The sequence below is a fragment of the Hippocampus bargibanti genome, linkage group LG08 (assembly GCF_051943395.1).
Source record: "Hippocampus bargibanti isolate YZ-2025 linkage group LG08, ASM5194339v1, whole genome shotgun sequence".
Lineage (NCBI taxonomy): Eukaryota > Metazoa > Chordata > Actinopteri > Syngnathiformes > Syngnathidae > Hippocampus > Hippocampus bargibanti.
The window spans coordinates 15,177,518-15,311,912 of NC_142741.1; the positions used below are offsets into that span (position 1 = coordinate 15,177,518).

The 134,395-nt window shown below is 43.2% G+C and overlaps 5 protein-coding genes and 1 pseudogene across 10 annotated transcripts in view; 4 read left to right on the forward strand and 2 right to left on the reverse strand.

The window, feature by feature from the left end:
* Nucleotides 1-24,156: 24,156 nt before the first annotated feature.
* Nucleotides 24,157-42,505, forward strand: ccdc80 (coiled-coil domain containing 80). Of its 2 annotated transcripts, XM_089002267.1 has the most exons (10): nt 24,157-25,347; nt 26,653-26,857; nt 26,942-27,377; nt 28,234-28,566; nt 29,751-29,907; nt 33,128-33,264; nt 36,606-36,757; nt 37,149-37,252; nt 39,785-39,868; nt 41,721-42,505. In XM_089002267.1, exons 1-10 carry the CDS (start codon nt 24,696-24,698, stop codon nt 42,041-42,043), a joined length of 2,583 nt encoding a protein of 860 aa, XP_088858393.1. In that variant the 5' UTR covers nt 24,157-24,695; the 3' UTR covers nt 42,044-42,505. The 2 variants fall into 2 exon arrangements, with proteins under 2 accessions (XP_088858393.1, XP_088858392.1); XM_089002266.1 differs by lacking the exons at nt 24,157-25,347; nt 26,653-26,857 and having other exon boundaries at nt 27,150-27,284.
* Nucleotides 42,506-43,392: 887 nt separating this feature from the next.
* Nucleotides 43,393-58,035, reverse strand: slc35a5 (solute carrier family 35 member A5). Of its 3 annotated transcripts, none has more exons than XM_089002263.1 (10): nt 57,482-58,035; nt 54,261-54,390; nt 54,081-54,179; nt 53,796-53,926; nt 52,714-52,781; nt 52,207-52,398; nt 50,977-51,177; nt 50,778-50,899; nt 47,337-47,605; nt 43,393-43,948 (listed from the first exon to the last, which is right to left on the reverse strand). In XM_089002263.1, the coding sequence occupies exons 1-10, from the start codon at nt 57,722-57,724 to the stop codon at nt 43,880-43,882; spliced, it is 1,524 nt and encodes a 507-aa protein (XP_088858389.1). In that variant the 5' UTR covers nt 57,725-58,035; the 3' UTR covers nt 43,393-43,879. The 3 variants fall into 3 exon arrangements, with proteins under 3 accessions (XP_088858389.1, XP_088858388.1, XP_088858390.1); XM_089002262.1 differs by having other exon boundaries at nt 53,796-53,929; XM_089002264.1 differs by lacking the exon at nt 57,482-58,035 and adding an exon at nt 56,306-56,583 and having other exon boundaries at nt 53,796-53,929.
* A 4,191-nt stretch (nt 58,036-62,226) lies between these two features.
* Nucleotides 62,227-83,012, forward strand: f5 (coagulation factor V). Of its 2 annotated transcripts, none has more exons than XM_089002201.1 (25): nt 62,227-62,468; nt 63,603-63,685; nt 64,006-64,128; nt 68,093-68,305; nt 68,369-68,527; nt 68,972-69,193; nt 69,260-69,425; nt 69,595-69,772; nt 69,835-69,931; nt 70,010-70,215; nt 74,456-74,603; nt 74,670-74,882; nt 74,957-76,472; nt 76,536-76,701; nt 76,790-77,026; nt 77,363-77,576; nt 77,682-77,861; nt 77,926-78,042; nt 78,131-78,202; nt 78,282-78,367; nt 78,436-78,591; nt 81,673-81,817; nt 81,903-82,054; nt 82,129-82,311; nt 82,398-83,012. In XM_089002201.1, the coding sequence occupies exons 1-25, from the start codon at nt 62,293-62,295 to the stop codon at nt 82,542-82,544; spliced, it is 5,355 nt and encodes a 1,784-aa protein (XP_088858327.1). In that variant the 5' UTR covers nt 62,227-62,292; the 3' UTR covers nt 82,545-83,012. The 2 variants fall into 2 exon arrangements, with proteins under 2 accessions (XP_088858327.1, XP_088858326.1); XM_089002200.1 differs by having other exon boundaries at nt 62,228-62,468; nt 76,533-76,701.
* Nucleotides 83,013-92,871: 9,859 nt separating this feature from the next.
* Nucleotides 92,872-98,792, forward strand: rgcc (regulator of cell cycle). The gene is made up of 5 exons (XM_089003198.1): nt 92,872-93,029; nt 93,107-93,283; nt 96,001-96,117; nt 96,929-96,991; nt 98,129-98,792. The coding sequence occupies exons 1-5, from the start codon at nt 93,002-93,004 to the stop codon at nt 98,134-98,136; spliced, it is 393 nt and encodes a 130-aa protein (XP_088859324.1). The 5' UTR covers nt 92,872-93,001; the 3' UTR covers nt 98,137-98,792.
* Nucleotides 98,793-119,262: 20,470 nt separating this feature from the next.
* On the forward strand, nt 119,263-120,054 carry LOC148894637 (uncharacterized; annotated as a pseudogene).
* Nucleotides 120,055-127,997: 7,943 nt separating this feature from the next.
* The window catches only part of vwa8 (von Willebrand factor A domain containing 8), a 54,198-nt gene continuing 47,800 nt past the window's right edge, over nt 127,998-134,395 (reverse strand). For both annotated transcript variants that reach the window (XM_089002363.1, XM_089002364.1), the window contains exons 43-45: nt 133,574-133,672; nt 132,387-132,625; nt 127,998-130,054 (exon numbers count right to left, since the gene is read on the reverse strand). In XM_089002363.1, the coding sequence (XP_088858489.1) occupies nt 129,946-130,054; nt 132,387-132,625; nt 133,574-133,672 (447 nt within the window). In that variant the 3' untranslated portion in view covers nt 127,998-129,945. The remainder of the gene's footprint in view (nt 130,055-132,386; nt 132,626-133,573; nt 133,673-134,395) is intronic.

Genomic DNA, 134,395 nt, shown 5'->3' on the forward strand with positions numbered 1-134,395 from the left:
CTCATTTGGGGACAATGAGGTTAAAATCTTAGCTAAAGAAAATAGATGGTTTGAAAGAGGAGTAAAAGAAGCAATTTTAGTAAAACAGCAAAATCCTTGACTAAAGTGTAATTTAGACCGTGCTTACAACAGACTTCTTAGGCCGATACCATGTCGGCTTAGTCATGCTAATGAGGTAAACCAGAACCAGGGATAGACAATAGAGGTATCGAGGAAAAGGTTTCTTCAGTCATCATCTGTACTTCTTTGAAGGTGTCGGACGTTTCACTTCTCATCCAAAGAACTTCCTCAGCGAAATAAAGTTGCGCTGGTAACCTTGGCCCTATATCCCTAATGGACAGAGGTGACCGTGCTAGACTTCTGCTCTGATAGTTCCCTGTGCCGGAACCCTACCATTGAGGATATAGAGCAGGGGTTACCAGAACAACTTTAGTTCGCTCTTTGGATGAGGAGCGAAACATCCAACACCCTCAAAGAAGTACAGATAATGGTTGAAGAAGCCTTTTTCTCGATACGGTTCATAGAATCGTCCTGTTTTGTTGATGAACTACAGTTAAAATAAAGTTCTCCCCATACTGGCTAATCACACTCACGTCAGCTCCCATGAATGTATTATTTTGCACCATCCCAATCCTGTGATTAAAAGTAAAGTTGACCCCCATCCCATGGGGATTCCCGTGACCCACGGAATTCCTGCTAAAACATCCCCTTCTAATCCAGACCAGGTGTTGGGATCTCGTCACATATGTCTCGTGTTGCCACTACTACTTGAGTGAAACACTGAGGAACCGAATGCCAAAACGGAAGGTTTGTACAAGCCGATACTGTAAATGAATTACGTACTTTCAGGAAAATTAAAATCTTGATGACATTGCCACGTGATGCTAAGGCATTTCACCAAATGCCTCGATAATAAAACCAAAGAGCAGGTCACTGGACCAATCAACAATGCAGTGCTATGACTGACTGGCGACTCGGGATTCTTCAATTATATAATTATCTGGAGATTGACGACCAAAAGCACTCAAACCGAGTCTTAATGAGTTACAGTCAGCAACAGATGTGTCATGCAGATATGTGTGCACCTTTGAAAAATATTTTAGTGATTTAGGCCTTGTTTTCTCTCAGCATATGTGGGGAGCATAGTGAAGTGTGTGTAAAATAACATTGGTGCTATTTGTCTGACTATGAACCTGGGAGGGGCAGTATGCTTAAAATAGTTGTGTGTATTACGCAAAAGATGCTTGGCCAAGTTTACTTGACCTTTAATAGTATGCATATGTACTGATAAATCTATCATTCTGTTTCAAATGATACTTTGTCTAACAAGTTCAATTGAGATTTGCTGAAAACCTCAGAAATTCCATTTCTATCCAGCTTTTCATGACAAAATAACACAAGAGAAATGCTCTCTTAAAAGTACACAAAAACATGTGGGAAGAGTCAGTGAAAGTTGGCTTTTTTCAGCTTTGGTAGAAATTTGAGATTTTGCAGATGTTTGTAGGAGTCTGTCTTTTTCCCCGCCTTGTCTTAAAAAATGACTCTCCTATGCAATAAAAGAGACTTCTCTGCATGGAGCATGAACTTTTCCAGAACATAAGCAATAGAACCTCTTATGCAATTTAACCCGACCCAAGACTTGACATTAGTGCTGTCCATTTTTTATTTGATTAGGACTTTTTTTTTGCATTTTCATTCACAATGTTAAAAAGGTATCCATTGAAAATTATTACATTTATTATGATGGTTTGCGTCTAGTGCCACCTTTGTTGCAACAGTTGATGGTGTAAATGTCATTTGAAATTAATCTGTTCTTTGTCAGTGTATTGGATATATTTTTCAAAGGTGCACACATATCTGCATGACACATCTGTTGCTGACTGTAACTCATTAAGACTCGGTTTGAGTAGACCCAGCAAAGTAATAAAGCAAGTATTCCATGTGTGTGCGCCAGATGCAAGACACACACACACACAAAAAAAACATCAATGTGAGTTTTTATTGTGTCCCAGCTGAGCGTTTGTCAATGTTTTTATGGTGGCAAACTAGCCACAACCAGACTTATAAATTGACATTTAAAAGTTAACAGTGATTGATTCAGTTAGAACATTGTCAAAGGGGAAAAGCTTGAAAAGCATTAAATACGTTATGAAAAAGATGCATCAGAAAAATTAGATTGTGTTACATTTTACTGTATATTCTAACAATTTATTTTGGGGAAGTCCCACAAGGAATAGACGAACCATGGCTGGTTTATAAGAAAATGAGTAAATGAGCATCTCACATTTTTGACTCTCATGGTGGCTATGTTTGGGGTGGAATCTGGATGTCCCAGAGAAAACCAACGCAAGCATGAGGAGAACATGCAAATTCCACACTGGCGTCCGTGTGACAGGTTGTAAATTATCGTATTTCCTATTTTGGTTACATTCGCGTAGTTCTCTTGGTTTACAAATGATATATATCGAAAATGTTTATTTAAACATGGAACGCCTGCTTCGGTTCATGTTTCGTGTCGGACCGATTTAGATCGTTGGACCGGAAATTGTTGTGCGCGTACGTTTGCATTAGATCGGGGCATTCGAAGTAAACCACTGTTGAGTCAAGACGTATCACATTGCTTGTCTTGTGGTTTTTTTCTGGATCCCACAACACCGTATCTCCCTTACTATAGTGGAGAGCGCAACATTTTGGAGGCACCGCTGGGATATTTGCGTTCGAGTGTTGTCTACTCGCCGTGGGTAGAAGCTCGCGCCGAATATCCCCAATCAACCCAGTCGGAGTGGCGTCGCCGTTTACTGGTTTGTTTCTACATGTGCTCTAGTTGCATCTCTGTGCGTACAGCCACCACTAGAGGGCACTGGAAGACTTTGAAGTGAATCCGGCCAGCTGAACTGCGTCTACCCTCTCGAAAATGGCGTTAGAGGAATTACAGTTGGACATCAAAGGCAAGTTATTTGGACTGAATTTTCAACAGTTGTCAGAGTTATGTGCTGAAATCCAAATATCTGGACTGGAAAGAGAGCAACTTACAGGAAAGACTCGAGGCCAACTAATTAATATTGTGTCAACCTACATTGAAAGAGCTGAATTAGAGCTAGAAGATGGAGGAATGTCAGATTTGCTACGTATAAAGGACTTGATTGAAAGTATAAAAGATTTTGAACCAGGAATAGCCAAACCAAGTGAAAAAGGTCGGGATGCAGTGCGAAAGAGAAGCATAGTGCCCCCAGACACTGCCCCCTGGCGCAAAGATTTCAAAATATCTGGACAAATAGGTGAACTCGGACAAAAAGATAAACTCACATTTCCTAATTTGGTCAGACAGATAGAAAGTGGGCTCAGTAAAGGCTACCAGGGGGATGAGATCATCGATGCAGTGGTTTGTGCCATAACACCAGGTCTGCAGTTGAGAAGCTACCTCGAAGGGAAAGAAAATCTTACCCTAACTTCTTTACGAAGGATTCTCCGATCTCACTATCAAGAGAGAGGAGCCACTGAGTTGTACAAGCAGCTCTCATCGGAAGTGCAGACTAATAAAGAGTCCCCACAGAAATTTCTACTGCGTGCAATGGATCTTCGTCAAAGGATTCTTTTTGCATCTCAAGAAGCTGAATCAGGGGTGAAGTATGATCCCACGTTGGTCCAGAGTTTATTCCTGCACACAGTTCTGACGGGGTTACAGAGTGACAATGTAAAGAGTGACATGCAACCTTTCCTCCTGCTAACCACCACATCAGATGAAGTACTGTTAGAAAAATTAAACATGGCATGTGCAAATGAAAAAGAGCGACAGGAAAAAAAGAAAAATGCTGCTGCACGGGTGACAACGCTGAACACTGTCCAGGTAGATGACACACCAGTCCCGATTGGGAAGAAGACAGTCTTAAAGCAGAATACTGTTACTGTGCCGAATGAACTCCTTTCAGAGATCAAAGAGATGAGGTCAGAGATGATGCTGTTAAAAGAGCTGCGTGCAGAAGTGTCCCAGATCAAAGAGACTATTCAGAAACCAACAGCCACTTCTCAGCCCACCAGCGGAGGACCTGAACGCCTGCCTGACCACTACCCTGAACAGGTCGCCTTCACTCCACCTTCACAATATCAGGTAGATCCACCAGCCAGGCACTACTACACCCAGCACTCCCCATCAGCTCTTCAGCAGTACCACCCAGCACCAGGGCCCAGGCCGATGAGGGGGGCAGCACAGTTCCAGCAGCGGTTCGCCCCTCCGCAGTACTACATGCCCCGTCGCCCTCAGCCCAGGTGTTATTCTTGTATTCAGACAGGTGAAGAATATTGTCAGCACTGTTTTAAATGTGGAAGTAGTGAACATTTCAGAGCAGGCTGCAAAGCACAGAACTCAGCTAGGAACCATGCTTTAAACTAGAAAGGGTTACTCCAGTGGGACATGGTGTGACCACAGAGACAGATAGGTCCCAGTGTTACAGTGGTGCTATGAAAATGGAATGTAAGCCCCACACACGTGGCCCCGTTCAGAAGAGACATAAGCAGTCATTTGTCGAGCGTACAGATAAGAACCAGTGTGGCAAATTACCTTCGGTCAGGGAGTTAGTGGGAAAGAAATGTCTTATTCGGTGCTTTTTGGGTAACAAAAGGGTTGAAGCACTCTGGGACTCGGGGTCCCAGGTGTGTGCTGTAGATGAGTTATGGAAACAAACAAACTTACCTGACGTGTCATTGAAAAATGTGAATGAACTTATTGACCCTGATAACACTCTCAATATTGTGGCAGCTAATGGAACGGATATGCCTTATGTAGGATGGCTTGAGATATCATTTAAACTTGGTGCTAATGATCCAGGGCTACTTGTACCAGTATTAGTACTAAAAGGTGACCAGCAACAGTGTCCTATCATAGGGTTTAATGTCATTGAGCGTCTTGTGTTAGATAGCCTCTCTAATGAGTCACAAACAGGGGATACAGAAAAGCTCTTGAAATCAGTTAGACTAGCTTTTCCCCACCTTAAGCGCAATAAAGCTGCCACTTTCATAAAAGCAGTTAGTCTGGGACAAGCACATGAGTACCGTGTAAAAACAACAAATGAGAGATTCACTATAGCCAGGCATAGCTCACTTATTATTCCATGCAAAGTACAGGCTAAGCCCTTTAAGGAAGATGTTACATTGGTTTTTGAGCCAAGTGAAAACCCACAGTGGCCAGATGGCCTCGAGCTTTGTGACTCGTTGGTCTCAGTTAAGGCAGGTTCCATCCCTAGGATAGTTGTTAGTGTCCAGAACCCTACTAATCATGATATTAGGTTTCCAGTAAAGGCTATTATTGGTACAGTGCAGTCGGTAGGGTCTGTCTACCCAGCTAACATATTTAAAAGGGACCTTCCTTCAGTGGTTGTCAATGAGGTCCATGTCCAGAATACCACCATCGCTCTCAGTGAGCAGTGGGACCCCCCAATAGATCTTTCTCATTTGGACGAAGATAAAAGAAAGACCGTTCAGCAGATGTTGAGAGAGGAATCGGCATCATTTTCAAAATCGGACGACGACATAGGGTGTGTGGAAAACCTACAAATGGACATTTTGTTGAAAGACACTGAGCCTGTTTCAAAGACATATATGTCTGTCCCAAAGCCAATGTACAGAGAGGTGAAAGACTATTTACAGGACTTGATAGCGCAGGGGTGGGTGGAAAAGTCCACTTCCTCCTACTCATCCCCTGTCGTCTGTGTCAGGAAAAAAGATGGTACACTGCGCTTATGTATTGATTACAGAGAGCTGAACCGGAAAACACACCCTGACCGGCACCCCATCCCACGGGTACAGGACGTGGTGGATAGCCTTGGGGGTAACACCATCTTCTCGCTGCTGGACCAAGGCAAAGCATACCACCAGGGGTTCATGTCCAAAGGGAGCCGACACCTGACTGCCTTCGTGACCCCTTGGGGCCTTTATGAATGGATTCGAATTCCGTTTGGACTCATGAATGCACCAGCAGCGTTCCAGCGGTGTATGGAACAATGTCTGGAGGGGTTACGGGACGAAATATGTGTCCCCTATCTTGATGACATTCTTGTTTTCAGCGGGACATTTGACAACCACGTTGAGGACGTCAGACGAGTGTTGCGACGTCTCAGGGAAAATGGAATAAAACTCAAAGCCCGAAAGTGTGACCTCTTTAAGCCGGAAGTGAGGTACCTCGGCAGGATTGTCTCTGCTGAGGGGAGCAGAATGGACCCGGCAGATACAGCAGCAGTGCGTGCCCTGAAAAACAAGCAGCCAGGCACTGTCGGTGAGCTTCGAGCCATTTTGGGACTATTAAGCTATTATAGGCAATACATCAAAGATTTCTCTTGTATCGCTAGTCCCTTGTATGCTTTGCTTAAAGCCCCTCTGAATGTTGAGACTCAGCAGCATCAAAGACAAAAATGGAAAGTGAGACATAACAGTGTGTCTTCCAACACACGTGTTGAGTGGAGTGATGAGCATCAGTCAGTGTTAGAGCAGCTAATAGACTGTTTAGTTCAACCACCAGTTTTAGGTTTTCCTGACTTCGCGCATCCTTTCATTTTGCATACAGATGCCTCTAACCGGGGTTTAGGTGCTGTGTTGTACCAAAGACAAAATGGCAAACTTCGCGTGATAGCCTATGGCTCTCGGACATTAACTGCAGCTGAGAAGAATTATAATTTACACTCGGGCAAGTTGGAATTTTTGGCGCTTAAGTGGGCGATCACAGACAAGTTTCGTGATTATTTGTACTATGCACCATTCTTCACTGTGTATAGTGACAATAATCCACTCACGTATGTACTGTCGACTGCTAAGTTAAATGCAACTGGGTGCAGGTGGGTCGCAGAACTTTCTGATTTTAATTTTACTGTTAAATATCGTCCCGGTAAGGAAAATGTTGATGCAGACAGTTTATCTAGGATGCCCCTTGATATGGTAACATATATGGACGGATGTACAAAAGAAATGTCATATGATGCTGTGAGTGCTGCCGTACAAGCGGTTGACCAACAGAACGAGTCTAGTGCAGCTTGGTCTATGGGAATCTCAGCTATGTGTGCCGAGGTGTCACTAAACACACCGATAGCCCCATTGACTGTTGGACAGATCAAGCTAGATCAAGAGACTGACCCCATTATAGGACATATTATTAGATACAAACTGGCGGAGACGAAACCGCTAGGTACTGAACTAAGAAAGCATTGTCCTCAAGTTGTTTGTCTTGTGAGGGAATGGGACAAGCTACACTTTAATGACAGAGGTGTTTTGTACAGAAAAACGGCAAACAGAACCCAACTACTGCTTCCTGAAAAACACAAGGTGACAGTGTTAAAAGAGCTGCATGATGAAATGGGCCACCATGGTGTAGAAAGGACTCTTTCCCTTGTAAGGGATCGTTTTTACTGGCCCTTTATGCAAAAAGAAATAGAGGACTATGTACTGAGAGAGTGTGTGTGCCTAAAACACAAAAAGCCCAACCGTGAGACCAGAGCCCCTCTTACTAATATTGTGACTACTCAGCCTTTTGAACTTGTCTCCGTTGACTTTTTGCATCTTGACAAATGTAAGGGTGGTTATGAATACGTGCTTGTGCTAGTAGACCATTTTACACGTTTCGCTCAAGTTTATGCTACAACGTCCAAAGCTGGCAAAACAGCGGCAGACAAAATCTTTAATGACTATGCTTTAAAGTTTGGGTTCCCCCTTCGAATTCACCATGATCAGGGTGGTGAATTTGAAAATCAACTTTTTGCTCAACTGAAGGAATATTGTGGGGTTGCGGGTTCAAGGACAACCCCCTACCATCCACAGGGAAATGGACAAGTTGAACGATTTAATCGAACACTGATCCAGATGTTAAAGACACTGACAGAGAAACAAAAGAGTAACTGGAAAGACTCACTAAACAAACTCGTTTATGCTTACAACTGTACCAAAAGTGAGGTGACAGGGTTCTCACCTTTTTACTTACTTTATGGACGTTCACCACGTTTGCCAGTTGATATGTTGTTTAGTTTGAATCCAGACTCGAACCAGGGTGAAACCAACCAGAAGGACTATGTGAAGAAGTGGAAACAGGGCATGGAGGAAGCGTATGCGATCACGCAAGAAAATAACAACAAAGCTGCTGCCAGGAGTAAGAGACTATATGACAGTAAACTAAAGTATTCTACCCTGTTGCCCGGTGATCGTGTTCTGGTTCGAAACTTAACCCCACGTGGAGGTTCAGGCAAACTGAGAAACCACTGGGAGGATGTTGTTCATACAGTGGTTCGTCAAGTCAGCCAAGACATTCCAGTTTATGAGCTGAAACCTGAGAGGGGGAAGGGCAGATCTAGGATACTCCACCGCAATCTCTTGCTGCCATGTGATCATTTGCCATTAGAGACTTCACTACAGTCCCAGTCCAAGGAAAAGTCCACTCGGCAACGACCGAACAAGATGCCGGAAATGGATCCGGAAGAGGATGATGAGGAGGATGAGTATTATCCAGTGTTGCATCGCCAGAGCACCCGACCAGACTCACCAGAACCGCGGGACGTGAGCTTTGTGGAGACAACCCACCATGATGACAATCAACTGGGGAATGAACTGCCGGGGACGGAGCCGGGAGCTGCGGAAGTTGACCAATCTCAGGAGGGCAACATTGGTCCGGAAAATGATCCACCTGTGACAGTGTGTCCCCCTTTTCCCCAGCCACCCCCCAGTAATCCTGATATTGGGGGAAATCAACGGCCACGACGAGAACACAGGAGACCCAAGGTATTCACGTATGATCGCCTTGGTTCGCCATCTTGCTACAATGTAGGGACAGTACCATATCATGGTGAACAGACAATGCCTTGGATGTATGGCGCACACCCCTATTATGCCACGAAATACTACAGAAATGGTTAATCGACACTTCGGTTTAATAGAACAGTGAGATGGAAACAAGAAGACCCCGATGAGCCCTGTATAAGTAAAACGGAATGTATGAAAAGAGTTCCAGTCTGTGAATTGTTGATTGTTATAATGTAAACAGAATGTATGAAAAGAGTTCCAGTCTGTAAACTGTTCATTATTATAGTTCATATTTGGATGCAGTTCATAATACCGTGCGTCATTGTTTTGGGCACGTCGTCCAGCGTATTTATGTATTTACTAGTACATATGTTGGGGACAACATCTATTTTGAGGGGGAGTATGTGACAGGTTGTAAATTATCGTATTTCCTATTTTGGTTACATTCGCGTAGTTCTCTTGGTTTACAAATGATATATATCGAAAATGTTTATTTAAACATGGAACGCCTGCTTCGGTTCATGTTTCGTGTCGGACCGATTTAGATCGTTGGACCGGAAATTGTTGTGCGCGTACGTTTGCATTAGATCGGGGCATTCGAAGTAAACCACTGTTGAGTCAAGACGTATCACATTGCTTGTCTTGTGGTTTTTTTCTGGATCCCACAACACCGTATCTCCCTTACTATAGTGGAGAGCGCAACATCCGTCTTGCACTTTCTATCTCTGCCAATGCTCGGCCTGCTTGGGTTTAATTAAAGAGAATGTAAATTGAATTTTATTTTTCATCCATTTAAAAATGTATGGAAGAGTACCATCATGCCTATAGCGTTATGGTAGCCCTGACCCCATGCCTATAAAGTCGTAATACAGTGACTGACCTGATGAGCGCTTTGTCCTTAGTAGATCTTAATTTTGTGATGTTGCCCATTATCATTAATCAACTACTAGGAAATATAGTGGAACTATATACAACATTAAGTCATAATATGATAGTAAAGGCACATATAGTAGTTTTGAATCCTCTGAACTGCAAATGCGTTCCTTGCAACATTTGCAGTTGCACATACACGTTTGCATCGTGCGTCAGCGGCTGAGGTCACTTGGCACTTTTTGTGCCAAGAGGTTCATGAAAGGAATGTTGTTCTAAAGGCCTACTGTGGAATGTACGAGTCAAATACTACATAAACACACACTTCACTATGCTCCCCACATATGCTGAGAGAAAACAAGGCCTAAATCGCTAAAATTAAAAACACACTTAAAGGAAAACCGACGTCTCCGGACAAGTTGTGTCCATAATTTGTAAAATCGCTTCAAATGACTTCTACTGAGCGTATTTTACAAAGTTTCCACCGCATATAGCTATATTTTACGTTTTAAGACTCGCGCTGAATATTCCGGAAGTCTTGTTTTTAAGTAGGTGACGAGACCTCACCCTATGTCACTGAAGGAACGTCCCTCACCGAGAAAGGACATACCTTGCATCACCTCAATGCATTTTGCGATACTTTGTTTGGTCTGGAAACTTCGTGTTGATCCGTGTTGATGGCGAAATTAGGAGGAAAACATAAATACCGCAATGGTGAATCGTTGTGTGTTGCGGCAAGACTTCTACAGTGTATTTGATGTTCGCTTACAAAACGTCCCAGGAGAAAATTTCCACTGAGCTTCGTCGCCCTCTTCTGCCTTTTTTTTACTGTGAGACAGGTTTTTTACTGTGAGTACTAAAGAGTTTGTCACTACATTTCTCTCCAGATGCATCAAAATGACCAGAATAAATTCTTTAATCGATTGCAAACATGTCTGCTTTCCTCTTCGGAACTATTGGAATCATATTCATAACTGGGTGAGTAACAAGAAAGCATCTTTTCCGAATCTGAAGCCATTGTTTTGATTCTCGAGCAAGGCAAGACGTCTTGGCGTTACACCAGGAACAAGGGGACGGGACCTTCTGAAACTGGCCACTTCCGGGTTCAATTTGAAGTAGTTTTTGGACACTTTAAGTCATTTTTATTGGTGTTTTGCATTTGACTAAAAATATCATACTGTGTGTTTTGGGTATTCTAGATACTATAAAACATTTTTGTGATGTTAGTTAGGAAACAAAAAAGTGATGTCGGTTGTCCTTTAAAGACAGTATTTCCCATTTTTAAATGTAGTACTTCCACATGGATCCCAAAAGCCTGGAAACATTCATGCGATTCATGCACATGCTACACTTGCGTGAATTATTTTGATGAGTTATTCTGTAGAAGAGTTCAAATATGGCTGGCCTAATACAGTGATACCTCAGGTTAAAAACTTAATTGGTTCACGGAAAGTGTGTGTAAGGCGAAAGGTTCGTCTCCCAAACGTTTATTTCCCATAAGAAACCATTACAAATGAGAATAATCCGTTCCCAGGTCCCCATAAAACAGAATTTTCTACTAAATAAGCCTTAAACCTAGACAAAATATACCTTATTTTATGTATAATAAATGTGCTATTGTATTGTAATTAAAGAAATAACTATACTGTATAATAAAGTCATTTTATTTACCATTGCGATCGTCGTAGATGTAGTTGCCTCTTGATGATATCCGAGTGAAGTTGCTGTGCTTTCTCTGCAATAATATCCTCACTCACAGTCCCATGTTAGCTGATTTTCGTTAATCCAAATCAACAGAAGTTTTTCAACATATTCTATTGCCTCACACCATTGCTAAGACAACACAGAAACACCTTTCGCCACACATAGCAATGGTCGACTTAGTATACTGGTACTGTGACGCTAAGTCAAACAAACGCACACCTCGTTTGTGATTTTCGATTATCTCCTTCTTCTGCTCGACCGTAATTTTCTTTCATGTCTTCTTCGGCTTAACACGAGCCTATAGTGGGGTCTTTTTCGGTCCTATAATAGCAAAAGTATTCCACTCAATAGCAAACCACGTCCACATGCAAAGGGGTTGTGGAAAACTGGTCCGCCAGCCACCGCGGCGCTGTGTTGTTTGGTTCGTCCGCCGAAAACGAAAATATAGTCTTGGCATACGAAAGTTTGTATGCCAAGACTAAGGAATTCTAAGGAATTTAATGTTCGTAAAGCGAAAAGCTCGTGAGCTAAAGCAGTCGAAAGCCGAGGTATCACTGTATTTCCGACAGTTTTGTCTGCATAAAAGCAGCCATGGGCACATTTCATGGTAAAATATTCACATCACTTATATACAGAGCAACAGCTTGTAAACTGATTATGTTTGTGTACAACTTTTGAGGCTTCATTCCGCCAGGAAAGTAGTGACTTGTGGCAAGGAAAAAACATATCTATTTTCTCAAGAATATCCTTAGTTAACAAGGATTTCATTCGGAATTGTTCAATAAAAAAAGTCATCATGCCAACAGCCTGGCTGAAGGATGCTGCATTCACAATTGTTGGGAGCGTGTAGGGTAAGGGGATAATGTGGGTTAGTTGTGTCGCATCTCAGCAGTTACATTTCAAACAGCTTTTGAGTGCATTGAATTCAGATATGAAGTCCAACACGTGTTAGTAAAAGTGAGGCCTTTACTAACACACAAAGCTTCATTTAAAAAACAGCAGTTCGTTTTCACATTTGTCAGTGAACAAACAATAGCATCTGTGAAGTTGATTTATTTATTTCACACACTTTTCTCTCCTGATGAAAACAAGGAAGCGTTTATTTCAGTGATATTTATTTTTCTCCGGCAGATGACACAACCCAGAAAATCATTAGAGAAATATTAAAACATCAAAATGACATTTCACATTACTTTTACCACAAATGTGCCATGCACGGGTTGGACATTTCATTTATTTCATTTCCAAGTGTAAAAACCAGTTCAGCACTGTCGATGAGAAGGTTTCTTCAGCCGTCATCTGTACAAATTTGAAGGTTTCGGACGTTCCGCCTCCTATTCAAGAGGCTTCGTCAGCGAACTATAGTCTGACTGGTCGTATCGGCCCTATTTATATATCCCTAATGTCCAGCCATGGCTATGATAGGTCCCTACTCTCAGGTTGGGGGGAGCAGAGGACCACTCCCTGTGGCCCCACTGATCGTTCCTACATTCCCGACTAACGACTGGCCCATTTCCCCCATTCCCACCGGTATCACCTCATCAGCATTACGAATGTTGCCTAACCTGTTTTGCCTAAGCAGGCTATTGTATGAACGATCCAAATTGAACCTCACCCCACCAGACCGGTTTAATGAAGGATTTTGTTGTTTTATAAGAATCGCTTCTTTTACCCCCCTTTCAAACCATCTATGTTCTTTCGCTAAGATTTTAACCTCATTGTTGTCAAATGAGTGGTTGCTAGCTTTTAGGTGCAAATGTACTGCCGATTGAGGCCCACTTGTATTATCCCTGCAATGTTGATAAAGTATTTTTTGAGAATTTGTTGAGTCTCCCCAATGTACTGCTCTTTACAATTTTCATTCTTACAATGTAAGGAATAAACTACATTACTTTGTTTTTCATTTGGTAGCCTATCTTTTGGATGCACTAATTTTTGCCTTAACATGTTTATCGGTTTGAAATAAGTAGGAATTTTGTGTTGCCAAAGGACTCTTCGTAATTTTTCAGAAACTCCTGCAATGTAAGGTACTGCTACTCCTCTCCTTTTTGTATCTTGAGAATTATTGGTTTCATTCCCTCTTCTTTCTTTCTGACATTTGTTGAATGACCACTGAGGGTACCCACAGTTAGTGAGTGCTCTCTTGATATGTTTTGACTCCTTTTCTCTCCCTTCAATGCCAGTTGGTATTAGTTTAGCCCTATGCTGGATGGTTCTGATAACTCCTAATTTGTGTTGTAAAGGGTGGTTAGAGTCAAAAAGTAAGAATCGGTCAGTGTGCGTAGCCTTCCTAAAGACTTCTGTTTTTAGCGCTCTGTCCTCTTTTATAATTACTTTACAATCCAAGAAGGCTAGTTGGTTCTCTTTAATGTCCTCACGAGTAAATTTAATGTTGATGTCTACAGAGTTGAGGTGATCTGTGAAGGATTGAATTTCTTGTTTTTTAATTATGACAAAAGTATCGTCCACATATCTAAACCAGTGTCTAGGTTTTGTCCGCGGGAAGGATGTGAGGGCCTGTTTCTCCATCTCTTCCATGTACAGATTAGCCACTATGGGTGAAACTGGTGAGCCCATAGCACAACCATGAATTTGTTTATAAAATTTCTCCCGAAATTGAAAATACGTAGTATTAAGGCAGATTTCCAATAATTTGCAGATGTGATCCGCTTTAAGTTTGGTTCTTTCATGCAGAGAAACGGCCGCCAGCAGTCTCGTCCTCACCACTGAGACTGCTGCTGGGGTTGTGACAGATGTAAAGAGAGAAGTCACATCGTATGATGCCAAAGTTTCCTCAGGTTCCAATATGAGGTCTTTGATCCTCTCTACAAACCCTGTGGTGTTCTCTATACGTGATATTCTGTGTTACCAACCAACGGAGCTAAGATAGTTTTTAAATATTTGGCTACATTGTATGTAGAGGAGTCAATGCTACAAACAATGGGTCTGAGGGGGAACCCTTCTTTATGTATTTTTGGCAGGCCATAGATACATGGCGTGGCCTCTCCCGGGTATAATCTAAAATACATCTGTTTGTCTATATGTTTTCCTTTCTCTAACTTTTGGAGACAGTCTATCATTTCTTTCTTGTATCTACTGGAAGGGTCCCTCTTTAGTTGCTCATAAGTGTTAGAATCACTGATTAACCTATTTATTTTGTCTTCATAATCCAATGTGTTGAGAAGCACTGTGCATCTGCCCTTGTCTGATGGCAAAATAGTAATATTTTTGTCTTTTTGTAGAGTAGTTAACGCCTTTCTCTCTTCTAATGTTATGTTGGACGGAGGTAGTTTGGCACTACTGAGAAGGGATGATATTTTAATGCGTAGATCATCTGCCTCTGCATACGAAAGTTTGTTATTTTTAATAGCCGATTCAGTAGCTGTGATGTAATCTATTGTTGGTATTGTTTTAGGAGTCACTGAGAAATTTAAACCTTTGGTTAGTACCGCCTTTTCTGTCTCTGAGAGATCTCTGTCTGACAAATTTTTGATCCAATTCTCCCTTGAAATCTGCTCATTCCTAATTTTTTGCGTGTTTACCAGTAGCTGGGATTGTTTCAGTAAAAGTAATTTAAAAGTAATAGTAAAAGTAAAAAAATAAAATACAGTAAAGTCTCGTTATATCGATATTCAAGGGAGTCCGAAAAAATATCGATATAACCGGGATTATCGATATATCCGACCCTGTTTGCATGTAATTTTCTCCGTGCGTGCATAGAAATAGTATCGATATAACCGGGACTATCGATATATCCGATATCGATATAACGAGACTTTACTGTAAAAGTAATAAATAGGGCCGATACGACCAGTCAGACTTTAGTTCGCTGACGAAGCCTCTTGGATAGGAGGCGAAACGTCCGAAACCTTCAAATTTGTACAGATGACGGCTGAAGAAACCTTCTCATCGATGGACCACTCCTGTACGACTGAGAGCTTACACAGACAGTTCAGCACTGTTAAAGTGATAAAAAATTGTATTTTAACAAGTAACTTATAAAAGATTTTGAAAGCATATCAGTTATTTGACTTAGGGTTTACACTCTTTCTGGAAAAGTAAATGAAACTCACAATGGAGACTCGCAAAGGAAACATCAACACAAGATGCATTTCAAACATTCATTGAAAAAAAAAGATTATTTCCAAGATGACATTAGCATTTTCATCTGTCCTCTATTGCACTATGCTGTACAACTGCCATTATCCTTGTTGAGGCCTTTTAGGTGTTGTTTTTATCATGTGTTGATCATGTTTTTTCAATGTTAACAGTACCACCATGTGCACATTTCTCAAAATGGATGTCTGCACATTATTATCCAATCTTCCTCACAACAGGTGGGCCCACCGTACAATGATTGATTTGTGTCTCCAGGCAGTATTTTGTAACTGGCATTGTGAGAAATATTAGCCTGTGAATGCTGATCATACCCAATCCTTTCGTCTTTTCTTCAGCCACGCCGCTGGCAACATATTGTGGGTTTCTGTCCAAAAGGAGTACGATCGTCATTCGCATTAATGTGTTTACAGAATATAGTTCAATCCATCATCCAATATCCGATACACTTATCCTCACCGGAGTGCTGGGCCTCTCCCAGCTGTGCATGCATGCACGCGCACACATGGGCAACATACATAACGAACTGACTTTCCTTTGAGTGCAGCCCGGGAAAATATAGTAAAGTGGCCATCTCAGTAGGTTATTGAGAGAAATCATAGATTTGAAGGGCATTTTCACATTTATGAACCCCCTTAATTAATATTAGATTAGATTAGATTAGATTAGATTAGATTAGATTAGATTAGATTAGATTAGATTAGATTAGATTCACCTTTATTCCTTTCACAATGGAGACATTTACATTTGACAGCAGCAAAAACAGAATACAGGGGCTGCTGTAAAGACAGTCACTCACGTGGTGCCATCTTGAAGTCAAAAACAAAACAAAAAAAGCAAATAATGTGACACAACACAAAGTACTAAAACAGTCATTCAATCTTAAAATACTTTCTGCACCTTCTTTGTTGTATGAAGCAGGTCTAGATTAAAGAAGAGTGGATCAAAGTGTCCTTTTCACCAGTGGATCAGAGATGTCATGGTGGAATGTACACGTCTGTTACAAGTTGAAAGCAAACACGAAGCTGTAGCATCCATTGATGAAAAGAGATTTTTTGACATTTCCTGTCTCACACAAATCCGCTTCAATTCCAAGCCGCGGCAGTTTCACATACGCATTGGCGCTCTGCACTGACACTCCTTTCATTTCATCGCGGGCTCCTCAAGCCATGCATCCATCCAGCCGCAGACTGTCCAACAGCACCTTTCTGCTGATCTTTCTGCTGAACACAGCGGGACTGTGAAAATGCTGCCCATTACAGGCATAAAAAGAGCTGTCCAGCGATGATAGTAAAATGACACTGATATTCCTCTCAAATCATGGTCAGAAATATTGAAAGAACGGAAAAAAAAATGGTCAGGCTTTCACTCGTAGCTTCACCCCAAGCCTTCTGTGATATTCAAAAACTCACACGGGCAAGGGGAGAACATGCAAACTCCACACAGGGAGGCCGGAGCGGGGATTAAACACACGACCTCTACACTTTGAGGTTGGCTAACCATTGGTCCACCGGGCCGGGCCGCCTTTATTCTGAATGCTTGTAATTTGTGCATAATTCATGGCTATATAGCGAGCGACAATATTCAAAGGATGAGAATGCCAGCATCACAGTGTAGAGGTGCAGGCCTAGATTCTGGTACTGGCCTTTCTTTGTGGAATTTGTATGCTCTCCCTGACCCTGCGTGGGTTTTCTCTGGTGTTTTTCCGGTTTCATTCCACATTGCAAGAACATGCATGGCAAGTTGATGAAGCACCCTTAATTGTCTCAACATACACATGCGAGCGCTTGGAGTTGTTTCCTGCCTGCTGCCCAAAGACAGCTGGGTGAGGCTCCAGCATGGCCGCGACCCATGTGAGGATATACAGGTTTTGAAAATGGAAGAAAATGACAATACACCTGAATTGAATTATCAATTTGCATATTAAATGCCCCCCACCACCCCCACACATATTCTCCCTCATTTAGTCCCTAACTCCAATAATATTTTCAACACACCTTTATATTTAACAGCGGGCACACATGCTCCACACATGTTTTTTTTTGGCTCTGCAGACTTGCAAAGTCAACGCATAATCTCAATGGTGTGAAGGTGAGAAAGTAAATGGATTTGAAGACTTGTTATTGTGCACCATTGCTCACCTCCATGGAATGACGAGGTGATAGGGCGTGGAAAGTGAAAGCAAGCAACTCCAATACGGTTCACATACTGAGCAAAATAGTACAATTAAATAGCCGTGACGGAAGCCTATTCCCGCTCACAGGCAAGAGGAGAGGAGTCCACCTTCAACTGTTGGTGGAAAAAAAAAGATTGGTTTAGGACAAGGTAGAATGTTCACCTAAAACGTATGTTTTTGGAATGTCGAAGGAAGATGGAACATCATGCGAAAAAGTACATGCAACATGGTTTTTGGTTTCCCAGCAGCAGAAATTGTTGGCATGCGTTCCAGTTTATTCCTACTCACCTCGCACATGGTTGTTGACACCTGACACTTTCAGGAAAAAAACAAATCTCCTGGATGCCTAAACTCTGTGTGACTGCTCACCACCTGAGGGCCTTGACTTGGGTTTTCAGGGAGTCGGGCTATTTGCGGTCCCATCGAGAATGGTTCTCAGCAGTGCAGCTGCTATTTACCAGGATCAGCAAGACCCACACAGGAAGCTCCAGGCTCATTGGCGGCTTCCTGTCATCCCAAAGGTGTCAGCTGATTGTTGTTTTTTTTTTTACTGTTGAGGAAGTAGAGGAATGCTACATATAATGATCATTCAGTGCTTAGTATGACGAGCTGTGTTCTTCGCTCAACCCAGCATGTTTGTTGTGCAAATACACCCCTTTTACAAATATATTAATGTAAGAGAAATGGATTTGGTTTTCCCTTGCCCGGACGCGGGTCACCGGGGCCTATTTCTGGAGCCAGGCCTGGAGATGGGGCTCGTTGGCGAGCGCCTGGTGGCCGGGCCTACACCCATGGGGCCCGGTCGGGCTCAGCCCGAAGAGGAAACGTGGGTGCCCCTTCTCAAGGGCTCACCACCCATGGGAGGGGCCAGAGGGGTCGGGTGCAATGTGAGCTGGGCAGCAGCCAAACGCAGGGACCCTGGCGGTCCGACCCTCGACTGCAGAAGCTAGCTCTGGGGACGTGGAATGTCACCTCTCTTACAGGGAAGGAGCCTGAGCTGGTGCACGAGGTTGAAAAGTTCAGACTAGACATAGTTGGGCTTGCCTCCACACACAGCCTGGGTTCCGGTACCAGCCCTCTCGAGAGGGGTTGGACTCTCTTCCACTCTGGAGTTGCCCACGGTGAGAGGCGTAGAGCAGGTGTCGGCATACTTATTGCCCCCCGACTCGCCGCCTGTACATTGGGATTCACCCCAGTAGACGAAAGGGTTGCTTCCCTCCGCCTTCAGGTGGGGGGACGGGTTCTGACTGTTGTCTGTGCATATGCACCGAACAGCAGTTCAGTGTACCCATCCTTTTTGGAGACCTTAGGGGGTGTGCTGGAGAGCGCTCCCCCTGGGGACTCCCTTGTTCTGCTGGGTGATTTCAATGCTCATGTGGGCAATGACAGTGGGACCTGGAAGGGCGTGATTGGGAGGAATGCCCCCCCCCCCCCCGATCAGAACAGGAGTGGTGTCTTGTTATTAGACTTCTGTGCTCAACACGGATTGTCTATAACAAACACTTTATTCAAACATAAGGGTATCCATATGTGCACGTGGCACCAGGACACCCTTGGTCGCAGTTCGATGATTGACTTTATAGTTGTATAATCGGATTTGCGGCCTCATGTTTTGGACACTCGAGTGAAGAGAGGGGCGGAGCTATCAACTGATCACCACCTGGTGGTGAGTAGGCTCCGTCGTTGGTGGGGGAAGATGCCAGTCCGACCTGGAAGACCCAAACGTGTTGTGAGGGTTTGTTGGGAACGTCTGGCAGAATCCCCTGTCAGAAGGAGTTTCAACTCCCACCTCCGGCAGAACTATACACATGTCCCGGGGGAGGTGGGGGACATTGAGTCCGAATGGACCATGTTCCGTACCTCCCTTGCTGAGACGGCAAATCAGAGTTGCGGCCGTAAGGTGGTTGGTGCCTGTCGTGGCGGAAATCCCCGTACTCGCTGGTGGACACCAGTAGTAAGGGATGCCGTAAAGCTGAAGAAGGAGTCCTACCGGGCTTATATAGCCTGTGGGACTCCTGAGACAGCTGGCACGTATCGACTAGCCAAGCGGAATGCAGCCTCTGTGGTCGCCGAGGCAAAAACACGGGCATGGGAAGAGTTCGGTGAGGCCATGGAAGCTGACTTCCGGACCGCTTCGAGGAAATTCTGGTCCACCATCCGGCGTCTCGGGAGGGGAAAGCAGTGCACCACTAACACTGTGTACAGTGAGAGTGGGGCGCTGCTGACTTCGACTCGAGACGTCGTGAACCGGTGGGCAGAGTACTTCGAAGACCTCCTCAACTCCACCAACACGCCTTCCTTGGAGGAAGCAGTGTCTGGGGACTCCGAGGTGGGCCCTCCGATCCTTGTGACTGAAGTCACTGAGGTGGTTAAAAAGCTCCTCGGTGGCAAGGCCCCAGGGGTGGATGAGATCCGACCGGAGTTCCTAAAGGCTCTGGATGTTGTGGGGCTGTCCTGGCTGACACGCCTCTGCAACATTGCGTGGTCATCGGGGAGAGTGCCTCTGGATTGGCAGACCGGGGTGGTGGTCCCCCTTTTTAAAAAGGGGGACCGGAGGGTGTGTTCCAACTACAGTGGGATCACACTCCTCAGCCTCCCTGGAAGGGACCCAGCCCGCCTATTAAGGCGGGCTGGGTCAGCACAAGATACAATACATATTTAAAAATGCCTATGTTTTTCAGTCCATATAAAACATCATCAGAAAAAAAACATTCAGGTATTATCATAATTTTATTAATGAGAACAGTGAAACAACAACGGTACAGTATATGTCCGGTATGAACGTTCAAGTATATTCATGACACACAAGCAAAAGTGTTATATTGCCCAAAAATTGCAGCGTACAGTACACGTTTTTAAAAACCGATACAAAATATTTATACAGAATATAACATCATTCGGACTATTTGCGACAAAACGAGATGAGTAAGAGATCTGGTGGTTTTCTTTCCTTGACCAACTATAGATCCCTGCAATCACCACGCATGACAGCATTGCTCAGCTAATGTCATGCACAAACATTTGAAGCCAGCCACGGAATGCTTCAGTTTTCAATTGTTTTTAACATGATCACAGTCAAACCATTCTCATCCTTGTTTTTTAAAGTCTCGTAAATTTGAGATGATCCGACTTGAAGTCTCTCCAGAATGTTTCTTACTTTGTAAACAGCTTTGAATAATCTGATACATCTCACTTCCTATTCCGCGAAATTACTGTTCTTCGTTTGAATACCATGATTTACATGATGTAAATGTAAATTAACGCAATTAAAAACCTCGGCAATTCCAGTAAAACTCACTGCAATTGAGAGTTTACTTGCATGTCACCGTTTTAATGCATATGTATTTTTTAAACCTAGTTTGGAAATTCCTGTTTGTCGGAGGTCCACGTGGTCAATAGGTTTTCTTCCTCAATCTCTCTCTCTCTCTCTCCCCATCCCTCCCTGTCTTCTGCTAGTTGAAGTAACACCTGACATTTAAATGTGTCATTACAAGTCCAAATGAAATGAATGTAGTCAATCAAATCAAACCTCAGTTGTGTACCAACCTTTGGCGGGCCGGATTTAAAAGACCAACGTGCTGGATCTGGCCCGTGGGCCGTAGTTTGCCCGCCTGTGCCTTAGGGGCTCCATATTATTGACATAATGGGATTTGGTAGTCTGTCAAAAGTAGAAAAAAAGTCTATGACTATTTTATTTTGGTTCCTGGTTGTAATGTTTGAGAAGACCCCATTGCATTCCTCAAATTAAAAGTGTGAATGTATTTTTTGTAATAAATGTCAGAATGAATCTCAAGAGTTTGTTTTCGGTACAGCTTTGCGACTCCCTCTATTTTATTCTTTCACCACTCCAATATTTCTCTAGGGATATCTTTGTTTTCTAAAAATAACCTCTGACTTCATGGGAACAATGGTGTTTATTTTAAAAGTAAAGTTGTAGCCCAACTTGCTGACTAAACCACAGCGCACGGTGGCGGTTGAGGAAAAGAAGTCATGAAATTGTTCACCGGTGTTTTCTGAAATGTTCTTTTTCAGAGTTTCTCTTTAATAAATATTGTACACATAGATAAAGCTCTCAAAGAAGCACAGCAGTGATCAGATTGGGTCTTCAGAACAACCTCCTTTATGTTCGTACATTTTAAGATGATGAGGTCCAGAGGTGCATCGAATTTCCCCATTGTTGTTGTTGGTGGTGGCTGTTGTTGTTTTTGGTGGTGGTGGAGGTTGTTGTTGGTGGTGGTTGTTGTTGTTGGTGGTGGTGGTTATTGTTTGTTGTTGTTGGTGGTGGAGGTGGTTGTTGTTTGTTGTCATTGGTGTTTGTTGTTGTTGGTGGTTTTAGTTGTTTTTGGTGGTTGTTGGTTGTTGTTGTTGTTCTTGTTGGTGGTGATTGTGGTGGTGGTGGTTGTTGTTGGCTATTGTTGTTGCTGCTCCTGTTGCTGTTGTTGTTGCTGTTGTTGTCGGTGTAGTAGTTGTTGTTGTTGTTGGATTAGGGTGGCCCGGTAGTCAAATGATTAGCATGTCAACCTCACAGTGGCTTCAATCCTGGTTCCAGCCTCCCTGTGTGGAGTTTGCATATTCTGCCGGTGCCCGTGTGTATTTTCTCCGGATGCTTTGATTTCCTTCCACATTCCAAAAACATGCATGTCAATGTTGAATGAACACTCCAAATTGACTCTACATGTGAGTGCGTGTGCAGATGTTTTTTTCTGTGTGCCCTGTAATTGGCTGACAACCGGTTCAGGTCCTACTGCCCGAAGACTGCTGCACCCCCGTGACCCTAATGAGGATAAAACGGTCTGGAAAATGGATGGAGGGATGGATTGATGGAAATTCATCAGAATGGAAAACTATTTTTTTTTGATAAGATGAAATACGTGGGGATAGCACAGAAAGAACAAATAAAGGACATAATTTGTTTTCTCCCAAAAATAAAATGGTGTTTTTAGGTCAAATGTGGTGAAGGAAATCATTTTAAAACTAATTTTTAGAATTATATAAAATAGTTTGTTACTTTGTTCCTGTTTACAACAAAAGAAAAACATATCCACATTGAGAGGTAGAAAGGTGTAGGGGTGATTTTAGGGGTGTTTGCCTAAAAAGGAGGAACTAAATGATCTACTGTGGTTATTGTACGCAGCAGAAGGGAAATATACAGTAAAGTCTCGTTATATCGATATTCAAGGGAGTCCGAAAAAATATCGATATAACCGGGACTATCGATATATCCGACCCTGTTTGCATGTAATTTTCTCCGTGCGTGCATAGAAATAGTATCGATATAACCGGGACTATCGATATATCCGATATCGATATAACGAGACTTTACTGTAGTATGTGTTTACTTTTATTTTAATAATAATGAAAATTATTATTATGATTATTATAATCATTATAAGGCAGACCGGTAGTCGTGTGGTTAGCATGCCGGCTTCACAGTGCAGAGGACGCCGGTTCGCGTCCCGGCCCGGCCTCCCTGTGTGGACTTTGCATGTTCTCCCCGGGCCCGTGCGGGTTTTCTCCAGATCCTCCGGTTTCCTCCCACATTCCAAAAACATGCATGGCAGGCAGATTGAACACTCCAAATTGTCCCTAAGTGTGAGTGTGAGTGTGACTGTCATACGTATTTGTGTGCCCTGAGATTGGCTGGCAACCAATTCAGGGTGTCCCCTGCCTTATGCCCAAATACATCTGGGATAGGCTACAACACCCCCTGCGACCCTGATGAGGAATAAGTGATACGGAAAATAGATGGATTTATCCAATCCAATAATTATTATCCAATTATTATAATTATTATAATTATAATTAGTATAATAATAATTATTATTTTATAATAATTATGATTATTGATTCGCTGTGGTGACCTCTTGAAGGGAAAAGCCAAAAGGAAAATATTATTATTATTATTATTATTATTATTATTATTATTATTATTATTATTATTATTATTATTATCAAAGTTAAAGTCAGCTTTATGTGCCTGACATACAGCCAGATGAAATTACTGTCCTCTAGGACCCAGCATGTAAGGCACTTATAATGACTTAACAAACATAATAAACACAAAAACGCCATAATTATCTATCCATCTGTTTTCCGTACCGCTTATTCCTCATTGGGGTCGGGGGTCTTCGGGCACGAGGCACAGGACAACCTGAATTGGTTGCCTGCCATGCATGTTTTTGGACTGTGGGAGGAAACCGGAGGACCCAGAGAAAACCCACACGGGCCCAAGAAGAACATGCAAACTCCACACAGAGAGGCCGGACCGGGACGGAACTGGCGACCTCTGCACTGTGAAGCAAGCGAGCTAACCACTCGACTACCGGGCCATTATTATTATTATTATTATTATTATTATTATTATTATTATTATTATTATTATTATTATTATTATTATTATTATTATTATTATTATTATTTGTACTTGTACTTGTACTTAAGAATTGGGGGACAGGGTTGATGCTGAGTTCATAGGCGGCGGGAAAGGGGAGTATCACACCAACTTGGCAGAGAAGTGCGCATACTGAGGAGGTTTCATGTGGACATTTCTTGGAGGCTCTGGAACGAAACTCAACGAGTCCCTGAATTTCTTCCACTTCAGCTGTCCACCTTGAGGATATATGGGGAATTAAATAGTCCATCCGAGTTATAATTTATAGCTTTCTTTAAACCAGGCGCGTCTTGCGAATCGTGGGGATGTGACGTAACCACGAATTTCATTCTTTCGTTCTTTCTCTCTGGGTAAAGCATCAACTTCATTAATCTGCTGTATGGATCTCCAACAGGTTTGATTTTTTTTTTCTTTCCTGTCAAAAATTATGAATAGACCAACATATCCGGGACTTTGTTTTTTGTGGTGAATATTTGGGTGTAGTCGCCCCTTTACGCACGAAACATTCTTCCAGTTCCCTGGAAGTCCATTTCGGCATGCTGTGTGACGTTGATTTTCAGATGCTCACCTTCATCTGGAATAAATCAATTCTTTTTCAAATGCTCTAAAAAAGCATGCTGAGACTGTGACCTCCGCCGGGAGAGTGTTTAGCGACATCTCGTCATAATGTGGCGGCTTTTAACTCTCAGTGTGGCACTATTGTGTCTACTGACATGGGCAGACGAAGTCGACAGTTTCAGCCGTCGCACTCGAGCGCATTTGCGTCAGCGAGCCAGGCTGGATCGACCACAGGTGGGCAGGGGGCGCCAATTTAGGCGTGTGCGCCCTGGATTCGGTTCAGCCATATCCGTTCATGGTTACAAGAATGGCGAAGGCATACCAGCAGATGAGGGCACACCAACAACTCGGGGTGTGCATGACAGAAGAGTGCCGGGGACAAGAAGAAGGGTCGGGGGGCACCCCCAGTCGCGGATGCTGCAAGATGAGGGCGCCCCCAGACCGAGGGCCAGGGTGTCGCGGATGCCCAGCAGTGCCGGTTCGCCCAACCTGTTGGCCAGTTTTGCGGGGAAAAACCGAGTTCTGGTGATCTCAGCGCCTCACGATTCTGACGGATATTACCGACTGATGATGTCCTTGCTGAAATCGGATGTATACTGCGAGCTGGCAGAGAGGCATGTCCAACAGATTGTCATGTTCCACCAAGAAGGTGAGATGGGTGGCAAGGTGCGGCGGATCACCAATGAGGGCAAAGTGATGGAAGAGCCACTGGACACCACCCTTATCCCAAGACTCATGAGCTTTCTCAAACTAGAGAAAGGTACACTTTGGATTTGGTTATTGTTTTTACACTGTTTTGTTCGTCTCATTTGTTAAAAAAAACTATATATATTAACTGTTTTTGTGCTCAGGCCAAAGATTTGCTCAAAAGCTATACTTATAGAGCACTTTAAAACAACTGCAGTTGTCAATAAAGTGTTGTACAACGGGGAAAAATAATTCATACAACAATAACAATAACACAAAAATCATAGCAAAGACAGTAGAAAAAAACTGTAAAACTAAAAATAAAGTTTATGCTGAGTGAAAAGCCAAATTATTAAAAAAAGACAGGTCTTAAAGATGGACAGTGGGTGGACTTTCCTAACATTCAGCGGGAGGTCATTCCAAATAGGCACCAGCAATAGAAAAGACGAGATCCTCTCTGCGCCTCCAAGTTCTCTGTACCTCAAAAAGTGTCTGGTCCATAGACCTCAGGCAGGTGGGTTGGGGCGAAGTTCAGAGAGTTAAGGTAGGGCAAGGCCATTTTAAATATTTCAAAAGAAATAATAGAATCTTTAAAAAAAATCTAAAATTGTATAAGGAGCAAATGAATGTTTGCCAAAGCAGCATTTTTAATGAACTGAAAACGCGTAATGCTACTCTAAGCAATAAAAGCATTCATTTGGCACCACCTTGGTGAATGTTAGTGCTTAGGAACTGCGTCAAAGTGAGTTGAAGAGTTTTATTTTTGCCAACATAGAATTTTACTGCCATCATGTTGAATCTATAGGCAATTCTAAACCTGGTGGTGGTGTGGAGCATCAATTACAGGGGGATTTTATAATTTGTCACAGGGCTCTCTTCCCTGTCCCCTGAGAATAGTGTGGGTTCACCCTGTCCTTATTTCCAAATATTTCTTATCTGGTTCACTTTTGACTTTTATCCCCTACATTTGAAAACATCTCGTATATCTGTCTTTTCTACCGGGTTCTTTGCCAATAGAGGGTTGCTAGATTTGAATTGTAATGAATTATATGGATTTTGTTCTTTAAAAAACAATTTCATTGGATTCATTGAAGGTAAAATTATCTAAGTGTTACAAAATGCCTCCACGCACAAGGTTGATTGAAAACCAAACTGTTTTTGATGTTCAGGAAACATCACATTGTCTTTGTTTTTCATTACTGCCTTCAGTGGTCACATAAGGTTCATCCAAGTATCAAAATAACAAAAACGGTACACCAGGTTAAATTGTCTTCAGTGTTTCTAAAATTATGCATCCCATAAATGTATCTATCTTTCAGTCTCATCGCAAACTTAATCTGAGTTTCACTATCATGTTGTACTCTGTTGTAATCTGTAGGTAAATTTGGAATGGTGCTGCTGAAAAAAACCCTGCAGGTTGAGGAGAGATACCCATACCCTGTGAGGCTGGAGGCCATGTATGAAGTCATCGACCAGTCACCCATGAGGAAGCTGGAGAAAATTCGCCAAAAAGGCTTTGTCCAGAAGTGTAAAGGAGCTGGCGTTGAGGGTCAAGTGGAGGAGGGCACACTTACCGGTGAGAAGCATCAAACCCAAAGTGAAAGTCTTTAATTGAAACCATATATTTAGGCAACATGACTTACCGGATGTCATGTGTGCATGGACAGTGATCACACCTGTCGGAGGAAAACCAGGAAAGAAATCCTGAGAAAGCCCACAACAACAACATCAACAACAACAACGACCACTGCTCGACCAACAACAACCCGGCCACCAACTACTACCACGACAACCAAAGCAACAACCACCACAACAACAAAAGCCACAACCACCACACGAAGAACCACCACCAAAAGAACCACCACCACCCTGACACCAATAAAAGTGCAGACCCAAACCGTGCTGCTCTCTGCCCCCAGAACCACAGAGGACCCATATTACTACAACCAAAGGGAGCGGGAGATTACCCCAGGCAAAACCACTCCGTCTGGAGAAAACAACACAGACAAGGTTAGCAAAGATCCCCGCAACCACAAGCTGGTACCCGCCACAAGGAAACCATCCAAGATCAAACCCACCAAGAAAAAGAACGAGGGGAAGAAAGTGAGTTGTTGAATGTATAATGTTCAAGCAGTGATTTCCAAGGGGTGAGGACGGTACAGAGAGTCATTTCAGTTCAGTTCTGTTGAACTTCAGTCTAATATACAGTATCTGTATTTATTTCAGAATCTGAATCATCGTTATTGGCCAAATATGTCGAACACACAAGGAATTTGTCTCGGGTTGTACAGGCTATACTCATATTATCATAAACAACGACAACCGAGGTCAAGTTGTATAGGTTCCAAAATGCCTCATCACCTTTGTGAGAATAAAGTGAATCAGAAAAGGGATGGATTTATGGATTGGATTGGATGTACCTTTATTTGTCTCCCAGTGGAGAAATTTACATTTCACAGCAGCAAAGTTATGAAAGCAAGAGGAAAGGAAAGAAAGAAGTAGAAAAACAAAATACAGGAGCTGCTGGAAAGGCAGCCACTCTCACGGCGAAAAAACGAGAGAAAACAACAAAAATGAGAAAAAACAAGGTCCACACTGGATGGTCTGCTTTGAACTCAGAATATCAGAACTTTGAGGGCGATGCCTATTGGTTTCTATATGCAACAATTTTTATATTGCTGAGGAAACTACCAATACGTACATTCAGGACTCATGCATTTCTTTAGTGCAGTAAGTAGATCCCAAAATTGCCAAAAACCCCTTCAAGATCTTAACAGACTTGTCTCGCCCATGAATCACGCAGACAAAATCGAAACAAATGACATAATAACATCCAAGGGTTGCACACATCACAATTTGGGAATGCCATATGCATAGACCTGGACTAAATCATAAGAGGCCGACTACCATGAAGAAAACGTTCATTATGGCTGTAAACTAACAGACTATATCCATGCAGATGCTGACAAATGAGTATGCGCAGAAGTACAACACCGGTAAGCCCACTGTCACATATCCCGAGGAGGTTGACAGCATCACCAATGTCAGTCCCACCAGGAAGGGGAAGGCCAAGCACGACAAAAAGAAGAAGGAAAAGGCAAGCAGGAAGGCAGAGCGAAGGGCCGGAAAGGCCGGCAAAGAAGGAAAGAGCGGAGGGAAGAAGAACGGAAAAAAACTGTCAAAGTACCCGGAAAAGGAGGACTTCCCGAAACCCACCAAAAAGCCCAACCCGCCTCCGAAGGGGTCGCTGGACTCTTTTTTGGGCTACTTTGAGAACCGAAGGCGACTTCTGGTAAAGAAAACCTTTAAACCTTGTTAACCTTCCTATTTCCGGTGTCCGTATCCTTCACACATGCCTGAGTAGTGGTACACAACTGTTAGCATTTGCTTTATAACCCGACATTGCCAACATGTGGATCCAAGTAACCTAATCCGCTCCATGTTCTCAGTAGCATCAGGGCGGATTGCACATCAGCCATGACACATCGCAATATCTGGGTAACTGAAGACAGAACAGAGCAAGCAAGATTTATAGTTTGTGACGACTGCAGCAAAATCAACTCCCTTTTTTAGAATCTGGCCTCCACACAGTACAATACATCTCATATCCTTCAAGATAACAGCCACCACTCATGTGTTTTTTACTTCTATGGCTAATTCTCTACAGTCTATAGCAGTGGTTCTTAACCTGGGTCCGCTCGAACCCCAGGGGTTCGGTCAGTCGGTCTCAGGGGTTCGGTGGATCCTCCGTCACAGAGGTCCACCCCTCAGTCTAGACTGCAGTTAGTAGGCACAGTCATTGGAAGAAGGGTTTGGTGAAGGAGCATATGAAACTGGTGGGGTTCGGTGCCTCCAACAAGATTAAGAACCACGGGTCTGCAGTATATCCCATGAGTTTATGTACTACAGTTCATTATCGCTAATGTTACCTTTCCAACCAGTGCGCTGCCACAACCAATTAGCATGTCGTGAGGGATCAATAAGTGATACTAATGCAGATAATGTGAAGGTTTGTATAGATGTAGCTCAACTTCCCATCATTGACTTCACATTTGTTCGTGTTCAGACAGCAAACCTGAGCATGAACCACCAAACAGCACCTCTGCCGGTACACTACACTAGACATCAATAGCTTCAAAGTGTCGTTCCTGAACTCATGTACATAATAATCAAAGAACATTCATTTCTTTGAAAACTTGAGTCATTAACATTCAACAAGCAAAAACAATGTTTATCCTTAATGTAGCAGATTTAGTTGTCCGTGCTTGATTTTTAAGGTGCAAGTGTATCTCTCGGCTCTGCAGCTGTGTGCGAAGAGACTGTGCGTCTGTTTTGCAGCCGGCATAGATTGTTATCACACAGACAGGCTGGGAAAATATAGCCCATCCTCCACTTGCAGGTTAATGTAAATACCAACTCTGCAGAGTGTGACCTCTACATATGAACCCAAACTTACCCCTCCCCTTCTTTCCACAGCTGGTGACATCACCCAGCGAGGAGAACAAGATGTATGCCCAGCAAAGGGATGAGTACTTGGAGTCTGTGTGCGAGATGGCAATAAGAAAAGTTTCCATTATCGCGATCTTTGGCTCACTCATCAACTCCACCATGAAAATTGACCACTACCAGTTGGGTAAGGAGCGCACACATGCGTGAACATCCGAACAAACTATACACAAGTCTTCACTTGTTTTGGGGCTTGGGGGGCAGCGTTGTACAGCCAGCAGTGCTTGCTGTTGCTGAGTCATACGCCCACTCAGCGAATGTTTTCCAGACTTTACTCAACGTGTGGGTTGGGATTGTAACTACGTACTTTGCTAACACTCCACCACATCGCACTTCAGCCTGCACTCATAGAGGCTTTAAAGGACTTTATTCAAACATCTGACAAACCATTGCTGTCCAACAAAAGGCATTTAGTGAGGAGCACCCTGCTTTTGTATCCAAAACATGGCAAAATGGAATAGATACTCAAACATGAGAACATTTGGAGATAGCAATGCCCTGGTTATTTGCAACAAAGTCAACTTATTTGGGTGGGAGCTGTAACCTTGTTTTGATCCAGTAACAAACCAATTGAAAAATTGATCATCATTTGAATCACATTTTTTTCTTCAAAAACAAAGTGAAAGAAACTTCTTCAAAAACAATGTGAAATAAACCGTGTGTGTTGTTGCAGTACTTACCAAGAAGGAATTGGTTTACTTTTTGATCTAGAACTGGATCCTGACTACTTTTCAGCACTTTGGAAGTACGAAAGGGCAATATGAGGTGCAGCTTTGATTTTAGCAGAGATTAAAGTGTTTTTTGTCATGATCTGGTTCCAAAATTCATTCATTCATTCATTCATTCATTCATTCATTCATTCATTCATTCATTCATCGTCCGGACCGCTTTATCCTCACAACGGTCAGGGGTTTGCTGGAGCATATTCCAGCTGTCTTATGGGCACCAACCGCGGTACACCCTGAATTGGTTGCCAGCCAATTGGTTCCAAAATATTTATTTAAATTGTTTTTGAAACATGATCTGCACCCTCTTTGTTGTCTGAGGCAGTCATAGATGAAAGAGGAGAGTATCAAAGCTTCTGACAGACCTCTGGCAATGTTTTCCCTCCCTACAAAAGGCAGCATTTACCTTTGTACAGTCGGCCCCACTTTCAATGCAGATAACTCTACAACCAAGTAAGATTTTCAAAATAAACTTTTTTTTCTGATGAAAGAAGAGGGTCTAAGGTTTCTTACACTGCACTGAATGTTATGTAGTCCTAAACCTCAATATTCTATGGGTCCTGCCATTTCAGTGAAAATGACCAAAACCCTAGCACTGGAGTGGACACATTTTTGCACATCATCTGACAGTCAATGAGTTCATCACATTGATTAACATTAGTCATGCTCATTCATGAACAACATATAAAAAAATGTTTTCGTTTGATGTTTATATGTGGATGTAACATTGTTCTATATCTAAAATCTCGATCCAGATCTTTTTTTAATAAGTCGGACTGTTTTAGAATGTTCCCAGTGAAATCAAATTTGAAACATCAGTAATGCCAAAACGGCATAACTCATGATTAAATTTGCAAATTAGTAGATAGCAAATGTTTTCTTTTTGGCCTCTGTGTAAATTGATTACTCTTGGCTACAAAAATCTCAAATCTGAAACAAGTTAAAAAAATCATTTATTTTAGATCTTTAAACATGGATAAAGACAAATCAATGAATGAACTTGTTTTATGATCAAAAATCTAAATCTTATATTCCTCAAAAAGCTTAAATCTGAGAAAATCTGGCACAAAGCTCCAATATACCACAACAACCTAAATAACGTGTTACTGAATCAATAAAAATTCAGATACGTTTAATCTTGATCCGGATCCACTTTGTGAATTTTGAAACAGTGAAGGCAAACACATTGTACCTCACTGGCCTGTAACAAAACCTCAAACATTAAATGCTTTTTGGAATTGTGCAGTGGGCGTCATTTCTAACATTTCCAGACATTGTTAGGTCAGTGTATGACTCTATAAAACTTTATGACTCCCCATGTCTCACCACAAGACAAGGTTTCATCTGCATGGAATTTTTTGGCCTTAAAATTGGAAGGTGATGTCACCTATCCGTGACACATGCTGTTTTTCTACAAAAAAACATGTGTGTCTACAAACAAGTGTTTCTTTTTTTGTTCCTCTACTCACTGTTGGATTTAGATGACCTCACTTTCTACATTTTGGTTTATCAGAATGTACAATGTGTGACTGAGTACTTTCTCTTATTTCACATTTCAAACCAAATCAATGAAAGTGTATTGTTTCCCAGTGACACACTTGATGGTGTCTCGCATACTGATGAGAAGTTGTACAGTGGTTGGAAATCACTGGCCTAAGTGTACATGTTTCTTAGCAAATGACACACTGTAAAACTTGGCCTGGCCAACACGTCTGCACAAACTTTATCAGCTATCAATTATCAAATGACCCTGAGCAAATCCTTCACTTTTTGGATATTGGATATAGTTAGCATTTTCTTCGGTCAATCAAATCAAGTAAACACATTTATATCAAGTCAAGTCAAAGTGAAAGTCAGCTTTATTGTCAAATATGCTAATATGCATGATAATAATAATAATACATTACATTTTAAGTGCCTTTCAAAGTTCTCAAGGACACTTTACAGTCACAGACAAGCATAGGCACTGTAATAAATAAAATACAATCACAAATAGAATACAATAAATAAAATAAAATTACAGCACAGATGAAATTACTGTCCTCTCGGACCCAGCGTGCAAGGCACTTATTTTTTTTTACAAACATAATAAACACGAAAACGCCAATTTCCCGGGAGAGAAAGTAGCCGCTGCGTGTTCACGCGCCGCCATCTTGGGGGAAAAAAATAAATAAAAAAAAATAACAAATAATATGACAACACAAAGACACAGATATATTTTACAAATTTCCCCATTGTGGGACGAATAAAGGTTTTCTGATTCTGCGTCTGATATTTAGGTTATCTTAACTTATCTTAACCTGAGTTCGATTCTAAATGGGAATTGGAAGAAATATTTTTCAGTTACTTGCACTTTTGCCTCTGAATGTCCACCAGTTAACTCATTTGGTTTGCCTTAGACCATCACCTCTTGCTGGGAGGTATGGATGATTAAAAGCTTTCATGTCTGCAAACGGCAGACACTTAAAGTCAACTCCAAAGTCACATCCCACCTCGCTGAGCAGTCGGGGAGTAAAAGGAGCTCTTTGTTGAGTTTGTCCCAGATTGACTTTGCTGCGATTCCTCAAATATTTACTTCCCTTCACGTCCATTCGAGAAACTAGTGACTTTCTTCTTCTTCAGAGAATGACAAGCCGATGAAGGGACTTCGTCAGGAGGACCTTGTGAACCAGGATCTGATCACCGAGTTGAGGAAAGAGTTCAGCATGGTCCATGATGACTTCCACATGGTCCTCACTGACACAGACATGAGAGTCAAGGTGAGCTGCATGGAACAACATGCCGTCACAACTCAAAATACCGCTGTTTTCCACTTGCCACGACTAGGTTCAGTTGTCAGACTGAATCTTTGTTGTGCAGTGGAGAATGATTTTGGTTTACTTGAATTGTGTTCAAATCCCACAATTCTGTTCACTAACATGAAATAAGGCATCAAATACAACTTTAAATTTGAAAAAAATGGGAAGTTGTGCAACCCTTACCAAACACTCAAGCTGGTAGAATGTGGAAAGGGGCAACAGCGCCAGTGTGCTCTCATGCACTGGAAGAAACACACAAATTACACTTAACCGAAAGCATAAACTAGGATTTTAACTCCCAACTGCATTTGGTGCATTTTGCCACAAATGCGCCAAACAATATTGAAATCATGTTCTTCTTTTCCTTTTGGCTTTTCCCTTCAAGGGATCGTCACAGCGAATCAGTGTCCTCTATCTTCAGAGGTTTGATTCGCATGTTTGTTTTGGTCAAGCTTTTATGTCGGATGCCCTTTCTGACACAACCGTTTGTATTTATCCGGGCTTGGGACCGGCACAAGAAGACACTGTCTTAAGTCCTCTTGTGGCTACAGAACAAGCAACTATATGAACTTAATAAAATTGAAGATACTCAGTAAAAGGCTCCCAAACACACACATATTTCTATGAACATAGAAAAAGAAAAAAAGGAAGATGAACAAGACAAGCCCAATAAAGTGCTTATAAACACAAAGCAATGATTTGGAAATCATCTATCCGATCAGAATTTTTAAAACAGTACTTCTGACACCAGCGTTTGTGTCAAAGTGAATCCCTACCCCTTCACAGCTATAGGAAAACCAATAAATGAATCCAGTGTCAGAAAGTGGCATACAAAGCTCACAAACAATGCCAAAATGTTTTCCTCACCTACACGAAAGAATATACTTCATCACCTTGATCTGCATTTTTGGAAAATAACAAAAATCACCCGAATGGAAAAAAGGTAGAGGCGAGGAATTAATTTTCTCTGTGGAGTCACATAGTCATACTCGAAACCCAAAAGATGGTTCTGACCATTACAGCTTTTTTATAGATTCAGCTACTTTGTACCATAAAAACTAAAACTGTCAAGTGACTAATGCTAGTCCCTTTTTGAGCCATCCATCATAATGTCATTTTAACCCTTTCACGGACAGCGTTCACAGCTGCAGTGGACACATTATTTATTTATTTATTTATTTATTATTTGTTTGTTTATTGTCATTGATGTGTTGTTATTTATTTATGGTTATTTATTTTTTATTCATTGTTATTTATGTATTTATTTATTTCTCACATTAATCGACCCAATAGTATAACTATGCCAGACTTAGCATCAGTGCTAGTTTTCCACCATTGTCCCGGGTTTTTGAACATAAAGATAACATGAAAAAAAAACATTGTCATCAGGTTATAGGTTATTTGTGCATGAAAGGGTGAAGGACAGTTTTTTTCTGTACTCCTAATGTTAATCCTCTATTTAAACTCTTGCCATCCATCCATTTCACAGCATAATATCCCGACCCTGTCAAAACACCACGTTGAAAACACTGTTAATTCTCACAACACAACATTTTTTGGAGGCTACTTGTATCCTGTACGAGTGCTCAATTGCCAGGAAACAAAAATGTCAGTGGGTTGTTTTTGGACGTGTGCATCAAAGAGGCTAGTGTTCGCTCACTCTGCTGACAGCAGCGTCTGTGGACCTGCGAGGATGTGGGTGGGTGGGTGTGAATAGTCGATCGGGAGTGCACATGGATTCACCCTAGCCTGAGAAATGAACATTGGATGTGGTTTGGAAGCATTGAATACAAGGCTCAGCATTTTGGGTGTTGCTTCCCAAAAGTGGGGATCAAGAATGTCGGACAATCACTGCAAACAATTTCTTATGCTTTTTGGAAACAGTTTTTTCTCCAGCCGTGTTCATACGTTTCCTTAAACTATTTATCCCGTTCAAATTCATGCAGAGGAGACCTCAGAGTGGGTCTTGAGTTGGATATTTTTCCATGCCAAGTTAGCTGCATAAACCACCACATTGCACATTTACTCTCTTTGGAGTTCATCTGAAAGACCAACAACCACGACTGGTCATCATATGATCTCAGGCTGTGAATGAGGTTTGTGCTCTCAAAAATTTGGAGTTCATGGAATGGAAATAAATTAAGCTTGCGACGCAGTGAGCACATCCACCTCAAACCTCTGAGTTCAAATATAGACTCGGCCTTCCTGCTTGGAGTTTACATGTTGTTCACATGACTGCGTGGTTGAGACAAGTACTCCTGTTGCCTCCCATATTCCAAAAACATGCATGGTGAGTTAATTTAAGACTTGTCCCTGGGTGCGATCATGTATGTGAATATTTGTTTGTTTCGTTGTTCTGCTATTGGCTGGCAACCAGTTGTAGGTGAGAGGTCACAATCAAATCCAGACCTTTTAATTGGCCCAAAGCAAAAGTAAAGAGCTACTGTATGTTCACTATATTCATGTGATATGATGTGCCAGCGGGCGGCCCAGAAGTCGAGTGGTTCGCACACCTGCTTCACAGTGCAGAAGTCGTGAGTTCAAGACCAGCTTCTCCCTGTGTGGAGTTTTCATGTACTCCCCAGGCCCATGTGGTTTTCCTCAGAGTCCTTCAGTTTCCTTCCACATTCCAAAAACATGCATGGCAGGCTGATGGAACACTCGAAAATGTCCCTAGGTGTCAGTGTGAAAGCGAATGGTTGTTTGTCTTTATGTGCCCTGTGATTGGCTGGCAATAAATTCTGGGTGTCCCCCGCCTGTTGCCCGAAGACGGCTTGGATAGGCTCCAGCACCCCCTACAATCCTAATGAGGATAAAGCGGTCTGAAAAATGGATGTATGGATGCCATCTGATTTGTTTGGAGTAAAGTAAGTTCTGTCTCATCTGTAGGGTATTAAATTGTCATGCATGGATGTTTTTTTTTTTTTTTCGGGGGACTTTAAAATTATGAGGACAATTATTTTATAATGATGGAGAGATGATTACAGAAGGGTACCCAGGTTGGCAAAATTGGCAAAAGTGGCCATTTCTGGGAAGAGGGCCTTTGCTACTCAGCTTGCAATACATACAGTACTGTATGTGCACTACGACAGTAGAAGTGGGATTTTCAATCAAAGCCTCGCCAGGATGAAAGATGTTCACCAGTAAATTGGTGTTTGTGAATTCGAACTGAGTGGCTATTGATCACTTCTCATTTGTATCCAAGTATCCAATAGCCCATTTCCACAAGATGAAAAATTTTGTTACTGAGTGGGTGTCACGGCTCAACTTTTCCATTGGATATCTTGACTTCTTTTCTCCAGCAATCCTATGAGGTTCCCATTGCCATGAAGGCCGTGTTCAACTACATCGACACATTCTCTTCCCGCATTCAAGAGATGGAGCAGCAGAAGCAAGACGGCGTCGTTTGCAAGAAAGAGGACAAGCCCAGATCTTTGGAGAACTTCCTCTCGAGGTCAGAACTTAAGAGTGGATCTGACATGATTCTGTCCCTGCTTGGGTGGTCCAAGGAACCTGTTTCCTCTTTTCGTGAGTCCGAGCCAATGAACTCAACCACAATTTATAGTGTTTAAAACCCTCAATTGACCGACTTGGACAGACTGATTTTGTTCTACAAATTTAAAGTCAATTAAATCACAACTATCGCCCCCCTAACACAAAATTATTGAGGATATACATTTTCCACAACGTCTTTGATGGCCAGGGTGACTTGGACTCCGGCGTGGGATTTCATCTGGTATTTTGGGCAATGGTCAACCAAAGTAATTGTGCATTAGTGCCAAGTACGCAGCTTGCACCGCTGCCCCAAAGCACGACCAAGGCCCCTAAATTTGTCATGACCGTAGGTTCCGCTGGAGGCGGCGTCTCTTCATCATCTCATCTCCCAATGACGAGGAGTGGGCCTACCAGCAGCAGCTTTACGGCCTGGGCAGTCAGGCCTGCAACCTTGGTGAGTAGCCCTACAATGGATTAGGAGAAGCTGATATACCTGCTTTGAAAATGAAAAGATTGAGCTCACCACAATGGAACAAAGGCTGTTCGCGTCAAAGGCTACCACTGAGTTGAGTTCACCGCAGCTCGGTAAATCCTTCATAGCCGTGTTGCTGCGCGGTGGTGGGACTTCAAACCAGACCACATGCGTCACAAAATAATTACAGACAAGAATCGTGATTGTGTCGCTCAAACAACAAACGCAGATTTGAATCCTCCTTCGATCCTTTTCCAACGTTCAGTTGTACCTTTCATTGCATTACAACTTCTTGGGTGCTTGATTTTCTTTTTGTTAGCACGTCGCGAGCCAATGTTTTTTTTACACAAGCAAACTTGCGATACACTGCTGCCAGAGTTAAGTGGATAGGCAATGGATAATGTACACTGCTCAAACAAAAATATTTTTCCATTCGATGAACTCAATGGGCACTATTCTGAGTTTCAAAACGGCATTTGTTAATGTATATTCGAGCCATCTCTGCTAGTTATTGTCAGTTTATTATTCCATTCAATTGTAGCAAAGGTTTTGGAGTTCTGATCATGTTCCAAACACTGCATACACCAAAAGACATAGAGCAGAAGCACCTCAAAGCGATTAATGTGTTTTTATTTTTTTATTCTCAAGAATCTATTCCTTTCATTTCGTAGTTTTTATCTTGGCTGCATTGAATTCAGGATATTAATGTGGCTGAAAAATTGCTTTCATTCAGACCAATTCCAGGTAGGTGAAACCATGCCAGTCGAAGCCGCCCAGGACCTTGAGACTCAGTAGCACTGGCCAAAGTACACTGGTATAGGGAGAGTTGCTTCAACCAGTTTACCTCAAAGGGCCAGCCAGGAAGCCAACAATAACAGTCAGCATTTTCTTGACCTTGTGGTCGGTCCGGGCAAGCCAAATTTGACTTGCAAAACATTTCTGTCGTCATCTATACACATTAACATAGATTTTAATTGTAAGGATCTCTGGAAAAAAATTAATGCTGTTATTTTGGACTTTTCTAAAATATTGACAACATGATTCTGATGCGGAGAGAGGATTCGGTTACAAATCCTCGACCAAGGACACACATTGACTGTTTGCTTGTTTTATTCCATACACACAATTCTTTTCTTTGTAATACATTGACAAAGGTCATGTGCATAGGTGTCAACATCGAGGCTAGGAGCCACTACGTCATTTTATGCGGCTTGCAAAGAAAGTCATGCATGTCAACTTGCAGGATCTTTGGTCAAATTTGCATGCACCATAAATAATTTTCCGATTTTGCATATACAGTAGTACAGTGAACCCTTGTTTATCGCGGGATATATGTTCCAAAAATAGCCGGCGATAGATGAAATCTGCGAAGTACAATGTAGTCAGCTTTTTTTTACACAATGCAAAACTGTACATACTGCAGAATGAAACAAAAAAGTCTTTTTTAATAGTTTAAAGAACGGTGTTGTAAAACAATATTTTGCTGCTGCGCCTATTCGTCCTGACTCTGCTGCGCTGTAGCGTCTTTTTCTACTGAAGGAGTCTTTCTCCGAGAGAAGAACATTGTTATCCATAGTTGTTGGCACTCTTTTTTTTTAGCAAGAAGATTTTTATAAACCGACATGGCCCGATTTCTAGAAGCAGAATGCTCCATGAGCTGTTCAAAGCCAGTGTGTTTGATTTTATTCTGCTTTGTTTGCTGTGTTTTCTTTTACTTTGTCTGTTTGTACATTTGCATGCCATTAATAATTAAAAAAAAAGTTCGTTTTTTTTCCCCCCTGAAAAAAAATGTGCGATGCACTGAAGCCGCGATAAGTGAACCGCGAAGTAGCGAGGGATCACTGTACATATAAGATGATCTAATGTCATATGGACTTGAAATCAATTGGATTGGATTGTCCCTTTGAGAGGTACATCTTTTAAAATGCATGAATATGTTGTTGGTAATAATCCTAAATGCTTATTTAGTAAATCCTAGACAAAACATGCCGTGTTAATGTCAGATTTGGTCGCTGGAAGAGAAAAAAATGTCTGATCCACATATTCTGTAAGGAGTTCATGTTGTTTTTGGCTGGGGTTCAAGCCTGTTCCACTCCCTTCTTGTTCCAAACAAAGACCTATCCTGCTGATGAGGCGAAAGGGGAAAAAAGTTTCATCTTGATATTCAGCATTTTGCCACAGTTCTAAAACAGTGTCTGTGTGACTCTTATTCTTGTCTCGGATGAAAAAAAAAGCTCCTCAACCACATTCCGCACAATCCTGGGACACCAGCACCACCTTCTCCTCTAACCAAGCGACCGCCGCTCACCTTAGAAAGATTCAAATAATCTACAGGCACAATGGGGCTATTGCAGATAAACTACTGCACAATGTCATGTCAATGTCAATGTCAATGTCCTGTGTCCTTGTGTGTTTTACATACTTGGCAATAAAGATGATTCTGATTCTGATTCTGATGTTATAAGCTGTATGCTTCTCTGTTAATGGGTGTTGCATTTTTTTCTCTTTTTGAAGGTTTAAGGCACATCTCCATTCTAAAGCTGGTTGGGACAGAGCTTTCGGACATGGGCGGAGTTTTGGAACTTTATCCTTTTAATGGTAAGGACCTGGAAAAAATTAGAAATGCCATGTGAATGTCAACACCACTTCTACATTGAATTGGATATACACTATGTCCAAAAAGGTTGGAGCAATTGGGCTTTTGCATGTGCTTTAAGAAAAAATTGAAAATGCACCAGTTTCTTTAGCGGTGGACTTCATTTGACCATCTCTCAATATCTTTTTTGCTCAACTTCCCGCTCTCTAATCTTGGGCTGAGGGCAAAATTGACTATAAAGTGATTGATCCATGACTTGAACAATTGAGTGCTATTGAAAACAGTTTAGAAATCATCCTGCTCACGTTTCGACATCATGCGATCAAGGTGACAATTCACAATTGAACAAAACAACCTCACTGTTGTGAGGTTTTAAACAGGATGTTATAAGAGTAGCATATTTTCCCCTCGATAAGGCGCTTCGCAGTATGAGACACAATTTCAAAAAATGGCCTATTTTAAAATGGTTTTATATATTGGGGCCAGCACATTGTGAGGTGCATAGAATAGTGGATGCGGTTGTGTTGAGCTCCTCTTCAGGCAATACAACACAATACAATACTGCAGCTGTAACAAAGCACTTTCCAGAACATTTTAGATACTACGCCCAAGAAATCAGAATAATGATCCTTGTACAAGACATATCGGACTACAAGGTGAACTTTTGAGAAAATTGATGGCTGTTAGGTGCGCTTTATGGTGTGGAATTTACGGTAAAGGGCCATTGAGCTTAGAGTGTCATCAGCAGCTTACAACAGAAATGCAGTAGTCACTGAGACTCGTTCAGTCACAGAGATGCAAAGAAGCGTATGTTCTTGGAAATGTACTGATTGATTCGGGGTTCAAAATCCTACTGTGAATTGTGTTGTTGTTGCACTTACAAATATGTGTTTTCTAGAAATAGTCTGTGGCTGTAGTAAAATGACGGCAAACTTACACTTTTTCAAATGTTTTAATTTTTTCATATTTTTGTTTTGTTTTTCAATCCAATGACTGCACTTTGCCTACTGCAGTATTGAATCAAGTCTTGGTTGAAAATGTTGAGGGGTGGGATGCTTCCCAGGAAGGCACCTGACTTACCAGAACAGCTTTTCTCCATTAAGTACTTGCACTCCATTCCCAATGTTTTCATTTATTCTTTTTAATCGTCTCTGCTTGACAGTTCTCCAAAGAGAAACGCCATAAATGTCGGTACCACTTCAGCTGCGGCAAAATGCTGCATAAAGCTTGCATCAGACACTATTAAATAAAGGCCATTCTGTGAAGTGTGGGAGATGACGAACCAGAACAAGCATCCTGTCTGTTTTTAAAATATTACTGAGTAAAGTCTGATATAATCTTGTTTTACAGTACAGTACTTGATTTGAACAGGTTATGTCAGTCACAGAAAAACACGTTTTCTGATAAGGATTCCATTGGTTTGAGTGACATGCTCCATTATGGATGAAAACATTGAAAACTTGGTCTACCGTTACCTTCAGATGAAATTTCTGCCAAGTCATGTAAGATCACTTTTTCCTACTCTCTATCCTTTGAGTTGCGTACGTGCAACCGTTTCTGAGTGTATTTACAACTGACCAAACCCAATGTCAACAAAATCATTCCACATCTGATGCAAAATTGCTCATCAGAAGAGGCACAACGTCAAGAAACCATTATGGGTGCTGAGAAACAATTAGTCTTCTAATTTATATTTACAAAATCCCCCAGACAGCAAGTGACATTTTGTCATATGATAACTAACACGAAATATGTTGGTGAATTTTGTGAATGTATGCTTTGTCATTTTATTTGGGCGACAGAAAACCAATTTTGCAGAGACCCACCTAATTTTTATGGTTGCGTCCCTTCCAGGGAGTGCGACTGTGGAGCGTGAGGGTCTGTCAGCCACCCTTGTCAAGGACATGAGGAACTACTTCCAAATCAGTCCAGAGTACTTTTCCATGCTGCTGGTAGGTAAGGACGGCAACGTCAAGTCCTGGTACCCCTCGCCCATGTGGTCCATGGCCATCATCTATGACCTGGTGGACTCCATGCAGCTGCGCCGGCAAGAAATGGCCATCCAGCAATCGCTGGGGATGCGCTGCCCTGAGGACGAATACGGTGGATATGGCTACCACCAGCATGGTTATGAGCATGGCTATCAGGATAGTTATCACCAGGGCTACGGTTACTAGCGGCTATCATGATGCGTGGGTGGATGCGAGACATACACAAGCTTGCGCTGCTTCTGTTTGAAGTTGGTGGCCCTCTAATTTTGCCTCTTCAACCAAGCAAATGACTGGGTAATTTTGTAGCACTAAGTGGAGGCTTTAAAATGATAGCTTTCACATTGCCACTTCCTCCAAATATAACCTTGTATGGCACCACTTAATGCTAATTTGCGGGAGGCTCTATCAATTGCAGCCAATAAAAGCATAAATGAGCATGAAGGGAGATGTATTCTATCCGATTTACACGTTAACAACTTTTTTACATTTCAAATCCTGCTCACATATTGTCATACATGTATTTATTGGACTTGTGTTGCATTCCTCACCGTTGCAGGTTTTCAGCTGCAGCTTGTTCTCTTTATTTGGGCTGCATTTTATTATTAAAAAAATTCTGCCCTACAATAAATTTCTTTTTCTTGGTTTTCATTTTGTATGTTTGTTTATTTTTTTTATTTATTGCTTGACACACAAGTGAAATGACACATGGCCTTTTATGTGAATATATACATACATTTTCTCATCCACTTTATCGTTACAAGGGTTGTGGGTGGTGTTGTGGCCAATTCTAGTTGTCTTCGGACAGTAGGTGGGGACACTCTGGACTGGTTGCCAGCCACACAGAGAGAACCATCCACGTCCAAGCTCACACCTTGCAGTGTTCCATCAGTTTACTCCCACATTCTAAAAACATGCATTGCAGGCTGATTAAACACTCCAAATTGTTCCGAGGTGTGAGTGGGAGCGTGAATGGTTGTTCGTTTCTGTGTGCTCTGCGATTGGCTGGTAACCAGTCCAGGGTGTCCCTGCCCTGACCCTAGTGATAATTCAGTTGTTCGGATGGATGTTTTAAGTAATAATGTATCAAAAAACACACAAATGAAGTACCCAAGCAGAAGCCTATATAAATGTATTATTGTATTGTGAAAAGATATAATGTTCAATTATTAATTTAGTAGTTGTTGTAGATGTAGATGTTGGATGTGCTGGTGGCTTCAGCCTGTAATCATATACAGTAAAGTCTCGTTATATCGATATTCAAGGGAGTCCGAAAAAATATCGATATAACCGGGACTATCGATATATCCGACCCTGTTTGCATGTAATTTTCTCCGTGCGTGCATAGAAATAGTATCGATGTAACCGGGACTATCGATATATCCGATATCGATATAACGAGACTTTACTGTATATATTTAAAAAGTTGTGCTAGAGTCAGATACTTGAAAAACATATTGGGAGGAACAACCGATAATTGTTTCTCCCATTTTCCATTGTTTTGTCTGCCCTCGTTCCTCATCACATTCCAAAGCCAGTGAAGGATGTGCTGTTTATTATCAAGCTCACATGGTCCGGTTTACAAATACAACGGGACCAAAGATGGCATCCATGATGCAGTCGTTGTGCCTTTAAAAAGTCCAATTCATGAGGTGTATGCTCCGCCAAACAAGTCTTCAGAGTCACATGTATACTGTCCATCCACATATCCTGCCAAACTCATCCTTCCTCCAGCAACGGAAGAGGGGAAAATACCCACATGGTTTCCAAAAGAGGAAAATAAATACAGTAACAAGACTTATTCCCATCACGCACAAACCGAAAGCGTGTGTTGAGGTTTGACCACAAAAAAAAAAAAAAAAAAAAAAAACGGCAAATGCCTGAATTTCATGTGTTTCAGAGACATCGGCGATGTCGTCCGGACATGTTTTCCAGCAGCAAATAAATAAATAAATATTTGCAGACATCACGTGCATGGACAATGTGCCTCCTTTGTGAACATTGCACAAGGTCTGCATTTCTGCATTACAATGACGAGTCTTCAGAGTCGCTGTCTGTGTTGGCCTTGGTGAGCAGCTCCAGCTCCACGCCATCCTAAAATACACCAGAGAAGGTCAGACACCACTAAACAAACGACCTAAAATTGTGGATGAAATATTCAATTGTGTGGAGGCAAAATAACATAAATAATCAAGATTATTTATCCCATTACGAATACTGTATTACGACCTCCCCCAATTTTAATTGGATGTGTCAAATGATCATATACATTATTGATTAAAGCCTGTTGGTGTGTTATTTTTTTAATTCCATTAATCTAAATTTTAATTTGGCCAGCCCAATAGTGAAGTGGTTAGCATGTCGACTTCACAGTGCAAAGGGTTCAACTCCAGCTCTGAGTTTGCCTGTTCTCCCCGTGGGTTTTCTCCGGGTCCTCCAGGTTCCGCCCACATTCCAGAAATATGCATGGCAGGCTAATTGAACACTCCAAATTGTCACGAATGTGTGAGTATGAGTGCGAATGGTTCTTCATTTCTGTGTGCCCTGCGATTGGCTGACAACCGCAGGGCACAAAGGTCTGCTCTGCAAAACATGCAGAAAAGCTTAAACTGTAAACAAAGACAGCTGGGATAGTCTCCAGCAACCCCCGTGATCTGAGTGAAGATAAAACAGTTCGGAATATGAACCACAAAAATGAATACAGTTTAAACTTTGCCTTTGTTTCTGTCGGTGGGCCTACTTCTCATAGCCGTTTTTATGTGTTGGGTAGGGAAACAATTGTCAGTCACAGCCTGAATCTGACATTGATTGGCTGCCTGTCGTTAGGTTGGGCTTGTTTAGCCAAAACTTATAGGCGCTCATTGGAGTTGGGCAGGCTTGGTAAGCAGCGGACGAGCATGTCAGAGTTCACGGCACAAAGAATGGAAATGTTACATTCTAAATGACATAATAAAAGTAGAGTGTTGTACTTAATTTGTAAGGGGTTTGCTTACTACCAAAGCAGCTCAACTTTAGCCTCGCACATCAATGCAAAGCACCCAGTCTCGAGTGCAGCCACAGCTAATGTTAGCACCAAAAGCATGAGGTACGTATTTTCAATTTAGGGAGAAATTTTACAAACAAATTCATGGTTGTGCTATGGGCTCACCAGTTTCACCCATAGTGGCTAATCTGTACATGGAAGAGATGGAGAAACAGGCCCTCACTTCCTTCCCGGGGATAAAACCTAGACACTGGTTTAGATATTGTGATATCATGAGAGGCTCGCTCTCAGCGGGACAGGACAAGAAGCGCAATGGACAGGTTTGAATACAAACAAAGGTTTTACTAAAGGGTTTCAGGGGGAATTCACAAGCAAGAATAGTGTCTCTTCCAATACTTAAATCATAATGAGGTCTCTTCTGAGGTGAAACTGAAGGCAGAGTTCTTTTCCATGTCGTTCTAGGCCTCACCCCTCTTGATGTCCTTCTCAGGTAGCCTAGCCACCTTTAACAAGCGTCCAAATCCAGTGTTCTGCCGTATGGTCCCAACTGGCAATGAGTTCCACACAGCAATCAGTTTCTCCACAGAGCACAGCAACAGAGCTTGTCTTCCCCGCCCTCCACACTCAGAGGCTTTCTGCCTTAAAAGCCTTGATTGCCAATCAAGCCGTGATCAGCCACAGGTGTGGGGTTTTAATTGCTGCCTTCCACCATATGGGGCCAAAACTCTCTCTGGGTGAAGCCATCTTAGGGGAATGTACTTGCCCTCCAGGACACAGCCTCTCGCGACATCACAATATACAGTTGGACCTCGGTTCTCGAACATAATTCGTTCCAGGACCTTGTTCGATAAAGCGATTTTTTTCAAACACCGAAACCACCTCTTTGCTCCTGTCACTTGCGAGTTGACAGCGAGTTGACCCTCGTGTGCCATTTGCTTTTTTGCCGTAGTAAGCGGGTAACAAATCGCTACGAGCCATGTTGACTCCACTTTCTCAGCGGGTTTCAAAACTCTGGAGTACACTTTTGAGTCAGGGTGTAGTCCGAAGCATGCTTCTGATTGGCTGCCGGTGCCGAGTATGCAAATTGCCAAACAAATGTTCGTTTGGCAATTTGCGAGAGGATTTAACAAACATTATGTGTCATAATTTTTCGCGTCTTCGAACGTTCGTTTGGCAATTTGCATACTCGGCACCGGCGGCCAATCAGAAGCCTGCTTCGGACTACACCCTGACTCAAAAGTGTACTTCAGAGTTTTGAAACCCGCTGAGAAAGTGGAGTCCTCGTAGTGTTAAGCAGGCAACACAATGCAAACATTGCACGTCCCGCATGCGACAACAGTTGGTCACGGATGTTCGAACACCGAAGCAAGAATATCTTGAATATTTTGTTCGAACAGTGAGGCGTTCGAGAACCGAGGTACCACTGTGTGTGTGTGTGTGTGTGTGTGTGTGTGTGTGTGTGTGTGTGTGTGTGTGTGTGTGTGTGTGTGTGTGTGTTGTGTGTTATGTATCAATTTGTGTGTGTGTGTGTGTGTGTGTGTGTGTGTGTGTGTGTGTGTGTGTGTGTGTGTGTGTGTGTGTGTGTGTGTGTGTGTGTGTGTGTGTGTGTGTGTGTATGTATCAATTTGTTGTGTAAGGTGTGACAGGTGTCCAGCCAATCGCACGAAACGATGCAATGACGCTTTACAGCCAATTATGGCAATGCGCGTGTTCTCTGCCCCCTCACAATAACAGTGCGGGGGCGAGAGGAGACGCTAAAGGTAATCCCTTGTCATTGAGAAATGAATGGGCAGTGAATGTGATATGTCGACTCCCCAAACTAAGAAGAACTGTGGTTCTTTTGAGTGTCGGAGTATGTCCAAATAAGAGAACACAAGTGAGAAAGGTGTGTACTTCAAAACATGCGGAAAAGCTAAGCTGTCAATGCATTTTTAAATGGAAAAATAAGCGCTAAATGGAACCTGGAATTCCACAAATCAATGCATTCATCAGAAAAGTCATTTGAGTGATGTTGGAATTGTACAAAGACGCAAGACGGGAAAGGAGATTGGTCCAATAATGTGGGGGAGAAAAAAAACAGCTGTCACAGAAAAATCCGACCCTGATAAGCAACTTAAAGTTCCAATTAACTATTTTATTCTTGCCTTTTAAGTGGATGCATTAAATATTGACTCTATTGTATGTGTTTATTTTTCAATGATTGGCTGGCAATCTGTTCAGGGTGTCCCTCGTCTAGTGCCAGAAGATAGCTCAGTGGATTATTTTTTCACATTAACAGGTAGTGGTGTGCCACTGTAATTTTTCAATGATAAGAAACGTGCCTTGGCTCAAAAAAGATTGAAAACCACTGATTTGGAATCGACAGCATTCACTCAATATAACAGCACCAGTGAAGGGAAACAAAAACAAGTGCATCATTCCTCCATGAAAGACAAAAAAAGGTTGTCGGAATGAAATGGCAGCAAGGAAGTTTGCATGTGCATGCGTATCTGCCCTTACCCCTCTAGACCTCTTTAACAGCTCCCCGTTGATGACCCGCAGCCTTTCCTGCTGCAGGCTGTACTGCAAGTCCCGGGGCCGGCTGGCATTGTAGATAAAGATGGCGAGCAGCACCACGGGGGCCTGCAGGAAGAAGTCCAGAGAAGGCCGGAAGTCGAAGAGGAAGACTGAGAGGGCGGTCACCAAGACGGTGGTGATCTGGCTCGTCAGCACATGGAACATGTTGTCCCGGAATTTCAAAATGAAGGCCACAGAGAGGCCCAGGATCGCTGGTGGACAGAAATTGTCAAGTCGAAGATTTCACTTTCAAGGCGACAAGCTGAACTTAACAGAACTGGTTGCTACAACTATGTTAAGGAAATTTATTCGGAAGTTGAACATGAAAATAGAGCAGGAGCAAAAGAGTTCAACGTTAATGAGTCACTGTTATAACTTGTTGGTTGAGTGAACTGTGTCACTGCTTTTATTCAATGTTTTACTGGCGTCTGATGATTGTCTTGGCATTTCCTTGAGTGTAGCTCCATCTAGTGGATTTTCCTGCACTGGTGTCAATTTTGTGGAGCATTCACAACATATAATAAATAAACAAATACATAAATGAATAAATTTGATTGATAAGCACCTTTCAAAACTCTCAAGGTCACCTTACAGTCACAGGATAAGTTTCTCTGTGGGTGAGCAGCAGCAGCCATACGCACGAGCGTTGACTCAACCCGGAAGTAACTCACATAGATAGAAAGCTCGCTAGCTAGGAAGCTAATACAGCTGCTTACTAAAGAGAAGCGTGATGGTGCAGCCCAGCTTGCGTTCACAAGGCAGTTTCTGCATCTGTGCAATACGATAGGAGTAATACGGAAATAAAACAAGCTTCTTTTTCCCCGCAAAATAAAAAAAAAGACTGATTATGTAAACCAAATGAGAAAGAAAAATAACATTCGACAAAATCAATGTAGAATTCATTCATTTTTTGGACTGTTTCGTGCGGGGGTTTCTGGATGAGGCGGGGGACACCCTGAATTGGTTGCCAACCAATCACAGGGCATACAGAGCCAAACAACTAACTAGCTCTCACACTCGGGACAATTTGGAGTGTTCAATCAGCATTGCTGTGTATGTTTCTGGAATGTGGGAGGAAAACGGAGGATCCGAAGAAAACCCACACGGGCCTAAGCAGAACATGCAAACTCCACACAGGGAGGCCGGAGCCGGATTTGAACTCACGACCTCTGCACTGTGAAGTCAGCATACTAACCACTCGACTACCGGGCCGTCCAATGTAGAATTCAAATTAATAAATCAATAAATTCAAATTGATCGCACGAACAGCACAAGACAATATAGAAAATAGTTTTAACCTACTAAACAAAAACATTGAGCATTTTAGCCCGGGGACACCTTGCACTCACCCCAACTCACCTATTTTTAATCTTCTCATATTCATATTTTCTATATTATATTTATCTTCTACTTTCTCCCTTTTATGAACATGGGAATTTCTCCTTTGTGAGACAAATGAAGATCGCTCATCTGAGTAAGTTTGGAATAATGGCTGTTATGAGAATGTTTTGCATCGTACAGCTTTTGTAAGTGGGGTCTGAACCATGATCTGATGACCTTTGGCTCCTGTGTGGACCTACGACTCCCTGCGCGCCCGCTCACACACACACTGAGCGCCACCTGCCGTCTACTGTGTAGCAAACACTTACTGAGTAGGGCAAAAACAACAATAAAAAAATCACAATGTCTACCACTGTGCCGTTCTTGTGTAGTTTGATTTAAATTGTCTAGTTTTTTCTGTATTTTTTAATGTAAAAACAAGATGTCGGTCTTTAATATGTGCAACATACTGTAAAAATCGATGTGTTGGTTTTTGTTGCTAAATTTAAAGGACAACCGACACCTCTGGACAAGTTGCGTCTATAATTTGTAAAATCACTTCAAATGACTTCTACTGAGCGCATTTTACAAAGATTCCACTGCATATAGCTATATTTTACGTTTTAAGACTCGCGTTGAATATTCAGGAAGTATTGTTTTTGAGTTGATGACGATCCCTCAAAGGACAACCGACATCACTTTTTTGTTTCCTAACTGGCATCAGAAAAACATTTTATAGCATCTAAAATATCCAAAACACGCAGGCTGATATTTTAGTCAAATGCAAAACACCAATAAAAATGACTTAAAGTGTCCAAAATCTGCAAAAAAATTGAGCTGCGAATTGGGCATTTTCAGAAAGTCCCGCCCCCAGTTCGTGACATCACGCAAAGACGTCTTGCATTGCTCGAGAATCAAAACAATGGCTTCAGATTCGGAGAATATGTTTTCTTGTTACGTATAAATGTTTGCAATGAATTAAAGAAGGCCTTCCTGGTCATTTTGAGGGATCAAGACTGATGTGTAGCGTCACAGAAAATGCAGAAAATGGCGCCAGAGCTCTGTTGGAAATTGGTTGATTTTTCACCTTGGAATTTTTGTCAGCGAATATCTAATAATTGTCTTGGTGTAACCTTCAGTGACGTAGGGTGAGGACTCGTCACCAAATCAAAAACAAGACTTCCGGAATATTCAGCACGAGTCTTAAAACGTAAAATATAGCTATATGCGGTGGAATCTTTGTAAAATACGCTCGGTAGAAGTCATTTGAAGCATTTATACAAATTATGGACACAACTTGTCCGGAGACGTCGGTTGTCCTTTAAGTGACGTCACGGAGGGAACGCCCATGACCGAGAAAGCGACACACAATGCATTTTGGGTACTTTTTTTAGTCTGGAAACACTGTGTTCATTGCGAAATTAGAAGGAAAACTACATCAATAACGCGATGTTGAGTATAAGAAGGTGTAAATGTACACAAATTCCCAGCGGACAAATCAGCCCATTTCTAACGGAGCTTGTGTGCCATCTTGCGCATTTTCTGGAGTCCAGACGGCTCGAATTGATACGGAATGACTTCTTTAATTGATTCTTTAATTGATTGCAAACATTTATGCTTCCTCTTCAGAACTATTTGAATCATATCCATAACTGGATGAGTAACAAGAAAGCATCTTCTCCGAATCTGAACTCTCTGAAGCCATTGTTTTGATTCTGAAGCAAGGCAGTGTGTGTCCAATAGTGACATTATGAACAAGGGGGTGTGACTTTCTGAATCTGCCCAGTTCCGAGCTTATTTTGTGGCAGTTTTGGGACACTTTAAGTCATTTTTATTGCCGTTTTGCATTTGACTAAAAATATCAGCCTGCGTGTTTTGGGTATTTTAGATGCTATGAAACTTTTTTCTGATGTCAGTGAGGAAACAAAAAAAATGGTGTCAGTTGTCCTTTAAACCCAAGAAATGTGACAAACATGATGATCTCTTTGTTTACATTGGGTGGGTGTTCCCTAATATTTGTGGTCTGGAAGTCATAGAGTTGTCGTTGTAGAGCATGCTACTCACCCGTGATGACCACCAGGGCTAGAGAGTAGATGTTGTGTCCATAAAGAAGGCCACAGTGAACGGTGACACCACTGTGGCCGGTAACGATGGTCAGACCATTAAAAACCACACCAAAGATGTACCTGCAACATGACAAAGGAAAAACAGTCAAGATGTGACGTATCTTCGCTATATCACATTGAACAGATGACGAGCTCACAGTTTACTATTTTGAATGAAGATGCTCTCAGTGAGCTGGTCTCCTTCTTTGAAGATCTTTTCATTGTAAATGTTGGCCATGGCCGAGATGAAGCACTGCAGCAAGAGCAGGACGTGGCCCATGCCCAGCGAGCGAAGCTTTTCCACCAGCTTGTCACGCCAGGCCTGGCCAGGCAACGTCTTCATCCACAAGGCGGTGGCGCTGTGGGAGGATGGGATTATACACCTCAAGTAAAGGAACAGGAACAGCGATTCTTTGGTTCGGTCAGACAGAAAATCAATAACCATTAGTCTGACGAGTCTCTGATGTCAAACAAATTGTGAAAAATGAGTTCATGTGTAGCAGTATACTTGGAATCCAAAGTAAATTAAAATATGGAACATAAAGCTAAATGTGAACTTTTATTTGAAAAAGAATTTCATTTTACTTTGAAATACACTTCAGTCCAAGTGTTTACAGACTAAAACGCCCAACTGTGCATATTCATGATTTGCTAATCAGATGTTTTCGGAAGGAGGAAGGGGACTATCCTGCGTTCAGTGAATAACACCGCTCTTTGCTGTTTTGCTTTGAATAAAAAAAGTGCTGCCTTGCTGCTATCTTGTGTGATCATAGTATCAAGGTACAACTGCATATTGAATTAGTTGAGGAGCTTCATTTAATCCTTTATACTGCATCTTAGCATGTATTGGCAAATAAAACAGGAAGTGCAACAGAACTTGATAAGAGAACTTTTCTGGTGCTAGGGTTCAAGAATTTGAAAATATTTTGTGAAAACAGTAAAGGCGAACCAGATGATAGATTTGTATTTTTTAAAATATTTGTTCAAGAGGCTACCAAACAAAAAGGCACGTATGAAATACAGTATAACAAAATAGTTAGTTAATATGTATTTCTGTACATTCCACCTTATTTTGAAAAAACACACTTATTTTTATTGGACTAAACATTTAAATGTAAAAAATGTAATGCATGTCTGAAGTTAAATTCTTATTTTTAAAATAGTTTAATTTAAAAAAACGCGCACCATAATTTTTTTTAATGTATTTTTGTTTCCAAGTATTGCCCAATTTATAGATAATGTCTAAAATCAACTCTTCCCATTTATAGTTTTTTATGTTTAAAAAATAACAGTGATTTTTGAAAAGCCCTGGATATATAACCCAAGCTGAAGTGCATTCGAAGCCCAGAAGGCTGGAAACTGGACTCTTTCCACGGTCACTATGTCACCTGCTGTTCTTCATCTGCTCCAGCAGCTGCGTGTACACCAGGCAGGAGTTGGACGGTGCTGAAAGGGGCTTCAAGTGGCCTCCTGGCACCGAGACGAATGACTTCTGGCCGCCGCCCGACCCCGTCGTCAGAGAAACAATACACAGGAAGAGTATGACCAACGCCGCCCACTGCACCCAAGAAAACCGCCGCCTGATGGTGGCGGAATGAAGCAAAACATGAATGTTAATAATAATAATAATAATAATAATAATAATAATAATAATAATAATAATAATAATAATAATACATTTGATTTATAAGCGCCTTTCAAAACTCTAAAGGTCACTTTACAGTCACAGGAGAAGTTTTTTTTTGTGGGGAATTTTACCGTAAAACAGTTAAAAATGCACATTTTAGTTGAATTTTCAAAAAAAGTGCCACACAAGGACTGTGACCACGGAGAAAATTAAATGACTAAGATGGGTGAAAAAAAGAGGGTTGTATGTAGTAAGATGAGCAACTTACTTGAGAACAAGTCTGAAGAGAACTGCTGTGGTAAGGATAACAAAGTTGGAGAACAAAACTGCCATGGCCTGAGGACAACAACAAAAACAATCAGGACAGTGCAGAGAACATCAAGGTACAGTGCGGCTGAAAAGTCGACACATGGCCATTTTCTTGTGATATAGAATAAAAGAAAGCATGTTGACAAGTCAGGGCGGCCCGGTAGTCAAGTGTTTAGCACACCGGCTTCACAGTGCAGAGGTCGCCGGCTCGTGTCCCGGTCCGGCCTCCCTGTGTGGAGTTTGCATATTCTCCCCGTGCCCGCGTGGGTTTTCTCCGGGTCCTCCGGTTTCCTCCCACATTCCAAAAAACATGCATGGCAGGCAGATTGTCCAAATTGTCCCTGGGTGTGAGTGTGAGACTGACTGTTGTTTGTCCTTGTGTGCCCTGCGATTGGCTGGCAACCAATTCAGGGTGTCCCCCGCCTTGTGCCCGAAGACAGCTGGGATTGGTTCCAGCACCCCCCGCGACCCTAATGAGGAATAAGCGGTACGGAAAATGGATGGATGGATGGATGTTGACAAGTCATTTCAAACATTTCTCCACCCTTAATGTGACATAAAACTTGTGCTAGTCAATTGAGGGGAAAAAATAAGTCGGTTTGAGAGGGAAAATAAGAATTAAAAAAACTTTGGTGGACAAAGTATGCACACCATTTTATGTGTGGATTTGTCTCAGTTTAGCATTCACCAATCACATTCAAAGTCAAGTTGAATGGCGCTCAAGCAACTCTCACATACACATTAAAGGAGATTTATTTCATTTTTGGTCATATGATATTTTGTGTGTGTGTGTGTGTGTGTGTGTGTGTGTGTGTGTGTGTGTGTGTGTGTGTGTGTGTGTGTGCGTGTGTGTGTGCGTGGGTGTGTGTGTGTGTGCGCGTGTGTGTGTGTGTGTGTGTGTGTGTGTGTGTGTGTGTGTGTGTGTGTGTGTGTGTGTGTGTGTGTGTGTGTGTGTGTGTGTGTGTGTGTGTGTGCGTGTTCGGGTGTGTGTGCGTGCGTGTGCGTGTCATATTTACCTACCCACCCGAGAAAGGGACTTACTGGCTGTAGGTAGGTCATCACGTAGAAAGTGATGAGGTTGTCAAGAAAGTAGAGGAATGCGGGGACAGCCCATTTCAAAGAGTTGCGGAGCGAGGAGGCCGAAGAGCAACGCAGATCTCCGTCAGAGCGTCCTTCTGAGATGAGTCAAGATTCAATATGTGTGTAATCGTCTGAGCATCATCTGTGAAATTAAATTCTTTCTGTGCCCCAGACATGGATGGTAAAAAATAGGTTTAATGGGACACTGCGGAATCTCAATCACAAATGCATATAAATCATGTTTACCTCGAATAAATACCCTGATAGACATCGCGAGGCAGAAGAGCAACTTGAGTGCCTCCGCCATAATGTTGACAGACGCTGGGAGGAAGTCATATTTGTTGTCTGTGCAGAGACCACGGACAACAAACACTTAGGACGGTCGTCGCAATGTTTCAAGAACATAAAGCAGGACAGTGTCTTCACCTGCATTGGCAGAAAATTTAAGTAGCAGGATCCGCATTGTTCCGAGAGTAACAAAACTTAAGCCGAGGGCCAGAGTGAAAGCCAATGAGCGTGAGCATAGGTGGGGGCAGCACGCCATGCCTGTGTAACCCTGCAGGAAGATATGTACAAAAAATAAATAAAGCTTTTCTGTTTAATATTAGTGATGTAGCTATGTTGTCACGATTGTAAAAAGTTCATTTTCTTTGCATAATGCACTCACAAAATAAATCATGAACAAACAATGACAACAACCAAAAAAAAACGATAAAAGGTATTGCCATACAATTAACTACAATTTGGTACCAACCAGTTCAGGTTGTGCACCACCAACTGCCAAAAGACAGCTCTAGCTCTAGCACACCCCACGACCCTTGTGAGGCTAAAATGGATCGGAAAATACATAGATGGATACAATAACACACTGTTGCCCTATTTTCAAGGAGCCTGGTCACATGTTTTACATTACAAAAATCTCAAGGCACGTCACAAACACAAATGCTGCGTCAGAAACTTAAAGGACAACCGACGTCTCCGGACAAGTTGTGGCCATAATTTGTAAAATCGCTTCAAATGACTTCTACTGAGCGAGATTCCACCGCATATAGCTATATTTTACGTTTTAAGACTCGCGCTGAATATTCCGGAAGTCTTGTTTTTGAGTTGGTGACGAGTCCTCACGTTACGTCACTGAAGGAACGCCCCTGACTGAAAAAAGGACACATTGCAGCAGTCCTTCCATCACGTCAATGCATTTTGCTGTACTTTGTTTGGTCTGAAAACTTCGTGTAGCACCAAAAAGAGGCAGAAGATGGGGTCAAAGCTCCGTGTAAGGAATTAATCAGCCCGTGGAAACATACATACATTTCCCGCCCCCAGATACCTCAGAATGGCACGGAATAAATTATTTAATCAATTTCAAACATGTATGCTTTCCTCTTCAGACCTATTTGAATCATAATCATAACTGGATGAGTAACAAGAAAGCATATTCTCAAAATCTGAAGCCATTGTTTTGATTCTCCAGCAAGACAAGACGTCTTGGAGTGACGTCACGAACAGGGGCTGGACTTTCTGAAAATGCCCAATTCGCAGCTCAATTTTTTTGCAGATCTTGGACACTTTAAGTCATTTTTATTGGTGTTTTGGATTTGACAAAAAATATCAGCCTGCGTGTTTTGGGTATTTTAGATGCTATCAAACGATTTTCTGATGTCAGTTAGGAAACAAAAAAGTGACGTCGGTTGCCCTTTAAATACCAGTGTTAAAATGGAATCTAATTCTATTTTGATAAACACAAAGATGGTTGGGTTCTCTACTATGTAACTTCTGACATCGATTGGAAAAGAATTCAATCCTCATTTAGAAAAGATCAGACCGTATTTAACACCACGCGCGCGCACACACACAAGCTGTGCGAAGAACAAGGATACATTATATTTCATACACCGCTGAAAGGCTATAATTTGCATAGAAAATACTTTTCAACTCTGAGGAAAACAGTCTCAAACAAAAATCCCCAAAAAAATCACAGAACAGCATCCTTTAAAGGACAACCGACGCCACTTTTTTGTTTCTTAAATGACATCAGAAAAACGTTTTATAGCATCTAAAATGCCCAAAACACGCAGTATGATATTTTTGTTCAAATGCAAAACACCAATAAAAATGACTTAAAGTGTCCAAAATCTGCAAAAAAAATGAGCGGCGAATTGGGCATTTCATTGCAGGACATGTGTATGCGATCGCCTACCGACCAGTAAGAATTTAGGGTCAGTTAAATAACGAAACTCTTTGTCATGAATTCGATGTCGTAGAAGTAGCTTGTAAAAGATGGAAGCTTTGTTGTTTATATGTGCAGACATGCCAATCCTGCAGAAATACAATCGCAACAAGCCACACTTTCGCTTTTCATTCAAATGGTTTCAAGTAAAAGATTACATTAACATGTCTGATGGATAATTTGACGAAGGTGTGCAATGAGATCAATTCATTGGTACAAGAAAGATACTTGAAGATAAACTGACCTGTTTCGTAGTAGTTTAGTACACATCCGAAAAAAAAACTACGAATGTGACTTATTCCTGGTTGGTTGGTGCACGCGCCGGCGCAATGGCACATTCTTCTTCTTCCGTGTGGAAGGGACGATTGCAAAAAAGGATTCGCGCATTACCGCCACCCATTGCTCTGTAATCTGTAATGTTTTAATTTTGTACTAGGGTACTCATTTCGGGTTAGGACGTTAGGTAATCCAATATAGGCTCTCGTCTAAATTATATATACCGTATATTGTAGCAGTTGAGGAAGAAGAACACACGATCGACTGGAGTAGGTCTTCATTCCAACTGCTAACAAGTGGATCTAACTAAAACAACAAATGCAGTGAAATATATGTAACATGCACCCGCCCCCTCCCGTGCACCTGCTGGGTGAGATGCCTGGTCCTAGTGCCCGCCACCATGCCCCCCCCCCCCCCCCCCCCCCCCCCAGAACACCCACAAGGAAGGTCAAGGCGAAAACTTTGCAGGTGGCTTGACCAGCCTGCCACAACGAATACGCAGTCCGTCGGTCGGTGGTGAAGGTGAAATTATTCGGGCAGGTAATTCGGGTGAGGCCTGAGTTGGGGAACGACACTCAACCCTGGCATGCCGCGGTGAGGCTGAAGGTTTTAGAGGGCTTCCGCGACGTGGGACCTGGGCCGGAGAAACGTCCTCGCCTGCAACTGAATGAGCCGGTTTGAGTCTCTCTATTGAAATGCCCTCCCTTCGCCCATCCATATCGACCACAAAACTCTTTTCACCGTGTTCGAGCACTCTAAATGTGCCATCGTACGGCGGCTGGAGGGGAGAACGGTGGGCATCGTGACGCACAAAAACAAACCGGGCTGACCTAAGAGCAGACGGAATGAATATTTTGGGGATGCAGTGGTGAAATGGTGCTGCAGTCAGGGGCTCCCCTGGCAAAAGGGGGAAATAAGGTGCACCCAAAGCTTCAGGCAGAAATTCACCAGGGACGTGGAGTGGCTGACCGAGTACGAACTCTGCCGGAGCGGCGTTAAGGTCTTCTTTTGGGGCCGAACGTAACCCGAGCAGGACCCACGGAAGCCGGTCGACCCAGTTACCGTCCGATAGAGCGGACTCTAGCGCGGCTTTAAGTGACCGGTGGAAACGTTGACACACCCCGTAGGCCATAGTGTGGTGTACCTGCACACCCAAGGACTGCGCCATGGCTGACCAGAGCTCGGACACAAACTGGGAGCCTCTGTCCGAAGTGATATCGGATGCCGTGCCGAAACTTGCGACCCAGGACGACAGAAATGCGCCGGCGATATCTGCCGAGGTCATGGAGGACAGTGGGACTGCTTCCGGCCACCTAGTGGTCCGATCGACCATAGTGGAGTTGTGTGCAACCCTGCGAAGGAGGAAGGGCCCCGACCAGGTCCACATAATCGTGGTCAAATCTCCTGGCCGGAATCGGAAACGTTTCCAGGTTTGCCCGGATGTGCCTGTGGACTTTGGCGCGCTGACATGGCACACATGCAGCTGCCCACTTCCTGACGTCCTTTCGTAACCCGGGCCAGACAAACTTGGCCCCAAGTAGTTTGACTGACGCCCGGACGCCAGGGTGTGAGAAGGAATGAATTGAATCAAAAATTCGCCGAATGCCACTCCTGCGGAACCACGGGACTAGTGCGACCCATAGACACATCGCAGAAGAGAGCGGGACCCCCTTCACACAGTGCCACCTCCTCAAGTTTCAGGGCTGTGCCTGCTGCCTTGAGTTCGTGGATGTCCGGATCCTCGGATTGGGCGTTGGCCATCTCTGAAAAATCCACCCCAAGCTGGACTGGACATACGATCGCGCGTGACAAGCAATCGGCCACAGGGTTACATTTGCCAGCCACGTGCTGAATGTCTGTCCTGAATTCCGAAATGGCCGCTAAATGCCATTGCTGTCGGGCCGACCACGGTTCAGGCGCCTTCGACATGGCGAATGTGTGTGGTTTGTGATCCACATATGCGGTGAAGCGGCGCCCCTCGAATCAGGAAACGAAAATGGTGCGTTGCAAGATAGAGTGCTAACAACTCCCTGTCGAAAACACTATACTTGCATTTGTTATCTTGCAGCTTCCGACTGAAAAATGCAAGGGGCTGCCATTCGTTCTCCACAAGCTGCTCAACCACCGCCCCTACGGCAACATCAGACGCATCGGTAGTCAAGGCCACTTGTGCGGTTGAGATCGGGTGGACCAGAAGAGTTGCACCCGCGAGAGCTTCCTTGACTCGTTGAAAGGACTGTGCTCCTTGTGGGGCCCACTCGACGGGGTCGTTACACTTCTTTTTTCTCAAGGCGCCGTAGAGGGGTTGTAGGAGGTTGGCTGCGTGAGGAAGAAACCGGTCATAAAAATTGATCATTTCCAAAAACTCCTGCAGAGCCTTAACTGTGGCCGGGTGGGGGAAATCAACCACTGCCCGCACTTTGGCGGGTAAGGGGATGGCGCCCTTTGGTGAAATGCGGTGCCCCAAGAAATCGATCTTGGACAGACCAAATTGGCACTTCACAGGGTTAATGATAAGGCCGTGTGAATCAAGACACTTGAAAACCTCAGTTAAGTGCGACCGGTGTTCCTCCGGTGAAGGGCTGGCCACAAGGATGTCGTCTAGATAGACAAATACAAAATCAAGGCCTCGCAAGACTTAGTCCATCAGTTTTTGGAAGGTCTGTGCCGCCCCCTTCAGGCCAAAAGGCATGCGGAGAAATTCAAAGAGGCCAAAGGGGGTAATCAACACAGTTTTTGGCACATCCTCTACCCGTACCGGCACCTTGTGATAACTTGTACTTTAGAAAAGATCATGGCACTGGCCAAACGTGCGGAAAGATCTTTAATGTGCAGGATGGGGTAACAGTCATGTGTGGTTAGGTTATTAACCCGACGAAAATCACCGCACGGTCGCCAAGAACCGTCACTTTTGGGCATCATGTGTAATGGTGAGGCCCACGGGCTGTTGGAAAGCCTGACGATGCCCAAGCGCTCCATCGTAGCGAAAAACTGGCGGGCCGACCGTGGGGATGAAGTGCCCTTCCCCGTGTTTTGTATCGTTATTGGAAAAGGCGGGGGTTGTTCGTGACGGGAAATCGGTCAGCAGACATTACCTTAGACATTACCTGACGTTAAATAATTTGTGTGTGTTAACGCTCCGAGCCCTCCAGCCTCACACGGGAAAGTCGTGAAAGAGATGGCGTCAATCAAACGACGGTTAGCAATGTACACAAGTAGTCCATGAGCACATAAAAATCCGCGCCGTGAACTTGGTCCTGCTGGTTGGCTCCAACTGTGATCGAGGCAACAATAAAGTTCCACTTGAATTCCCGTCCGTGGAAGCGCACAGTCACTGACCTGGAGCCAATGTTGTCGATGGGCGAGCCGTTAGCTGCGCACAGGGGAGGCCCGCACCTACCTGCCGTCTTGTCCGCGGCGGTGGCCGTCAGCAGGCTTACTTGTGCCCCGCTGTCCACAAGAAAACGTCTGCCTGACGTGGAGTCTGTGATGAAAAGCAGCTCGCTTTCGTTGCTGGCGCCCACGGCTGCTACTGGGTGCCGGGCATTGGAGATTCCCGGAGCCTCGTAGGAGCAGGGGGGGACGCAGCGTCGAGCCTTGGCGCCAAACCGCTGATGGAAAAAGCAGGTGGCTTTCCCGCGCCGCATCTGCGATCCCACTCCGGGAACGACGGTCGGATTGATGGTCGATGCCACTTCACCGAGGGGTTCGGCCTTCACGCTGTGCACGGCGAACCGTCCTGTCGCCAAAAGCACTCGGTCTGCTTCTTCAGCCAAACCTTGATAGTCGCCGGTGGCCAAGCACGTTGAGTTAGCTAGCGCGGCGCGCGCTGAGGCTGGTAGCTGGAGGAATAGATGGGGGAAAAGGAATCCGGCCTCATACGAACTTAAGAGCGACAGCATATTGTCCATGAGATCCACTGCTGTTCCGTCGCCGAGTCCGGGAAGGGAAAGAAGTCTGTTTGCTCTCTCAGAGGCCGATAGCGTGAACCGCCTGAGCAACAGTTGTTTGAGGGCGTGAAACTCCCCGCATCGTGGAGGTGCCACTGGATCCCGCAGGTGTTAAGGTCTGGTCTTGTTTCCCTGGTGCAGGGTAGTTCACGACCACGTTGGGCCTCGCCTCGTCGAGTTTGATTTGCGTCATATGATGAGCCGTGCAACGTCCACATCAACGCCCGGCTGAGGCCTGTTCCCAGGCGGCCGTCCGTGGTGCCACTCTGCGCCTGGCAGTGCAACGTCCACGTCGAGCCGAGCGTCGTCACGTGATGGTGTGAGAAGGGTCGCACTCACGTCCATGACCATGACCAGGCCAACCACTCAACCGCCGTATTGTATATCACATGTATCAAGACGGAACAGTAGCACAAGACTGCAGGTCACGACATACCAACCTGTGCACAGCCTGAATTGATTACAAGAAAGCAGATGACTCGATGCCACACACATGGATCACTGAATGCTTGGAGTTGAATAAGGTCCATATGACCCTGAGAGCCTTCATTGCAAACTCGATGAGGATGTGGAAAACCACACTTGAAGCCAATGGCAAGCAACTAACGCAAGTGTCCATCAAATGTGGCATATGCCAAGGTGATGCACTCTGCCTGCTCACTCACTGCTGTTCTGTATCGGACTGAACCCCCTCAGCCAAATAATCGCCAAGACAGGCCATGAATACCGCCTCAGAAATGGAGCTCCGATCAGTCACCTCCTCTACATGGATGACATAAAGCTGTATGCTAAGAGCGAAAGGGAAATAGACTCCATGATCCACACAACCAGGATCTACAGCAGTGGCATTCGGGCTGGAGAAATGTAGTCGGATGGTGACAAAGAGGGGCAAGGTAGTCCATACTGAAGGGGTCTCACTCCCTGAAGGAACAATAGCAGACATTGAAAACAGCTACATGTACCTCGGTATACCACAAGCCAATGGCAACCTTGAACTAGCAACAAGGAAAGCGGCTACGATCCAATACCGGTTTCGTTGGGCACCGCATGTCTGGGCAGGGCGCCATTCCCTTACCTGCGAAAGTGCAGGTAAGGGAACACCCGGCCACAATTAAGGCTCTGCAGGAGTTTTTGGGCATGGTTAATTGTTATAATCAGTTCCTTCCTCGCGCAGCTCACCTCCTGCAACCCCTCTCCGGCGCCTTGAGAAATAAGAAGGCTAAGTATCCCGTCGAGTAGTCTCCGCAACCGGCACAGTCCTTTCAACAAGCCAAGGACGCCCTCGCGAGTGCAACTCTTCTGGCCCACCCGATCTCAATCGCACAAGTACCTTGGACTACCGATGCGTCTGATTTTTCCGTAAGGGCGGTGGTCGAGCAGCTTGTGGAGAACAACTGGCAGCCCCTTGCATTTTTCAGTCGGAAGCTGCAAGATAACAAACGCAAGTATAGTGTTTTCGACAGAGAGTTGTTCGCACTCTATAATGCGACGCACCATTTTCGTTTCCTCCTCGAGGGCCGCCGTTTCACCGACTATGTGGATCATGGACCACTCACTGTGGTCGGACCGACAGCAATGGTGCAGAGCAGCCATTTCAGACTCCACAACAGACATTCGGCATGTGGCTGGAAAATGTAACCTTGTGGCTGATTGCTTGTCACGCGTGATCGTATGTCCAGTCCAGCTCGGGGTGGATTTTTCAGAGATTGCTGCTGCCCAATCTGAGGATCCGGACATCCACGAACTCAAGGCGGCAGGCACGGCCCTGAAGCTTGAGGAGGTGGCACTGTGTGAAGGGAGTCCCGCTCTCCTCTGCGAAGTGTCTACGGATCTCTCTGTCTCTCCCTCCCTCCCTCTGTCCCTCACACACACACACACACACACACACACACACACACACACACACGGACGCACACACATACACGCACACAAACAAGCACACACACAGCACAAGCTGAATAGTTTTGGAACAGCTAACACACTTTTGGAAGGATCACACTCAGACATGAGGTTTGGTGTCTGGACTGGAGATCCAGGTATCTTTTCAAGTTTCCTTTTGACTCTTCTGGCCTCCTCACCTTTCCACGTTGGAGCCAACCAGCAGGACCAAGTCAAGAAAAGAGAATATTACATAGCTGCTGTGGAAATCGACTGGAACTACAATGGCAATGACACACACAGGTCGGTGGACACATTTTTCCACTTCACAATGTTTTTAATTATTGCAAGTGAACGTTCAAAACAGACCACATCCTGTTCTGTGATAGTGACAATTGGTTGTGTATATATAGTCATTTCATATAGTCATTTCAAAGTTGTCCCCTCTCTAATTAGACAATTTAAATCATAAGCATAATACCCAAGATGAACACTGTAATAAAGTGAAATAAAACGTCTCACCTTTAGATAGACATGAGGCAGTCATTACAGAGTGACACTGTCACCCAGAGCCAATTTACAATGTTTTGAAACCTCATGTTCTATGGTTGTTATCACACTCCGCTTTGATACTACTGTTTCACTCCTGTGGTCACAACACAAAGACCAAAAAAGGGTGTAATAAAAAGGGAAATATTTGTTTCAAGACTTGATGTTGAGTATAGGTTTTCATCTTGTCTTTCAAATGTATATACATTTTGTAAAAAAACACACACAAAAATAACATTCACTAATGTGATGTTTCTTTTTTCAATAAAAAAAATCTTAGGAGTGAAAGACACAAGTCAATTATTTTCCAAAAATAATTAAAGAACCAAAATTGACAAACGTCATACCAAGATGATAATTTGACAAAATATCGATCACATTGCAATGAAATGAAATTAATATTCCAATCTGACTGAAATCCACAAATCAAAATTAAAAACTGTGGAAATATTAAAACAAATCACACTGATCCTCTTTGCCATCAACTGCACTAGTCCATTCAGATGCTTACTGTACTGAAGTACCACAACATTTCCTTTATCATTATAGTTTGATTGACATTGGGGAGATTAGAATCCCTTGAGAATTCCAGTCCATCTCCCGTTGCATGTGTTTGAGTTTAGAAGTTCCAGTGCATTGGCAATTAGACGTATTCATGCAGTTCCTCATAGTCGATCATTTCATCAACCTCTTAGAGTCAATCATAGCATCTTGTATCAATGATTGTAAGTGATGGCAACAATACAAACTGTCCTGGTTGTACAGTATTGTGAGATTCCCTTCACTGTCGCCGATGCCATATCTTTTGTTGATACCGCATATGGGGGTCAGCGTGGCTTTTCTCCACTGAGGTTTTTTATTTATCTCTTCATGATTTTTATTATTCAGGTTCAATCCCACGTACAAGAAAGTGGTTTTCCGGGAGTATGAGAAAGGCTTCACACGGGCTAAGGTTCATCACCCCTCATTAGGTAATATACTGTACTGTATATACATATTCAAATGGAAATGTTATGTTTAGGTCATTGTATTCACATCACAGAATCTCAAACTTCCAGGTAAATCGCTTGCACTGAAGTCAATTCACAATGAAATGTGTGTATCATGTTGTTTTAAAATAACAACCTACTGTATCTTAACTAGATATCACAATAAGTCATTACTTACATGTAGATTGCTGTATCATATTTTTACTGAATTTAGGGGGGGGGGGGGGGGCTCTGAGGCCCTAGATACACGAATAGGGTAAGGTGAATGTATAATAATTAATTTAATTTTTCCATGCCGGCAGGTTTGCTTGGGCCCACTTTAAGGGCCGAGGAGAATGAGACTATCGTGGTCACTTTCCGAAATATGGCGTCAGAACCACACAACCTCCACCCACACGGCATTGCTTATGGGAAGAACTCTGAGGGTGAGTTCCTGTTGAACCAAACTTTGGTTGACCACTATGACGTGCGTGTGTGAGCAGGTGTGTGCATTTGTGTGCGGGCTGGTCATGATATTGGTCATGGTACTAAAAAACATGCAGAGTGGATCAGCACAACAAACAAAGTTGTTTGTCTAGTTTTAAAATATTAACCCGTGCAGAGAGATGATCAAATGGAGCAGTACTGAAGTCCAACATGAGGCTGCCTCAGCAAACACTCAAATGGAGGATCTACCGGAGAGGAAATGAAACCTAACATGATTTCATGGAAGGAAGTGTATATGCGAGGCATTCCAGAATTATGAAAGCTGTAGAAAGAACATTGAGTAAAATGATATGGGCATATTTTTCCAGTTAAACTTAACTGTAAAATGTTTGCTGTGACCCAAGTACAGTGATCCCTCGCTACTTCGCGGTTCACTTATCGTGGCTTCAGTCCATCGTGGATTTTTTTTCAGGATATTTTTATCTTATTTTTTTATTAATGGCATGCAAATGTGTAAACAAAGTAAAAGAAAAAACACTACAAACAACACTGCAAACAAAGCAGAATAAAATCAAACACACTGGCTTTGAACAGCTCATGGACCATTCTGCTTCTAGAAAGTGGGCCATGTCGGTTTATAAAAATCTTCTTGCTAAAAAAAAAGAGTGCCAACAACTACCGATAACAATGTTCTCTAAGAGAAAGACTCCCTCAGTAGAAAAAACGGAGTCAGGACGAATAGGCGCAGCAGAAAAATACTGTTTTACAACACCGTTCTTTAAACTATTCAAAAAGAGGCTTTATCTCCCGCGATAAACGAGGGTTCACTGTAATGCCAATGTTATGGTTGGACAGTGATCTGGCCTTGTGAGGTAAATCTGTCTCGTTTAAGAATGAGTTATCTGACTAAAATTGTTTCAGTTCCATCGCTCAGTATTGCTGATTCTGAAGGGCATGGGTTGATTAGATTGATATGACAGCACATCAAGGGTGTTATGTGAAAAATAACAAATCAAATGAAAAAAAATCTACAAACTGCATACACGTACCGGAAGGCCATATATTAGAATTTTACATTGACAAGGGTCTCGTCGCAAACCGTATGGAGAGTGGATTGTTGGATTCTAATTCTTGTATCTCTTCTGGTTCGGAGTTTTATGATGAAATACCAGCTGGGACCATAGATGGTGAACAGAAAAAAAAACACTTTATTCTCGTAAACAATAGAAGAACATCTCTAGTCGGAACGGGAAGCCAACAGAGCAAAGCTCGCCCCTTTAACCTAGTTTTATCACACAGCAGCGATGACATCATCTCGACCAAGCCTATCAGCAACGGGAAGGGGTTAGGAGAACATTAGACACTTAAAATGAATACTTGTTGCATCCTATTGATCCAACAAGTTATCTAATAAGCTACATACATCCATGCCAAATAGTCCATGCCAAATAGTTAATGGTCAAATGATTTCAGAGAATAATATTGGATTGGATTGGATTTGCCTTTATTAGTCTCGCAGTGGAGACATTTACATTTCACAGCAGCAAAGTTATGAAAGGAATGAAAGTAGAAAAACAAAATACAGGAGCTGTTGGAAAGACAGCCACTCTCGCGGCGGCGTCTTGAAGTCAAAAGAACAAAAAAAACTAAATAACGAATAACATGACAACACAAAAAACAGCTTAAGCACTTTCTGTACCCTCTTAGTTACACAAAGCGGTTCCACATGAAAGAGGAGTGGATCAAAGCGTCTCTTCACCAGTGGATCAGGGACATCATGGTGGAATGTGCCCGTCGACTAAAAGCAAACACGCAGCTGTAGCATCCATTGACGAAGAGATTGTCTCACATCTCCTGTCCCACATAAATCCACTTCAATTCCAAGCCGCGACAGAAATTGCCAAATGGAAGTTCGTTTAGCAATTTGCAAACGAACGTTCGTTTGGAAATTTGCATACTCGCACGGCAGCCAATCAGAAGCCTGTTTCATGCTTCGGACTATACCGTGACTGTAAAGTGGACTTGAGAGTTTTGAAAGGCGCTTAGAAAGACCAGTCCACATGGCCTTTAGCAGACAACGCAACGCAAATATTGCATCGTGCACCATGACGACAAACGACAAATGGAGCAAAATCTTCAACAAGGGATATTTACCATAAATTAAGCAAGGGAGCATTTGTGGTAGGTACTTCCTTAATAAAAAAATCCTTTATACTTCGCAACATTTTTTTTTTTTTTTTGCGATTAGTCATCTTATTGTGTTTGAAGTTGTGACAAATGGGGCAGGCAACTTTATGGCTGGGCAGGGAACTTTTCAGAGTTGTCTGCCCTGGCGTCCGCTAACTTTTTGTCATGAGTTTCAGACACTGACATTACATGCAGTATATTGTATTCATACATATTCAACTAAACATGTCTGAAAAATTGAAAAGCATTTAACAATCGTTGTATTCTGTGTTTCTTTATACAGTAGGGCCTCAGTTTACGAACACCTTGCCTTACAAAATTTTCAGTTTACGAACGTTAAATTTATGAAAATGAAACCTTGGATTAAGCACTACTTTTCGCGTTACACACTCTCCACTACTATTGGACAGAACATGGGACTCGAAGTGGATGCAGATGACATCGAGGAGCTTGTTGCTGACCATAATGAGGTCCTCAACACAAAGGATTTGATTTGCCTTCAAGATGACAATCAGAAGCAAGCCATTCAGGAGTTGTCATCTGAGGGCGAGGAGGAGGAGATGGCTGCTAAGTGGAATGATGTGCAGGCTTTTATTGAACAGTTCCATCCAGAAAAGACTGTGGCTATGAGAATCATACACATGATGAATGATAATGTGATGCCTCAGTTTCGTAAGACCTGGCAAGTCAGAAAGCAACAGGTGTCAATTAAGAGCCATCAACGACCATCAAACATGTAAATAAAGTGACTTTATTATATAGTGCAGTGTATTTCTTTCATTACAATACAATAGCACATTTATTATACATAGAATAAGGTATGTTGTGTGTAGTTTTAAGGCTTATTTAGTTGAAATTATATTTTATGGAGACCTGGGAACGGATTATTCTCATTTTAATGGTTTCCTATGGGAAATTAATTTTTGGGATACACACTTTTCGCCTTACACACTCTGTCTGGGAACCTATTAAGTTCGTAAGCCAAGGCCCCACTGTATTTGCCACGACACCCTAACTTAATTGGAGTTTGTTTTTTTACGTCGTTGTTACTGATGGCTTTAATTCCAGCATAGCAGGCCTTATAGGCCTCACACTCAACTAAACACTGTTCTAGTCAAAAGTCAAAGTAAAAGTCAGCTTTATTGTCAAATATGCTAATATGCATGACATACAGCACAGATGAAAATAATGTCCTCTCGGACCGAGCGTGCAAGGCACTTATACTGTGGCTAAAAAATACAATACATACAATTGACAACAGACAATACATGTAATTTCTGAATGCAAAGTGCGGTAGTGACATATGTAAAGTGAGGTAGTGACGTATGTAAAGAGAGGTAGTGTCGTATATAAAGGGACGTAATATAGTAGTGCAAAAACAAACAACAACAAAAAGGGTTGAAGTGAGGCCTTGCAGAAAAAAAACGAGAAAGAGTACAGCATGTACTCAGAGTTCGGTTAGTGTGGCAGTGGGAAGGGGCAGGGGGGGCTGGGCTGGGAAGGAGTTGAGTTTCCTGACTGCCTGGTGGCAGAAACTGTCCTTGAGCCTGCTGGTCTTGGCTCGGAGACTCTGCAGTCTCCTACCCGATGGCAGCAGGCTGAAGAGGCTGTGGAAGGGTTGGGTGGGATCGCCAGCGGTCCTAATGGCTCTGCGGGTGAGGCGGGTGTTGTAAATGTCCTGAAGGGATGGGGGGGAGACACCGATGATCTTCTCTAAATTGATAAGTGGAAAAGTATGAAGTGTGGAGTGGTAACAGTGACATGACTATATTTCAGGAGCTCAGTACTTTGACAACACCTCTCTAAAAGAAAAGGAGGATGACGTGGTTAAACCTGGCAATGAGCATGTATACTACTGGGAGGTGACACCTGACATCTCGCCCAAACCTGATGACCCCACCTGCCTCACCTACTCGTACATCTCCCACATGAATTTGGTGGAGGACTTCAACTCTGGCCTCATTGGCGCTCTGCTCATCTGCAAAAATGGTTAGAACATTTGACTTTTGAAGGGAACGTACAATATTGATATGGATGGCATGTTTGTTGCAGGGACCTTGGACAAGTCAGACATGCCATTTGGTGTCAAACGAGAGTTGGTCCTACTCTTTGGGGTCTTTGACGAGCGAGAAAGTATCTATAAGCCAAAGGACAACTCCTTAGACCACGTCCACCACACCATTAATGGCTATACCAAGGGAGTGCTGCCTGGTAAGACATACAGGTCCTAATCTATCTATCTATCTATCTATCTATCTATCTATCTATCTATCTATCTATCTATCTATCTATCTATCTATCTATCTATCTATCTATCTATCTATCTATCTATCCATCCATCCATCCATCCATCCATCCATCCATCCATCCATCCATCCATCCATCCATCCATCTATCTATCTATCTATCTATCTATCTATCTATCTATCTATCTATCTATCTATCTATCTATCTATCTATCTATCTATCTATCTATCTATCTATCTATCTATCCATCCATCCATCCATCCATATATAAAACATAACAACATAAATTATGTGGAAAAACACAATCCAGATTGTTCTCAAATCATCTTAACTCAAATCAACAAAACTGTGTTTACAACCAAATGGTTTGACCAAATATTGAATGTCAGCAATGTGCTTGTTTTGCAGGTTTGAGCGTATGCGCATATTCGTCTGTGAGTCTTTACCTGCTGGCCATGAGCACTGAGCCGGAGCTGTTCTCGGTGCACATCACAGGGCAGGTGCTGCAGCACATGCGCCACAAGGTGTCATCCCTGGGTCTCATCAGTGCCTCCTCGACCACCGCCAGCATGGTGCCTGTGCACATTGGCCGCTGGATGATATCATCGCACGTGCTCAAGCATATTGAAGGTCAATACACGCAGCAACATCAATCATCTTCGAGTGACATTGCCTTGACAAACAAACATATTGTAGAGGGCATGCATGCCTTCTTGGATGTCAAAGAATGTGAGGGCATTCAAGCACCCCGGCGGAGGATGACCCTCGAGCAAAGGCGCGAAAGCAGGGAGTGGACATATTACATCGCTGCTGAGGAGGTCGTCTGGGACTATGCACCCAATATGCCAGAATACATTGACAAGTATGACATCGCTACTTATCAATCATTTTAGTTACATGATCGATTCCCTATTGCTCTGAAGATGAACACCCTAAGTGTGTTTAATTCAAGAATCATTATAATGGGCTGTATTATTAGTGAAGGCCAAGGCTTATCTGATAGACCTCTATCTCCTGATATTTGTATTTAGGAGCTATAAGCTCCAGTACCTGCAGCAGTCACCAACCCGCATTGGAAGGAAATACAAGAAGGTCAGGTACACATTGTACAATGAGTCTTTCACAGAGCGTATTGAGAGCATGCAGAGGAAAAGTGAGCTTGGCATTTTGGGCCCGGTAATAAGAGCGCAAGTCAGAGACGTCATCAAGGTAAGACCAGCTTCAGGAGAACGACAGCATTAAATCAACTGACCTAAATTATCCATTTACAGATTGTATTCAAGAACATGGCCTCCAGGCCATACAGCATCTATCCACATGGACTAACAATCGAAAAGTCAGAAGAGGGCATGAACTACCCAGAAGGAGGTAGTCGACTTCTCTTTACACATTAAAAGTGAAACTCTTCTGAAACAACTCTGACACAAACGTGTCTGTGATTTTAAGGCAACAAGACACATGCTGTCCAGCCGGGCGAGACGTTCACGTATGTTTGGCGAGTGGCCGAGGAGGACGGGCCTCTGAAAGGAGACTCCAGGTGTCTGACACGAATGTACCACAGCGCCGTGGACACGCCACGCGACATTGCCTCAGGTCTGATCGGACCGCTCCTCATCTGCAAGAGCCAGTCACTCAATGTCAGGAATGTGCAGGTAAAATTAATAGTACAGTGAGACCTCAACTTACAAACTTAATTGGTTCCCAGACAGAGTGTGTAAGGTGAAAAGTGTGTATCTAAAAAAAAATTCCCATAGGAAACCATTAAAATGGGAATAATCTGTTCCCGGGTTTCCATAAAATATACTTTTCAACTAAATAAGCCTTAAAGCTACACACAACCTACCTTATCCTATGTATAATAAATGTGATATTGTATTGTAATGAAATAAATACACTGCATTGTATCATAAAGTCACTTTATTTACATTTGTGATGGTCATTGATGGCTTGATGGAATGGTGTTGGAGGTCGAAGGTCAAAGGGACTTGCTGTTTGGAAAGAGAGGAACATTACATGAGGACTGTAATTAAAGAAATAAACTGTGCTGTAAAATAACCTTTTTGATGGTCGTTGATATCTTATGGAAGGAGAGTCACCTTCCATAAGGACTGTTGGTAACTTAACCTCTGGTGTGGCTTCTCTTCTTTTTTCTTTGGAGACTCCTCATCATTTTTGCTGATTAAAACCCTCTTAATTGACACCTGTTGCTTTCTGACTTGTCATCATGTTGATGATTGTCATAGCCACAGTCTTTTCTGGATGGAACTGCACATCATTCCACATTGCCAACATTGCCTTTATGAGCTCACTTGATGCTGCAGCCATGTCGTCCTCCTCCCCCTCAGATGTTCTCGAAGCAAGCCTTTAAAATCCTCAATAAGCGCCGAACTTCCAGGTTGGCGCATGACGATATCGGCGTGAATTAGCCGTGCTTTCTTGCATAAAATAGGTTTACTCACGCTGTCACCGGATAGCTGCTTTTTGTTAATCCAAATTAACAGAAGTTCTTCAACTTCTTCGATTGCCCAAGACTGTCGCTTTGAGAGCACGGAAACACCTTTAGCAACACACACACCTTCAATGGCTTTTTTCTTGCGAAGGATGGTAGCAATGGTTGATTTAGCATAGCCGTGCTCGCCCACTGAATCACACAAACGCACACCTCGTTTGTGTGTTTCAATTATCTCCTTCTTCTCAGCGACAGTGATTTTATTTTGTTTCTTCTTGGGCTGAACACTAGCCTGTGGTGGGGTTTTTTTTCGGTGCCATAATCGTAAAATTATCTGCAAAAAGCTCCGAGGCGATCGACGTGTGCATTCAATGAGAAGGGGTGTGGAAAGGACTGCCGGCTGGAGCGCTGTTCGGTTGCCGAAGATCACTCCGCCAGAGCCGAAGGTCGTGTACTTTGGTGTTCTTCCGCAGAAGATTATGTCTACACACTTTCGCCGAAGTGTGTAATATGAAAATAGTTCTTATTATAAGGCTTAATTTTCATAAATTTGACATTCGTAAGACGAACAGTTCGGAATATAAGGTGTTCGTAAGTTGAGGTCTCACTGTATAAACCCACTTTTCACTGTTCGTCAAAATATTGAAGTGTGAATATATCGACTGTGAAACTAATAAAGGTTAATCTAATCCCATCTGAATTCAACACCTTTGTTAATGACTTTCAGGAGAAATGAGAAATGCATTTCAGGAGAAATGCATGGATGCATGGCGGTAACATTTATTAACCCCTACACAAAAACTGAGTGAATACACTGAAGTGACAGAGAGAGAGAGATTCCTCAAATTCAGGTGTTAAGTGTAAGCAGAGATGAAATCCAATCAGAGAACCACCCAAAGGAAAGCAGGGTTCCTCCGTCGTGTCTCAGGCAATTGTTTTGAAAATCTGACCATGCATTTTATACAGTATATGGAAGTTTTAAAATATGTAATTCATTTAAGTTTGCACCCTATAATGTGGTGTATCTTATATTTGAAAAGGTTTTAAAATGTGTCATTCATTGAAAGTGTGCCTTATAGTCCAGAGAATGCAGTACCAGACAGGGTGTACAGTGGAGCTACATTCACTACAGTGCTATGATTAATCGACAGAGGATTAAGAAACAGCTTCGACATATCATGGGATTTTCCTGAGTGGAATTTAAATGTCCCCCACATGCTTGAATTCCTTTTTTCCTCCTGTGACTCCTAACAAAAGTGTAAGAATCAATACCAGCCAGTTCCATTGACAAGGTGCAAATACGACGTGATCTGGATTGTTTCTACTATCTCTAAGCCAGTAGAAATAATACTTTCTGTTTCCTTGTTTTCATACCTAGTCCTTTCTGTGGCCACTGTTGGATGTTCAAAGCCCAAAGAAAGATCATAATTTCCTGTTATAAAGCATCATCTAACCCAGGGGTGGGCAAACTTTTTGACTCGCGGGCCGCATTGGGTTCTAAAATTTGACAGAGGGGCCGGGCCAGGAGCATTTGGAGGGAGTGTTTGGGCCGGAAATACTCCGAACAAGTTATGTCCATAATTTATAAAATCACTTCAAATGACTTCGACTGAGCGTATTTTACAAAGATTCCACAGCATATAGCTATAGTTTACGTTTTAAGACTTGCGCTGAATATATGAAGTCTTGTTTTCGAGTTGATGACGATCCCCATGTGACGTCACGTTTGGACCGCCCTGACCGAGAAAGCGACATACAATGCATTTTGGGTACTTTGTTTAGTCTGAAAACTTCGTGTTAATCCGTGTTGATGGCGAAATTAGAAGGAAAACACATAAATAACGCCATGGTGAATCGTTGTGTGTTGCACCAAGACAACTATTTGATATTCGCTGACACAAATTCCCAGCTGACAAATCAGCCCATTTCCAACGGAGCTTGGGCGCAATCTTCTGCTTTTTCTGGGTGCTACATTGCTGTCATTGACGGCTCGAATTGATATGGGAGGACTCCTAGAATCAATTGCAAACATTTATGCTTTCCTCTTCAGAAGAACAAGAACAAGAAAACATTTTCTCCGAATCTGAAGCCATTGTTTTGATTCTCGAGAAACCTTCTGAAACTGGCCATTTCCGGATTCATTTTGAAGTCATTTTTATTGGTGTTTTTCATTTAACTAAAAATATCAGCCTGCCTGATTTGGGTATTTTAGATGCTATAAAACGTTTTTCTGATGTCAGTGGGAAACAAAAACAAAAAATGGTGCCGGTTGTCCTTTAAATGTAGTATGTACAAACCTCATAGCACAGTAAAAACACTACAACCCAATTTATTAACTGTCTTTCAAATGTGAAAAATATCCCTGATCAGTTAATAAATTTGTCTCAAGGAATATGCAAGATATGGCATTTACAAACTATTTCGCAGATACTTGGAGGAGGAAATGGAAATAGATTAAAATAACATATGCACTGTGATTTATCAAGATTGCGTCTGTTTTTAAGTTTCCATCGAAGGGGCAAAGAAATCAACATTTATTGAAAAATGGAATCACTTTCAACATTCAAAACATATTATTACACAACGAAATATTCAAGCTCAATAATACCTACTTGTGTTAAATTCCGCCAAATCATAGATGGTTTGTCCTGACCGCGCGCTCAACAAACTCCTCACTGACGCTCTCGCCTTCACGCGCTAACAAAACACGTGTACCGTCGCCGAGCACACAAACATAGACTACCTGCAGTTGAAATTTGCATACTCGGCTCGGCAGCCAATCAGAAGCCTGCTTCTTTCTTCCGGACTTTCGCAAGCGTTACAAAGTCGTGCAATTGCATGTCATTTTCCAAAATAGATGCACAGAACCTCAAACTAGAAGAAAGATTCAAAAGAAGCTAACAACATATGTGACGCTACAAAACGTAAATTTACATTAAACCGTGACTGTAAAGTGTACATGAGACTTATGAAAGGGGCTTAGTGGCTCGTAGGAATCAATGCAAACGTTGCATTGTGCACCACAATGACAATCGACTACTGTAGCAAAATTTACAGCCATGCGCATTTGCCGTAAATTAAGCAAGGCAGCATTTGTAGTTGGTGCATTCTTGATTAAAAAAAAAACTTTATACTTTGCGACAATGTTTCTTAATGGGATTGGTCTCATTTTGCTTCAAGTTGGGAAAAATGGGGCAGGCAACTTTTCAGTTATCTGCCCTGTTGTTTGCTAGCTTTTTGTCATGAGTTTTAGACACTGTTTGTACTATAATTTGGGCAAGTTCGGCGGGCCGGATTGAAAAGCCTAACGGGCCGTATGTGGCCCGCGGGCCGTAGTTTGCCCATGCCTGATCTAACCCAACTAAAGAGTATTGCTTGATCATCTACATTTATAAAACTCGCAACAGTTGTGAAACTACTGACAAATGATTATTGTACAACAGGTCAAATCAGACAAAGAGCAACAGGCCATGTTTGCTGTGTTTGATGAAAACAAGAGCTGGTACCTGGAGGACAACATCCGGCAGTTCTGTGATCGATCTCAAGTCAACATGGCAGACGCCAGCTTTTACAAGTCCAATGTCATGCACTGTACGTAAACCTATAATCGGACTGGAAATGCATGCAGTTAGTTGAATCACGTTTTTGATCCAACAGCTATCAATGGCTATGTGTATGAGAGCGGGGCGCTCTTGGGCTTCTGCAATGGTGAAGTGGCAACATGGCACGTGTCCAGCATTGGCGCGCAGGACTACATTCAGACGGCAACGGTCTACGGCCATACATTTGAACTGAATAACCGCATGGAAGACATCCTTAGCCTCTACCCAATGACCGGCGATACCATTACAATGAGGATGGAAAACATTGGTTTGTTGACATATTATATACAATATTATATTATAATTTGAAGTGAATCTATTTCTTTATATTTTTACAACCAGGTGATTGGCTTCTGGCATCGCTGAATTCACACGAGACTACCAAAGGGATGCGCTTGAAGTTCCGAGATGTCGAGTGCTTCCGTGACCACCACTATGAGTACACCGACTACGAAGATCCGGGAAAATTGGAATTTGATATGTGGAATCTCCAGACTAAAAAGGAAATAATTAATAAGAAGGAGGAGGAAATGACAAAGCCAAAAGAGCCTACCCCAAGTACAATGGCGACTGATGATGAAACGCTGATGTTTGCCAGTGAGCTAGGCCTCAGGTCACTGAAGAATCAAACTTCAGTGGACAGTGTGGAGAAGCTTGACTTGTCTTTCCTTGACTATGATGCTGATGGAAAATCGACAATAAGAACAAAGAACTCAATATACATAAGTACAAACGTGTCACAAGATGGGTTGGCTCCAAGTAGTGATAATGAAAGCGCTTCCAAGATGGAGAAAGCAACATTTTGTAACACAACAGCTTCATTAAAGTCAGAGAACATATCAACCAAAGCGAGCAATCCGACGGCACCAACTCTTGCAAAGTCAGAATTAGAAGGTGAAAATATAACCATAACAGTTAATAATCTGACCTCTCAGTGCTTGGAGGAGAAATCAAAAGTACAACTAACACAAGGGGGCGTGTTTTCCTACTCTGACATGAGCAATCAGAACAGCACTGCAGTTGATGCTGTCCACAGAGTCGATGCAACGAATGGCTTTGAGTATGAACCTCTGAACTCAACAAAGGGTACCAGTTCTATTCTTCAGAAGTCAAATGATACATCTCCCCTGAACAAAACACGGATCTCAGGTATCCCGCAGCCCATTGATGGTCTCACATCAGCGGATTTCAATGATTCAGAAAGCAGTGAGGACGTGTTTATATACCTCAACCAAAACCACACAGTAGTGATTAAAACCACCTCAAAGAAGACTAACAGTCACAACTGGACATACGATGGGACCACCAAAAAGGTACCAATGGAAATTCCAGACCAAGTGGTGAAATACATGAAGGAAACTCCGAAACCCAAAAAGACAACAAAAATCAAGAGGGTGAACATCCGACAGTGGCCACAGAAGGGACAAGGTATGAAAACAAGGAAGCGGAAAATATACAAGCCGGAGGTTTCAAGCGGTTTACCTCTCTCTCCTCGTGGATTTAACCCGAACATGACCCCAAGGGGGTCACGCCCCACTTCGCCGGGAGCCATCTCAGATGATCCACAGCTCATTAACATGCCTGTGGTCATTGGTGTGCCTAGGCCAGATTTCAGTGACTATGAGTTTTATGTCCCAGGAAACGAGCCTGATCATTTATCTTTAGATAGGCAGGATTTGAATGCAGACGAATATGAGTATGTCAACTACAAAGATCCCTACACCACTCATCAAGACATCAAGAATTTCAACATTGAGGAGACAGCTAAATACTACAGAAAGCACTCGGGGCCGAATTTCAAGATGTACTTCATTGCTGCAGAAGAGGTTGAGTGGGACTATGCTGGCAGTGGACAGAGGTAAACTCAGAATAGTCAATTTTCAATACAAGTAAAATAATTCAAATCTATTTTCAACAGAAGGCAGGAAAGATCACACCACAATAGCCGGAACACTAAGTTTAAGAAAGTGGTATTCCGAGGTTATACAGATGGGCTCTTCAAAACTCCCGAAATCCGTGGTGAGAAGGAACAGCATCTTGGTATCCTGGGTCCCGTCATCAAGGCGGAGTATGGACAGAGCATCATGGTAAGATAAACACAATGTGGTTGTTCTTGTTTTGTAATGTATTCTTTAAAACTGGTTATTGTTCAATATATGATTATTCTGTCTGCAGGTGGTGTTCAAAAATAAAGCCAATCGTCCATTCTCCTTACACCCGAACGGGGTTTCCTATACCAAATGGACAGAAGGTCTGTCCTATGAGGATAGTTCCAAACCCTGGTACAGAGATGATAATGAAGTTCCACCCAATGGCAACTTCACATATGTCTGGAAAGTTCCACTAAGGCCTGCACATAGGCCACATGAGCCTCACTGTCAGACATGGACTTATTATTCTGGTGTTAATCCAGTGAGTACTTCCAAGTGCATGAGTTGGTCCTGGAGGAAGGGGTGATTGGTTGTGGAGCGAAGATTGAGTTCCCTTCAGTGATTGTCTGTGTGTTGGTGAATTGTGAATTAACTGGCAAACATTCAAGATATTTCATTTGCATAAGTGTTGAACTGACAGCAGATAACCTGCTATAGAAAATGTTTGAAATACGTAGATGGTAGATGGACTGATGGCTGGTTGGCTGGGTAGATGGACGGATGGACGGATGGATGGATGGATGGATGGATGGATGGATGGATGGATGGATGGATGGACGGGCAGTATGACAAAGTTTGAACACGTATTTCTCTTTAGGAAAAGGATATCAATTCTGGATTGATTGGACCTTTGTTGGTGTGTCCAGTGGGCACTTTCCAAAATGTGACAAACACAAGGGAGTTTGCGCTGCTTTTCATGACATTTGATGAGTCGCAGAGCTGGTACTATGATGAGAACCGCGAGCTAATGCAGCGCAAAAGACGAAGAGGAGTTCTGGATCCCATCCTGAAAGAGACCTTTAAGTTCCATTGTAATCATGTTTCCCACAATGTTTGTCATTGGGCCACCAACCCAATCCTCAATTTGATGTAAACCATATGAGAACCTGAAATGTCAATGTATGATATTTCTACAGCCATCAATGGTCTTACTTATAGCCTTAAGGGGCTAAGGATGTATACGAACCAGCTCGTCCGGTGGCACCTGATCAACATGGGATCTCCCAAAGATTTCCAGAGCATTCACTTCCATGGGCAAACATTCCTCCACACAACAACCACCAGCAACAGACATGCAGTCTATCCACTGCTTCCCGGTACAAAACATCTTCCTCGCTAGCGTGGGGATCATACAAGTTGAGTGATCACTTTTATGTTCAGGAAGCTTCGCTACCCTGGAGATGAACGCCTCAAAGCCTGGCCTTTGGCAGCTGGAGACAGAAATTGCCGTCAACCAGCAGCGAGGGATGCAAACTCTCTTCTTAGTCCTTGACAGCGGTACGAGCTACTCACCAAGTTCAACCTCATCCAGTACTTTCAATGTGGTTCATCATTTGTGACATGGTTGTTTCATGTGCTCGAAAAGACTGCTTCCACCCTCTGGGCTTGCAATCGGGCAGTGTGAAAGACGAACAGATCACGGCCAACAACAGCCGAGGTAGTCACACGCCAATGATCTTCAGCAATCGGTTAAAAAAAAAAAAAGACAGGATCTTACATTGTTTCCAACTTTCAAGGATACTGGCTGCCACATCTTGCCAGGTTGAACAATAAAGGCAAATACAATGCATGGAGCACAGATCAGAGCAATAGTTTCATTCAGGTATGCCCAAAGGTTTCTGATCCATGTAGCTAGAATTTGTTACTTGCCTGTCCTCTGCTGGCATATAGGTGGATTTTCAGCGTCCCGTGGTGATCAGTCAGGTGGCCACGCAAGGAGCCAAGCAGATCTTCCAATCCCAATTCGTCACAAATTATTCCATATCCTACAGCAACGACCGCAGGAACTGGATCCTCTACAAGGGAGATAGCAAATACCCAATAAAGGTCAGAAGGGTTTGAAATACTCTATTACTTACCATTTTACCATGATTCATACGCCAGCAAAAGCTGACTAAAGATGGAGATTTAAAGGACAACCGACACAATTGTTTTTTGTTACCTAACTGAAAAAAGTCCTATCAGAAAAAAAAGTTTTATAGCATCTAAAATCCCCAAAACATGCAGGCTGATATTTTTAGTCAAACGCAAAACACCAATAAAAATGACTTAAAGTTGCCAAAAACTGCCACTGATGAGCTCAAAACTGTAGAGATTCTAAAGGTCCCGCCCCCAGTTGGTGACGTCACATCAGGAAACTCCTTCACAAACTGCCTTGCTCCAGAATCAAAACAATGGCTTCAGAGAGAGTTCAGATTCGGAAAAAAAGATCCTTTCTTGTTACTCATCAGTTATGAATATGATTGAAATAGTTCTGAAGAGGAAAGCATAAGTGTTTGTGATCAATTAAAGAAGTCCTTCCGCATCAATTCGGGCCGTAAGCGATGAAACTGGTGAAGAACATGACATATGAAGCATATATGAAGCTCCGTGAATAAGCAATATAGCATCAACTTGGGTGATATGTGGCATATAAGGACATGAATAACAAATACTAAGCTACAAGATGTCAACATCAATGCAGATTGTTTACTGGTTGTGCATGCAAAACATTGTTTAAACTTTCAAGATGAAGAGTTACGAACTTTCGTATAAATGACGGTTATCCATCGCTAACTTCGGTTAGCTTAAAGAGTTTGATGTTTCACTTTATTTGTAAGTAGGTTCGTTGTCAGATCTTCCAGGCAGATGATGCGCAGAGCTTGATCGTAGCGTGGAGTCGAGCAAGTCGTGCTGTGAAACTCCGTGCGATGCTGAGCAGGTCTCTGCGAGCGATGTGTCTGTCTGGGTCTGAGTCCGAGATGAGTCTGAGACGATTTTGCCCCGTGGTTCGCCCAATTTCTCTGCTCCACACTGGCTACTTATATACCCTTGGCACACGTGTGACGCCACAGGGCTCCCCTCCTGGATCCGAAGTCGGTGAAAGCGATGAAGGAAAAAGACATAAAAACAAAAGTCATTCTGCGACATGGTGAGGCCAGGCAAGATGACGTCACCGGGCATGGCAGGCATCGGTGGGGTGGTTGCCGAGGAAGTTTTGTGGTGCCTGAAGTCGTTGTACGGGGGAGCACGGCAAAGAGTGCTCTACGACTGCCAGTCTGAGTCGATCGATGAGGGATTGTGAGGACGAAGAAGCGTGGGGTTGGTCATGCTGCCGGGCACGGACAGGCCGGTCATCGGCGACGGTGGCGATGATCGCGCTGCCATGGCGCTCTGCAGGACGCTGAGGAAGAACGCTGACGTCGGCGGCCGTGTTGGCCATGAAGCGTCTTCCCAAAGTCCCATCGTGGACATAAGCGATGTCCGACGATGTCCGATCGTGAACATATACGATGTCCGATCGTGGACATAAGCGATGTCCGACGATGTCCGATCATGGACATAAATGATGCAGCTAGTTGCAGAGTCGCCAGGTGAATTGGACGATGTTGGCCATCAGGGTGCGGCAGGTTTCACGGTGGGGTCGGGGCGCCCACGGGTGGTGGCGGCCCATCGGGAGCTCGGATCGAGGGGTCTTGCTGTGAAGATGCCGGATCACGGGAGGCTGGGAAATCTGGTTCTTTCCATTTGGAGAGTTGATTGGGCTGAGGAGGATTAGAGAAAAAAAATCCCCTTGGCTGGCTCGCCAATAAAGAGTTTGATGTTTCTCTTTATTTGTAAGTAGGTTCGTTGTCAGATCTTCCAGGCAGATGATGCGCAGAGCTTGATCGTAGCGTGGAGTCGAGCAAGTCGTGCTGTGAAACTCCGTGCGATGCTGAGCAGGTCTCTGCGAGCGATGTGTCTGTCTGGGTCTGAGTCCGAGATGAGTCTGAGACGATTCTGCCCCGTGGTTCGCCCAATCTCTCTGCTCCACGCTGGCTACTTATATACCCTTGGCACACGTGTGACGCCAGAAGCTCCTCCTTCCAGCAGCTGAATGTTTTTCCGATAGGTTTGCTCCACTATTATGACGATTGCTCTCTTTCACCACTGGAAGCAACTTTCTACCCATTGTTAGGATGAGAGCGGTTATCCAAGTGGGGATTCGCGCACTGCGGGGAGCTTCTCAGCTGACGCTCGGCTGCTCTGCTCCGTTGGAAATGCTGCATGGTTTGTCCGCTGGGAATTTGTGTAAACTTACACCTTCTTTATGCATGTTACCGCAATTGGCTGCCACACGAGTCACCATTGCATTATTTATGTAGTTTTCCTTCTAATTTCACGATCAACACAATGTTTTTAGATGAAACAAAGTACCCAAAATGCATTGTGTGTCGCTTTCTAGGTCAGGCGGGTACCATTGTGACATCACTTCGGGCATCGTCATCAACTCAAAAACATGACTTCATGAATATTCAGCGTCTTAAAAATATAGCTATATGCGGTGGAATCTTTGTAAAATGCGGTCAGTAGAAGTCATTTGAAGTGATTTTATAAATTATGGACCCAACTTGTCCGGAGGTGTCGGTTGTCCTTTAAGTAAAGTTTCCATCACACAGGATAGAAGGTTGAATGATTAAGAAGTGCAGTGCAATTGTATGTCATCATGCTTCATGTGCATTGACTATAGTCTCCTAATGCATAATAGAGGTGATATTGTTTTGCACGAAATATTAATTGTTGAAAAATACATTCCAAAAGTACCTAAAAACTTGAATTGCATTCCCAAGTTTGAGGGGGAAAAATAACTAGATTACATTACATTATTTTCCCTAATCTTTCAACCGAAAGAAATGTGTAATCCGTGGTGGATTGTTTATTCTTTTTTTTTTCATCTGGATTTTTTTTTGGGCAGTGCAACGTCAGACACAAGAAGATTTGGTCGTTGTTTCAGTTTAGGTCATGGGGAGTCACTGACTTTTCTCCCATTCAGGGACCATGTGCTCATTCTTTACAAACATGCATAAATGCTGTGTTAGACAGCAAGTATAAACTGCTCTCCTATGACAAAAGTGCATTTTCGCCTCTCAACGCTGCTGTATCACATAGGTGTTTACTGGGAACCAGGAAGCCTATGTGACACAAACAAACACGTTTTCCCCACCCGTAATTGCACGGTTTATTCGGCTCCATCCTGTGCATTGGTACAACATGCCTACAGTGCGCATGGAGTATTACGGCTGTGAGCTCGATGGTAAGATTTCAATTTAAGAGATGTCAAGATTCGAGACGCTTCGAAATGAGGTAAATGTGACTTTTGTGGTCTATAACTTCATCAGGCTGCTCAGTCCCTCTTGGGATGGAGAATGGGCTGATCGAGGACCGGCGCATCTCTGCAAGCTCTGTGAACTCCAACTGGTATTTTGGACCTTGGAGCCCTTTTTTTGCTCGTCTTAACAAACAAGGAGCTGTCAATGCATGGCAAGCAAAGGTAAGGGACATTTAGGGACATCACGACCTCAAGACGCTCAACAAATCATGACTGCTCTGTTATTGTTCATGCAGTACAGAGACATGAAGCAGTGGCTTCAGGTGGAGCTGCCGGACATCATGAAGATAACGGGCATTGTCACTCAAGGAGCCAAGTCTTTGGGGAAAGAAATGTATGTCACCACATACACTCTAAAGTACAGCGACAATGGCATCCACTGGCACGACTACACGGACGATGAAGACCGACCAGCTAAGGTAGTTCCTGTCTTATGGTGCTGGATGAAGACTAGCCCACCTACTATTTCCAACCTGCCTCTCCCTGTGTTTATGCCTAAATCCAGATCTTCTTCGGGAACTCCGAAAACAACGAACATGTCAAGAATTTCATCTACCCTCCCATTTTTTCACGTTTCATCCGAATCATCCCCAGAACCTGGATGGGTTCCATCACACTGCGGGTAGAGCTGTTAGGCTGCAACTTTGAATGACATCAATCGTCACGCGCAACACATTGCCATATGAATCAAAATATTCTGAATTTATGATAACATGTCTGAGTTTTGATTGAGCCTATCAAATTATTTTGCTTTCATTCCTTAACATAGTCTGCGAACCATAAAGAATAATGAACGGTTCTGCATATGTTGTGGTGAAATGTTACACCACTGCAAACTACAAAAATATTATGACTGAATCTTTCACAGTCCATCCGATCTTATTGTAAAAAAGAACCCCCCCCCCAAAAAAAAAAAAAAAATCGCTAAGTTGTATAAATATTTGGCATCTGGGTTATTTCTGTAAAACTACATCAAGTCATCTTTACAGTGTACCATGTATATTTTACAGCAGAGTATGTTAAAGAATACCACATATGGAGGTTTCACATGGCAAATTAAGCAATTGTTTTATGTTAAATTAATGCATATATGCTAATTAAATGTTATATTTTAATAACATTTCCATACAGTTGTCATTTTTCAACATAATGCTGCATTTCAAAATCATCACGGTGCCTTCTAAGCCATTGCATTTGTCACGTCCGCACGAGGGGACGCAACAGATCTCGGCGGACGGAAAAAAGAAGGGAACTGGAACCAAAATACTCGATGGAGACAGAGTAGTTCAAAAAGGGGTTTTACTGAGACACGCAGGGTAAAACAGAAGGTACGGCAACCGAACCGAGAGGCAGCCGAGCGGGACCAACCTGAGTACTGCGGTGTGACAGGGTCATGAGTAGATGAATACACCGGTGAAAACCGAGCGGAACCGGGTGGCTTTTATAGCCACAAGGCACAATCAGTGGGATTGGAATCAGGTGAGTGAGCCCGGAGAGCAGGGAGGGTAGTGGTGCGCACCAGGCGCCAATCAGGATGTGACAGTGCCCCCCCCCCCTCAACGGACGCCCCCTGGCGGCCCACCCGGTTTGGAGGGGTGAGCCGAGCGGAACGCTCGGGTGAGTGATGGGTCGAGGATCCAGGAGCGGGGGACCCACTGACGTTCTTCCGGCCCGTAGCCGTCCCAGTCGACCAGGTATTGCAATCCCCTTCCCATGCGCCGTCCACCATCCGGGGAGGGCGCGGGGTGCGGGTGCCAGAGCTAGGGGGCTGGTTTCCACCGGCTTGAGGAGGAATATGTGGAAGACCGGGTGGATCTTCATCGTGGGTGGCAGCCGGAGCCTAACCGAGACCCGTCTGAGGATGGCCTCGATGTGGAAGGGACCCGCGATGTCCCGGCCAACCGGAGATCCCTCATGGACAGCCACACCTCCTGCCCGACCTGGTAAACCGGTGCTTGGCGGCGATAACAATCCGCGAGGTGTTGGTTCTGGGATGCCATGCGCGACAGGGCGGCTCTGGTCTCATTCCACACTCAATGGGCCGTCTGAGGTGGTGTTAGATAGACGGGATCTCCACCTGGCCCTCCTGGGTGGGGAACAGTGGCGGCTGTTAACCACAGGCGGACATGAACGGGGACCGACCTGTGGCTGAGGAGACCAGGGTGTTGTGCGCGTATGCCACCCACGGCAAGTGGAGGGCCTACGACACTGGACAATGGAGGCACAGGCACTGTAGAGCCGCTTCCAGATCCTGGTTCTTGCGCTTCGTCTGGCCGTTGTATTGAGGGTGGTAACCAGACGACAAGCTCGCCGATGCCCCTATGGACCGACAGAAACGTTTCCATACCTTGGACATGAACTGCGGTACCCGGTCCGACACGATGTCCACCGGAATCCCGTGGAGACGGATGACGTGGTTAACCAGGACCTGAGCCGTCTCGATGGCAGACGGCAACCTGATTAACAGAATGAAGTGGGCCGACTTGCAGAAGCGGTCCACCACAGTGAGGGCGACCGTCTTGCCACGGGAAGGGGGAGGCCCGTGAAGAAGTCCAGGGAGATATGGGACCAGGGTCGGGAGGGGACTGGTAGTGGATGGAGAAGTCCCGCCGGAGGTTCATGGGAGACCTTCCCATGGGCACAGGTGGGGCATGCCTTCACGTAGTCCGCGACGTCCCTCCTGTAGTCCGGCCACCAGAACCGCTGGGCGATGAGGTTGATCGTCCTGTTGACCCCAGGGTGACAAGCGACCCTGGATGCGTTTCCCCAGTGCAGCACCTCGGCGAGTGGTGAGGGGGGGACGGCTAGGCGATCCACCAGGCAACCCTTGGGAACCGGGTTACCAACTTGGGCCTCTTGAACCCTCTTTTCCACCTCCCACCGAAGGACGCCCATGATGTGGTACGCCGGGAGGATGTTGCCGATGACCTTCTCCTTCTCTGCCGGCTCATGAATGCGAGATAGGGCGTCCGGTTTCGTGTTTTGCGAACCGGGGCAGTAGGTGAGGGTGAAATTAAAGTGGGTCAGGACCAGTGCCCACCGGGCCTGGCGCGAATTAAGTCTCTTGGCGGATCGAATGGCGGCCAGGTTTTTGTGATCAGTGAAGACAGTGAAGGGGTGTTTGGCCCCTTCGAGCCCGTGTCTCTACTCCTGCAGGGCCAGGATAACCGCCAGCAGTTCCCGGTTCCCCACATCGTAGTTGGCTTCCTCAGGGATGAGACGGCGGGAGAAGAAGGAGCATGGGTGGACCTTCTGGTCGGACGGTGAGCGCTGGGATAATACCGCCCCCACCCCGGACTCCAATGCGTCGACCTCTACCGCCAACGCGTGGTCCGGGTTGGGGCGGCGTAAAACAGGAGGGTTAGTGAAGGCGCGTCGGAGGCGGTTAAACGCCCCCTTTGCATCGGGTGTCCACTTAAAGGGAACCTTGGTGGAAGTGAGACTGGTTAGGGGAAGTGCCTTCTGATTATAACTGCGGATGAAGCGGCGGTAGAATTTGGCAAACCCCAAAAATCGCTGGAGTTGTTTGCGCATCTTGGCAGTTGGCCATTCTACCACCGCTTTGCTCTTGGCGGGATCGGCCCGAAGTTGCCCCTGCTTCACGATGAACCGTAGGAAAGACGGAGAGCGGACGTGGAACTCGCACTTCTCTGCCTTCACATAGAGCCGGTGTTGCAGGAGCTGCGCCACGACCCGTCGGACATACTGCTCGTATTCTTCTGCGGATTTAGAGAAGATCAGGATGTCGTCCAAATAAACAAAGACAAATACGTTGAGGAAATCCTTGAGCACATCATTGATGAGGCTTTAAAATACGGCGGGAGCGTTGGTGAGTTCGAACGGCTTCCTGACAGGACGGACACAACAGGTCAGACTGGGAAATATATCATCCACAACATGAACCACGAGCACTGGAGCCCCGCAGGGATGCGTCCTCTCTCCATTGCTCTTCTCTCTCTACACAAACGACTGCACCTCAACGCACCCAGCTGTCAAATTCATAAAGTTCGCAGACGACACCACGGTCATCGGTCTCATCAAAGACGGCGACGAGTCTGCGTACCGACAACAAGTGGAGCAGCTGGAGCTCTGGTGCAGCCGTCACAACCTGGAGCTGAACACGCTCAAGACAGTTGAGATGATCGTGGACTTCAGGAAACATCCATCACCACAGCTACCCCTCACACTATCCAACTGCCTGGTGTCAACCGTTGAGACCTTCAAGTTTCTGGGAATCACAGTATCCCAGGACATGAAGTGGGAGGTCAACACCAACTCTATTCTGAAAAAGGCCCAACAGAGAATGTACTTCCTGAGGCTGCTAAAGAAGGATGGCCTGCCACAGGAGGTGCTGCAACATTTCTACACGGCTGTCATCGAATCCATCCTGTGTTCTTCCATCACCGTTTGGTTCGGGGCCGCCACAAAAATGGACAAAATCCGACTTCAACGGACAGTTAGGACGGCGGATAAAATCATTGGCACCGCCCTACCAACTCTCGAGGACTTGCACACTGCAAGAATCCGAACAAGGGCGCGGAAAATCCTACTGGACCCTCCGCACCCTGCCCACCACCTTTTCCAGCTACTCCCCTCAGGCAGGCGCTACCGATCCATGCGCACCAAATCCAGCAGACATTTAAACAGCTTCTTCCCCCAAGCCATTAACTCTTTGAACTCTTCAACAGTAGCCAAAATGGAACTGTATAGTGCCACTTAGCAGTTTTTTTGACGACGATACTAGTGCAGCGTGTTCTACCGGAAACAAATTCCTTGTGTGTTCTACATACTTGGCAATAAAGATGATTCTGATTCTGATCACCAGGTATTCAAAATGCCCCAAGGGCGTTTTAAATGCAGTCTTCCACTCGTCCCCCTCTCTGATGCGAACCAGATGGTATGCGCTACGCAAATCCAGCTTAGTGAATATGGTGGCCGATTGGAGGGGCGTGAAGGCCGAATCCATGAGTGGGAGAGGGTATTTGTTGCGGATGGTGATGTCGTTCAGACCCCAGTAATCAACACATGGACGCAGGGACTTATCTTTCTTTTCAATAAAGAAGAACCCCGTGCCGAGCGGAGAACGCGAGGGTCGGACGAGTCCCGCCGCGAGGGAAGAGTCAATGTATGTACGCAGGGCTTCTTGTTCCGGGTGTGAAATGTGGTATAGTCGGGAGTCCGGTAGTGGAGCCCCTGGCTGCAGTTCTATGGTACAGTCATATGGTCGGTGGGGTGGAAGGGATTGCGCGCTGTCCTTGCTGAATGCCTCCCGCAGATCGTGGTAACAATGCGGCATGCCCTCGAGACAGATCTCTTTGGGAGAGCCACCACGGGAGGGTCTCAGCGCGAGGGTCTCGCCCTGCCGTAGCCGACCGTAGACAGTTAGAGTAACAGTAGGGGCTCCAACCCTGTATGGTGGGACCCTCCCACGATATGGAAGGGTCATGGATGCTCAGCCAGGGGAGGCCCAGCAGGAGTGGCACGTTGCGGGAGGGCATGAGCAAAAACCGGCGATGTTCGACATGGGTGCCCGACTGCCGGAGTTTGAGTGTTGCGGTGACTCGTGTAACCCTGGCTAAAAGTCGGCCGTCAAGGTCGAGAATCTCCTTGGGGATTTTAAGTTCCTCGATGCCGCAACCCAATGACGCTGCCAGTTGGGGGTCGATAAAGCACCCGTCCGCCCCCGAATCCACTAACGCCCGTATAGCCTGGGAATTGGACGGTCCAATTAATTTGCCATCCAACTCCAACCGCGTGACGGGCGCCGGCCTTGAAGCCTCCAACGGGCGCCGCGGTCGCAGTTTACAGGTGCTGGAGGTCTTTGGCGGAGGCCTTTGAGTGTGACGACCCCCGAGGTTGGTACGATCACTCCCGCTCCCCATCGGTTGTGGGGACCCCTAATGGCGTCGCGCCTGCTTGTTGCTGCCGGGTGTGGTCGTCCGCTGCTTGCTTCCGGGTTCGCTGGTCCTCTGGGTGCCTTGCTCCCGCTGCCTCTCCCGGAGACGATGGTCCAAGCAGATGACTTGAGATGGAGAGGCACAAAATGGCGACCTCCTGTGGCCACCTCCGTTTCCACAGGCTGATAAATTCCTTATATGGAGCTTGGACGCCCTCTTCTGGCCTCCTGGCGGCTTTTGGGTTTAACACGAGGTCCCCAGACCAAACAGGTACAGCAAAATACATTGACGTGATGGAAGGACCGCTACAATGGATCTTTTTTATGGTCAAAGGAGGTCCTTTAGTGAAGTCACGTACGGACCCGTCACCAACTCAAAAACAAGACTTCCTGAATATACAGCGCAAATCTTAAAACGTAAAATAAAGCTACATGCAGTGGAATCTTTGTAAAATACGCTCAGTAGAAGTCATTTGAAGCCATTTTACAAATTATGGACACAATTTGGATGCTACAGCTTCGTGTTTACTTTCAACATTTACAGTAAAGTCTCGTTATATCGATATCGGATATATCGATAGTCCCGGTTATATCGATACTATTTCTATGCACGCACGGAGAAAATTATATGCAAACGGGGTCGGATATATCGATAGTCCCGGTTATATCGCTATTTTTTCGGACTCCCTTGAATATCGATATAACGAGACTTTACTGTAGCTTGTAGTAGACGTACAAATTCCACCATGACGTCCCTGATCCACTACTGACATGAATGCTTTGATCCTCTCCTCTTTCATCTAGATTCTTCTTTCTAGATTCATGTCATCACAAAGAGGGTACAGCAAGTCCTGAAGAATGAATGACTCTGTGTCTTTGTGTTGTCATATTTGTTATTTTTTTATTTTATTTTTTCCAAGATGGCGGCGCGTGAACACGCAGCGGCTCCCCTCTCCCGGCAAATTGGGGTTTTCATGTTTATTATGTTTGTTAAAGTCATTATAAGTGCCTTGCATGCTGGGTCCGAGAGGACAGTAATTTCATCTGTGCTGTATGTCATGCATATTAGCATATTTGACAATAAAGCTGACTTTGACTTTTGAACTTGTCCAGAGACGTCGGTTGTCCTTTAATGTTTAAAAGAGAATGTGAGTTGAATTCCTCATTGAGGTATTGGTCTTCAAATTAGGACTTCTGCAGTGCTTGTGAGACTTTTCTCCGAGTTGACTTGCTTCACGCAAATTCAGACATTGGTGTCAAGTTCTTAAATCTGTTGTACTACTAATTACCAGTAGATGGCGCGCTGACTTCACATGTTATGTCTTGAGCGCACCTCTGAAATGCATCAAAGAAACGCAGACCGAGGGGCATACACAGGCGAACAACCATTCACAATTTAAAGTTCAATCAGCCTTATACGCATGTTTGAGAACGTGGGAGGAAACCGGAGTACAGTACCCAGACAAAACCTACGTCGTCACGGGGAGAAGATGCAAAACCCACCCATGAAGGCACCTTGTGAGATAGACATGTTAATCAGTTGACCACCGTGCCACCCTACGTAAATACGGTATAGAGCAGGGGTCAGGTACCTTTTTGATTAAGAGCCATAAAAGTAAAATATTTAGAAATGTTTTCCAGTGAGAGCCCCACACACACGCACAAGAACACACACGCACGCAAACATGCAAGCACGTGTGGAAACTTTTTGTCAGAATGTAGTATTTAAAATAACATTGTGATAGTATTCACCGTTAACATGAATGGTTTTCCTCATTATTGGTAAAAACCCAGCCAAATAATCGGAATGAAAGTTAATTTACCGGGTCCATATGCGAAGTTACTGTTAGCTAACCTGCACACGGCTCATTAGCTTCCACACTTGCTTTCTGCTGTCTCTCGCAGAAGTATATTGATGCTAACGTCAGCATGGGGCTTGTCAAAGTGCCACCGACATTCGACTGTTTCATTAATGGTATTGCATCATTGCAAATTACAATCAGAACCTTTTCTCTCCACGATACTCGCCGGCCTTATTCAAAAGGGGCGTTTACCCGTTTCATCCGATCAAAATTGCATTTTCCGCCAACCTACGTCAGTATCATCCAATCAAAATTGCGCTTTCCGCCAACTGCAGCCAAAACAGGAAATGGACAGCGAAAAAGCGAGAATATGTATTTAGTTTTATTGGCGAGCCAGATGCAATCATCAAAAGAGCCATATATGGCCATAGGTTCCCGACCCCTGCTATAGAGCAAATACAGTCTTGTTTTCCTTTCGGCTTTCCCTTAAGGCACAGGTGTCAATGTCAAGGCTCAGGGGACAAATCCCGCCCACCACATAATTTTTTTTGACCCGCGACAGCAAATCAAACTTGTGAAATTCAATGATGCTTGCTAAAATCCTAACCAAAATGTCAATTTTTTTGAAGTAAACCACAATAACAGTAATTATTCTTGACATCAGATTTGAAAACTAGTTATTCATTAATTTGTTGTGCACTCTATATGTAATATGTGGAGGGGATTAATTAAACATTCTAATGGTTTCCCCAAATTCATAACTGCCTTCGAGAGGAAACCATAACTACAATGTGGCCCGCGGTAAAAAATGACTTTGACACCCCTGCTTTAAGGGATTGCCACAGCAAATCAGTGTCCGCCGTCTTCAGAGGTTTGATTCAACTCCAAAATACAGAGACAAAAAACGGACTTAACATAGAAGCCTGGCGCGTGGTGAAAAATTGAGCCATTTATCTTGAGTCCATCCATTATCTGAGTCACACACAAGTTTCAATGTTTTTAATGTTGTATTGGTGGTTGGGGGCTAACGTACGGAGCCCCTATGGCAGGGGTGGGCAAACTTTTTGACTCGCCGGCCGCAATGGATTCTAATATCTGACAGAGGGGCCGGGCCAGGAGCATTTGGAGGGAGTGTTTGGGCCGGAAATACTAAACCTAAAGCATTAAAGGAAGACCGATGCCTCCGGATGTCGTTATGACCATAATTTGTAAAATCACTTCAAATGACTTTGACGTATTTTACAAATATTCCACAGCATATAGCTATAGTTTACGTTTTAAGACTCATGAAGTCTTGTTTTCGAGTTGATGACGATCCCCATGTGACGTCACGTTTGGATCGCCCCTGACCGAGAAAGCGACACACAATGCATTTTGCGGTACTTTGTTTGGTCTGAAAACTTCGTGTTGATGGCAAAATTAGAAGGAAAACACATAAATAATGCGATGGTGAATCTTTTTGTGTTGCACCAAGACAACTATTTGATATTCGCTGACACAAATTCCCAGCTGACAAATCAGCCCATTTCCAATGGAGCTTGGGCGCCATCTTCTGCATTTTCTGGGTGCTACATTGCTGTCATTGACGGCTCGAATTGATATGGGAGGACTCCTTTAATCAATTGCAAACATTTATGCTTTCCTCTTCAGAACTATTTAAATCATATTCATAACTGGATGAGTAACAAGAAAGCATCTTCTCTGAATCTGAAGCCATTGTTTTGATTCTCGAGCAAGGCAAGACGTCTTGGCGTGACGTCACGAACAAGGGGGTGGGACCTTCTGAAACTGGCCATTTCCGGATTCATTTTGAAGTCATTTTTATTGGTGTCTTTCATTTGACTAAAAATATCAGTTTTCAGTATTTCTGATGCTATAATACGTTTTTCTGATGTCAGTAGGAAACAAAAAAAATTGTGTCGGTTGTCCTTTAAATGTAGTGTGTACAAACCTCATAGCACAGTAAGAACACTACAACGCAATTTATTAACTGTGTTTCAAACGTGAAAAATATCCCTGATCAGTTAATAAATTTGTCTCAAGGAATATACAAGATATGGCGTTTACATACTATTTCGCAGATATTGGGAGAAGGAAATGGAAATACATTAAAATAACATATGCACTGTGATTTATCAAGATTGCTTCTGTTTTTAATAAGTTTCAATCGAAGGTGCAAAGTTAAAGAAATCAACATGTATTGAAAAATGTGACTGTAAACTGTACGTGAGACTTATGAAAGGGGCTTTGTGGCTTGCAGCAAGCAATGCATACATTGCATTGTGCACCATGATGACAAATGACGACTGCAGCAAAATCTGCAGTCATGGACATTTACCGTAAATTAAGCAAGGTAGCATTTGTGGTAGGTACATCCTTAATAAAAACAAATTATACTTTGTGACAATGGTTTTTTTTTATGTGATTAGTCATCTTATTGTGTTGTGTGTCATGTTGTGAAAAATGAAGCAGGCAACTTTTCAGAGTTATTTGGCCTGTTGTCCGCTGACATTTTGTCATGAGTTTCAGACACTGTTTTTACTATAATTTGGACAAGTTCGGCAGGCCGGATTAAAAAGCCGTATGTGGCCTGCGGGCCGTATTTTGCCCATGTCTGCCCTATGGGGACATTGAAGAAAAGAAAAAAAACTGCGAGATCTTGCAGTTTTTATTTTTATTTTTTCGATGTCCCCTTAGGGGCTCGGTATTAACGAGATTTAAAATCCCCAGTGATTCTTAGCAATCTAGTTATTTGCTACTTGTGATAGTCATTTCGAAGTACTGTAGTGTGTCATGGATACGCATACATGTTAAGTTTCTGAAATCATAAATTGTGAGATTTTCCTATTTGCGACTGGGGTGGTGCGTCATTAGAGGTAAATAAAACACAATAATGCTTTCATTGTTTGTTTATACATTCGATTAGTATGAAAATATTTTTTTTACATTTTCTTTTGTTTCACTTTGCAAATTATTGTGAGTATTGTGGTCAAAATCGGGAGTCTCCCGACCACATCGTGAGACATGACATGTATGGATACAGTCAACCTACAAATCTGCACAGCGACATGTTGATGCGTATAAATATACGGCTGCATCATTCCGAGTGACACAGCTTATTTACTAACACTTTTTTATGTAATCGACGTCCGGGAGGTGTAACCTCACCCGCGTGACACGCACACACGCACACACACGCACACTGACGCGCACACACGCGCGTGCGCGCACAAATCCCGCCCCTACTCTGCAAGACTCTTCAAAAGTAGGAGCGCGCACTTTGGTGCGAAGACCGAGTTCAAGAACTTCGGGAGAAAAGAACACAGAAAGGTTGCGTGGGAGTTAAACGGACACACGTAACCGTTGCCCACCTCCGTTGCACACACGGTACTGGATCTTCCCAAGGGAATCATGAAGTCTCCAAAATTGTCGCGCCAAGGTAAATTGGGAAAAGTTCCACGTGATTTGTTTGCAACCGTGCGCGCTCATTCCCGAACTTTTCCCTCATACGTGCAGCCAAGATGGTGCTGGACGTGGACGATCTGGACGAGGTGCTATGCGAGTTCGACGCGGTGATCGAGGACTTCACGTCCCCGATGGAGAAACGTCACTTTCGCTACGACGAGCACCTGCGCATCGCCAAGAGGCGGAGCAGCGCTAGCGTCAGCGACAGCGGCATCAGCGACACCGAGAGTGAGTTGAAAATCAAGTGGGGGCAAAAGTGCTGCACACTTTCAGTCTGGGACGACACAAACTTCTGAAGAAAAAAAAACACTCGAGTAAAAGACCTCCTCTTTCTATCCCTTAAAATAAAATAAAATAAAATAAAATAAAATAAAATAAAATAAAATAAAATAAAATAAACCAATAGGCCTAAAATTGAAAACAATGCCCGTTTTGACAACTTGGCATACATACAGAATAGTCAGGAAGTATTTTTATCACCAATGGAATATTTCCCTGTTGCAAATACATTTTCCAAATACGTTTGTGATCTATTCATTTTACTAGCTCGTGTGTTTAATAACGTCATCACGTGATTGGCATCTTGAAATGATGAGACATGTAACACAGTGAATCAGTTCACTTTTCAAAATACATACAATATTTTTCACTCTTGGATAATACACGAGCCGGAAGTCCTGTACATTTGTCATCATTTGTGTGGCCGATGGTTGGGGACCATTGCTACACTACCTGCAATACAATCAAATACATTTCAAGAGGTTTGGTTCTTAACCTTGTCAGAGGTACTGAACCCAACCAGTTGTGATGCACGTTCATTTAACACGTCATTAGTGAAAAATAAAAATCTGAATAACAGTAAAGAAAAAAATTAGATGGGATAAGTATGTATATACAGCAGGGGTCGGGAACCTATGGCTCGCGAGTCATATATGGCTCTTTTGATGATTGCATATATATATATATATATATATATATATATATATATATATATATATATCTCATCTCATCTCATTTTCCATACCGCTTATTCCTCATTAGGGTCGCGGGGTTGCTGGAGCCTATCTCAGCTGTCTTCGGGCATGAGGCGGGGGACACCCTGAATTGGTTGCCAGACAATCGCAGGGCACATGAAGACATACAACAGTCACTCTCACACCTAGGGACAATTTGGAGTGGTCAATCTGCCTGCCATGCATGTTTTTGGAGTGTGGGAGGAAACCGGAGGACCCGGAGAAAACCCACGCGGGTCCGGGGAGGACATGCAAACTCTACACAGGGAGGCCGGACCGGGAGGCGAACCGGCGACCTCTGCACTGTGAAGCCGGTGTGCTAACCACTCGACTACCGGGCCGCCGGTAGTATATATATATATATATATATATATATATATATATATATATATATATATATATATATATATATATATATATCTGTCTCTCCGTCTTTTTATATATGGAGTACATGGAGTACTATGTGGTAGTAGTAGTATATGGATTACTTTTGCTATTATGGAACTGAAAAAGACCCCACCATAGGCTAGTGCTAATCCAAAGAGGACACAAAAGAAAATTATGGTCAAACAGAAGAAGGAGATCATAGAAAAACACGAACGAGGTGTGCGTTTGTGTGACTTGGCGTCCTACCCACCCTGACAGCACTGGGGAGCTCCTTTAGCCAGAGACTATTACACCCGCGCTGCTAGAAGGAGAGGTACCGCCGCTCGTTCCTACCGACTACTGTCAGGCTTCACAATTCTCAATGATCACACGTGAAAAAAAGAAAAAAAGGAAAAAAAACTGGACACTTGTAAATATGGGTTGTTGCAATATATCAAAATGCATTTCTTGATTCTGCACTATGTACAGTTTTTTTTTCTCTTATGGAACGGTTTTGCACATTTACATTTGCACAGTACACAGTTGACATTTTTATTTTGTTATGCTTAGAATATCTTGTTTTCTATCCTTTCACCCCACCCCAACCCCATCCCTTTTCAATTGCTGCTGTGGACTGCAAATTTCCCCATTGTGAGACGAATAAAGGTATTCTGATTCTGATTCTGAGTACCAGTACGTAAGTCGACCATTGGTACGTGTTGCTAAGGGTGTTTCTATGTTGTCAAAGCAACAGTCTCAGGCAATAGAAGAGGTTGAAAATTTTCTGTTGATTTGGATGAATGAAAAGCAGCTAGCATCAACAATCATCACAAAGGTAAATAAAACAACTTCATTATATAGTAGTTTATTTCTTTAACTACAATACAATAGCACATTTGTTATACATAAAATAAGGTATATTTTGTGAAGTTTTAAGGCTTATTTAGTAGAAAAGTATAGTTTATGGGGACCTGGGAACAGATTATTCTCATTTTTAATGGTTTCTTATGGGAAATACATGTTTGGTAGACGAACTTTTTGCCTTACACACACTTTCTGGGAACCAATTAAGTTTGTAAACTGAGGTATCACTGTATTTGACAAATTATCCATTCAGTACCTTCCCTGCTAAGTCGAGTAAGGACACTTCAATCATGCTGCTTTGCATTTCTGTATTGAGATGCAGTATTGAGATTGAGATAATTTTGTACAACAGTGGGGAAAATGTCAATTAACTTCATGTATTTGTGGCCAAATATTTTGTGTTGTTGTTGTTGTTTTTTTTTTTTTTTTGGGGGGGGGGGGGTAGTGGTGGTGTAGACATCTATAATGGGCCTCATCAAATGTTCAGGAGTGCTGAACGTGGCTGGGGCTGGCCAAAGTTGCTATTCCCACGTTTTGTCCATTGGTTTACAAATGTGTGTGTAAGAGAAAGAGAGAGAGACTGATAGGAGCAGGCTGTGATGATTACACACTCCTGCAGGTTCCAGCGACACTGTACCGTTTGTGAGTTGATTGAAAGGCCTGAATTTGTTTCATCAGGGCTTGGGTGTCTTTCTCTCTTAGGCGCTGACTCGCTCAACAGAAACAGCTTCTGTTTGAGCGATGAAAGACTCTACTCACCCACCGCAATGTCCCAGATGAGCGGCGGCTCGTCCTCACCGTCACTGATGTCACCAAAACGTGAGTTCACGCTCCTCATGCTTCCACATTGGTTTTATGATTGTTGTGAATTTGAAAATTGTCAAAGTCGTCTCTCTCTCTCTCTCTCTCTCTCTCTCTCTCTCTCTCTCTCTATCTCCCTATTTCTCTCTCTCTCACTCTCTTTCTCTCTTTCTCCCTCATTTTCCCTTTCTTTCTCTCCCTTTCTGTCTCTCTCTTTCTTTCTCTCCCTCTCTCTCTCTCTCTCTCTCTCTCTCTCTCTCTCTCTCTCCCTCCCTCACTTTCCCTTTCAGAAAATCAGAATCAGAAAACCTTTATTCATCCCACAATGGGGAACTTCTCTCTCTCTCTCTCTCTCTCTCTCTCTCTCTCTCTCTCTCTCTCTCTCTCTCTCTCTCTCTCTCTCTCTCTCTCTCTCTCTCTCTCTCTCTCTCTCTCTCTCTCTCTCTCTCTCTCTCTCTCTTCTCTCTCTCTCTCTCTCTCTCTCTCTCTCTCTCTCTCTCTCTCTCTCTCTCTCTCTCTCTCTCTCTCTCTCTCTCTCTCTCTCTCTCTCTCTCTCACTCTCTCTTTCTCTCCCTCTTGGGAAAAATATATCTGTGCATACTGCAGTCATTCAGAATTGTATTGCTTACAGTATATGTTGAACGGGCTGGAGTATTAGGAGCATGTTTACAGTTGAAAAAGACTACTTAGAACATGCTCACAAGGTCCGACCAGAGCACTTTAGTCTCATAAAAACACACGAGTAACTCACATTTGCCAGATATTTGAAACTTTCTATTTAAAAATAAATGCAAAATTAAGACAAACTCTTTTTATGTTGTCCTCGCAGCTAAACTGGGTGACACCAAAGAACTGGAGGACTTCATTGCCGATCTCGACAAGACTTTGAAGAGTAAGCATCAATCCTTCCTTGCTGTCACATTCACTGTGTGACTCCTTTGTTCTCCTGCTTGAACATGAGCAATGCTAATTAGCAGTGTCGTCACACATCTCCTGTTTATCCTTGAAAGGGATAGAGTTGAGCTCGGTTTTGAAGCTATGATCGAATCTTTGTTTTTACAATCATTTCATGAAGGCGGAATGGCTATAAAGCCAAATGTCTTACGCAATTAATAAACAGCAGCCCATCCGTCCAAATGGGATGCCATTTCACTTTGGGAGATGGGAGACAACAATATCCCACTACTCCTATTTTCCAAAGTATAAGGTGCACCTAACCAATTTTCTCAAGCTGACTGTGCACTTTATAATCCGACGTACTTTATACTGTATATGGATCAATATTCCAATTTCTTGGATGTACTATTTTAAATGTTCTGAACAGCGTTTTGTTATCAGTGCAGTGGTTGTGAAAGCTCTGCATACAGTAAATAAAATAGGTTTTGTATTATATTCCCTTTAGCATAACTCTATCTAGTGGATGCTTACAGCAACCACAGCTTCTATTCTTGCCTCATCATGCGGTATGCTCTATACAGTATATGAAAACAGTTATAAAATAGGCCATTCATAGAAGGTACGCCTGTACTCCATAATGCCTTATAGTCCGGAAAATGTAGCATTTTGCGAAATTGTGTGCAAAACAGGCAAGGTGGATAAATAACTGTTAGTGTGTTCATTTTAAAAAGGGGCGTTGAGCAGAACCCTTGCATGAAGTGTGACGTGACAGTCTTTCTAGAAAGGTGTTGCCAGGGATCCTTGCAAATGCTTTCCAGCAGGCTCGTGAGTGTCACAACTTGCATGAATGCATGAGGAATGTATGCCCGACAAGCTAAGGAGGAGGCAAGATGGAATTCTCTGTGTTTGCCTTGCTCACTGTTGCTCCTTCACAGCTCGTGCGGAACTTGCTTGGGCCAAGGTGCTAAGGGAAGGCAGGCAGGCAGCCAGGCTCCCGTTTGTACGGGTGGATGGCATGTTGACTGGAGCCAGTCGTTTACGAGGCCCTTCCCAGTAAAAGGCAACTTTTAACAGAAGCCGCTGGACCAATGGAATCTAATCTGTTTTTTTTTCTTTCCCTGTCTGCTCTCAGGCATGTGACGTGGGCGGCTGGAAGCCATCTTGGATCATAGTCATGAACGAGAGACAGGAGAGTCTGCAACCCCCCTCCTCCCGCTGCCCCGACAAACCCGCCAAGCTGCACCTGCTCGCCCCTCTGACTGAATCACCCTCCAACAGAATCGAGCTGCTCAATGGCTCCAGATTGTCTTGCAGTCAAGTTGAACTAGCTTATGTCACTTGGCGAGTGGCACCTAAAGGACCTCATACAAATTCGCAATGCAGTTGGAACACTTGCAGGTCATGTGATTACAAATATTTAGAATTTGGGGCATCCAGACATTTTAGCGACACTGGAATTATTCTATTTTAATGAATTGTTATTTTTACTTTTATTGTTATATAATAAGAATTATTATTTTTATTGTCATATTTCTGTTCACTCCTGCGTGGAAAGCTACAATGGGACAGTTTTTTTTATTAAGAAGAGATTTGTAATTTTATAGAGCTTCAATTTGTAAATGTCTCACTCATTTTAGTGAAATATATTTTTGTACATGTAAATAAGTAATATTCGTTGTTCTGATTAAGTTGGTTCGAAAGAAAGTTGTAAAAAAATGGAAAGCAAGATTATGTATTTAATACAGCTAAGGCCTGCCAGAGATTACAAATATTAAAGTATGGTCATTTTAACATCATGTTTTCTTGTCTTTTTAGTTTTTTTGGTCACGTACAAATCTAAAGTTCACCATATAAAAATGTATAAATTAACGATGAAGTATATAAATGATAATTTGACACACAAAAAATACATACATCTTTTGTGGCTGTTATTATTATTGCAATATGAAAGGTTGCAAGGACAATTCAATGAAGTGTCAAATGAATGTCATTGTATACGGCAGAATTTTTGCACGGTTCCTGTCGTACACCTTGTTCATGACTGTACCTGTGTACTTGTCACTTCCTCTGCTTGGCCTTCCTCTCATTTCATCACTTAATATCACAGTGACAGGTGAGATGCTTTCAGACACACACACACACGCACACACACACACACACACATATACACATACACACGCAAATAGACATACAAGTATCGACCCCTCAACAGCACAAGTGGAACTTGGGTGGCAACAGTCTATTTGCAGAAGCAAGGGGAGCACGTCGGTGAGCAGGTGTGGCTGAGATAATTTCATGTTTGACGTAACCACTCTTAAATTGGAGTTCAAAGCGCAACGCAAGACTTCTTTATTGACTAGTAAAATTGTGGTGCAATCAATACATGGCAATTCTAGGTTACCTGTAACCACCTCTGTGTCCTTTCACAGCATGTACTTCCTTTGATACTAAATCAATTCACAATATGATCAAAAAGCTTTGAATAACTTCAACGAGTGGACTCTGATAAGATAAAAAAGAGGGAATAAAGTCAGATCATTATGTGAATAAAGGAACTATACATTACAGGAACATATGCATAATTTGGGACAATTTATACAAAGTAAAAATTTGATGAATAACGTCAACCTCCAGTGCAGAGGTACCGGGTTCAATTCTTCAGCTCCCGCCTTCCTATATGGTGTTTGCATGTTCTCCACGGGCCTGCATGGGTTTTCAATGGGTACATTCCAAAAACATGCATGGCAGGCTGATTGAACACTCCAAATTGATCCTTGGTGTGAGTGCTAGCTCAAATGGTTGTTTGCTTCCTTATGGTTCGGAAAATGAATGAATGAATGAATGAATGAATGAATGACTAGTAATACAGTACAGTATATCCAAAAAACAGTCCGAATTGTTAAAATCTGACACTGAAGATATAAAAAAATGATTTTTAATTTGACAAGGAATGTATCATTTTAAGGATATGAAGTTTTAATATTGCTCTGTAACTTACTTTATAATTAAACCAATTTATTAGAAAATTCTACAATAGGAAAAAAGAAAAAAGGGAAAATACATTCGTTAAAAAAGTGAATTACTACAAAAAAATTAGAAGAGCTATGAAAATATTATTATAGTAGAGATAAGCTCCAGCGCTCCAGTACACCTGTGATCTGGATCTACATCAGGTTAAGCAGTCTCAACAATGTCTGCAAACATCAGTTTTTGTTTTTTTGTTTTCCCTTTTCAGTGTGACGATGCTCAATTTGTCAGGAGAATTGGAGTGGCATCGAGACGTCTGCTTAGTTTACCCATACAAGTTCCACTTCGGTCAAACTTCAGCTTTTAGAGGCCTTTTGTCCGGATAGTCAGGATAGCCAATTGCCAGTTTCTGTCCTCTGTCCTCTTCCTTTTGGTTTCCCTATTTTGCTCATTGAGAACAAATCTCTCCACCATTCCCACACTTCCAGCACTGACTGCATACTGTACAAGGCTTTAGCTGCCAAGACTAACACTCAAAAACAAAAACATGAGCTGTCTGCTCAATGAAAGTAGGGATGTTGTTTTAGAGGCACGGACGGAACGTCAGTCCCGAAACGGCCTTAGAATACCATGTCTTGTGTCAACACCGTCTCTGGGATCCAATCCTAAAACTACAATAGTATCATAGGACAGCATGAATAGGAATAAGTAGATCATTTCCAAAGGGAAAACATCTTTGCAAAGTAGCATGTGTGACTTTGTGGGCTGTGCTTTCGGAAAATCACTGATGCCTGTGCACTACGTATTCTGACATTGAGTGGGTTCGGAGAGGCAGAGCTCATTCATCTCAAGTTCATGTCTGAATATTATAAAGCAGGGGTGTCAAACTCTGGTCCTCGAGGGCCACCGTCCTACATTATTTCCAATTCTCTCAATTGCAACGCACTTGATTCAAGGGAACGGGCTCATGTCAGACTTCCACAGAGCTTGCTGATGATCTGATCGTTAGAATCAAGTGTGTCTAAAGAATGTTTATGTTTCTCTTTATTCGTAAGTAGGTTCGTTGTCAGATCTCCCAAGCAAGTGACCCGCAGATGCGATGGAGTCGAGCAAGTCGTGCTGTGAACTCCGTCCGACGCTGTGCGGGTCTCTGCGAGTCTGTGCGTGCGTGTGAGTCAGAGTCCATGTGATTCTCCAATCTCTCTGTCCCGCGCTGGCTACTTATATACCCTTTGCCTCCCTGGGAATGCATCAGGTTGACTTGAAAGGCGCACTTTAAAGCGCGCCTTTCAAAGTTTTGAAAGGCGCACTTTAAAGGCGTACACACGTCACCGCCGCGGTGCGCACGTGTGCCGCCACATACACGCTCGCAGCATACTCCGAGAGCACCATAGGTCTCTTATAAAACACTTTAAATGAAAGGAGTTCTGTCGCATTAACCGATCATTAATTAATAGTATTGTAAATGATAGTTGAATGAGTGGGAATCAATTACATGCTTTAAGTACCCCATCTGGTATGGGGTTAAATGTTAACCACAAAAGGGTTATTAATAGGAAATTATCTATTCCCAGTCAGTGGCGTGACCCCTGATAACAGGGGTCGGGAACCTATGGCTCGCGAGCCATATATGGCTCTTTTGATGATTGCATATGGCTCGCCGATAAAACTAAATCCATATTCTCGCCTTTTTGCTGTTCATTTCCTGTTGGGGCTGCAGTTGGTGGAAAGCACAATTTTGATTGGATGACACTGCCTTAGGTTGGCGGAAAGCGCAATTTTGAATGATTGATACTGGCCGTCATATTGAAACAGGTAAACGGCCCTTTAAATGAGCCCGAAGAGTAAAAAAAAAACGACGAGTACACTCCAGCTTGAATGCACCGTAGGATTCGCCTTTGTGGAGAGAAAAGGTTTGCAATGAAACAATACCATCGATAAAACAGTCGAATGTCAGTAAAATTTTAGCAAGCCCCATGTTAATGTTACCATCAATATACTTCTGCAAGAAGTATATTGCAGATAGCAAATGTGGAAGCTAATGAGCCGTGTGCAGGCTAGCTAGCAGTAACTTTGCCTATGGACCCGGCAAGTTGATTTTCATTCTGATCGTTTGGCTGGATTTTTACCAATCATGAGGAACGGAAAACCATTCATGTTAATGGTGAGTACTAACACAAGTTATTTTAAATAATACATTCTGACATTTTGTTGAAAAGTGGCCGCGCGTGTGTGTGTGTTTGCGTGCCTGTTTGTGTGTGTGTGTGTGTGTGTGTGTGTGTGTGTGTGTGTGTGTGTGTGTGTGTGTGTGTGTGTCTCACTGAAAGACTTTCTAAACATTTTACTTTTATGGCTCTCTTAGTCAAAAAGGTATGCAAATACGATTTGCTCATATCATTACATCTCCCTTTCTTAATTGAATTCTTTACTTTGAACAAATGTAATTAATTTAATTATCTCAGTAATTAGCAAATTTAAATTTGAATAAAGTCCTTCTAAATTTTGCAACAATGAATGAAACATTCACATGAAACATTTTGCAACAATAAATGAAACATTCACATGAAACATTCACATCATTTTTTTCATCATGATCACTTAGAAAAACATGTTAAATGGTTTCAATCAGTCTCTCAGGTGGTTTCACTTTCCTTGAGGATTTTCGGATATCATGTCCTGGAATTAGAGGTGTTACAACAGTCTCTGTTACAGTTTCTGTTCGTTGACTTGCTATGGTTGGTTCTTTGAGAAGATCTCGGCGGTTTCTTCTTAAAACAGCACCTCATTTTTTTCATCATGATCACTTAGAAAAACATGTTAAATGGTTTCAATCAGTCTCTCAGGTGGTTTCACTTTCCTTGAGGATTTTCGGATATCATGTCCTGGAATTAGAGGTGTTACAACAGTCTCTGTTACAGTTTCTGTTAGTTGACTTGCTATGGTTGGTTCTTTGAGAAGATCTCGGCGGTTTCTTCTTAAAACAGCACCTTCCTCTGTCTGAATGTTGTATGACCTTGGTTGGACCTGACGCAGAACAGTTCCTTTCTGTGACCATGTGTCTGTTTTGTATTTGTACCGTACTTGGTCACCGGTGTGTAGTTCAGGTAGGTTCCGTGTTCCTCTGTCATGGTAGAACTTTTGTTTTTGTTTCTGTTGTTCTTTGATCTTCCTCACTTTCTCCCCTTCCTTTGTCTTTAGCAGGTTTTCCGGGATGGGTAAGTTGGATCTCAGCACACGTCCCATGAGTAGCTGGGCCGGGGACATACCACACTCGAGCGGCGTTGTGCGATACACCAGCAAACTCAGGTAGAAATCCGTTCCACTGTCTGTTACCTTGTACATCAGCTTTTACACAGTCTTGACAGAACTTTCCTTGATGGCTCTGTTTAGATCTCTGCGATCCAGGTATATTCTGAGTTTTCCGTTCTTTTTCTCTACGACAACGAGGGAACTCACCCAGTCAGTCGGCTCATCTATTTTCTTTATCACATGCCTGCTCCCCATGTTGTCCAATTCTGATTTTAGCTGCTTCTGAAGAGCAAATGGGACTTTCCTGCATGGATGTATCACTGGTGGCACACTCTTGTCCACTCTGATTGTGTGTTCTCCTGGTAGGCAGCCTCACCCTTGAAACAAGTCTTTGTACTGCTCCATCAGTTGATCATATACTGTCTCTTTTTGTCTATCCACGACAAAAACTCTCTTCACTAGATGTAGTCTCTCACATGCCGACAATCCTAGTAGACCCTGCACATCCCTTGGAACTATGATGAAAGATAGCTTATGTAATTGGCCTTTATGTGTCACATTCACAATGCATTTTCCTTTGATTGGTATGACTGCACCGGCATAAGCTGTTACTTTCATGTTTGCTTTATGTATTTTCGGTCTCGGTCTGATCTTCATGAAATCAGTCTCTGAAATGACATTCACATTGGCTCCAGTATCCAATTTGAATTTTAGATGAATGTTGTTCACTTTCAGCGTAGTGATCCAATCTCTTTCTTCTCTTTCATCTTTTACAGTTCACATAAAGTTCCTCCACTTCATAATGATCATCTACTGCATCTACCTTGCCTTTCATGTCTTGGTTCTTGCAGCAACGAGCATAGTGATTTGCTTTGTCACAGTTTATACATATTTTCCCATATGCTGGACATTGCTTTGGGGGATGTTGCGTACCACAACGAGTACAACACCTTTGTTTAAATATCCTATTTTTGTTGGGTTATCTCACTCTTGCTTTAATCTCAGCAGTCTTGTTTTTGTTGAATCTGTGTGCATTTCTTTCCACTGCATCCACGTTGCAGCTAGCATCATTTAGCAACTCTTTAGCCTGTGATTTAACAGTCTCAGCGGCTCTACACAGTGCTAAGGCTTTTTCCAGGTCCAGATCTGATTCTCTGAGTAGCCTTTCTCTCAGTTTATTATCTATTCTGTCTTTGATCAGTGATTCTGTTAATCCACCGAACTCACATGTCTTTGATCTGTTTTTCAGCTCATTTGCATATTGGTCAATAGTTTCTCCAGCTGTCTGTACACATGTGAAGAATCTGTGCCTTTCAAACGTCACATTGCGTTTCGGAATGAAGTAAGCTTCAAACTTTTCCATTATTTTTGAAAGCTTCATCTTGTCATCCTCAGCATCAAATGTGAAGTTATTGTAGACCTCTAGAGCTTCCTCTCCCACAACGTGCAAAAACATGGATGCTTTCATCTTTGAATGGCTTTCATCAGCTCCAATTGCAGACAAATACAGTTCAAAACGTTGCTTAAATCTCTTCCAATTTTCAGCCACGTTACCTGTTAGCTGCAGAGCTGTGGGTGGACGTAAAGCTTCCATTTCTGCCGTTTTCTGCCGTGGGTTGTGCTCAATGTCCATCCTCCGTGGAATCTTCCGTTCCAAGTCCTTTTATCGTCCTCTTGTCTTCCAGACCAATTCTGACACCATATGTTGCTTTGTGTAAGCGGGTTCGGTATATGATACAACTTCTGGATAGAGTTGAGGTTCTTTATTAGGACAGCTGTGTTGGTTGGAGGGAGAAGGCAATTGACATGTGTGGCTCTCGTAGGCTCTCATCAGACTGACTTGCAGGAGCGCATGCTCCTTTGATCTATAGCCAGGGATCACTAGCAGAACTAGAACATGCAAATACGATTTGCTCATATCATTACAAAAGGTTCCCGACCCCTGCCTTATAATAACAAGAACATTTGCAAAATTATGAATTTGAATGGTAAAATCAGAGTTCTGAACAGGCCAAAATGGTGTCTTCCTTTGTAATCAGGTGATTACCATGGTTACAATGAAACCTTATGACAGCAAAGTCAGCAGAGAAACAGAACATCATCTTGACTTGTGATTTGTGAAAGTATCCTGGAGCATGATGAATCAACTTCCTCTCATGAGCTTTTAGGCTGTGCGCCATATGAAGAAATATTCTCCAAATTTCCTGAATTTTGTTTCGGCCACTCAATAAATGTTTAAGACTGCCTCACATCGAAGATACAACAGGTCAAAAAATGCTAATAGAAATTCAAATAGTTCCTCATCAAATGGAACATGTAGGATGAATCAGGAATGAAAGCCGGGTCCATGTGCAAAACTTTCCTCCCTTGCCAACTGTGCAAAAAAAAAAAAAAAAAAAAAAAAGACGAGCATGTTTCCATGCCAGCTTCCTGCAATCTGATCAGCAGACTGTGAATGGCTGCTGGCCAACGTTGTGAGCTGGTGACTTTTATGTATTGTAAACAAGCAAAGTATTGGCACACATATGAAGTCGGCCTGAATTGACATCTACAGTTTGTTGGATTGCACTCTATTTTCCCCTGACCAAATTAATAAGAAAATACTTTAAAAAAATAAGTGATTGAATAAGTAGAAGCAATAGAATATGCATTTAAAAACTTGAAAATAATAAACATGTATGTTGTGCAAGATTTGAAAATTAAAAAAAGGATGAAATGTACAAATGTGAATTATTTTACAAATTTTTTAACAGTTATCACTACTATCTTTTGGGATGTTTCTGATGGGGTGGTGGTACACTTGGCTGAGTTGTGATCCATTCCCATTCATTGTGGAAATCAATATGTATTGTATTGTATTGTATTGTATTGTATTGTATTGTATTGTATTGTGGAGGGACGTTTGTCTCTATGTGTGCCCTGTAAGTGGCTGGTGAAGAGTTAAGGGTGCAGTTTGGGTTTCCCCTGTAGTCAGGTTGTATAGGCTCAAGAAACCAATTAAATATGAATTAAACTGATAGAAATTTCATAACGACATCTCTCTCTCTCTCCCTCTCAAACTCTCTCTTTGTCTATGTACAGTAAATAATAAATACAGTGATACCTCAGTTTACGAACATTAAACATTAAATTCGCGAGAATATAATCTTGGCATGCAACTTTTTTTTTCAGCAGACGAACACCAAACCACGGTGGAACAGCGCCACGGTGGCTGGTGGACTAATTCGTCAACACCTTTACCAGACGTGGTTTGTTATCGAGTGGAGTACTGCTATTGCTGGAGTACTGCTATTGCTATTATGGGTCCGAAAAAGACCCCACCACTGGCTAGTGTTAAGCCGAAGAGGACACAAAAGAAAATGACGGTTGAGCAGAGGAAGGAGATCATCGAAAAACACGAACGAGATGTGTGTTTGTGTGACTTAGCGTCCCAGTACAAGTACGTTAAGTCAACCCTTGCTATGTGTGCCTAAGTGTATTTCTGTGTTGTTTAAGCAACGGTCTCAGGCAATAAAGAGGTTGAAAAACGATTCACGAAAAGATGCTATCAGATCAAACAATTAAAATCACCCATATCCAAAAACCATCAACAGAAATGTATATAATGTACAATACATTAATTATTTTTCTGATCCCAAATTATTATCTTTTTTATTTGATCAAGTTGGAGATTTTTGACGTCAATACAATTTTTGCCCTTGGCTTAGTTCTTATGTTCTTGTCTTTTTGCAAAAAAAGCAAAATCTGAGGCACTGCAATTCCTAGACAATGATGAACATCTGACTGTGGACCATTACAACATGAATCATTGCAAACACGGTCTTATCTCCATGCTGACTAACGGCCTATGTGACCATGTCTAAAAAGGAAGTGCATGACCTGGTAACTGATTGATTATGATGGAGATTGGGATCACCGAAGGACAGGCCATGTTCCTGAGTCTCCAGAATGAGCTCTGTGCATCCCGAGCAGCCAAATGCTTCAAACTCTCCTGGGTGAGCAGACTTTGGTCTCTGGGAAGTTTCAACATTGAGTGGGCGAATATGTACTTGGGTGTGCCTTTAATGAAAAACTAAATTTCCTCCTTGTGTCAATGTGAAGAAGTCGGAAACATTGTGAGAAACTTCTCGGAAGATAAACTGTGTATTCAAAAAAACAGGACGATATTGGCCGATTTTTCTGTGCACTCCTGACTCCATTGGAAATAAGCATTAAAGTGGAAGATAATAGGTCATCGTGTGAAATACGTCGGATTCACCACCCTCAATATTCACACAACCAAAAATATTTACACCTAGTAAAAAACCTGGAGCACCTTTCTTACGTTCCTGATAGTTCACTCAGACTGCTTCAATTGGTTTATGTTGAAAAAAAAACCAATACATAAATAAATATCATCCATCCATCCGTTTTGCAATCCACTGTATCCTCACAAAGGGTGTGCTGGCAGCCATCCCAGCTGTGTTCAGGCAATAGGCAGGAGACACCCCGGACTGGTTGCCAGCCAATCGCAGGGCACACAGAGACAAAGAACTATCCGTGTTCACACTCACACCTTGTGACAATTTAGAGTGTTCAATCAGCCTGTCGCGCGAGTACCCGGAGAAAATACACACAGGCACGGGGAGAGCAAGCAAACTCCAAACAGGAAGGGCTCGAACCTATGACCTCTATACAGTGAGGTTGACGTGCGCACCACTGGACAGTCCATACAGGTATTATATGAAATAAAATGCAAACACAAATCACATTTATTTAAATTCATCACTTAATTTGGATCGTTCTTACAATAGGCTTCTTAGAAAATATAGGCTTAGTTATGCTATACTATGCTACCGCATAATGAGGAAGGACAATAGAAGTAATCAGTGGAGCCTGAGGAAATAGCCCTCTGATCCCCCCAACCTGAGAGCAGGGACTTATCATAGCAGAGGTCTGGAACCGCCATCTCTGGTCAGTAGGGATATATATATAGGGCCAAAACTACCGGCAAGTTTTAGTTCGCTGACGAAGCCTCTTGGATGAGAAGTGAAACGTCCGACACCTTCAAAGAAGTACAGATGACGGCTGAAGAAACCTTTTCATTAAATTCATAACACGTAGTGTGATATAACTGGTCATGCCATTGAGGCACCTAAAGGGCAACCAACATCACTTTTTTGTTTTTTAACTGAAATTAAAAAAAAACGTTTTATAGCATCTAAAATACCCAAAACACGCAGTATGATATTTTTATTCAAATGCAAAACACCAATAAAAATGACTTAAAGTGTCCAAAATCTGCAAAAAATTGAGCTGCGAATTGGGCATTTTCAGAAAGTCCCGCCCTCAGTTCGTGACGTCACACCAAGACGTCTTGCATTGCTGGAGAATCCAAACAATGGCTTCAGATTCGGAGAATATGCTTTCTTGTTACACATCCAGTTATGAATATGATTCAAATAGTTCTGAAGAGGAAAGCATACATGTTTGCAATCGATTAAAGAATTATATGTGCCATTTTGAGGCAACATTGGGGGAAAATCTCTCACCCAAAAAAACAGGCACAAAATGGCGACCTCCAGTGGCCACCTCCGCTTCCACAGGATGATAAATTCCTTATATGGAGCTTGGATGCCCTCTTCTGTCGGCTTTTGGGTGCAACACGGTTCTCAGACTAAACATGTACAGCAAAATCCATTGACGTTGATGAAGGACTGCTACAATGTGTCTTTTTTTTGGTCAGGGGGCGGTCCTTTCATGACGTCACGTACGGACTCGTCACCAACTCAAAAACAAGACTTAAAACGTAAAATATAGCTATATGCTGTGGAATCTTATTAAAATACGCACAGTAGAAGTCATTTGAAGCCATTTTACAAATTATGGACACAACTTGTCCGGAGACGTCGGTTGTCCCTTAAAGTATATTTTAGTTTCACAACTGACTTTGTTAAGTATGCAGATAGCTGAATGATTTTAGAGGAAAGGCTACCGCTTGATTCGCACCTTCTCCTGATAGCTACCATGACATGATCACCCATGCATTATCCATGTGGAACTGGACCAAGTCCACAATTTCACACAAATGTCATTGAGACAGTCCCAAGTCAGTAACATGATGAATGCAATGCTCCACTGCTTCGAGACTTAACACATAAGTGAACCATTTTTTTAGTTTGTTATGCTTAGAATATCTTGTTTTCTATCCTTTCACCCCACCCCAACCCCATCCCTTTTCAATTGCTGCTGTGGACTGCAAATTTCCCCATTGTGGGACGAATAAAGGTTTTCTGAACCATGACAAAAAAAGACATTGAATTTTATGAGCTGCTCATCTTCACGCCTACTTTAAAAACAAAACATAAAAAGAGAACGGAGGTGAAACACACACACAAAACAAACACACACACACATGCACACGCACGCACACACACACACACACGCATACGCACGCACACACACACACACACACACACAACAAGGCGATTTGTGCAACTTTTATGCAACTTTGGGGTTTTATTTTCAGGTTTTTAAGATGGGGTTTCCTGAACTTTTTCTGAATTGTTAGTTTGTAGTGAACATGACTGGTTGTAAAAAACGTGCCCAAACTTGCAAAAAAGGAACATAAAAAATTGCAGATTCAAAAGCAACTACATATGACGACTTTGAAATGACACTTTAAGTAGTAAGTGATGGATGCGGGGGATGAAAGAAAAGCACTGGCCTAAGCGTAAAACGTTTTTGTTTGGCAGAGTGCAGAACCAACACATACGTACATACAGCGTATGTGTGTTTAAGTGAAAGCCAAGAAAGAATGAAATATTGTTACCTTCACGTTGTCCATTCTTGCCCTGATTTACGTCCCAACCCATTTCAAGCATGTCGATTTTCTCTCAGGCAATAAATGAAGGTTGGTCCAAGAGGTCTTTAAAGCACCACATTCACTACCACCATGGTACATTTAGCAAACAAAGACGGATAAAGATGAGGATTTGTTTCTTTTGTGTTTATCCATTGGAGTTCGTCCTTGCAGATGCAATTTTCATTTTTGAGATTTCTGACTAATCTCATAAAAGTTGATTATTCCATTATTATCCCCACACCTGTAGTTTTAAAACAGGGCGCCAAACATGATTCGACATGCCCGCTTTGGAAAATATAAATGTATATGTCATTCTTCTAACAAGTCGAGGCATAGGGACTGTTCTGAGTTGAGCAACAGCAAGGTGCTTGTATTCAGCCTATATATATATACAGTAAAGTCTCGTTATATCGATATCGGATATATCGATAGTCCCGGTTATATCGATACTATTTCTATGCACGCACGGAGAAAATTACATGCAAACAGGGTCGGATATATCGATAGTCCCGGTTATATCGATATTTTTTCGGACTCCCTTGAATATCGATATAACGAGACTTTACTGTATATATATATATATATATATATATATATATATATATATATATATATATATATATATATATAATATATATATATATATAAAGAATAATTGAACATTTTTTATTTCTGAAGTTCTTTTTTTTGCATCAGTGTATAATATTCGGCAGCATGGCGGTTCACTGGCTAGCACACCAGCCTCACAGTGCAGAGATGCATGGTTTCATTTTGGCTCTGTGAATTTTGCATAATCTACCCGTGCCTGCATGGAATTTCTGCGATTTTCCAAAAACATGGATGGCGGGCTGATTGAACGAACACTCTAAATTGTCCCTAGTTGTGAGTTTGGCCATGTGTGGCCTTTCGTCTCTGTGTGCCCTGTGATTGGCTAGCAACCGATTCAGGGTGTCCTCTGGCTACAGTAATAAATACAGCTGGAATTGGTTCCAACACCCCGGTTACACCTAGAAACATTTGGATGGACAGATGTATAATATTCAAATGGATTTTCTGGTGTCCATTGTTGATAATGAGTCTCCCCCTAAAATACTAATACTAATACTAATACTAATCTAATACTAATACTAATACTAATACTAATACTAATATGTACTAATCTTTTTCTTTTCCTTTCAGCTTTTCCCTTCAAGGGGTCGCCACAGCAAATCAGTGTCCTCCATCTTTAGCTGTTTGATCTGCATGTTTGTTTTGGCCAAGCTTTTACGTCGGATGCCCTTCCTAAAACAACCCTCTGTATTTATCCGGGCTTGGGACCGGCACAAGAAGACATATGTCCCTTTGTGGCTACAGAACAAGCAACTCGTTCAGTAAAAGGCTCCTGAACACAACATGGTCATTATACTAATACTATTACCAATACCAATACTAATATGAAATAATACTAATAATAATAATACTAATACTAATGTGAAATGTAAATTTCTCCACTGTGAGACTAATAAAGGCATATCCAATCCAATCCAATCCAATCCAATACTAATGCTAATGCTAATGCCAATGCCAATGCTCATACTCATACTCATACTCATACTCATACTAATAGTACAATGACAAAAAGTATCAATGATGTCAATGTCAAAACATTAAACAAACCAAAACAAAATGCAAATGAAATTGCATAAAATAAGAGGCTTTCAAAAGTTAAGGTAACAGACGGGTGGAATGAAAAATGTGAACGCTCTCACTAAGCTGGCGATAAAACGTGAAAGCTGCATTCATCCAGAGAGGTATTTCCTGTCTGTTGAAGCAATTACGTATGAATGAGGGCATACTAATTAGCTATTATTTTCCCATTTTGTGTGTGAAGAACCAAATTTAAAGACACACATTAGTGTTCACCTAACTGGCTTATAAATGAAATTTGGCAGCTAAACAGGATTAAAGATGAGACTGAAGTTTTGTTCCTCCAAAACATGTCATCACTTCTGCCTTTAACTTTCTGGCCCGAGAGGAGGAAGTCAATCAGATCAAGGAAGTTTTCTTGCCGTTGCTATCTTGCTTTGAGACTTTTTCAGCGGGAATGTTGTCAATCTGTATTGGAAAACCACTCAGCAACGTCCAGACAGCAACTCTCATCATTTGTCATCATTATGGTCATTAGTGACTTTCACCTCAGGGTGAAGGGTTAATGTCTGCACACCCACTCTTTTGTGCTCTGTTTGTGCTTGCGTGGTGAAAGGGAAGGGGCGGGGGTCATGAATTGTTCTTCATTGTTTGTCTTCAGCAGAAGGATGTGCTCCCATCTGTGGTCTGAGAGTCATAGGGGGTTGCTCAGTTTGCCAGTTTGGTGTGACAAGGTGGTGTTCTCATGGTGCGTGGGAGGAATAAGAGTGTGGAGGAGGAAGCGAGAGGAATCTGTTCAACGCATCAAGGGTGACATTCGTCATTTCGATACCAGGACGTCACGGAGTAGCAAAAATGAGCCACGCTTTTTTTTCCAGATTTTTGACGCCTGGAGTAATGACAACTATTCCAGATGCGCACTGTCGGCGGGTTGGCCAAAAGTGTCCCACTGCTAACAGCTGTGTGTGTTTTTTATGGGAATAACAGTAGAAGTAAAAGATAACCACTGTAAAACAAGGCGAAACACAGTTGTGGGCCTGTGCCTTATAGAAAGCCCAATTATGAATTACATTTTCAATAGAACCCCACACGACCCTGCCATATAATGTACATCACCTGGAACAGTTCTTCAGAATAAACATTTATCAACTAACATCATAAACACAAAGAGGCCCATTATTTAATTTTTTTTAAGGTGAGCAGATGCAACAAATCTGTTAAAGTCTTGCATTGAGGAATAAGAGAAAGAAAAAAAAGAATATTGAAGATATTGTGTGCCAACTAGTCGGCCACCTGCATAAATCGAGTTGATGAAAGAGCACCCATTGCATCAGAGAGCACTATTGATCCTGATGGCCTTTGGCCGATTACAATGAAATGGTAACAAATTGTGGCTGAATTGAATTAAAATCGGACCCCAAAAAGTGCTAAATTGCGTAAATTACAACTTATGTTGTAATTTAAATTTAATGTCATAATTTTTTCAGGCTGACAAACTGTGTGAGTCTCTGTGTGTGTGTTTCACATAATCAAAAGTCCAAGATGGCGCCTGAGTAGGAAGCCGCCAGCAAGTACTCTCACGAGCCTTGCTTTTTTGTCTTATTTTTGGGTTTTCTTTTGTCACTTTGAGTTGTTGTGCGTCGTGTGGAATGTATACGGATTGTTTTTCAGCATTTTTGGCCACGACATTCATCAAGGAGGAGACTGTGCTGATTGGCTGCACCTTTTCGGCAGCACGGATATGCCAGAACTGTTTTGATTGATGTTGCTGCCATTTGACTGTCATCGCAGGACAGCTCTGGGGCAATTGTGCTTTTAATCATAATAATAATATGGATGGATGCATGCGTATGCGGAAGTGTCGTGGCTTGGAATTGAAGCGGATTTATGTGGGGCAGGAGATGTGAGACAATCTCTTTGCATCAATGGATGCTACAGCTTCGTGTTTGCTTTCAACATTTCATTTGTAGCAGACGTGCACATTTCACCATGACGTCCCTGATCCACTGGTGAAAAGGATGCTTTGATCCTCTCTTCTTTCATCTCAAACTGCTTCATACAACAAAGAGGGAGCAGAAAGAGCTTAAAATTAAATGACTGTCCGTGTGTTTTGTGGTGTCACATTATTTGTTATTTAATTTTTTTGTTGTTGTTTTGGTTTCAAGATGGCGCCTTGAGAGCGACGGCCTTTACAGCAGCTCCTGTATTTTGCTTTTCTACTTTTTCCTTTCCTTTCCTATTACTTTAATAACTTTGCTGCTGTGAAATGTACATTTCTCCACTGTGAGAATCACTCAATCTGCAGTGCATCTGCACCTAAAAGCTAGCAACAAGCAACCACACATTTGACAACAGCGAGATTAAAATCTTACCTAAATAAAATAGTTTGAAAGGGGAGTAAAAGAAGCAATTTTTGTAAATCAGCAAAACCTTTTACTAAATCGCCATGGTGGTTTGAGGTTTAATTTAGACAGTGGTTACAACAGACTTCTTAGGTCGTTACCACATAGGCTAGGGCATGCTGATGAAGTGATACCAGAGCTAATGGGGCAATGAGAGCCAGGCATAGTATATTAGAGGTCATCAGACAGTACAAAAGAAGTAATCAGATTAGCTTCAGGGAGTAGTCCACTGCTTCCCCCAATCTTAGAGGAGGGACCTATCAGAGCAGAGGTCTGGCACCGCCACCCCTGTCCATTAGGGATATATATATATATATATATATATATATATATATATATATATATATATATATATATATATATATATATATATATATATATATATAGGGCCAGAGTTGCCAGCACAACTTTAGTTCACTGACGAAGCTCTTTGGATGAGGGGCGAAACGTCTGACACTTTCAAAGAAATACAGATGACTAATCAAGAAACATTTTCAGCGATTTGAGAATCACTGTAAACTAGTTCCCAAGTCAACAGAAAAATGGTGGTGCATAAAAAATGTTGCTTGCACTGAACTGATTAGTGTTGACCTTGACGACTGATATACATTGTTTTCTTTTGGAACTGCATCATACTCCCTGCCTGTTTGTAAGCACCTAATATCCCAGGTCTTGAATGAATGCTCTCAGATTGTTGTAAAAGTACAGTGTGGCTTCTAAGAAGCTCATATTTTTCTCATATAATTGTTAGTTAGTCCTATTTCACCACCATCAAATTAAAACCAAAACAAAGTCAGTGAACTGCCTTGCGATTGGCTGGCAACCAATTCAGGGTGTCCCCCGCCTCGTGCCCGAAGACAGCTGAGATAGGCTCCAGCACCCCCTGCGACCCTAATGAGGAATAAGCGGTATGGAAAATGGATGGATGGATGGAAGTCAGTGAACATGACAACAAGCCTTGTAGTATCCCATGAATAGACATGCTGAAATCCTGCTGCTGGTCCCTTTAAAATGGTGCAATGATTTCCTGCACCAACTGTAGAACTGTTATATAGTATTCTACCACTGATCACTTGAGTTCTGTTGATACTTTGCACACTGTCTCACAGCTGTCATTGGGGGATACCACCGCACAACGGTACACTTCCATTACGGAATGTCTTTGCATCCTTGTCATGTCCTTATGCCATTGTCAGTGAGATGGGCTCACCTGAAATGTCTCTGATGGGCTGGCTCAAGATTGCCCAAAGCAATTCCCTGGGTTGCCTCAAGACCAGTGGCTTTTTTCATGGTGGTGGTCGTAGTAGTAGTAGGAGTAGTAGTCAGAATCAGAATCAGAATCATCTTTATTGCCAAGTATGTAGAACACACAAGGAATTTGTTTCCGGTAGAACACGCTGCACTAGTATCGTCGTCAAAAAAACTACTAAGTGGCACTATACAGTTCCATTTTGGCTACTGTTGAAAGAGTTCAAAGAGTTCAAAGAGTTAATGGCTTGGGGGAAGAAGCTGTTTAAATGTCTGCTGGATTTGGTGCGCATGGATCGGTAGCGCCTGCCTGAGGGGAGTAGCTGGAAAAGGTGGTGGGCAGGGTGCGGAGGGTCCAGTAGCGCCCTAGTTTGGATTCTTGCAGTGTGCAAGTCCTCGAGAGTGGGTAGGGCGGTGCCAATGATTTTTTCCGCCGTCCTAACTGTCCGTTGAAGTCGGATTTTGTCCATTTTTGTGGCGGCCCCGAACCAGACGGTGATGGAAGAACACAGGATAGATTCGATGACAGCCGTGTAGAAATGTTGCAGCACCTCCTGTGACAGGCCATGCTTCTTTAGCAGCCTCAGGAAGTACATTCTCTGTTGGGCCTTTTTCAGGATAGAGTTGGTGTTGACCTCCCACTTCATGTCCTGGGAGACTGTGATTCCCAGGAACTTAAAGGTCTCAACGGTTGACACAAGGCAATTGGATAGTGTGAGGGGTAGCTGTGGTGATGGATGTTTCCTGAAGTCCACGATCATCTCAACTGTCTTCAGCGTGTTCAGCTCCAGGTTGTGACGGCTGCACCAGAGCTCCAGCTGCTCCACTTGTTGTCGGTACGCAGACTCGTCGCCGTCTTTGATGAGACCGATGACCGTGGTGTCGTCTGCGAACTTTATGACAGCTGGGTGCGTTGAGGTGCAGTCGTGTAGAGAGAGAAGAGCAATGGAGAGAGGACGCATCCCTGCGGGGCTCCAGTGCTCGTGGTTCGTGTTGTGGATGATATATTTCCCAGTCTGACCTGTTGTGTCCGTCCTGTCAGGAAGCTGAGGGTCCACTGGCAGATCGTGGGGGACACACCAAGCTGGAGAAGTTTGGGGATGAGGAGTTCTGGGATGATGGTATTGAACGCAGAGCTGTAGTCCACAAACAGGATCCTTGCGTAGGTTCCTGTGTTGTCAAGGAGGTCGAGGATGTGGTGCAGTCCGATGTTGACTGCATCCTCCACAGACCTGTTTGCCCGGTAGGCAAACTGAAGAGGATCTAGCAGAGGTCCGGTGATGTTCTTTAGGTGGTTCAGCACGAGGCGTTCAAAGGACTTCATGACCACAGACGTCAGAGCAACAGGTCTATAGTCGTTCAATCCCGAGGGTGCTGGTTTCTTTGGAACTGGGACGATAGTAGACTGTTTGAAGCAGGATGGGACTTCACACTGCTCCAGGGATCTGTTGAAGATTTGTGTGAAGACCGGAGCCAGCTGGTCAGCGCAGACTCTCAGGCAGGAGGGGGACACTCTGTCAGGTCCTGCAGCTTTCTTGATCCTCTGCTGCTTGAAGAGCCGTCTAACGTCCAGTTCGTGGATCTGTAGGGCAGAGGGCGGAGATACGGCAGTTTCTGGTAATGGTCATAGTAGTTGTTGTAGTAGTTGTCGTAGAAGCAATAATAATAGTACTTCACCATCTATTTTTCAATCCAACAGTTTCTGTCAGCTCTTTCCTAGTAGGATTGGGGCCACTAACAATTTGGCATGTCAGGTTTGATTCTCAGCAGCATTTTTGTGGTCATTTTGGATGCAGTAAAAAATATACACATTATTTGAACGAATGTATGTAGAGGTCAGGGGGTCTTGGTGTCCTCCTACGCAGCAGGATGGACATACTTGCCTCGCCTGTCCCACCTATAAATCACCATGTGCACATGCACTGTATCAGAATCAGAATCAGAATCAGAATCATCTTTATTGCCAAGTATGTAGAACACACAAGGAATTTGTTTCCGGTAGATATATTCAAAATAGAAGAGTGGCTGCAACAAAAAATAAAAAAATAAAAAAATAAATACAAATCACCGCAAGCCTAAATTACATTGAATCGTGGCTGATGATATGTGATTTTCTTGTCAGCATGTTATAAATCAAGTCTGTGAAAAATGTGACATTTTTTTACAACTATCTGAACGCATTCATTCAAGATCTGGGATATTAGTTGCTTACAAGTAGACAGGGAGTATGATGGATGTAGTTCCTCAAGAAAACAATGTTTATCAGTCGTCAAGGACAACAGTAATCAGTGCATGTGAGTTCTGCTGACCATAGCATGAGGACTCACATTTTCCGACGATTCTCATGCAAGGAAGCATTAGTCATGGAGATGCATTGCATAAGATGGGGAAAAAAAGAGTGAAGAGGGCATTCATGATGTAATCAATCTGGAGGTGGTCCGGACCTTGGTTCAATTGTCTTTGTGGAAGGTCCACGTGTCTCAAGACGGTATCATGTGTATGGCAGTGTTTCCCAACCTTTATTAAGCTGAGGCACATATTGAGAAAACATCACTCCCAAAAATCAGAAAAATGAAAAAAAATGAGGTTAGTTATACACCTTCTGCCATTTAGTGCAAGTGCAAGTGCAAATATATTTTTCTAGCACATTTCATGTTGTGCTCAAAATGTTACATGTTCAAAAAGTTAAAAGTGTAAGGTTACTTGTATTTCTGTCCCATTTTTTCTGCTTTATGCATGTATATTTTATGCAATTTCGGTCTGCAGCCCTTATTTTAAAATGTTTGTGTTCCGATGCACTGCATGTTTGCACAATGGTTGAGTGAGGAAAGTAGTTTCATCTGTGGTGTATGTTACACGTTGAGCATATTTGACAATAAAGTTTGACTTGAATTGAATTGATTCACCACAAGTTTGGGAAATATTTACAAAATCTCAATCAAAAACACACAATGCCATCAAAGAAATTCAAGAAGAAATTGGAAACATTCTTTGAAAACCACCAGTGACACTGCCTCAAATGCTTTGGATTAAAAGAGAATGGAGAGGAGCTGCTTTGTAAGGTCGGACTCAAGTCAGCTGTGTTCACACCCACAATGTTGAAAACAGCCATTTCTCCTGCACGACCCTCCAAAAATACCAAAAGAAAGAAAACTTCATTCGTACTTACAGTTCGATTGCACTTTGTGCGAGACTTGTCAACATGCATTTTTTTACATTACCTTGACTGCATGTGAAATGATTGACAAAGTGTCCAGATACTTTTTTAGTGCATTCAGTGTCCTCCTCTCTGAATTGACAGGCTATTAACACACTAATACAGTGGTTCTTAATCTTGTTGGAGGCACCGAACCCAACCAGTTTCATATGCTCATTCACCGAACCCTTCTTCCAATGACTGTGCCTACTAACTGCAGACTAGACTGAGGGGTGGACCTCTGTGACGGAGGATCCATCGAACCCCTGAGATTGACTCACCGAACCTCTCGACCTGGGTTCGATCGAACCCAGGTTAAGAACCACTGCACTAATATATCAGTGAAGAGTAACTCCTGAAGGACGCTGCCAATGATCACAGGTGATATGATGATGAGTAGGTCACCGAAACATGCCTGTTATCCAACGGCCCAGCAAGTCTGATGATGTGCATTTCAATTTGTTCGCTTCTTTAGGCTCTGACAGCAAGGTAGTGCAAAAGGCACCTCTGAAGTGAATTGTCCATTGCAAAATGTCTACTGAACAATTGGGTGCAGAGAGATATTCATATGTTGTGCGTTTTTAAGACCCACCGTTCATTCTTGCCGACTGCTGTCTGCTATTGAAAAAACAGTCCTGAAAACCCAGAGAAAACTCACGCGGGCCCAGCACTGTAAGGTTTCGACCACCGCGCTGCCCGAGCATCTGAACATCACAATTATTTTACAACCAAGAATGGCTGCCTCGGTCACACGCTCCCTCGTAGTGTTTATGGTTTTGTCATTTTCATTTGTTTTTTGCGACCCTATACGGCTTAGTTACACGAGGGAAAAGTTACTGAGCATTGGGGAATCCACTCTTGGACTATTTTCATCAACACAACAAAATCCACAAGATTTTTCAGGGATCGTCGCGAACGGTGTAGCAGCTCTGTAGGGAGCTTTGAGATACCGACGGAGGAGGGGAAAGCGAGCCGGCGTGCTCGTCAAGTTACGGCAGCGTGGATTTTGAACGCCGCTCCCAACGATCTCGTTAATCTACGCTCTCTCCCAAACAAGATGGATGAACTTCTCCTCACAAAAACCAATAAAACATTTGCACGCTCTGCTTCACTGAGACCTGGCTCAGTGAAGCCACCCAGATTCCGCGCTACACCTACCCGTCTTCCGTCTCCTCCGAGCCGACCGCGACACGGAGCAATCGGGCAAATCCAAAAGTGGTGGAATATGCTTCTACATCAACGAAGTATGGTGCACTTTCGCGATGCTCGACGCACACTACAGTCCTCGCTTGAAATCACTATCTCTGAACTGGAAGCCATTTTCCTCGCCACGTGAGTTCACCTCCTTTATTCTTGTCGCCGTGTACATTGTGCCACAAGCTAATGCTAACACGTGTATACAAACACTAGCGGACCATATCACAATCAGAATCAGAATCATCTTTATTGCCAAGTATGTAGAACACACAAGGAATTTGTTTCCGGTAGAACACGCTGCACTAGTATCGTTGTCAAAAACTACTAAGTGGCACTATACAGTTCCATTTTGGCTACTGTTGAAAGAGTTCAAAGAGTTCAAAGAGTTAATGGCTTGGGGGAAGAAGCTGTTTAAATGTCTGCTGGATTTGGTGCGCATGGATCGGTAGCGCCTGCCTGAGGGGAGTAGCTGGAAAAGGTGGTGGGCAGGGTGCGGAGGGTCCAGTAGCGCCCTAGTTTGGATTCTTGCAGTGTGCAAGTCCTCGAGAGTGGGTAGGGCGGTGCCAATGATTTTTTCCGCCGTCCTAACTGTCCGTTGAAGTCGGATTTTGTCCATTTTTGTGGCGGCCCCGAACCAGACGGTGATGGAAGAACACAGGATGGATTCGATGACAGCCGGGTAGAAATGTTGCAGCACCTCCTGTGGCAGGCCATGCTTCTTTAGCAGCCTCAGGAAGTACATTCTCTGTTGGACCTTTTTCAGGATAGAGTTGGTGTTGACCTCCCACTTCATGTCCTGGGAGACTGTGATTCCCAGGAACTTGAAGGTCTCAACGGTTGACACCAGGCAGTTGGATAGTGTGAGGGGTAGCTGTGGTGATGGATGTTTCCTGAAGTCCACGATCATCTCAACTGTCTTGAGCGTGTTCAGCTCCAGGTTGTGACGGCTGCACCAGAGCTCCAGCTGCTCCACTTGTTGTCGGTACGCAGACTCGTCGCCGTCTTTGATGAGACCGATGACCGTGGTGTCGTCTGCGAACTTTATGAATTTGACAGCTGGGTGCGTTGAGGTGCAGTCGTTCGTGTAGAGAGAGAAGAGCAATGGAGAGAGGACGCATCCCTGCGGGGCTCCAGTGCTCGTGGTTCGTGTTGTGGATGATATATTTCCCAGTCTGACCTGTTGTGTCCGTCCTGTCAGGAAGCTGAGGGTCCACTGGCAGATCGTGGGGGACACACCAAGCTGGAGAAGTTTGGGGATGAGGAGTTCTGGGATGATGGTATTGAACGCAGAGCTGTAGTCCACAAACAGGATCCTTGCGTAGGTTCCTGTGTTGTCAAGGTGGTCGAGGATGTGATGCAGTCCGATGTTGACTGCATCCTCCACAGACCTGTTTGCCCGGTAGGCAAACTGAAGAGGATCTAGCAGAGGTCCGGTGATGTTCTTTAGGTGGTTCAGCACGAGGCGTTCAAAGGACTTCATGACCACAGACGTCAGAGCAACAGGTCTACAGTCGTTCAATCCCGAGGGTGCTGGTTTCTTTGGAACTGGGACGATAGTAGACTGTTTGAAGCAGGATGGGACTTCACACTGCTCCAGGGATCTGTTGAAGATTTGTGTGAAGACCGGAGCCAGCTGGTCAGCGCAGACTCTCAGGCAGGAGGGGGACACTCTGTCAGGTCCTGCAGCTTTCTTGATCTTCTGCTGCTTGAAGAGCCGTCTAACGTCCAGTTCATGGATCTGTAGGGCAGAGGGCGGAGATACGGTAGTTTCTGGTAATGGTGGGCAGACCGGGGAAATGGGGGTGTCCTTTTCAAATCGGCAGAAGTATGTATTTAACTCATCAGCCATACCATTGTTGTACACTGCTTGGGGGGAAGGTAAACGATAATTTGTTATTGCTTTCAGGCCATTCCACACCGATGCAGAGTCGTTAGCGGAGAACTGTTTGTTAAGCCTCTCCGCATAACTTTTCTTTGCGATGTTAATTTCCTTCGTCAGCCTGTTTCAGGCGAGTTTGTAAACTGCTCGATCGCCGCTTTTAAATGCGGATTCTTTCTCTTTCCTAAGCTGCCTGAGTATGGGAGTGAACCATGGCTTGTTGTTGTTGAATGAGCGGAAAGACTTTGTTGGTACACACATGTCCTCACAGAAACTGATGTATGATGTTACAGTGTCTGTGTATTCATCCAATGTGCCCGTTGAAGTTTCAAAGACGCTCCAATCAGTGCAGTCTAAGCATTCTTGTAGCGATAACTTTGCTTCATCTGTCCATGTTTTAACTGTCTTGACTACCGGTTTTATACATTTGAGTTTCTGTTTGTATGTGGGAATTAAGTGGATTAAATAGTGGTCAGAAAGACCCAATGCTGCATGCGCAACAGACCGGTATGCGCCTTTGAGTGCTGTGTAACAATGATCTAGAATGTTTTCTCCTCCGGTGAAAGTCAATATGCTGCTTATATTTGGGAAGTTCACGGTTTAAACGTGTTTGATTAAAATCGCCCAAAATGATCAGGGGTGATTCTGGATATTTTAGTTCGAGATGGTTTACATGGTCCGCTAGCGTTTGTATACACGCGTTAGCATTAGCTTGTGGCGCGATGTACACGGCAACGAGAAAAAAGGAAGCGAACTCACGTGGCGAGTAGAATGGCTTGCAGTTGAGAGACAGCGATTCCAAACCAGGGCTGCAGTGTGCGTCGAGGATCGTGACATCGGTGCACCATTCTTCGTTGATGTAGAAGCATAGTCCACCGCCTTTGGATTTCCCCGATTGCTCCGTATCACGGTCGGCCCGAAGGAGACGGTAAAGAGTTTGATGGTTCTCTTTATTTGTAAGTAGGTTCGTTGTCAGATTTCCCAGGCAGGTGACGCGCAGAACTTGATCGCGGCGTGGAGTCGAGCAAGTCGTGCCTTGATGTCCGTCCGACGCCCGGCGTTAGCCGGGCGTGAGTCCGAGATGAGTCTGATATGATTCTGCCCCGTGGTTCGCCCAATCTCTCTGTCCCGCGACAGCTCCTTTTATACAAATTTCAAGCGTGTGCTATGTGTCAGGGTGAGACGCACATCAAGGAGATCAAGGAATTGAAAGACATGAAAGGGTTGAAAGGCGCACTTCAAAATCATACACACGTGTGACGCAACAGGGCTCCCCTCCTGGATCCGAAGTCGATGAAAGCGATGAAGGAAAAAGAAATAAAAACAAAAGTCATTCTGCGACATGGTGAGGCCAGGCAAGATGACGGTCACCGGGCATGGCAGGCGTCGGTGGGGAGGTTGCCGAGGAAGTTTCGTGGTGCCTGAAGTCGTTGTACGGGAGCACGGCAAAGAGTGCTCTACGACTGCCAGTTTGAGTCGATCGATGGAAACTTTCCTCACAGTCGTCGAGTCAATGCCGGAAGGTCTTCTCACCGTGAGTTGTTCGGCTGGGATCGGTCAAGTCGGAGAATCGATGAGGGATTGTGAGGATGAAGGGGCGTGGGGTTGGTCATGCTGCCGGGCACGGACAGGCCGGTCATCGGCGACGGTGGTGTTGATCACGCTGCCCTGGCGCTCTGCAGGACGCTGAGGAAGCACGCTGACGTCGGCGGCCATGTCGGCCATGAAGCGTCTTCCCGAAGTCCGATCGTGGACATAAGCGATGTCCGACGATGTCCGATCGTGGACATATACGATGTCCGATCGTGGACATAAGCGATGTCCGACGATGTGCGATCGTGGATATATACGATGCAGCTAGTTGCAGAGTCGCCAGGCTAATTGGACGATGTTGGCCATCAGGGTGCGGCAGGTTTCACGGTGGGGTCGGGGCGCCCACAGGTGGTGGCGGCCCATCGGGAGCTCGGCTCGAGGGGTCTTGCTGTGAAGATGCCGGGTTCACGGGCGGCTGGGAAATCTGGATGTTTCCATTTGGAGAGTTGATTGGGCTGAGGAGGAGGGAAAAATGCTCCTGGCTAGCTCGCCAATAAATAGTTTGATGGTTCTCTTTATTTGTAAGTAGGTTCGTTGTCAGATCTCCCAGGCAGGTGACGCGCAGAACTTGATCGCGGCGTGGAGTCGAGCAAGTCATGTCTTGATGTCCGTCCGACGCCCGGCGTTAGCCGGGCGTGAGTCCGAGATGAGTCTGATATGATTCTGCCCCGTGGTTCGCCCAATCTCTCTGTCCCGCGACAGCTCCTTTTATACAATTTTCAAGCGTGTGCTATGTGTCAGGGTGAGACGCACATCAAGGAGATCAAGGAATTGAAAGACATGAAAGGGTTGAAAGGCGCACTTCAAAATCATACACACGTGTGACGCAACAACGGAATCCGGGTAGGTGTAGTGCGGAATCCGGGTGGCGGTCACTGAGCCAAGTCTCAGTGAACTCGAACTAAAATATCCATCCAGAGTCACCCCTTATCATTTTGGGCGATTTTAATGGTATACATCTAAACCCTGAACTTCCCAAATATAAGCAGCATATTGACTGTTTCACCAGAGAAGAAAACATTATTGATCATGTGGGTCTTTCTAACCACTATTTAATACACTTAATTCCCACATACAGACAGAAACTCCAATGTGTAAAACCGGTTGTCAAGACTGTGAAGAAATGGACAGATGAAGCAAAGTTAGCTTTACGACAGGGGTCGGGAACCTTTTTGACTAAGAGAGCAATAAAAGTAAAATATTTAGAAATGTTTTTCAGTGAGAGCAACACACACGCGAACGTGCGTGCACGCGCACACACACACACATACACACACACACACGCACACACACATACACACACACACACACACACACACACACACACACGCATACACACGCACGCATACACACACGACACGCGCACGAAAACACGCACGCACGTGTGGCCACTTTTCAACAAAATGTCAGAATGTATTATTTAAAATAACTTTGTGACAGTAACATGTTTTTAACATGAATGGTTTTCCGTTCCTCATGATTGGTAAAAATCCAGCCAAACGATAGGAATGAATGTCAACTTGCCTGGTCCATAGGCGAAGTTACTGCTAGCTAGCATGCACACGGCTCATTAGCTTCCACACTTGCTATCTGCAATATACTTCTCGCAGAAGTATATTGATGCTAACGTTAACATGGGGCTTGTTAAAATAACACTGACATTCGACTGTTTCATCGACTTTATTGTTCAATTGCAAATTAGAATCGCGAATCCTTCGGTGCATTCCAGCTGAAGTGTACTTGTCAGTTTTTTATTCGTTAGGCTAATTTAAAGGAGTGTTTACCTGTTTCAACATGACGGCCAGTATCATCCAATTAAAACTGCGCTTCCCGCCAACCTAGGTCAATGTCATCCAATCAAAATTGTGCTTTCCGCCAACTGCAGCCCCAAGAGGAAATGAACGGCGAAAAAGCGAGAATATGTATTTAATTTTATCGGCGAGCCATATGCAATCATCAAAAGAGCCATGTATGGCTCGCGCGCCATAGGTTCCCGACCCCTGTTCTACGAGAATGCGTAGACTGCACTGATTGGAGCGTCTTTGAAACTTCAACGCGCTCATTGGATGAATACACAGACACTGTAACATCATACATTAGTTTCTGTGAGGACATGTGTGTACCAATGAAGTCCTTCTGCTCCTTCAACAACAACAAGCCATGGTTCATACCCAAATTCAGGCATCTTAGGAAAGAGAAAGAGACCGCATTTAGAAACGGAGATCGAGCACTGTACAAACATGCCCGAAACCGACTGACAAAGGAAATTAACATCGCAAAGAAAGTTTTGCGGAGAGGCTTAACAAACAGTTCTCTGCTAACGACTCTGCATTGGTGTGGAATGGCTTGAAAGCAATAACAAATTATCGTTTACTATCCCCCCGAGCAGTGAGCAACAAGGTTCTGGCTGATGAGCTAAACACATTCTTTTGCCGATTTGAAAAAGATACCCCCATTTCCGACGTCTGCCCACCATTAACAGAAACTATCGTACCACCACCCTCTGCTCCATCCTGCTTCAAACAGTCTACCATCATCCCAGTTCCAAAGAAACCAGCACCATCAGGATTGAATGACTATAGACCTGTTGCTTTGATGTCTGTGGTCATGAAGTCCTTTGAACGCCTTGTGCTGAACCACGTTAAGAACATCACCAGACTTCTCCTGGACCCTCTTCAGTTTGCCTACCGGGCAAACAGGTCTGTGGAGGATGCAGTCAACATCGGGCTGCACCACATCCTGGAGCACCTCAACAACACAGGAACCTACGCAAGGATCCTCTTTGTGGACTTCAGCTCTGTGTTCAACAATATCATCCCGGAACTCTTCATCCCCAAACTTCTCCAGCTTGGGGTGTCCCCTATGATCTGTTAGTGGATCCTCAGCTTCCTAACGGGACAGACACAACAGGTCAGACTGGGAAAAATATCATCCGCAACGCGCACCATGAACACTGAAGCCCCACATGGATGCGTCCTCTCTCCATTGCTCTTCTCCCTCTACACAAACGACTGCACCTCAACGGACCCAGCTGTCAAATTCATAAAGTTCGCAGACGACACCACGGTCATCAGTCTCATCAAAGACGGCGACAAGTCTGCAAACCGACAAGTGGAACAGCTGAAGCTCTCGTGCTGCCGTCACAACATAGAGCTGAACACACGGTAAAGATGATCGTGGACTTCAGGAAACATCCAACATCACAGCTGCCCCTCACACTATCCAACTGCCTCGTGTCAACCGTCGAGACCTTCAAGTTCCTGGGAATCACAGTCTCCCAGGACATGAAGTGGGAGGTCAACACCAACTCCACCCTGAGAAAGGCCGAACAGAGGAAGTACTTCCTGAGGCTGCTCAAGAAGCATGGCCTGCAACAGGAGGTGCTACGACATTTCTACACGGCTGTCATTGAATCCATCCTGCGTTCTTCCATCACCATTTGGTTCGGGGCCGCCATAAAAATGGACAAAATCCGACTTCAACGGACACTGAGGACGGCAGAAAAAAATCATCGGCACCGCCGACCCACTCTCACGGGCTTGCACGCTGCAAGAATCCAAACAAGGGCGTGGAAAATCACCTTTTCCAGCTACTCCCCTCAGGCAGGCGCTACCGATCCATGTGCACCAAATCCAGCAGACATTTAAACAGCTTCTTCCCCCAAGCTATTAAATCGCTAAACAGTAACCCAAATAGAACTGTATAGTGCCTCCATCTTTCTCCATTTTTTGATGACATTTAAACAGGTTCTTCCCCCAAGCTATTAAATCGCTAAACAGTAACCCAAATAGAACTGTATAGTGCCTCCATCTTTCTCCATTTTTTGATGATGCTAGTGCAGCGTGTTCTACCGGAGACAAATTTCTTATGTCTTCTACATACTTGGCAAAAAAGATGATTCTGAAACATTTACAACAGCAATCTGGATTGTTGGTTGTGTGAAAAGTGGTGTAAACAAAGTAATATGTGCATGTTTATGGAAACAAGGAGTCAAATATTTTGTGACATGGCAAACAACAACAACAATCCAGTGTCCAAAAAGAGTAACACATCTTATATTTTGTAAAATGCCCTGGCGACAGCTCTGTTTCTTGATCTTATTTCCTCATTTGACACCCGCTGCACTCCTGATACACACACACACACACATGGTTGAGAAATCTTGCCACCACGTCATAACATTCCTGTAGCGTGAACTCCAGCACACTGACAGCCGACTATCAATCACCCTGCTTTGCAAGAGTAACGATGTGTCCCCCCCACCTACTGCCCCTTTGACCTCTCAGCCCCATTCTGCCACGCTGCCATGGCATCAGCCTTCAATCAGTCAAAGCAAGCGAATAGTGAAGATGGCAAGGATTTATGTGTCTGTTATATGCTCCAGGCTCCACACTGACGCGATACCATCGCAGTTGAAATCGTTTGCTTACTTCTTTTTAAACTTCTGACTCATTGGAAGAAAATTCTTATTGGCATCATATCCATGCTTTCTCACAGATTTTCGGGGGGTTAAAAAGAAGCAATAATTCTCGTCACTTTAGTGAGGGCAGGCCCGTTTTGTACTTAACAGAAAATGTTGAAAACCGGGCCAACAGCGAAGAGTTTGCTGCAACGACACACCCTGACAAAGAACAATGATGGAAACAATCAACTCTACTCAACTGCATTTATAGAGCACTTTGAAATAACCATCTCCTCTATTTACTTCTTTGTGGTAAATAACACATTTTATCCAAGAGGAAAATGGAACACCGCAGCCAATTGATGACAGTGGAGCGCAAAGAACAAAACAAAACATGGTAATTTCACAGTCAGTCTTTTATTAAAATCATCTATCGCATTTATTACAACAAAATATTGTGTACAATTGCATTCATGATAGTCATTGCTTCATTTGTGCTCTGACTTAAATGTTTTAATTTCATCAGGGCGATCAATCAAAACGAATGTGGTTTGCATTGACTTGAGTATCCACGGGATTCTGTATTAGGGCGAAACTCTGGTGAGGATGTCATTGTGGAGAAAATCGAGTGCAGTATTCGATGTGAAACATCAGAAGAGTGCATCAAGTGCAAGGTAAATATGTCAATAAATGTTGTATTACAGTAAAGTCTCGTTATATCGATATTCAAGGGAGTCCAAAAAAATATCGATATAACCGGGACTATCGATATATCCGACCCTGTTTGCATGTAATTTTCTCCGTGCGTGCATAGAAATAGTATCGATATAACCGGGACTATCGATATATCCGATATCGATATAACGAGACTTTACTGTATTGGAGAACATTGTCTTACTTCCTATTCCTGACAGACCACAGTGTCTTTTCTTAGTTTTGTGTCACAGTGGAGCTAAGTAAATGCATTTGTACCCCTGGAACTTTTCACATTTCGCCGCTTCACGAGCACAACCACAAACTTCAATGTTCATGGACATTTTTTTGTGGTTGGCACATTGCACATAATTGTGAAGAGGTATTTTCAAATGTTAAGACTTCCCAGAAGATGAATGTTCTTCCAGGTCTCTAATCTATTGCAGAATTCAGCAGGATTGCTTGGCATATATGTAAGAATTTAACTCGTGTCTAATAAACCGTTTAGGCCTTCGCAGAAAATGTATATTAATCTGAGAGTGGATTACACAAGTGGACTTGACTCGATAGGTGACTTTTGAAGGCAATAAATTGCACTTGAGGTGTATCGGAATAAGAGTGACAGATTTATATTTGCTTTAAATTATCTTAAGCTACATCATTTTTGCTCCACGACAATTATGTGATCCGTTGTTTCTGTCTATTGAATGAGTGATCCTGGATAATAGTGATGTGTTGTTCGCTAACGAACTGGCCCTTTGAAGTCAACGACGGGAGCCGGCTACAAATCGGGAATCATTTCTACATAACAGTTCTGTCACTAATCTGTGTTGAGCAGCACAATATTTTAAGCAGCTCTGATTCACGGTTTGGGGAATAGGGTTTTGAATGCCCCGGCAGACTCATTGTTGTAATGCGTAAGGTTCATAAAAGACTCCATTGGAATCAGAGTGTGAGTGGCTGTTTGTCCATATGTCCCATGTGATTTACTGGCAAACACCTTGAATCAGCCCAGTTAGGTTCCAGCTTACTCGCAAACCAAACAAGCGCTACAAAAAATGATGGATAGGTGGGGTGTGATTAACTGCCGAGTAAATACTGACGTCATCAGAACAAATGCTGGATAGCTACAAATTTAGAATGACGACATCCGTCAAGCTTGAAGTAATTCTTTGTGTTAATAGACCAAAGAGCCATAAATACACATATTCAAAAAAAAAAAACTCTATGTGCTGGCCATTGATAAAGTTGATGTAATGGCCATTGCAATAATTAACGTTTCCACTTATGGGAAAGAAGTGTGAAGTCTGACTATGAAATAAGATCTCAGATTACTCACAGGACAGTGATAAATCAGCACGGAAAGGCCAGGGCCTTGAGTGAAGGCAGCTGCCTTGAAATGCCTCACTCGGGTGGGGCATTCCTCGCTCATTCCTGAGGAGCCAGGTGAGCAGACGGCTTTGACTTTTGGGTTGCAAAAATAACATTTTGTCTGTGTGTGTGTTGGGTGGTGGGTGTGTGCGTGCATGAGTGTGTGTGTGTGTGTGTGTGTGTGTGTGTGTGTGTGTGTGTGTGTGTGTGTGTGTGTGTGTGTGTGTGCATGACAGAGGTGGGTGCGGCGGTTGGGTGCGGCGGGGTCAGTCAGAGGCACCATCAGACACCAGACAGCATGGTTGATGTGAAGATCTGCTGCAGTATTTGGGGGATCTGCTTGGTATCCATTGCAACAAAGGATCTTCCAGCTGGAAGGGTCTTTTGTAGTCTGGAAACAAAGAAACCAAATTTTAAAAAGAAGGATGAACGCAGAGACACTCATATTTAGTTAGTAACTGGATGAAAGACAATGTGGTCCAATCCATCTTTCAGTCTTCTGTGTGAGCAACAAAAGAAGAGGAAGTGGACATTTTAAACAACAATGGAGGGCATCTTTCTGAATGACATCTGTCAATAAGACAAATAGCTTTGTTTTTTTTTTCTTTTCCTGAAAATGACTATTCTCCAGCTTTCAGACAACACACAGTAGAGCAGGGCTCGGGAACCTGTGGTTCACGAGCCATTAATGGCTTTTAATGATTGCATCAATGATGATTGCATCAAGCTCACAGATAAAATTAAATTTTCTGGCTTTGTTTATTCCATCCATCATGGACGGACGGACGGACGGACGGACAGACAGACAGACAGACAGACAGACAGACAGACAGACAGACAGACAGACAGACAGACAGACAGACAGACAGACAGACAGACAGACAGACAGACAGACAGACAGACAGACAGACAGACAGACAGACAGACAGACAGACAGACAGACAGACAGACAGACAGACAGACAGACAGACAGACAGACAGATAGACAGATAGATAGATAGATAGATAGATAGATAGATAGATAGATAGATAGATAGATAGATAGATAGATAGATGGCTATCATCTGAAAGACATTTCCAAATATTTTGCTTTTATGGCTCTCTTGGTCAAAAGGTTCCCCACCCTTGCTGTTTACCATCAAGTTGCACCCTTCGGGTGGCATGGCGATTTTTGACAATGGAAATGAAAATATAAAAACCATACTGAATGAAAGCAATTGTATTTTTTTCTAGTGGAACTACTAAGGTCAACTCAGGTCTTTCAAACCCTGCACTGCACCCAGAATTGAAACCTTAACCAAGGCCTATGACAGACTTGAAAGTCCTTTAAAACTTAACCTTCTTTTCTACAAATTGAAACCCCACCTCTTGTCTGTCAAACTCTAATCCTAGTTTAAAACATTCCTTTGAAACATTAACCTTGAACGGTTTAGCCTTTAAACTTTAATTTGAACTCCTAACTGTTTTTGAAAGGTTATGTCACTTTAAAGGACAACCGACGTGTCCGCAGTAGTTGTGTCCATAATTTGTAAAATGGCTTCAAATGACTTCTACTGAGCGTATTTTAAAAAGATTCCACCGCATATAGCTCTATTTTACATTTTAAGACTCGCGCTGAATATTCAGGAAGTCTTGTTTTTGAGTTGGTGACTAGTCCGTACGTGACGTCACTAAAGGAAGGCCCCCTGACCGAAAAAAAGACACATTGTAGCAGTCCTTCCATCACGTCAATGTATTTTGCTGTATTGTTTGGTCTGAAAACCTTGTGTTGCACCCAAAAGCCGCCATAAGAGGGTGTCCAAGCTCCATATAAGGAATTTATCAGCCTATGGAAACAGAGGTGGCCACAGGAGGTCACCATTTTGTGCCTCTTTTCTGGTGATTGTTTCTCCCCAATGTTGCCTCAAAATGGCATGGAACAAATTCTTTAATCGATTGCAAACATGTATGCTTTCCTCTTCACAACTATTTGAATCAAATTCATAACTGGAGGTGGGACAAGAAAGCATATTTTCCGAATTTGAAGCCATTGTTTTGATTCCCAAGCAATGCAAGACGTCTTGGCGTAACGTCACAAATTGGGGGCGGCGGGACTTTCTGAAAATTCCCAATTTGCAGCTCAATTTCTTGCAGATTTTGGACACTTTAAGTCATTTTTATTGGTGTTTTGCATTTGAATAAAAATATCATACTGCGTGTTTTGCAGTGACGTGCGGTGAGGTTCATGGCTGGTGAGGCACTGACGTCATCAATGACGTCACCGCTCGTCTCTACTTAATATTTGAACGGTAAATTCAGCGATTTTGAAAAAAACCTAAAACGGTAAAGTTAAATGGACAAGAACTTTAAAGTACAAATCACTAAATACATCTAACTGTTTAATTTATTTTTTCATTTGATATTTCCATGACAGCTTTCCATGATGACAGGTGAGGCACTGCCTCACCTGCCTCCACTGACTGCACGTCACTGGTGTTTTGGGTATTTTAGATGCTATAAAACGTTATTCTGATGTCAGTTAAGAAACAAAAAGGTGACATCGGTTGTCCTTTAAGTCTTGTTTGTTAATGTTGTTGAACTCTGACACTGTTGTAGATGATTTCTTTTTAAATTAATGATTAATAAAACTTTCTTTCAACCACCACTTTCAACTTTCTTATTCAACTTGCATCCTGTGATGGACCCGTTCTTTGTCATATTCTTCTATTTACCCCCCTCCTCACCTTTCGGCTTGATCGCCCAGAGAACCAATGAAAATGGCAAAGGCGTTGATCTGGGGGTTTGAAGTGAGGACCTGGGCGAAGCGCTCGGGTCGGATGCCGTAGCGCTCCAGGTTAGCATCGCTTAGCACCACCACAAAGTGCTCGTCAGCCTCTTCCTGTGCCAGCTCCTTGATGCTGGCCGCCGTGCCCTCAAGTGTGTAGTCGCCGCTCATGCAGAACTGAGAATGGGCGTGCATAGTCTATGGCGGATGGGAGTGCATCATGAAATTACAGAAGAAAAACAGAAACACATTCATTCTATTGATTGTTGCGTAGAAAAGGAATAGAGACCCAAAATCCAAGAAAACCTTAGCTCAGAGAACCAAATAATTAACTATCTAATTAACTAATTAAAGTGTGCATTTCTGATGTCGCAACAGAATATTACCAGTATTAAAAGAGGAACATCAAAAAAAACTGTAAAGAGTGATTAAGGACCAAACCTTGCTGCGACTAATTGATGGCCCCCACTCTCTTCCAAAGTTTTACTATTGGCTATAGATGCTACAAATTGATAAGAAATAACTTTTTTTTCCCCATTCGGCAAGGGTATGCCCTGACTAAATGAAGCTCCTGACCTAACATCAACTTTTCCTCTTGACACCAAGATGCTACAAAATAACACCAAGGCAATATTGTTTAAAAAAATACACGTATGAAAAACAATGAATTGCAAACAAAACAGGGCTTAATATTAAATGAGAATATGTTTTTTTGCATTGTATTATAATATGTGTAACATGTATTACCAGTAATTCATACGGCTTGGTACATTCTCAAAATATTGTAAAAACACGAGGAGCTGCCCTTTCCATTACAAGTCCATTAGGTAAACTCAAAGGGTGAGTAGTTTTACATTATTTTAATCTATTATAAATTGAGGAATTTGTACTTTTATCAAATCAGAAATGTTAAAATGTAAAACAAAGAGCTCAAGAGCGGGGCTTGATGATGCCAAAATTTGCCTCCTGGAATCGTTCTATTATTTCCTGCGTGAAAGATTGATGACAAATGTGAACAACCTAAACTTCAATCAGACATCACGCAGTGGATTATAACTGATTCTGGCGCTTTGAGTGTACTTAGGAAGATGTCAGTAAATAAAAAGGGCTGCAGCAAAAATAAATTAACATTGTCTGACCAACTACCTTGAGGACTTTGAGCCTCTGCTTGTTGTTCTTGGGGACTTTGTCCACTCGGACCAGTTCGATGTCATAGCCGTCGCCCGAGTGGCCCATTATGTCGTACTGTGATCAAGAAAAGAACAACTCATGAGATTCAATAAATGTAGAAATGATTGTTATTTTGATTTGCTAGTTGTAACAGCGCCATCTTCACCAAGAATGACCCAAAGTCTCATGCCAGCTTGTGACGGAGTGTGATGCCACATGATGTCCACTCAAGTCTTTCAACACTGACAAATGTGTACAGGCTTTCTCATAGTGTTTTTATACACATCCGTAAACATCATATGTTATTTCATGTTTAGTTTACATGGTCTATATGGATGTACGTAGCTTATTAGATAACTTGTTGCGCCAGTAGGGTGCAACAAGTATTCATTTTGAGTCTAATGTTCTCCCAAACCCCTCCCCGTTGCTGATAAGTCTGGTCGAGATGATGTCATCACTGCTGTATGATAAAACTATGTGAAAGGGGCAGCCCTTTCTCTCTTGGCTTCCCCGCTCCGACCAGACATGTCCTCTTATTGTTTACAAGAATAAAGTAGTCTTTTCTGTTCACCTTTTATGGTCCCCGCTGATCTTTCATCGTAAAACTCTGTTGAACCAAGAACCAGGAAGAGATACATCAACACTCCCCTAACACTTTCCATATAGTACTTGTCAGGTTTCAGCATATCTCATGTCAGAACAGGTCGGCCTGGCATCGCCGGCTCAAGTCTTCTATTTCAGTCCAGGATGTAATGCCCTCCATCTAATATGAGAAGTTATGACCATGATGTTTCCAGA

What these genes read in the sequence shown, in the direction of transcription:
- ccdc80 (XM_089002267.1), top strand. Translation starts at nt 24,696, where the DNA reads ATGTGGCGGCTTTTAACTCTCAGTGTGGCACTATTGTGTCTACTGACA. An exon ending in GGCACACTTACCGGTGAGAA is followed by an intron (nt 26,858 to 26,941) that starts GCATCAAACCCA and finishes GTGCATGGACAG; the next exon opens with TGATCACACCTGTCGGAGGA. An exon ending in AATTGACCACTACCAGTTGG is followed by an intron (nt 29,908 to 33,127) that starts GTAAGGAGCGCA and finishes CTTCTTCTTCAG; the next exon opens with AGAATGACAAGCCGATGAAG.
- slc35a5 (XM_089002262.1), bottom strand. Translation starts at nt 57,724, where the DNA reads ATGTGGACCTGGTCGGGGCCCTTCCTCCTTCGCAGGGTTGCACACAAC. An exon ending in TATCAGGGTATTTATTCGAG is followed by an intron (nt 53,930 to 54,080) that starts GTAAACATGATT and finishes GACTCATCTCAG; the next exon opens with AAGGACGCTCTGACGGAGAT. An exon ending in GAGCAGATGAAGAACAGCAG is followed by an intron (nt 51,178 to 52,206) that starts GTGACATAGTGA and finishes ATCCTCCCACAG; the next exon opens with CGCCACCGCCTTGTGGATGA.
- rgcc (XM_089003198.1), top strand. Translation starts at nt 93,002, where the DNA reads ATGAAGTCTCCAAAATTGTCGCGCCAAG. An exon ending in CGGCATCAGCGACACCGAGA is followed by an intron (nt 93,284 to 96,000) that starts GTGAGTTGAAAA and finishes TTTCTCTCTTAG; the next exon opens with GCGCTGACTCGCTCAACAGA. An exon ending in GTCACTGATGTCACCAAAAC is followed by an intron (nt 96,118 to 96,928) that starts GTGAGTTCACGC and finishes TTGTCCTCGCAG; the next exon opens with CTAAACTGGGTGACACCAAA.
- f5 (XM_089002200.1), top strand. Translation starts at nt 62,293, where the DNA reads ATGAGGTTTGGTGTCTGGACTGGAGATCCAGGTATCTTTTCAAGTTTC. An exon ending in TTACGGCTGTGAGCTCGATG is followed by an intron (nt 81,818 to 81,902) that starts GTAAGATTTCAA and finishes TAACTTCATCAG; the next exon opens with GCTGCTCAGTCCCTCTTGGG. An exon ending in TCAATGCATGGCAAGCAAAG is followed by an intron (nt 82,055 to 82,128) that starts GTAAGGGACATT and finishes TTGTTCATGCAG; the next exon opens with TACAGAGACATGAAGCAGTG.